Below are 144,179 nucleotides of genomic sequence, written 5' to 3' on the forward strand. Positions count from 1 at the left end.
AGCCCACGGTCTAGGAAACAGTTGGCTGTAGCCGTTCGCACCCCCTCCTCCTCCTCCTCGTCCTTCTGCAGAAGCGAGAGCTCGTCCACAGACCGCAGTCGCACAACCACTCCATCCGCAGCTTCCACTGTTGCACACCAGGTCTCCCATTATGGGGCAGCTACTGGCAAACGTCAGCAGGCTGTATTGGCTATGAAGTGTTTGGGCGACAACAGACACACTGCGGAAGTTCTGTCCGAGTTCTTGCAGAAAGAAACCCAGTCGTGGCTGGGCACTGTAGATCTTGAGGCAGGCAAGGTAGTGAGTGATAACGGAAGGAATTTCATGGCTGCCATCTCCCTTTCCCAACTGAAACACATTCCTTGCCTGGCTCACACCTTAAACCTGGTGGTGCAGTGCTTCCTGAAAAGTTATCCGGGGTTATCTGACCTGCTCCTTAAAGTGCGTAGACTTTGCTCACATATCCGCCGTTCGCCCGTACACTCCAGCCGTATGCAGACCTATCAGCGTTCTTTGAACCTTCCCCAGCATCGCCTAATCATAGACGTTGCAACAAGGTGGAACTCAACACTGCACATGCTTCAGAGACTGTGCGAACAGAGGCGGGCTGTTATGTTTTTGTGGGAGGATACACATACACGGGCAGGCAGTAGGATGGCAGACATGGAGTTGTCAGGTGTGCAGTGGTCGAAGATTCAAGACATGTGTCAAGTCCTTCAGTGTTTTGAGGAATGCACACGGCTGGTTAGTGCAGACAACGCCATAATAAGCATGAGCATCCCCCTAATGCGTCTGCTGATGCAAAGTTTGACGCACATAAAGGATCAGGCGTCTGCAGCTGAGGAAGAGGAAAGCCTTGATGACAGTCAGCCATTGTCTGGCCATGGCAGTGTACAGGACGAGGTAGCGGGCGAAGAGGAGGAGGAGGACGAGGAGGATGATGGGGAAGATTATATTTTTAATGAGGAAGCTTTTCCGGGGCCACTGGAAATTGGTGGCGCGGCAATGCCGGGTTCTGGTTTTTTGAGGGACACAAGTGACATTGATTTGCCTGAAACTGCCCCTCAACCAAGCACAACCGCAGATTTGAGAACTGGAATTTTGGCCCACATGGCGGATTATGCCTTACGTATCCTCAAAAGGGACACACGCATAACTAAAATGATGAACGATGACGATTACTGGTTGGCCTGCCTCCTTGATCCTCGCTATAAAGGCAAATTGCAAAATATAATGCCACATGAGAACTTGGAACTAATATTAGCAACCAAACAATCAATTCTTGTTGACCGTTTGCTTCTGGCATTCCCTGCACACAGCGCCCGTGATCGTTCTCACACGAGCTGCAGGGGCCAGCAGACCAGAGGTGTTAGAGGGGCAGAAATCAGAAGTGGCGTTGGCCAGAGGGGTTTTCTGACCAGGTTGTGGAGTGATTTTGCTATGACCGCAGACAGGACAGGTACTGCAGCATCAATTCAAAGTGACAGGAGACAACATTTGTCCAGTATGGTTACAAACTATTTTTCATCCCTTATCGACGTTCTCCCTCAACCGTCATTCCCATTTGATTACTGGGCATCCAAATTAGACACCTGGCCAGAATTGGCAGAATATGCATTGCAGGAGCTTGCTTGCCCGGCAGCTAGTGTCCTATCAGAAAGAGTATTCAGTGCTGCAGGTTCAATACTAACAGAAAAAAGGACTCGTCTGGCTACCCAAAATGTAGATGATCTAACCTTCATTAAAATGAACCACAACTGGATTTCGAAATCTTTTGCCCCACCTTGCCCGGCTGACACCTAGCTTTCCTATGAAAAGGTCTTGCCTGTGGACTATTCTGAATGACTTTTCCAATCGTAATTTTCTTCACCTGATTGTCCAGCATACGACATGTTTACACCTCACTAAATGGCCAAACTCCCCACACGGGGCCGTGGTATCGCCACTTGGCGCCAGCACCCGTGAGTGCTGTTTGTCTGAAGAGGTGGGTGTGCCCGCTTTTGGTCGACGGCACTGCCACTGGGTCCCTCATAGTACAATAAAGTGTCTCTGGCGGTGGTGGTGCGCACCCAACGTCAGACACACCATTGTAATATGAGGGGCCCTGGGCCTGTACCGCCGGCCACAAGACAGTTCCCCCCCCCAGCTCAAACAGTGCTCTACCACTTGCAAAATTATCTCTCACAGCTCCACCAATGTTTAGTCTATGCGCTGACATCCTTCAATGCCTGGCACTCACAATACCATTGTATTGACATTTTTGTTATGTTAGGCCTTCGAAGCCTGTCTGCGGTCACTCCTTCCACTATGCCTCCACTGACCACACCACTGCTGCCCGTGTACCCCTGGAACCAATTTAAAATTGCCTACAGCCAGCCCAATTTTTTTATTTTAGGCCTTCGATGCCTGTCTGCGGTCCGTTCTTTCTACTACTACTACACTGACCAGGCCACTGCTGCCCGTGTTCCCCTGGAACCAATTTAAAATTGACTACAGCCATGTGTTATTATTTTAGGCCTTCGATGCCTGTCTGCGGTCACTCCTTCCACTAGGCCTCCACTGACCACACCACTGCTGCCCGTGTACCCCTGGAACCAATTTAAAATTGCCTACAGCCAGCCCAATTTTTTTATTTTAGGCATTCGATGCCTGTCTGCGGTCCGTTCTTTCTACTACTACTACACTGACCAGGCCACTGCTGCCCGTGTTCCCCTGGAACCAATTTAAAATTGACTACAGCCATGTGTTATTATTTTAGGCCTTCGATGCCTGTCTGCGGTCCGTTCTTTATACTACTACTACATTGACCAGGCCACTGCTGCCCGTGTTCCCCTGGAACCAATTTAAAATTGACTACAGCCATGTGTTATTATGTTAGGCCTTCGAAGCGTGTCTGCGGTCCTTCCTTCCAATAGTTCTCCACTGACCAGACCAATGCTGGCCGTGTACCCCTGGAACCCAGCTGAAAGTGCATGGAGCCTCCTTTTTTTCTTTGTTTTATATTTAGAAAGCCCAGATGAACTACGCTGTGCAACGGTTCAAGCTACCCAGTCGACATTTCTTTTGCGAGAAAAGCCATCCCAGCCCTCCACCGGCATGAAAAAGTCTGAATTGTCATAGCACTCAGGCAATCAAACAGTAGAAAGGTGCACCTGACAAGAGACGCATGGACCAGTAGGCATGTCCACAAAAAGTTACGTGTCCATTACTGCGCACTGCGTTAATGTGTTGGATGCATGGTCCACAGGGGACAGCCTACAAAGTCTGTCTGCAGTCCCTAATTCCAATTTTCCTCCGCTGACCACACCACTGCTGCCCGTGTACCCCTGGAACCAATTTTACAGTGTCTACAGCCTAATTTTGTTATGTTAGGCCTACTACGCCTGTCTGCGGTCCCGCCTTCCAATACTCGTCCACTGACCACACCACTGCTGCCCGTGGACCCCTGGAACCTATTTTTAATTGCATAGAGCATCCTTTTTGTAATAGTAGGCGTACAAAGTCTGTCTGCGGTCCACTATTGAAATTGTCCTCCACTGCCCAGAGCACTGCTGCTTGTGTACCCCTGTAACTTTTTTAAGCTGCAGTGAGCCACATTTTTGGTTTGAGTCCTACTACCTGTGTCTGTCTGCGCCACTCAATTCAGCTGTGTTCCTTTGAAAAAAGCAGAGCGTCAATAGTCTTGTTTTCAGCCTCTAGGAATTTTAAAACTGCATTGGGGGTACAACTTTGGTAGGGCCTACTAACGGTGTCTGCCTCCCCAAGGTGTGCACCAGGTTTCCTCTCCATTGCTTCGATCTTCATGCTCTCGTTTAGTAGTTGTTGGAAACTACGCTGCATTAGGCCTACAAATTGGGTATGGGGTGTAGAGAGATGGTGTGTTCCACTCCAAGGTGTTCTCCTGGTTGCCTTTCCTGAGCTTCGATCTTCATGCTCTCGTTTAGTAGTTGTTGGACACTACACTGCATTAGGCCTACAAATTGGGTATGGGGTGTAGAGAGATGGTGTGTTCCACTCCAAGGTGTTCTCCTGGTTGCCTTTCCTGAGCTTCTATCTTCAGGCTCTCATTAAATTGTAGTTAAATGGAACAACTGCATTTGGCATACTAGTTGGTTTGGGGCCTACTATCAGTGTCTGCCACTCCTTGCTGTTCTCCTGGTTTCCTGTCCTGAAATTCCATTTTCAGGCTCCCGTTAAGTAGTTGTTAATGTTAGACTGCATTTGGCCTACTAGTTGGGTTGGGGCCTACTATCGGTGTCTGCCACTCCTTGCTGTTCTCCTCCACTGAACAAAGCTGTGCCGCCTGTTTACTATGGTTGCCAATTTTGAACTGCATTTAGACTACTTACTGATTTGGGCCTACTCTCTGTGTCAGCCTCTCATTCCAGTTGTCCTCCACTGCAATGCCCCCTGGTTAGTCCTGTGTTACCAATTTTGAACTGCATTTAGCCCACTTTATTCTTTGGGCCTATATCTGTGTTTCCTCCTCATCCTGCCCATTGCCCAGCCAGTGATAGATGAGTCTGCTGGTACATTGACCCATAACGCAAAATTCCCCGTGCACGCTACACAGCAAGATTGTGACCCTGCTGAAAGTCAGGTTCCTCTTCCTGCATACCATACCACCTTACACGGGGACAAAGAGGAAGGTGCAGATGAAAGTGCAGGTTCCTTCATCAGGTGGGGGGAGGAATACTAGTTGGCGACATCACTGGCACAGGGCCTCTCATAGTACGCAAAAGTGTTGCTGCCGGTGGGAGGCGCCCCCGCCGTGCAAACACACCGCTGTACTTCGAGGGGCCCTGTGCCAGTGCCAATGCCAACGAGTGGGCCCCCCCTGCTTGCTCAGGATCACAGCACTTGCAAAGTTGAAATACTTACCTCTCCCTGCTCCACTGCCGTGACGTGGTCCAGATTTACTGGGCCCACTAATTACTTGAACCAGCCCTACCTCCCACAACTTTAGCCAAATGACCCCCAATTTCAAATGCCTTCCAATTATTATAAGGTAAATTACGATTGACAAGCTTCTGTAACAAGAATGGATGTTTTTGCCATTAAAATGGGCAGTGTAGGTGTTTTCCTGGCCTCCACTCACTGCCGACTATGCTCCCCCATTGACTTGCATTGGGTTTCGTGTTTCGGGCGATACCCGACTTTTCGCGATAATCGGCCGATTCCACTCGACTCGACTTCTAAGATAGTCGGGTTTCGCGAAACACGACTCGACTCTAAAAAGGTCAAGGTCGCTCAACCCTAGTCACCACCTATAGCAGATAAAGACGCCAATGCTCAGAAGGGATCCTACTCTGGAGAGTATTCTTCAGGAGGGGTTTATTAAGGAGAGCTCCCACCTTCCTAATCTGGTGATGGATGGTCCTAGTAGAACGTCCTGGTTGTCTACTAAAGGTTTCTTCACCTGCAGGGGCAGATGTGGAGCATGTAAATATGTAGGAAATACCAAGCAATTTGTTAAGTGAGGCCTGAGACAATGGTTATTGGTGACTTTATGACTTGCAGTAGTACATGAGTCACATACATGGTTACCTGCAGTATCTGTGATCTCTCCGGCAGCCTCAGTGAGCCTCTCAGGGATCCAGTGACAAGAGACCTAATCCCTCTAATGTATCCAGACATTTTATCAGGTACACGGCGGTGATCTGAGCGGTTTCCAGTTTTTCGGAATGGAAAGGGTCAGCAAGCCCAGAAGGGGCGGAGCTTGGCAACAAAAACTCCTTAGCCGAAAAACTCATTGGATCCTGATAATAGAGGCCGCCCGTCCCACCGGTGTAAATAAGCACAGATAGAATATTGTGTTATTAATATTGATCACTGAACTCTGGACTGTGTATAATGACAGCAGCATATTGTTGCGTTTAAGGTTGTATTTTTGTACTGGTGAAAGCGTTTTAATTTTGTGGGTGTGAAATAACTGAACCATGTGATGGGGCGTTTTATATAAACCCTAACTCACTGGTATAAACACTAGGTTATGACTAAGGGGCATGGTGGCACAGTGGTTAGCACTGCAGCCTTGCAGCGCTGGGGTCCTGGGTTCTAATCCCACCCAGGACAACATCTGCAAAGAGTTTGTATGTTCTCTCCGTGTTTGCGTGGGTTTCCTCCGGGCACTCCGGTTTCCTCCCACATTCCAAAGACATACTGATAGGGATTCTAGATTGTGAGCCCCATCGGGGACAGTGATGATAATGTGTGCAAAACTGTAAAGCGCTGCGAAATATGTTAGCGCTATATAAAAATAAAGATTATTATTATTATATCTGGCCCTGAAATGTGTAAACCCGTGTCAGGGACCCCTGCTATTTATGCCATTTTTCTATTGTCGGTTGTCCATGCTTTTAATGAAGATTTTGCAATAAAGCTTATTGGACTGCAACCTCTTGGTACTGGATTTTTTATTACTTGTTGGATTTTCCAGGGATGGCAGCCATGCACTGAGTGGACAGATGAGCTGAAAAAAGACTTTTTTATTTACTTAACCCTCAACTGGTGAGGTGGGGTTTGCCACACCCCAGGGAATTTTCGTTCGGCTGCCATTCATTGAAAAATGCTGGTATGAAGATACGTGTCTCACTAGCTTCCATCCATTTCCTTGTCAACAGGATGTCGTCAAGGCCTCTCTCTTTTGGCCACGCATAACAGAGCTAGCTGTCGCTAAGTGCTGTCTTGGCCTTGCTGAACCCCACATCACCACTCATGTAACGTATATACTCGAGTATAAGCCGAGACCCCTAATTTTACCACAAAAAACTGGGAAAACTTCTCAGTTGGCTACAGGCTCTACGCTAGGGACGGGCTGCACCTCAATGGGGAAGGTGCAGCTGTGTTGGGGGAGAAAATGGCTAGAAGGTTGGAGGAGTGTTTAAACTAGGAATTGGGGGGGAGGGTATTCAATTTATAGGAGGGGAAGATAGTGCAGACAGAGACCTGGGCACTAATAAGGAAGTTGGGGGTGGCGGTGGCATGGGGGGTGGGGTTAGAACAGTTAATAATTTAAGAAAGAATAGAGGTACAGAGAGGAACATCAAGTGCATGTATACTAATGCCAGAAGCCTCGCCAACAAAATGGACGAATTAGAACTAATGTTGTTGGAGCATAATTATGACATGGTGGGGATATCTGAGACGTGGCTGGATGAGAGCCATGACTGGGCTGTTAACTTGCAGGGCTATAGCCTGTTCAGAAATAAGTGAGGGGGAGGGGTGTGTCTGTATGTAAAATCGTCCTTAAAACCCATCCTGCGTGATAATATAGGTGAATTTAATGAAAATGTAGAGTCCCTGTGGGTGGAGATAAGGGGAGGGGGAAAAATAATAAATTACTGATAGGGGTTTGTTATAAATCTCCAAAAATAATGGAAGCAATGGAGAATATCCTCGTAAAGCAAATAGATGAAGCTGCGACTCAGGGAGAAGTAATTATTATGGGGGACTTCAACTCCCCTGAAATATATTGGGGAACAGAAACCTGCAGTTCCAGCAAAGGTGATCGGTGTCTGACAACTATGAGAGACAATTACCTCTGACAACTGGTTCAGGACCCAACAAGAAGGGGGCACTGCTAGACCTAATATTAACCAACAGGCCAGACCGCATATCAAATATAAGGGTTGGGGGTCACTTGGGGAATAGTGATCACAAAATAATAAGTTTTCATGTATCCTTTAATAAGATGTGTAGTAGAGGGGTGACAAGGACACTAAACTTCAGGAGGGCAAATTTCCAACGGATGAGAGAGGATCTTGGTGCAATTAACTGGGACGATATACTGAGACATAAAAATACACAAAGAAAATGGGAGACGTTTATTAACATCCTGGATAGGACCTGTGCACAGTATATACCGTATGGGAATAAACATAATACAAATAGGAGGAAACCAATATGGCTAAATAGAGCTGTAAGGGGCGCAATAAGTGACAAAAAGAAAGCATTTAGAGAATTAAAGGAAGTAGGTAGTGAGGAGGCATTAAATAAATACAGAAAATTAAATAAATTCTGTAAAAAGCAAATCAAGGCAGCAAAGATTGAGACAGAGAGACTCATTGCCAGAGAGAGTAAAAATAATCCTAAAATATTCTTTAACTACATAAATAGTAAGAAACTAAAAAATGATAGTGTTGGTCCCCTTAAAAATAGTCTGGGTGAAATGGTGGATGAGGATGAGGAAAAAGCCAATATGCTAAATGACTTTTTTTCATCATTATTTACAAAAGAAAATCCCATGGCAGACAAAATGACTAGTGATAGAAATTCCCCATTAAATGTCACCTGCTTAACCCAGCAGGAAGTGCGGCGGCGGCGTCTAAAAATCACTAAAATTGACAAATCTCCGGGCCCGGATGGGATACACCCCCGAGTACTGCAGGAATTAAGTACAGTCATTGATAGACCATTATTTTTAATCTTTAGAGACTCCATAATAACAGGGTCTGTACCACAGGACTGGCGTATAGCAAATGTGGTGCCAATATTCAAAAAGGGGACAAAAACTGAACTCGGAAATTATCGGCCAGTAAGCTTAACCTCTACTGTGGGTAAAATCCTGGAGGGAATTCTAAGGGATGCTATACTGGAGTATCTGAAGAGGAATAACCTCATGACCCAGTATCAGCACAGGTTTACTAGGGACCGTTCATGTCAGACTAATCTGATCAGCTTCTATGAAGAGGTAAGTTCCGGACTGGACCAAGGGAACCCAGTGGACGTAGTGTATATGGACTTTTCAAAAGCTTTTGATACGGTGCCACACAAAAGGTTGATACATAAAATGAGAATAATGGGGATAGGGGAAAATATGTGTAAGTGGGTTGAGAGCTGGCTCAGGGATAGGAAACAAAGGGTGGTTATTAATGGAGCACACTCGGACTGGGTAGCGGTTAGCAGTGGGGTACCACAGGAGTCAGTATTGGGCCCTCTTCTTTTTAACATATTTATTAATCACCTTGTAGGGGGCATTCAGAGTAGAATTTCAATATTTGCAGATGACACTAAATTCTGCAGGGTAATCAATACAGAGGAGGACAATTTTATATTGCAGGATGATTTATGTAAACTAGAAGCTTGGGCTGATAAATGGCAAATGAGCTTTAATGGGGATAAATGTAAGGTCATGCACTTGGGTAGAAGTAATAAGATGTATAATTATGTGCTTAATTCTAAATCTCTGGGCAAAACCGTCAATGAAAAAGACCTGGGTGTATGGGTGGATGACAAACTCATATTCAGTGGCCAGTGTCAGGCAGCTGCTACAAAGGCAAATAAAATAATGGGATGCATTAAAAGAGGCATAGATGCTCATGAGGAGAACATAATTTTACCTCTTTACAAGTCACTAGTTCGACCACACTTAGAATACTGTGCACAGTTCTGGTCTCCGGTGTATAAGAAAGACATAGCTGAACTAGAGCAGGTGCAGAGAAGAGCGACCAAGGTTATTAGAGGACTGGGGGGTCTGCAATACCAAGATAGGTTATTACACTTGGGACTATTTAGTTTGGAAAAAACGAAGACTAAGGGGTGATCTTATTTTAATGTATAAATATATGAGGGGACAGTACAAAGACCTTTCTGATGATCTTTTTAATCATAGACCTGAGACAGGGACAAGGGGGCATCCCCTGCGTTTGGAGGAAAAAAGGTTTAAGCATAATAACAGACGCGGATTCTTTACTGTAAGAGCAGTGAGACTATGGAACTCTCTGCCGTATGATGTTGTCATGAGTGATTCATTACTTAAATTTAAGAGGGGACTGGATACATTTCTGGAAAAGCATAATGTTACAGGGTATATACACTAGATTCCTTGATAGGGCGTTGATCCAGGGAACTAGTCTGATTGCCGTATGTGGAGTCGGGAAGGAATTTTTTTCCCCATTGTGGAGCTTACTCTTTGCCACATGGGGTTTTTTGCCTTCCTCTGGATCAACATGTTAGGGCATGTTAGGTTAGGCTATGGGTTGAACTAGATGGACTTATAGTCTTCCTTCAACCTTAATAACTATGATCTAACTATGAACTTAATGACTTGAGTATAAGCCTAGGGTGGAAAATGCAGCAGCTTCCGGTAAATTTCAAAAGTAAAAATAGATACCAAGAAAAGTAAAATTATTTGAGACATCAGTAGGTTAAGTGTTTTTGAATATCCATATTGAATCAGGAGCCCCAAATAATGCTCCATACAGTTCATGATGGGCCCCATAAGATGCTCCATACAAAATATGCCCCATAGAATGCTCCATATTAAAATATGCCCCATATAATGCTGCACAAAGGTTAATAATAGCCCCATAAGATGCTCCATAGATTATGCCCCATAAGTGCTCCATAGATTATGCCCCATAAGATGTTCCATAGATTATGCCCCATAAAATGCTCCATAGATTATGCCCCGTAATATTCTCCATAGATTATGCCCCATAAGATGCTCCATACAGTATGGCCCCATAAAACGCTCCATAGATTATGCCCCATAAGATGATCCAAAGATTATGCCCCATATGCTGCGATTAAAATAAAAAAGTCACATACTCACCTCTTGTCGCTCAAGTCCCCGTCACTTGCGATATTCACCTTCCTCGTTCCACCGCTGCACGCCGCTCTGTCTTCCGGCTCTCTCACTGTTCATATTCATTACTTTAATGAGCGGTACCATGTTACTGCTGAACACAGGAAGCTCTGTCAGGAGACCATCGGAGATGCAGGGACCGCACCAGGACCAGGTGAGTATGTGACAGCCGCCGCTCCCCTCCCCCGCCGGCAATGACTCAAGTATAAGCCGAGGGCGGCACTTTCAGCCTAAAAAAATGGGCTGAAAATCTCTGCTTATACTCGAGTATAGACTGTAATTCTTTTTTACATTTTCAAATTTTGAAAGCTTCTTTATTTCCATCAAAGTATTAAATTTTTCGATACTTGTGGGTGTCAAAAATTTGTTATACTCATGTGTAACCAATCGCCAATAAGAAAACGATTAAAACAAATGTGATCTTTGCACTTTCTGTAAAAATAAGAGATTTCTAAACACTGGGGTATAGCAAACCCCACATCACCAGTTGCGTGACAAAAACCCCACCTCACCAGTTGAGGGTTAAGAATTTCAATGACCTTTTCCTGATAATCAAGGAAAGTATCTGCATTTCCGGCTTCTTTGTATAACACAAAATAATTATATGAGGCCACCTGAAACAAACAAATGACTAACTTTTTATACCAGGTATATGATTTTCTTGGTACCTGATATGGCTGTAGAACCTGGTCTGCAAGGTCCACACCCCCCATATATTTGTTGTAGTCAATGACAGACACAGGTTTAGGAGTAGTGGATCCCTGTTGGTCTGTAGTGGCCCTTGTGGCATCTGTGTGGATCGAGCTCAGGATAAAAATATCTTTTTCACACAGCTTTTCATTGTGTAAAGCCCCTTACTGCCCCTTTCAGATATTTTTTTTGACCAATGATTGTGGAATCCCCTGACGTTTTTTGCAAATGGTCCCACAAGCCCCCATGTTATGTTCAACCAGACTTTTAAATAGGGGTATGCTGGTGTAGTAGTTGTCAAAATACAAACTGTAGCCTTTTTGTAAAAATGGAGTTATCAGCTCCCAAACGATTTATCCAGATGTCCCCAGTTAAGTAGGACATCCTGGTAGGTTTAGTTGGCTATCTTTCTCCTCATAAATGCGAAAAGCTGATGTGTTTCCTGTTGAACTCTCACACATTTTAGAGAGCTTTATTCCGAACCTTGCCATCTTAGAAGGAATAAATTGCTTGAGGTGCAGTCTTCCTTTGAATTTTACAAGGGACTCATCAATGGAAATGTTTTCTGTTGGGGTGTAAAGCTTTAAGAACTTTTCCGTCAAGTCTTCGATGATGGGTCTGATTTTGAATAGTCTGCATGTTCTGGGGCATTTCTGGGCAGGCATCGACTGTTGTCGTTAAAATGCCAAAATCTTATGAGCATTTCATAACAAGTCCTAGGAAGAACAGCACAAAACATTGTGGTGGCTTGAACAGGGCGGTTTGGCCAATAGGACCTAATGGTCATTTTTTTTAACAAGCCCCATAGCGAATGTAAGTCCTAAATATTTTTTCATTTCTAGGACATTAGTTGGTGTCCATAAATTTGATCTAGCATAATAGGATCGTGGATTCTGGCTGATGAATTGGGACACATATAAATTTGTTTGTAGGACAATATGCTCTAGCAAGCTATCTGTCATAAACAGATTAAAAAAAATGAATACTTGAACCTCAAGACTAGTTAACATACCTACTCCACCATTATAAAGAGTGACATAGGTTAATAAAGGTTTCCCACTCACATACGTTAATTTGTTCATTTACAGGATGTACATCAAATGGTTTTCTAAAGGCTTGCATGATTTTTGCTGTCAACAAACTGTTTGATATCTGATGCACATTACACTGATTGTTAATGTTATTTTTCCCCTTACCCTCCCCCATCATATCCCTTCCCCCTTCCCACTCCCCCTTTCCCCCCCCCCCTCCCCTACCCACCCCTCATAACTACCCTGTTCCAGTTGAAAAATCCAATAAAATCATTTGGAATTAAAAAAAAATGAATAGGCCCAAAATTTTCCACCTCCACATTTATACCAGGAATGGCATTAAAATTAGGGCTGTTCCATCCCTGTCTCCCCCATCCCCGTCCCTGTATCCCTCGTCCCATCCCTGTCTCCCCCGTCCCTGTCTCCCCCTGTCCCTGTTCCCCCCTTCCCGTCCCTGTCCCCCCCCTCCCCCGTCTCGTCCATTCCCGCTTTCCCGTTCCCCCCCGGAATTTTGTGTTAAGCATCGCAATACAACTTTTGCAGCTAAAGCACAGGGGACTTTGATAGAAAATGTGTTTTGCTTTTTTGTCATTATTCTCTAATGTCTTCAATGTTTAATTCATTGTTTTGATCTCTAAAACTCTTTATTATTCATTTGTATGTATGTGTATATATATATATATATATATATATAATTGTCTAAGGGGTACTTCCGTCTGTCTGTCTCGGAAATCCCGCAATCGCTGATTGGTCTCGCCCAGCTGCCTGTCCTGGCTGCCGTGACCATTCAGCGACGGGCACAGTCAGGCCGAGAATTAGTCCCTCCCTATTTAAGTCCAATCAGTGCCTGGCGCCCGCTCCATACTCTCCTGCCGTCAGTGCCCACTCCATACTCCCGTCCAGTCACCGCCCACACAGGGTTAATGCCAGTGTTAACGGACCGCGTTATGCCGCGGATAACGCACTCCGTTAACGCCGCTATTAACCCTTTGTGATCAACTTTTTACTATTGATGCTGCCTATGCAACATCAATAGTAAAAAGATGTAATGTTCAAAATAATAATAAAAAAAAAAAAAACCTGCTATTCACATTTTCCGTCGTCTGACGATGCGCTCGCGCCTGCCGCCAGCTTCCGTTCCCAGAGATGCATTGCGACATTACCCAGAAGACTTAGCGGTCTCGCATCGGCACAGCTTCGCTGGATACCGGCGGGTGAGTATATAACTATTTTTTATTTTAAATAGTTTTTTTTAACAGGGATATGGTGCCAACACTGCTATATACTAAGTGGGCTGTTTTATATACCGCGTGGCTGCTATATACTACGTGGCCACTGCTGTATACTACGTGGCCAGTGTTATATACTATGTGGGCTGTGTTATATACTATGTGGGCTGTGTTATATGCTAAGTGGGCTGTGTTATATACTGCGTGGCTGCTATATACTACGTGGCCACTGTTACATACTACGTGGCCAGTGTTACATACTATGTGGGCTGTGCTATATATTACGTAGCCAGTGTTATAGGACAATATGCTCTAGCAAGTTATCTGTCATAAGCAGTTTTAAAAAAATGAATAGGTCCAAAATTTTCCACCTCCACATTTATACCAGAAATGGCATTAAAATTAAGGATGAATGTAGTAGTCGAATCCGAAGCGTCCCATCTGGCAAATGCTACATCAAGAGGCAAAGCCCCTTGGACATTAATCTGCACCAATTCACGAGCACTAGGGACAGCGCTAGTACTGGGCATTGTTCCCTGAGTTGGAGACATTTCTCCAGAAGCGCTATTTGTCCTTCTTGTTGTACTGGTCCTTGTGTGTGAGGATGGACCAGAATCACTGCTCATTTCTGAGCTATCACTGTCCCTGCTACTAAAGCCCTCGAAATCCACATCGCCATCTGGCACTGCACTATCTTCACTGTCAGAACATAAAAGTGCATAAACCTCCTCTGCACTATAATACTGACGGCCCATTTTATTCGTTTTTATTTTTTCTGGAAATAGAAAACTCTGATGTGACGTGACCAAATTATTGGGGAGACAATTGAGAAAAGACTAATTCTTTAGCCTAACCCTAACTTTAGAACAAACCCTAACTTTAGCCTAAAAGTAACCCTAACAGTAACCCTAACTTTAGCCTAACAGTAACCCTATCTTTAGTCCCAACACTAACCTTACCAATAGCATTAACCCTAACCTGACTTCTCCCGAATATCCCCCATCCTCTGGAACTCTCTGCCCCAACACGTCCGACTATCAACCACAGTCGGATCCTTCAGACGGAACCTGAAATCTCATCTCTTCAGGAAAGCCTACAGCCTGCACTGACACCGCTGCTGCCTCATCACTATCGAAGCTACCGCCTCACCAACACCGGAGCTACCGCCTCACCAACACCGGAGCTACCGCCTCACCAACACCGGAGCTCCTGCAACCCTCAACCTACTGTCTCCTTCCCCATAATCCTGTAGAATGTAAGCCCGCAAGGGCAGGGTCCTCGCCCCTCTGCATCAGTCCGTCATTGTTAGTTTGTTTACTGTATGTGATATTTGTAACTTGTATGTAACCCCTTCTCATGTACAGCACCATGGAATCAATGGTGCTATATAAATAAATAATAATAATAATAACCTGCCTTATCTGTTTTTTTTTTTACTTTATAACACGATCGCTGACTGACGCAGCTGTTGGCAGCAGCACTTGTAACACTGTTTCCAGTCCACCACCTGACAGCACCATTGGAGGACGTCCTTCTTACCCTCAGTGGGACGGGAACCACAAGCAGTTAAAAGGACCCTCCCCACTCCACCCACCAGTGTTTTTCCTGTCCCACTGCGGATAGGAACGGCAAGCATGTCCTCCGACGGTGCTGTGCAGATGGTGGGGATCGGGGGGCCCAGCCTTTCCCTTCCCCGCCGCAAGATATCTGCGGCTGATACCTGCTATGGGGGGTCCCTCAGCCTCCCCAGTGTAACGCTGCTCCTGGGGGTCGGGTCCGTTTCCTCCTCGTGGGGGCTCTCGGTCCGGGTGCCTGTCTGCCAGGGGGTGAGTGCGGCGGCCGCCTTCAGCAGAGGCCGGCTCCAGCATGCGACCGCAGCTTCCGGGTCCAACGGCCGCGTCACTTCCGGTCGTGACCAGCGTGGAGGATGGCGCCGGCAGCAGCGCCGGCCTCGGTGAGGGGCAAAGCGCGGTCACCGCAGCGGCGGTAAGGAGGGCAGGATCAACCAGGTAAAACCTATATAAACTCACTAGGAGGGTCTGTATGCCGCCGGCCATCCTGACAAAAGGGGCACTCGGCTATAAGTCCAGATTGTTATCTGCTATGGAGGAGACTGCCAGACCTGAGGGGACTGACCAGCTTCAGGGGCTTGTGAGTGGGCTTTGTTACAGCCATACCACAAAGCTCACCCCTCCCCCTGCTTCCCTACTTACGTACCCCACACATATCTCTATTTATCCTAGGCTGACCCTCCCATCCCCACAGCCGAAAGGAAAAAATCGGCGAAAAATAAATGTCGGATTTGTGCCACTAAGTTTCTGGAAAATTGGCGGAAACCATTGTGCAAATCGTGCACATCCAAGATTGTGGGTGATGAGCAAACGACGCTACTATCCAGTATGAGGACCATGATTCGACAGGAGGTTCAGGCTTCTATCTCAAGCTTGAATCTTTCCCAGGCAACTCAGTCAGAACCGCAGACTTCACAGAAGAGGCCAAGGGAGTCTAGCCCCTCTTCCGAGGGTGAGGTTTCAGAGGATTCTGACCAGGAGGAAAGAGACGGAGCTTTAGGCAAAGGGAAGAGATATCTCTTCTCTGCAGCAGACACAGACGAGCTTCTTTATGCTGTGTGCAACACCATGCAGCTACAGGATACGCCAGAGGAGACCTCGATCCAGGACGAGATGTTTGGCGGATTACATGCCCAGGTGACAAAAGTCTTCCCCGTCAGCAACCACATCCGTTCCATGATCCTGGAAGAGTGGCAGGAAGCGGAGAAAAAACTGGTGATTCCCAGGGATTTTAGACTTCGACTGCCCTACAATCCAGAGGACATTAAAGTGTGGGATGAAGTTCCCAAGATCGATGTGCCACTAGCAAAGGTGGCGAAGAAAACCTCAATCCCATTTGAGGACTCTTCCGCATTAAAAGATCCTATGGATCGTAAAGCGGACGGTTTGCTAAGGAGAACTTGGGAGTCCTCCGCGGCAATAATACGGGCCAATATAGCGGCAACATCCGTAGCCCGGTCAATGCATTTATGGATTGACGATTTAGAGGATCATCTCAAAGCCAAAACTTCCAGAGATGTTATCCTTAAATCCCTGCCATTGCTCAAACTCGCAACAGGCTTTATGGCGGACGCTTCGGCCGAATCTGTATGTTTTGCGGCTAGAAGCGAATCTTTGTCTAACGCGGCCAGAAGAGCCATATGGCTAAAAACATGGTCGGGGGATCTCCAGTCAAAAAATAAATTGTGTGGAATCCCATTCTCAGGGAATAAAGTATTTGGGCCTATTCTAGACGATCTCCTAGAAAAAGCCTCAGGGATTCCCTGAGGAGAATACCAAAAGGTATCAGCCCTTTCGTAGGTCCCGACCTAGTCAGAGGACAGACTACAGGGGGAAAGGGAAGACTGGGAGGTGGTCTTATCCCAAGGGTGGAAAAGGTAGAGACTCCATCTTCCCAAGTGCAGGTACACCAAAGTCAAATAAATGACATAAAGGTGGGAGGTCGATTACAAAAATTTCTAGGGGGTTGGCAGAAGGTGTCCCAGAATCCTTGGATTCTATAGGTGATTGCGCAGGGATACAAATTAGTTTTATAGCAGTCCCCCAGAAAGATTTGTAGTAACCCGACCCTGCCCGCTCTCCGACTCCTCCATGTGGACAAACATCCAGGAGCTGTTGGATTTAGATGCGATTGTGCCAGTTCCCATCTCAGAAAGAGGCAAAGGCCATAATTCCTATTTGTTTTCAATAAAGAAACCATCCGGGGACTCCCGGACGATTATAAATTTAAAACCACTAAACAAATGGGTCCGGTACAAAAGATTCCGGATGGAATTTATGAAGTCCACGACGCCTCTAATAGACAAGGACATGGTAATGTGTACCCTAGACCTAAGCAACGCATACTATCATGTCCCGATACACATCTCCTACCAAAGATTCCTGAGATTTGCCATAATGAACAAGGGGATAGTACATCACTTCCAGTTCAGATGTCTCCCCTTCGGGCTTGCTTCAGCGCCCAGGATTTTTACCAAGCTGACGTCGGAAGTTGTGGCCTATCTAAGGAACCAGAATATGACCATTGTCCCATACCTGGACGACTTCCTGATAATGGCGAAATCACAGAAACTCCTCAAAATAGACTGCACTTTCACTCTTTCCATCCTACAGGAGCTGGGGTGGATTGTGAACTGGAAGAAGTCCTGCCTGGTCCCAAATTCCAGAATAAAATTTTTGGGAGTGATGTTGGATTCCAATCTAAGAACATCTTTTTTACCAGAAGACAGGCAAGAGGCCTTGATCAGGCACATTCATCAGTTCAGAAAAAGTACCCCCTCCATAAGAGAGGCAATGAGGATACTCGGCTTCATGACAGCATGCATACCCTGTGTGAAATGGAGCCAATTCCACTCGCGGGAGTTGCAAGGAGAAGTTCTAGGATCCTGGAACAGGAAACAGAGTTCCCTAGACAGGAAGATGGTTGTGTCTCCGTCGGTAAAGAGATCCCTAACCTGGTGGACCACACTGGGAAACCTGAAAGAGGGAGTTCCATGGATACTCGATCCCTGTGTTACGGTGACCACAGACGCCAGTCAATACGGATGGGGCGGTCATATAGGAAGAACATACTACCAGGGAGAATGGACTCCTCAGATTGCCGCAAAATCGTCAAATTTCAGGGAGCTATATGCGATCTGGAAAGTGTTGCGCCAGGCCCAGTCATTGGTCCGAGGCATACGTAACAAAACCTGGCACTCAACTTTTTATGTCTGAGGAGATATTTATTGATCAGCAACAAACGTTTCGGTCCTTTACAAACTGGACCTTCATCAGTTACGTGCTATTAAGCGTGTGGTTATAGGCAATGTGCTTCTATGAGTAGGCAATAAGTAGAGGTGGCTGGCAGGAAGCAGACCATGTAGATGCAAGGGCAATATCCAAATGCCGTGAGCCGAGATGACGCGGTGTCCACCGCTAGTCCTGGCGCTGAACTGGGAAGACGCCCATTGGTCCGAGGCAGACACGTGAGAATACTGTCCGACAATGTCACAGCAGTGGCATTTCTGAGACACCAGGGAGGTCCGAGGCATCCACCACTACAACACTTAGCAGACCAGATTTTCAGGTTGGCAGAAAGATCTGTCAAATCCATCTCGGCAGTTCACCTGGAGGGTGCCAAGAATCAGGTAGCAGATTTCTGGAGCAGAAAGTCGGCACATCCCGGAGAATGGGAACTGAACCCGGAAGTATTCAGCAGTCTATGTCAGAAATGGGGAACACCTCAGGTGGACCTCTTTGCCACCAGGTCGAACACAAAGATCAGAGCATTTTTCTCTCTGAATCCTCTAGATGGAGCCACAGGAGTAGACGCCTTGTCTCAGTATTGGGGAGAAGGTCTCCTGTACGCATTTCCACCTCTTCCTCTGATATCGAAGACACTCAGGAAGATACAAGACGAGAAAGCAACCGTAATCCTGGTGGTTCCTTTTTGGCCGAAAAGAAGCTGGTTTTCTCTGCTATCCAGGATGTCAACAGAGGAACCAGTCTTACTACCGAACAGGCAGGACCTTCTACTTCAAGGTCCGGTGTTCCACAAGAATCCAGATTCTCTTCACCTATCTGCTTGGATCCTGAACGGCAAACCTTAAGATCCAGAGGCCTGTCAGAAGATGTCATTACCACACTCCAGGCAAGCAGAAAGCCGGTGACTTCGGCGATTTACAACAAGATCTGGAAGCGGTATTGTTCCTTTCTGGGAGAAGGTCCTGTGGATACTTCGAAACCAGATATCCCCAGAATCCTCGATTTCCTGCAACTCGGATTTGACAAGGGCCTTCGGCCTAGTACTCTAATAGTACAGATTGCAGCACTTAGTGTCTTTTTTGATACATCACTAGCCTCCCATCCCTGGATAGCGAGATTTTCCAGGGCCACGCAGAGAACGAGGCCACTTGTGAGGAAATCAACCCCTCCTTGGGACCTAAACCTGGTCCTTAACACTTTATGTAAAAGCCCTTACTTACTGTCGGAAGATATGGACATAGCCAATCTCTCCTTTAAGACGGCTTTCCTAATTGCCATAACATCGGCTAAAAGGCTGGGGGAGATGCAGGCTCTTTCTATCCAGAATCCATATCTTCAAATCTTTGACGACAGAATAGTCTTCAAACCTAACCCAGCTTTCCTCCCCAAAGTAGTATCCTCTACCAATATAAATCAGGAGATAATCCTTCTTTCTTTCTGCCAACACCCTAAAAACACAAAAGAGGGGGTCTACCATAACCTTGACGTTAGGGAGACTGTTCTAAAATACCTGGGGGCGACAGAAAGCTGGAGACGGGACACCAACCTATTTATACAATACGGTGGTCCAAATAGGGGTTGTAAAGCAGCAAAATCAACCATTGCTAGGTGGATTAAAAACATGATTAGCCTAGCATATACAGACCAAGGGAAAGATCCCCCGGATACTCTTAACTCAACACGAGCTATTTCTACATCATGGGCAGAGAAAGGGGGTGCCTCAGCTGAGCAAATCTGTAGGGCGGCGACTTGGACTAGTCTTTCTACCTTTGCTAGACACTATAAATTAGATGTCGTATCAGACCAGTTAGCTTTTGGTAGAAAAGTTTTACATGCAGTAGTCCCACCCTAGTTAAAAATCCTTTGGTATTCTCCAATGGTGCTGTCAGGTGGTGGACTGGAAAACGGTAATTAGTTCTTACCGGTAATTGTATTTCCAGGAATCCACCTGACAGCACTACTAGTTCCCTCCCACTGCAAGCTTATACTACTGACTAATGTGATGTAACATTGGTGTGTAATTGTAAATAAACTCTCTTTTTGCATCCATCCAGATGTGGTACTTAGAAAATCGCTGGTGGGTGGAGTGGGGAGGGTCCTTTTAACTGCTTGTGGTTCCTGTCCCACTGAGGGTAAGAAGGACATCCTCCAATGGTGCTGTCAGGTGGATTCCTGGAAATACAATTACCGGTAAGAACTAATTACCGTTTTCTCCTCTAATCTCTCACTGACAGGAGATCTGAGGAGTAACAGCGTTTTTATGAGGCAGATCGCCCGGGAAAGTTCATTGCTACAACCAACTGCCCTAGTCATTTGTCTCATGGGCTGGTGTGATGCTGATGTCATCAGGACCTGAACCAGTCAGGTCTCGATGAGGTCGGGGGTCACAGTAAGATTTGTGCGCCGACCGTAGGCAAACGTTGGTGCTGCACAAAGCCCTGCTAGCGCTGATGTTTATCTACTGTTGGCGATCACAAAGCGCTTGAGTTAAGGGTACCATCATTTCTGTCCAGGCCTATTTCATGAGTTAGTTGTATTTTTTATTTTTTTTTATTTTGTGTAAGCATGGTTGAAAAGCAATGTCTGACTTACATTTGTTAATTTTCATAGATTAAAATTTTTTATTCATTATTACTTTTGTCAGATTCATGTTATTTCTGTGACCATTGTGGGTTTTTCTGTCACTAAACGACGGGAACCAACAATTTAGACCACGTGTGCAGGAGGAATTAATATTTTGACTCCATAGCCACTTTCTGGAAATTAGCACGAAGTGGATGTTGGAGAGTGAAAATTACACACCTGCCATTTTATTACCCAGCACATAGTGCTCAGATTGTGCTCTAGGAGACACACATCGCAAACTAAGTGGAATCTTCTCACTAGAATATTGGTAAATACAGGGATCCTATATGTTGTTTGAGCACACTGCAAGACTCAGAAGTGAGAGCAGATTTTGCTGGATTGGTTTATAGAAACGCTGTTGCTTTTCAACAGTCTTTGAGCCACTAATAGTGTGGGAACCTCTGTTTTTCCATTGACAGATGATGGACCTGAGTGGGGACTTGTTTTTTTGTGAGATGAAAATTGGTATTATTTTCACCTACATAATATTGATTGGTTTCTTTTTATTTGATATTTGGGAGGCAGAATGAACAAACAGTTGAACGCCACACACTACTGGTTCATCCAACAAGGTTTTCTACTAGACTGTGAACTGTCATTGTCTTGGTAAATAATTAAAGTTTTTTACATAGCTTGCCATTTTTATGGACAGTTTAAGTAGAAATGTTCAAAAATATAAAACTCTAGGATATTTTATAAAAAAAAAATGTTTTTTTTTTATCTTAGCAGATGACTGTACCAGAAGATCAGAGGGACATCTGACATCGTCAATGTTTAAATCTGATGATCTTGAGATCCTACAAGATACAACTGAAGTGATTGCTGTTACTCCAGATATATCATCATTCATTCACAGCAAAGAGCTATCATCTGATCCTATGAAACAGGTCCCATCTTCTGATTCGTTACTGACTACTAAGGAAAATCAAAGTCACAAAAGAGGCATTAAAAAACAAACAGCGTCTAAAGCAAAGAAGTCCTTTTCATGTTCAGAATGTGGGAAATATTTTACCCGCAAAGAAAATCTTTTTAGACACCAAAGAATCCACACAGGGGAGAAGCCTTTTTCCTGTTCAGAATGTGGGAAATCTTTTGCACGTAAATCACTGCTTGTGACTCACCATAGAACTCACACGGGGGAGAAGCCTTTTTCATGTTCAGAATGTGGGAAATGTTTTACCTATAAAGGGAATTTTGATGAACACCAAAGAACCCACACAGGAGAGAAGCCTTTTTCATGTTCAGAATGTGAGAAATGTTTTACCAACAAAGGGAATCTTGTTAGTCACCAGAGAACTCACACAGGGGAGAAGCCTTTTTCATGTTCAGAATGTGGGAAATGTTTTAAATGGAAAATAGATCTTGATAGCCATCAAAGAACTCACACTGGGGAGAAGCCTTTTTCCTGTTCAGAATGTGGGAAATGTTTTACCCAGAAAACAGATTTGGTTAATCACCAGAGAACTCACACAGAGGAGAAGCCTTTTTCCTGTTCTGAATGTGGGAAATGTTTTAACCAGAAAGGGAATCTTGTTAGTCATCAGAGATCTCACACAGGGGAGAAGCCTTTTTCCTGTTCTGAATGTGGGAAATGTTTTAACCAGAACGAGAATCTTGTTAGTCATCAGAGAACTCACACAGGGGAGAAGCCTTTTTCCTGTTCAGAATGTGGGAAATGTTTTATCCTGAAAGCGAATCTTGTTATACATCAGAGCAATCACACAGGGGAGAATCCTTTTTCCTGTTCTGAATGTGGGAAATGTTTTAACCAGAAAGGGAATCTTGTTAGACATCAGAGAACTCATACAGAGGAGAAGCCTTTTTCCTGTTCAGAATGTGGGAAATATTTTAAATGGAAAATAGATCTTGATAGCCATCAAAGAACCCACACAGGGGAGAAGCCTTTTTCCTGTTCAGAATGTGGGAAATGTTTTAACCATAAAGGGAATCTTGCTAGTCACCAGAGAACTCACACAGGGGAGAAGCCTTTTTCCTGTTCAGAATGTGGGAAATGTTTTAACCAGAAAGGGAATCTTATTAGTCACTGGAGAACTCACACAGGGAAGAAGCCTTTTTCCTGTTCAGAATGTTGAAAATGTTTTACCTACAAAGGGCATCTTGTTAGTCACCAGAGAGCTCACACAGGGGAGAAGCTTTTTTCCTGCTCAGAATGTGGGAAATGTTTTAAATGGAAAGCACTTCTTGTTAGACATCAGAGCAGTCACACAGAGGGGAAGCCTTTTTCATTTTGTTAATGTGGAAAATATTTTACTTGGAAATCAACTGTTAATAAACATCAGAGATGTCACATAGGGAAGAAGCCTTTTTATGTTCATAATGTTGGAATAGTTTTAACCAAAATTGAATCTTCTGAAATTGGTTGTCTCTTGTCATTCCTCATGTTTGCTGAAAAAAAGGATAAAACTAAACTTTATTAATTCCAAATGTGAAACTATACTCAAAATTCACCCCCTGAAGGTTAGTCAGTAGGTGACTAATAGAAAAAGCATGTATATAGGGTGAGGTGATGTATACACACTCACTCTCCAAGCCTCTTATTTCATTTTTCCTCACCAAAGGCAACTAATCAGTAGACTATTTAATATTGACCTATATTCAAGCGAGTACCTGTCTCCCTCGTCCCTGTCTCCCCCCGTCCCTGTCGTCCCGTCTCTGTCTCCCCCCTGTCCCGTCCCTGTCTCCTCTGTCTCGTCCCTGTCTCCTCTGTCCCGTCCCTGTCTCCCCCCGTCCCGTCCATCTCTCCCCGTCCCTGTCTTCCCCCGTCCCTGTCTCCCACTGTCCCATCCCTGTCTCGTCCTATCCCTGCCTCCCCCCATCCCTGTCTCCCCCGGCCCTGTCTCCCCCTCGTCCTGTCCCTGTCTCCCCTGTCCTGTCCCTGTCTCCCCCCGTTCGTCTCTCCCCGTCCCTGTCTCCCACCGTCCTGTCCCTGTCTCGTCCCATCCCTGCCTCCCCCCGTCCCTGTCTCCCCCGTCCATCCCTGTCTCCCCCTCGTCCTGTCCCTGTCTCCCCCGTCCCGTCCCTGTCTCCCCAGTCACTGTTTCCCCATCCCTGTCTCCCCCTCCCCCATCCCTGTCGTCCCGTCCCTGCCTCCCCCCATCCGTGTCCCGTCCCTGTCTCCCCCCATCCCTGTCTCTCCCCCGTCCCGGTATCCCCCGCCCCGTCTCCTGTCCCATCCCTGTCTCCCCCGTCCCTGTATCCCTCGTCCTATCCCTGTCTCCCCCGTCCCTGTCTCCCCTGTCCCTGTGCCCCCCTTCCTGTCCCTGTTCACCCCCTCCCCCGTCTCGTCCATTCCCGCTTTCCCGTTCCCCCCCGGAATTTTGTGTTAAGCATCGCAAAACAACTTTTGCAGCTAAAGCACAGGGGACTTTGATAGAAAATGTGTTTTGCTTTTTTGTCATTATTCTCTAATGTCATTAATGTTTAATTCATTGTTTTGATCTCTAAAACTCTTTATTATTCATTTGTATGTATGTATATATATATATATATATATAATTGTCTAAGGGGTACTTCCGTCTGTCTGTCTCGGAAATCCCGCATCGCTGATTGGTCTCGCCCAGTTGCCTGTCCTGGCTGCCCCGACCACTCAGCGACGGGCACAGTCAGGCCGAGAATTAGTCCCTCCCTACTTCAGTCCAATCAGTGCCTGGCGCCCGCTCCATACTCTCCTGCCGTCAGTGCCCACTCCATACTCCCGTCCAGTCACCGCTCACACAGGGTTAATGCCAGCGTTAAGGGACCGCGTTATGCCGCGGGTAACGCACTCCGTTAACGCCGCTATTAACCCTGTGTGATCAACTTTTTACTATTGATGCTGCCTATGCAATATCAATAGTAAAAAGATGTAATGTTAAAAATAATAAAAAAAAAACAAAAAACCTGCTATTCACATTTTCCGTCGTGCGACGATGCGCTCGCGCCTGCCGCCAGCTTCCGTTCCCAGAGATGCATTGCGACATTACCCAGAAGACTTAGCAGTCTCGCAAGACCGCTATGTCATCTGGGTAATTTTGCAATGCATCCTGGGAATGGAAGATGGCGGCAGCCGCGCGCGCATCGGCACAGCTTTGCTGGATACCGGCGGGTGAGTATATAACTATTTTTTATTTTAAATAGTTTTTGTTAACAGAGATATGGTGCCCAAACTGCTATATACTAAGTGGGCTGTATTATATACCGCGTGGCTGCTATATACTACGTGGCCACTGCTGTATACTACGTGGCCAGTGTTATATACTATGTGGGCTGTGTTATATACTAAGTGGGCTGTGTTATATACTGCGTGACTGCTATATACTACGTGGCCACTGTTACATACTACGTGGCCAATGTTACATACTATGTGGGCTGTGCTATGTATTACGTAGCCAGTGTTATATACTACGTGGCCAGTGTTAGATACTATGTGGGCTGTGTGTTATATATTGCGTGGGCTGTGTTATATACTGCGTGGCCTGTGTTAACGCATCAGGTATTCTACAATATGTATGTATGTATATAGCAGCCGCATAGTATATAGCACAGGCCACGTAGTATTTGTCTGCTATTTACTACATGGCTCCTATATACTACGTGGCTTGTGCTATATACTATGTAGCTGCTATATATATATATATATATATATATACATACATACATATTCTAGAATACCCGATGCGTTAGAATCGGGCCACCATCTAGTAGTTATATATTTCTCTTTTTTTATTTCTAACTATTTGACTTGTAATAAGATAGTGTGACAGCTATGAGTTGAATTTTCATTTCTATAATTCTAAAGCTCGGGGTGACATTAGTGGAGAGTAACGCAGTTGGATCTGTATCAGGCTCAGTTTACACAATGCGGTTTATTGGGGAAACTATCTGCAGAGACATCCTCACCAGTAGACCAGATCCGCACTAACATGTAGCCCATACAGACGGACTACTTGTATGTTTGGGTTTTTTTTAATCCATAATTTTTTTTTTCTTAAAAAGTTATAAGCGGAGGGTCTGACTGCTGCTGCCACCACTGATGGGACAGGCTATGGCAGATTTTCCAGAGGAAAAATGTATCTTTGTAATGTTAGGCAATATTCACATTTTTATTTTTTTGTACTAATGGTTTACAAAATTCTGACGACCTGTGACAGAGCTGGCATGAATGTGTCGCATGTAGTGATGAGCGAGTATACTCGTTGCTCGGGTTTTCCCAAGCACGCTCAAGTGATCTCCGAATATTTGTTATTGCTCAGAGATATAGTTTTCATCTCCCCTGATAGCTGCATTGCTGTTTGCACGCCGCTGTGCAAATCAACTGCTTTTTTAAAAGCAAAAAACCTGTTGCTCCTTTCTGCACAGATATCTTGTTTATTTGTCCACACTTTTGTGTGCAGCAGTCCTTTTTATTGCTGCCATACTTGTCCTGAGATCATTGTAGGGAGATTGAAATTGTACTACAGCCCTTCTATTTTTTCATATATCTTCCAGCCACTTTCTGCCACGTACATAGTGTTGTTTTAGACACAGTGCCTGAGTTTTGGTTCAGTCTCCCTCGCTCAGTCTGACTCTGTACAAAGAGTTACTGCTGCTTTTCCTGCTTCTGCCATTGAAGCCAGTGCTGGGCAGCGGCGACGCTTCTAGGACTAAGTCCTGCTTTTCTCGTTCTGAGCATGCCCAGAGTAAGATCTCTCAGTGGAGATCGAGGGTCACATGTTCAGATACTGCAACTAAATCCATTGGTCCTTCAGGAAGGTCCTGTAGGTGCTCAGGCTCTGTTGCAGCCTCTCATTGGTCCTTCTAGGAAGGTCCTGTACTTGCTGCAACTATTTAAGGCTCGCATGGCCGCACGACCATGCGCTAGTATTTTTCTAAGTTATGTGCTTTGTGCCAGTGTGGTCATGTAAGATTGTGTTCAGAGACCCAGCTGAAATAAGCCCCTAGAATGCTGGCACCTCTGGCGAGGAGATTGTGTGATTGTATGTATTCAGGGACCTGGCTGAAATAAGCCCCTAGAATGCTGGCACCTCCGGCGAGGAGTTTTGTGTGCATGCATGACCACTGACTGCTCTCAGTTGGGCTGTTAGCCTGTGCCTCTGTGAAGTCTAACAGGGCGCAGTGCTTTGCTTTCACAGCTACTCTGTGAAATAACAGAGCTAGTTCTTACCACCATTGCTAGCAGCAGGTTCTCCTTCATGGTGGACCCTGTGCTGCGAACGCATCAATAACAATAAAACATCTATATTTACTTGGTGCGTTCCGCTAGCCCTAACAGTTAGTTTGTCGTATATCAGCCAGCCACTTTCTGCCACTTAGATTGCGTTGTTATATACATTGGGCCTGAGTTGTGGTTCAGTCTCCCCAAAAAAAGAGGGAGATTCAAATTCTCACAAAGTGGATATACTTCTGTACTGTTAGTTTGTCGTATATCAGCCAGCCATTTTCAGCCACTTACATTGTGTTGTTTTTTTGCACAGGTCCTGATTTTTTGTTCAGTCCCCCCCAAAAAAGGTAGATTTAAAATCTCAACACGTTTATATACACCTTCTACCTGGTTTTACAGTATCATATAATGGTTGTGATTTTTGGTTAGATTTTCCAAAAAATTACGAAGTCAGGTGGAAGAGGCCGTGGGCGGTGGTTGCGAGCTGGTACTGATGGTGGTGGTGGTGCATCTGGTGGTAGTGGAAAAAGCACAATAGCACCTAAGACTGGAGGTGTTGAGCCAGCGTCATCGTCTGGCTACACAAGGCCTCGAAGGCTCCCTTATCTGGGAGTAGGAAAATGGCTTTTAAAACCGGAGCAGCAGGAAAAAGTTTTGGCTTTCCGTGCTGACTCAGCCTCTAGCTCTTTCGCCTCCTCTTCAGAAAGTTCCAAATATAAAAGCAGCGAGCCATCAGTGGATGCTCCCAGTCAGGAACAAGACATATCCTTGTGTCCTTCACCCAAACCAAAAGTGAAGGATGCGTCAGGCGACACTACAGGTTACTCCATGGAGCTCTTTACACATACCGTGTCTGGGTTAGAACGGGAAATTGTTAACTGCCCATTACAAGATGAATCAGACATGGAGTGCACTGATGCACAGCCACAGCTAGATTATAATGCTGTTCCATTGACTCGGATCACTACATTGCCCTCGCAGTGTACTGAGCCAGAATCTAACCCTGATGAGACTATGGTGCCCCGTCCCGAACGCTATAGCACCTTACACGGTGACACAGAGGAAGGTGCACATGACCTTGAAGAGGAGGTGATAGATGACCCAGTTGTTGACCCAGATTGGCAGCCATTGGGGGAAGAGGGTGCCGCTGCCAGTACCTCAGAAGCGGAGGAGGATGATCCGCAGCAGCCATCTACATCGCAACAGCTGTCATCTGGCTGGCCCGTATCAGGCCAAAAAAGGTTTGTCAAAAACAGTTTTAGGACAGCGTGTCCATCCGGTGAAAGTAGCACAGCGTGCAATGCCTGAAAAGGTATTCCATAGTAGGAAGAGTGCAGTGTGGCAATTTTTTAACCAAGATCCGAATGATCAGTCAAATGTTATCTGTAAGAAATGCTCAGAGACCTTTAGCAGAGAAAAGAATCTTCAAAATTTAAATACAACGTGCATGCTTAGACATTTAACCAGCATGCACTTGCAAGCCTGGACTAATTACCAAATGTTCCGTACCGTTGGTGCACCTGCTCAGAATGAAGGTAGTCAGCAACGCTACATTGCTTCCCTCACTGTAAGCCCACCGGTTAGGACACCACCAGCAGCAAAAGTGGAGGTATCGTCGCAAGGCCAAAACAGTCAGGGAATCACAAGGTTATTGGTAGGAAACACTGTATGTAGGCCAACATCGAGAATACCATCACCAACCCTCTCTCAATCCACGATGTCCACCACCCCCACCGCTAGTTCCACCATACACACCTCTCCAGTCCAGCTCACCCTACAAGAGACTCGTTAGGAAAAGAAAGTACTCATCCTCTCATCCGTGTACACAGGGTTTAAACGCCCACATTGCTAGAATAATCTCACTAGAGATGATTCCCTACCAGTTGGTTGAAAGCGAAGCTTTCAAAGCCCTGATGGCCTATGCAGTACCATGCTATGACCTACCCAGTCGACACTTCTTTGCGAGAAAAGCCATCCCAGCCCTACACCAGCATGTCAAAGACCGCATTGTCCATGCACTGAGCCAATCAGTCCGTAGAAAGGTGCACCTCACAACAGATGCATGGCCTGGGACGTTACGTGTCCATCACAGCACACTGGGTTAAAGTAGTGGATGCAGCGTCCACAGGGGATAGCCATAGTGGGACAGTTCTGCCTAGCCCAGGGTCTAGGAAACAGTTGGCTGTAGGCGTTCGCCACCCCTCCACCAGAAGCGAAAGCTCGTCCACAGAGCGCAGTCGCACGACCACTCCATCCGCAGCTGCCAGTGTTGCACACGAGGTGTCCCATTATCGAAGAGCTAATGGTAAGCGTCAGCAGGCTGTGTTAGAAATGAAGTGTTTGGGCGACAACAGACACACCGCGGAAGTACTGGCCGAGTACTTGCAGCAACAAACTCAGTCATGGCTGGGCAGTGTACATCTTAAGGCAGGCAAGGTAGTCAGTGATAATGGACGGAATTTTATGGCTGCCATAGCCCTTTCACAACTGAAACACATACCTTGCCTGGCTCACACCTTGAACCTGGTGGTGCAGTGCTTCCTCAAAAATTATCCAGAGTTACCAGCCCTGCTCCTGAAGGTGCAAAGACTTTACTCGCACATCCGCCGGTCGCCCGTACACTCCAGCCGTATGCTGAACCATCAGCGATCCCTGAATCTTCCCCAGCACCGCCTAATAATCGACGTTGAAACAAGGTGGAACTCCACACTGCACATGGTTCAGAGGCTGTGCGAACAGAGGCGTGCTGTAATTAATTTGTGGGAGGATACACATACACGGGCAGGCAGTTGGATGGGAGACATGGAGTTGTCTGGTGTGCAGTGGTCGAACCTCCAAGACCTCTGTCAAGTCCTTCAGTGTTTTGAGTAATGTACACGGCTGGTAAGTTTAACGCACATTAAGGAGCTGGCGTCTGGCGCCGAGGAGGAGGGAAGCCTTGATGACAGTCAGCCATTGTCTGCTCAGGGAACTCTCCTGGACGAGGTGGCAGACGAAGAGGAGGAGGATAATGGGAAGGAATATTTATGGGAGGAGGATGCTACACAGGAGGCAATAGAAACTGGTGGCGTTGCAAGGTCAGGTACAGGGTTTTTGTGGGACATAAGTGATGTTGATTTGCAAGAAAGTGCTCCTCAACCCAGCACAAGCAGTGAATTGACACCTGGAACATTGGCCCACATGGCTGAGTATGCCTTGTGTATCCTAAAAAAGGACCCCCGCATTATCAAAATGATGACCGATGACGATTACTGGTTGGCCTGGATCCATGATATAGAGGGAAATTACAAAATATCATGCCACATGAGAACCTTGAGCAAATATTGGCTACCAAACAAGCAACTCTTGTAGACCGTTTGGTTCAGGCATTCCCAGCACACAGCGGCGGTGATGGTTCTCACACGAGCCGTAGGGGGCAACATGGCAGAGGTGTTAGAGGTGCACAAATCCGAAGTGGCGTTGGAGAGAGGGGATTGATGACCAGGTTGTGGAGTGATTTCGCAATGACCGCTGACAGGACAGGTACTGCAGCATCAATTCAAAGTGACAGGAGACAACATTTGTCCAGTATGGTTACTAACTATTTTTCATCCCTTATCGATGTTCTCCCTCAACCGTCATTCCCATTTGATTACTGGGCATCCAAAATAGACACCTGGCCTGAATTGGCAGAATATGCATTACAGGAGCTCGCTTGCCCTGCTTCTAGTGTGCTATCAGAAAGAGTATTCAGTGCTGCTGGTTCAGTACTGACCAAAAAAAGGACATGTCTGGCTACCCGAAATGTTAATGATCTAACCTTCATTAAAATGAACCAATCATGGATTTAAAATTATTTTGCCCCACCTTCTCCTGCTGACACGTAGCTTGCCAGAAAAATGTCTTGCTTTTGGCCTCCTCTTACTGACTTCTCCAATTCTGCCATTTGCAGCTGCTGAATGTCCACCATAGGCCATTTTTATACCTCACTAAATGGGCTGACTCCCCCCACAGGGCCGTGGTCACCACTTGGCGCAAGCACCCGTGCACGTGCCGTTTGCCTGGACTGGTGGGTGCGCCCACTCTTGGGCGACGGCACTGGCACAGGGTCCCTCATAGTACAATGAAGTGTCTCTGACGGTGGTGGTGCACCACCAACGTCAGACACACTGTCGTAATATGAGGGGCCCTGTGCTAGTACCGCCGCCCATGAGAGAGTGTTCCCCCCAGCTCGAACAGTGCTCTACCACTTGCAATACTTACCTCTCCCTGCTCCACCACTGTGTAGTCTGTGCTGTTAAATCCTTCAATGGCACTGCCAATACATAGTAACATAGTAACATAGTTAGTAAGGCCGAAAAAAGACATTTGTCCATCCAGTTCAGCCTATATTCCATCATAATAAATCCCCAGATCTACGTCCTTCTACAGAATCTAATTGTATGATACAATATTGTTCTGCTCCAGGAAGACATCCAGGCCTCTCTTGAACCCCTCGACTGAGTTCGCCATCACCACCTCATCAGGCAAGCAATTCCAGATTCTCACTGCCCTAACAGTAAAGAATCCTCTTCTATGTTGGTGGAAAAACCTTCTCTCCTCCAGACGCAAAGAATGCCCCCTTGTGCCCGTCACCTTCCTTGGTATAAACAGATCCTCAGCGAGATATTTGTATTGTCCCCTTATATACTTATACATGGTTATTAGATCGCCCCTCAGTCGTCTTTTTTCTAGACTAAATAATCCTAATTTCGCTAATCTATCTGGGTATTGTAGTTCTCCCATCCCCTTTATTAATTTTGTTGCCCTCCTTTGTACTCTCTCTTGTTCCATTATATCCTTCCTGAGCACCGGTGCCCAAAACTGGACACAGTACTCCATGTGCGGTCTAACTAGGGATTTGTACAGAGGCAGTATAATGCTCTCATCATGTGTATCCAGACCTCTTTTAATGCACCCCATGATCCTGTTTGCCTTGGCAGCTGCTGCCTGGCACTGGCTGCTCCAGGTTAGTTTATCATTAACTAGGATCCCCAAGTCCTTCTCCCTGTCAGATTTACCCAGTGGTTTCCCATTCAGTGTGTAATGGTGACATTGATTCCTTCTTCCCATGTGTATAACCTTACATTTATCATTGTTAAACCTCATCTGCCACCTTTCAGCCCAAGTTTCCAACTTATCCAGATCCATCTGTAGCAGAATACTATCTTCACTTGTATTAACTGCTTTACATAGTTTTGTATCATCTGCAAATATCGATATTTTACTGTGTAAAATACAAATTTGTTGAAATGATAGATGATAGTTAAAATATGCAGGGGCCCTGGCCTCCATTTTGACCAGTTAATACTTTGCGCCTACTTCCGCTGTCTGCTACTCAGCAGAGGAGCCCACCCCAGTACCTAGCTATGCCGCTTGTTTAGTCCTGTTACCAATTTTCAACTGCTTTTAGCCTACTTTTTTATTTTGGGCCTACTAACGGTGTCTGCGCCAATCATTACAGTTGTCCTCCACTGAACAAAGCAATGCCGTCCTGTTACCAATTTTGAACTGCATTTAGCCTACTTTTTTATTTTGGGCCTACAAACTGCGTCTGCGCCACTCATTACAGTTGTCCTCCACTGAACAAAGCTATGCCGCCTGTTTAGTCCTGTTACCAATTTTGAACTGCTTTTAGCCTTCTTTTGTATTTGGGCCTACTAACCGTGTCTGCGCCACTCATTACAGTTGTCCTCCACTGAACAAAGCAATGCCACCTGTTTAGTCCTGTTACCAATTTTGAACTGCATTTAGCCTACTTTTTTATTTTGGGCCTATTAACCGTGTTTGCATCACTCATTACAGTTGTCCCCCACTGAACAAAGCTATGCCGCCTGTTTAGTCCTGTTACCAATTTTGAACTGCTTTTAGCCTTCTTTTGTATTTGGGCCTACTAACTGTGTCTGCGCCACTCATTACAGTTGGCCTCCACTGAACAAAGCAATGCCGTCCTGTTACCAATTTTGAACTGCATTTAGCCTACTTTATTACTTGGGCCTATATCTGTGTTTCCTCCTCATCCTGCCCATTGCCCAGCCACTGCTAGATGAGTCTGCTGGTACATGGACCCAGACCACTACATTCCCCTTGCACTCTACACAGCCAGAATCTGACTCTGATGAAAGTCAGGTTCCCCTTCCCGCATACTATACCACCTTACACGGGGACAAAGAGGAAGGTGCAGATGAAAGTGCAGGTTCCTTCATCAGGTGGGGGACATACTCGTTGGCGACGTCACTGGCACAGGGCCCCTCATAGTACGCAAAAGTGTCTCTGGCAGTGGGAGGCGCCACCCGCCATCAAATACACCGCCGTACTATGAGGGGCCCTGTGCCAAGTGCCAACGAGTGGGCCCCTGCCCCCGCTTGCTCAGGATCACAGCACTTGCAAAGTTGAAATACTTACCTTTCCCTGCTCCACCGCCATGACGTATTCCGTGTTTCCTGGGCACACGAAAATCTTGAGCCAGCCCTACCCCCCACAACTTTAGCCAAATGACTCCCTGTTTTCAATGCCTAACTATTATTATAAAGTAAATTAAGATTGACAAGCTTCAGTAATAAGAATTGATGTTTTTGGCATTAAAATGGGCACTGTAGGTGTTTTCCTGTCCTCCACTCACTGCCGACTTTGATTCCCCATTGACTTGCATTGGGATTCCTGTTTCGGTCGGCCCCCGACCTTTCGCAATAATCGGCCGATTTCACCCGACCCAACTTTTCGCGAAACCCGACTCGATCCTAAAAAAGTAAAAGTCGCTCAACTCTATTCTGCGTCACTTGTCTTATTTACAGCCTGTTCTGTATAATATGTGACTCTTCACATTTGGTGTCTCGCTTATGTTAGAATAAAAATCAGATGAGGGCAATCCTGTAAATGTCGGCTGCACTCGGAGCAATGTTCTTCTATCAGGCCGGGCAGATCTGTATACAGCTGCGATGTGACTGAAATCAGATGGGTGTGAGCACAAAACATTGGACGCCATACGGCCCATCAGTGCGACATTTATAAAGATACAATTCTGTAATATGGAAAACTGAAATTGGTCCTGTAAGATTAATAAAAACTGGGCGAGCACAGCAATGAGAAGTGAGAACAAATCATCCTGTTGTCCTGGATGAGAATGGGAACACATTCTTTTATACACTACTGTAAGCGTCCTCCTATTCTGAGCCTGATAGAGACTGGAGGAGACGCCCAAGATGCTGCGTGCAATTATTTTTACACTTCTCCTTTAAAAGGGTATCAACCATTGATGATTCTCAAATTTTAATATTTTACTAACTTTTTTTTTTTTAAGAAAAAATTAGACAATTACCGTATACTGTTTATTTACCACCCCGATGCAGCATGCCATAACAACCTGATGCACGCTGCCAGTAATGAAGCATTGTTCAGTGTGCCCTAATTCCGCCTCTTCTCTACTGGGAATTATTGTTGGGGGGGACATGAGGAGAGCATCAAATGACGGACATGGTGGAGGTGTACCTGCTTCAAGGAGATGACATGGTTGATCTGTGCCCGTTACGTGTCTACATGAAACACGTTCCTCTGGTGCATGCAGTCCACGGGATGTTGTGCATCATATCCTAGGTACAAGCACCGCTGGATGGATAGTGAGGCAAGAACATGTGCAGACGGTGTTAGATTGGATGGCTGAGAGCGCCTCCAGTTCCGTCCACTGCTGAAAGCGCAGAGTTTTCACCTGAGGACCGTGGGCATCTTTCTTCCACCTCACCCCCTTGCAAATTGGCCAAGCAGTATCAGCCCAAAGTCATGAAGCAGTCTCTTCTGATTTTTTTAACATTTTCTTAACCTGAGCACCACCTGCATCTGAGTTCTAAGTACGAGCTGCAGTAGAGTAGACACCTTAAAAAACATGACAGATGTGAGCTTTCCTCCTGCTCCCTCTTCTCCTGCGGTTGTGATAGAAATATGTATATCATGTAGATCTCACTTGCATGTATACTCCTCTATAATCATATATACTCATATAAACGCAAATATATCTATATACATTATAATCAATGGCTTAAAATGGCTGACATAAACTGATATAAGCCAGACAGACTGTATGGGGGTTTTCCAGGCAAAAAGTGGAACAACTCCAGATGTATTAAGTGCTGATCAGATGTCTCAACTTTGTCCTAGATGCAGAAAGATGCAGACAGCTAAAATGTAGTTGCTTAATCAGCATTCATATGTGCATTAATCACAATATTCCATATATATTTAGATAACCAATAACAGAGGAGCTAGACAATATGGTAATTAACTAACCACCCCTAACCACTCCTTTCTATATGCAATTCTAAAACTATGTATGTACAATAAATTATCAGTATTGATGGAATGCTTTTCTGTCATAATGGTGTACAGTCTCATTCTTGAGCACTCAAAATACTCAGTCTTACTGGGAACGGCCGCAGCAAACACGGGATAGATTTATCCAACCCAAATTTCCATAACAAATGGCGCCTACCGCGAGGCGTGGACGAAACAAACGGGGGACCCTGCTGACTGGAGAGACGGAGGTGTTGGCCACGGCCTTGGTTCACTGGACGGAGACTGCGCAGCTCCATAAGTAAGGTAAGAAAATGTTATCATCTTACCTGAAAGTCCCTGTGCCCAGTCCGGGTCTATACCTCTTGCCGGTCAGGAGTGGTCACCACCGCATTCCCAGGTAGTGTAAAAAGTCCAAGCCCGTATCCAAAACCCTGGGATCAAGGTGTCTGCTGTGTGCCGTGTATGTGTTCCATGCTTGTGTAAGATCCGGGAGACAGTTGGGACAGTGACTGTTTTGCTTGTGGTTGCTGGGTAACAGACCGCAGGAGGTCAAATCGCTCGATAAGTTATTGCAGGATTCCTGTGCATAGGAGGAACAGTGTTATGAAAGGTAATTAAGTACCACAATGGACATAGAGGTCAGCGCACATACAGTGACCTGGCAATAACCCAAACAAGAACGAGCTCTGAGACGTGGGAACTCTGTTGACCGCAATCCCTAATCCTCTCCAACCACACTAAAGGCAGCCGTGGATTGCGCCTAACGCTGCCTATGCAACTCGGCACGGCCTGAGAAACTAGCTAGCCTGAAGATAGAAAATAAGCCTACCTTGCCTCAGAGAAATACCCCAAAGGAAAAGGCAGCCCCCACATATAATGACTGTGAGTTAAGATGAAAAGACAAACGTAGAGATGAAATAGATTTAGCAAAGTGAGGCCCAACTTTCTGAACAGAGCGAGGATAGGAAAGGTAACTTTGCGGTCAACACAAAACCCTACAAAAACCACGCAAAGGGGGCAAAAAGACCCTCTGTACCGAACTAACGGCACGGAGGTACACCCTCTGCGTCCCAGAGCTTCCAGCAAGCAGAAAAAAACAAATTGACAAGCTGGACAGAAAAAAACAGCAAACAATAGCAAAGAGGAACTTAGCTATGCAGAGCAGCAGGCCACAGGAACGATCCAGGAGGAAACAGGTCCAATACTAGAACATTGACTGGAAGCCAGGATCAAAGCACTAGGTGGAGTTAAATAGAGAAGCACCTAATGACTTCACCACATCACCTGAGGAAGGAAACTCAAAAGCCGCAGTACCACTTTCCTCCACCAACGGAAGCTCACAGAGAGAACCAGCCGAAGTACCACTTGTGACCACAGGAGGGAGCTCTGCCACAGAATTCACAACAGTACCCCCCCTTGAGGAGGGGTCACCGAACCCTCACCAGAGCTCCCAGGACGACCAGGATGAGCCATATGAAAGGCACGAACAAGATCGGGAGCATGGACATCAGAGGCAAAGACCCAGGAATTATCTTCCTGAGCATAACCCTTCCACTTAACCAGATACTGGAGTTTCCGTCTTGAAACACGAGAATCCAAAATCTTCTCCACAATATACTCCAACTCCCCCTCCACCAAAACCGGGGCAGGAGGATCAACAGATGGAAACATAGGTGCCACGTATCTCCGCAACAATGACCTATGGAATACGTTATGTATGGAAAATGAATCTGGAAGGGTCAGACGAAAAGACACAGGATTAAGAACCTCAGAAATCCTATACGGACCAATAAAACAAGGTTTAAACTTAGGAGAGGAAACCTTCATAGGAATATGACGAGAAGATAACCAAACCAAGTCCCCAACCCGAAGTCGGGGACCCACACAGCGTCTGCGATTAGCGAAACGTTGAGCCTTCTCCTGGGACAAAGTCAAATTGTCCACCACATGAGTCCAAATCTGCTGCAACCTGTCCACCACAGTATCCACACCAGGACAGTCCAAAGACTCAACCGGCCCTGAAGAGAAACGAGGATGGAACCCAGAGTTGCAGAAAAACGGTGAAACCAAGGTAGCCGAGCTGGCCCGATTATTAAGGGCGAACTCAGCCAAAGGCAAAAAGGACACCCAGTCATCCTGATCAGCAGAAACAAAGCATCTCAGATATGTTTCCAAGGTCTGATTGGTTCATTCGGTCTGGCCATTAGTCTGAGGATGTTAAGCCGAGGAAAAAGACAAGTCAATGCCCATCCTACCACAAAAGGCTCGCCAAAACCTCGAAACAAACTGGGAACCTCTGTCAGAAACGATATTCTCCGGAATGCCATGCAAACGAACCACATGCTTGGAAAAACAATGGCACCAAATCAGAGGAGGAAGGCAATTTAGACAAGGGTACCAAATGGACCATCTTAGAGAAGCGATCACAGACCACCCAAATGACTGACATCTTTTGAGAGACGGGAAGATCTGAAATAAAATCCATAGAGATATGTGTCCAAGGCCTCTTCGGGACCGGCAAGGGCAAAAGCAACCCACTGGCACGAGAACAGCAGGGCTTAGCCCGAGCACAAATCCCACAGGACTGCACAAAAGTACGCACATCCCGCGACAGAGATGGCCACCAAAAGGATCTAGCCACCAACTCTCTGGTACCAAAGATTCCAGGATGACCAGCCAACACCGAACAATGAACCTCAGAGATAACTTTATTCGTCCACCTATCAGGGACAAACAGTTTCTCCGCTGGGCAACGATCAGGTTTATTAGCCTGAAATTTTTGCAGCACCCGCCGCAAATCAGGGGAGATGGCAGACACAATTACTCCCTCTTTGAGGATACCCGCCGGCTCAGATACACCCGGAGAGTCGGGCACAAAACTCCTAGACAGAGCATCCGCCTTCACATTTTTAGAGCCCGGAAGGTATGAAATCACAAAGTCAAAACGGGCAAAAAACAACGACCAACGAGCTTGTCTAGGATTCAACCGCTTGGCGGACTCGAGATAAGTCAAGTTCTTATGATCAGTCAAGACCACCACGCGATGCTTAGCTCCTTCAAGCCAATGACGCCACTCCTCGAATGCCCACTTCATGGCCAGCAACTCTCGATTGCCCACATCATAATTACGCTCAGCAGGCGAAAACTTCCTGGAAAAGAAGGCGCATGGTTTCATCACCGAGCAATCAGAACTTCTCTGCGACAAAACAGCCCCTGCTCCAATCTCAGAAGCATCAACCTCGACCTGGAACGGAAGCGAAACATCTGGTTGACACAACACAGGGGCAGAAGAAAAACGACGCTTCAACTCTTGAAAAGCTTCCACCGCAGCAGAAGACCAATTGACCAAATCAGCACCTTTCTTGGTCAAATCGGTCAATGGTTTAGCAATACTAGAAAAATTGCAGATGAAGCGACGATAAAAATTAGCAAAGCCCAGGAACTTTCGCAGACTTTTCAGAGATGTCGGCTGAGTCCAATTATGGATGGCTTCGACCTTAACAGGATCCATCTCGATAGTAGAAGGGGAAAAGATGAACCCCAAAAATGAAACCTTCTGAACACCAAAGAGACACTTTGATCCCTTCACAAACAAAGAATTAGCACGCAGGACCTGAAACACCGTTCTGACCTGCTTCACATGAGACTCCCAATCATCCGAGAAGATCAAAATGTCATCTAAGTACACAATCAGGAATTTATCCAGGTACTCTCGGAAGATGTCATGCATAAAGGACTGAAACACTGATGGAGCATTGGCAAGTCCGAATGGCATTACTAGATACTCAAAATGGCCCTCGGGCGTATTAAATGCAGTTTTCCACTCATCGCCTCGCTTAATACGCACAAGATTATACGCACCACGAAGATCTATCTTGGTGAACCAACTAGCCCCCTTAATCCGAGCAAACAAATCAGATAACAATGGCAAGGGGTACTGAAATTTAACCGTGATCTTATTTAGAAGGCGGTAATCTATACAAGGTCTCAGTGAACCATCCTTCTTGGCTACAAAAAAGAACACTGCTCCCAATGGCGACGATGACAGGCGAATATGCCCCTTCTCCAAAGACTCCTTCACATAACTCCGCATAGCGGCGTGCTCAGGCACAGATAAATTAAACAGTCGACCTTTTGGGAATTTACTACCAGGAATCAAATCGATAGCACAATCACAATCCCTATGCGGAGGTAGGGTATCGGACTTGGGCTCATCAAATAAATCCCGGTAATCAGACAAGAACTCAGGAACCTCAGAAGGGATGGATGACGAAATAGTCAGAAATGGGACATCACCATGTACCCCCTGACAACCCCAGCTGGACACAGACATGGATTTCCAATCTAAAACTGGATTATGGACTTGTAGCCATGGCAACCCCAACACGACCACATCATGCAGATTATGCAACACCAGAAAGCGAATAACCTCCTGATGTGCAGGAGCCATGCACATGGTCAGCTGGGTCCAGTACTGAGGCTTATTCTTGGCCAAAGGCGTAGCATCAATTCCTCTCAATGGAATAGGACACTGCAAGGACTCCAAGAAAAACCCACAACGCCTAGCATACTCCAAGTCCATCAAATTCAGAGCAGCGCCTGAGTCCACAAATGCCATGACAGAATACGATGACAAAGAGCAGATCAAGGTAACGGACAGAAGAAATTTTGACTGTACCGTACCAATGGTGGCAGACCTAGCGAACCGCTTAGTGCGCTTAGGACAATCAGAGATAGCATGAGTGGAATCACCACAGTAGAAACACAGCCCATTCAGACGTCTGTGTTCTTGCCGTTTAACTCTGGTCAAAGTCCTATCGCACTGCATAGGCTCAGGTTTAAGCTCAGGTAATACCGCCAAATGGTGCACAGATTTACGCTCGCGCAAGCGTCGACCAATCTGAATGGCCAAAGACATAGACTCATTCAGACCAGCAGGCATAGGAAATCCCACCATGACATCTTTAAGGGCTTCAGAGAGACCTTTTCTGAAAATAGCTGCGAGCGCACCTTCATTCCACTGAGTGAGTACTGACCACTTTCTAAATTTCTGACAATATACCTCTATTTCATCCTGACCCTGACACAGAGGCAGCAAATTCTTCTCTGCCTGATCCACAGAATTAGGCTCATCGTAAAGCAATCCAAGCGCCAGGAAAAATGCATCGATATTACTTAATGCAAAATCCCCTGGCGCAAGGGAAAATGCCCAGTCCTGAGGATCGCCACGCAAAAAAGAAATAACGATCCTAACTTGTTGAACTGGGTCACCAGAGGAGCGAGGTTTCAAAGCCAGAAATAGTTTACAATTATTTTTGAAACTCAGAAATTTAGTTCTATCTCCAAAAAACAAATCAGGAATAGGGATTCTCGGTTCTAACATAGAATTCTGAACCACAAAGTCTTGAATAATAATAATAATAATAATCTTTATTTTTATATAGCGCTAACATATTCCGCAGCGCTTTACAGTTTTGCACACATTATCATCACTGTCCCCGATGGGGCTCACAATCTAGAATCCCTATCAGTATGTCTTTGGAATGTGGGAGGAAACCGGAGTGCCCGGAGGAAACCCACGCAAACACGGAGAGAACATACAAACTCTTTGCAGATGTTGTCCTTGGAGGGATTTGAATACTTTGCACTCTTGCCGTGAGCTGATCCACACATGAAGACAGACCTTTAATGTCCATCACTACACCTGTGTCCTGAACCACCCAAATGTCTAGGGGAAAAAAAAGGCAAAACACAGTGCAAAGAAAAAAAAATGGTCTCAGAACTTCTTTTTTCCCTCTATTGAGAATCATTAGTACTTTGGCTTCCAGTACTGTTATGAAAGGTAATTCATAGTAACATAGTAACATAGTTAGTAAGGCCGAAAAAAGACATTTGTCCATCCAGTTCAGCCTATATTCCATCATAATAAATACCCAGATCTACGTCCTTCTACAGAACCTAATAATTGTATGATACAATATTGTTCTGCTCCAGGAAGACATCCAGGCCTCTCTTGAACCCCTCGACTGAGTTCGCCATCACCACCTCCTCAGGCAAGCAATTCCAGATTCTCACTGCCCTAACAGTAAAGAATCCTCTTCTATGTTGGTGGAAAAACCTTCTCTCCTCCAGACGCAAAGAATGCCCCCTTGTGCCCGTCACCTTCCTTGGTATAAACAGATCCCCAGCGAGATATTTATATTGTCCCCTTATATACTTATACATGGTTATTAGATCGCCCCTCAGTCGTCTTTTTTCTAGACTAAATAATCCTAATTTCGCTAATCTATCTGGGTATTGTAGTTCTCCCATCCCCTTTATTAATTTTGTTGCCCTCCTTTGTACTCTCTCTAGTTCCATTATATCCTTCCTGAGCACCGGTGCCCAAAACTGGACACAGTACTCCATGTGCGGTCTAACTAGGGATTTGTACAGAGGCAGTATAATGCTCTCATCATGTGTATCCAGACCTCTTTTAATGCACCCCATGATCCTGTTTGCCTTGGCAGCTGCTGCCTGGCACTGGCTGCTCCAGGTAAGTTTATCATTAACTAGGATCCCCAAGTCCTTCTCCCTGTCAGATTTACCCAGTGGTTTCCCGTTCAGTGTGTAATGGTGATATTGATTCCCTCTTCCCATGTGTATAACCTTACATTTATCATTGTTAAACCTCATCTGCCACCTTTCAGCCCAAGTTTCCAACTTATCCAGATCCATCTGTAGCAGAATACTATCTTCTCTTGTATTAACTGCTTTACATAGTTTTGTATCATCTGCAAATATCGATATTTTACTGTGTAAACCTTCTACCAGATCATTAATGAATATGTTGAAGAGAACAGGTCCCAATACTGACCCCTGCGGTACCCCACTGGTCACAGCGACCCAGTTAGAGACTATACCATTTATAACCACCCTCTGCTTTCTATCACTAAGCCAGTTACTAACCCATTTACACACATTTTCCCCCAGACCAAGCATTCTCATTTTGTGTACCAAGCTCTTGTGCGGCACGGTATCAAACGCTTTGGAAAAATCGAGATATACCACGTCCAATGACTCACCGTGGTCCAGCCTATAGCTTACCTCTTCATAAAAACTGATTAGATTGGTTTGACAGGAGCGATTTCTCATAAACCCATGCTGATATGGAGTTAAACAGTTATTCTCATTGAGATAATCCAGAATAACATCCCTCAGAAACCCTTCAAATATTTTACCAACAATAGAGGTTAGACTTACTGGCCTATAATTTCCAGGTTCACTTTTAGAGCCCTTTTTGAATATTGGCACCACATTTGCTATGCGCCAGTCCTGCGGAACAGACCCTGTCGCTATAGAGTCACTAATTCAGTACCACAATGGACATAGAGGTCAGCGCACATACAGTGACCTGGCAATAACCCAAAAAACAAGAACGAGCTCTGAGACGTGGGAACTCTGTTGACCGCAATCCCTAATCCTCTCCAACCACACTAAAGGCAGCCGTGGATTGCGCCTAACGCTGCCTATGCAACTCGGCACGGCCTGAGAAACTAGCTAGCCTGAAGATAGAAAATAAGCCTACCTTGCCTCAGAGAAATACCCCAAAGGAAAAGGCAGCCCCCACATATAATGACTGTGAGTTAAGATGAAAAGACAAACGTAGAGATGAAATAGATTTAGCAAAGTGAGGCCCAACTTTCTGAACAGAGCGATGATAGGAAAGGTAACTTTGCGGTCAACACAAAACCCTACAAAAACCACGCAAAGGGGGCAAAAAGACCCTCCGTACCGAACTAACGGCACGGAGGTACACCCTCTGCGTCCCAGAGCTTCCAGCAAGCAGAAAAAAACAAATTGACAAGCTGGACAGAAAAAAACAGCAAACAATAGCAAAGAGGAACTTAGCTATGCAAAGCAGTAGGCCACAGGAACGATCCAGGAGGAAACAGGTCCAATACTAAAACATTGACTGGAAGCCAGGATCAAAGCACTAGGTGAAGTTAAATAGAGAAGCACCTAACGACTTCACCACATCACCTGAGGAAGGAAACTCAGAAGCCGCAGTACCACTTTCCTCCACCAACGGAAGCTCACAGAGAGAACCAGCCGAAGTACCACTTGTGACCACAGGAGGGAGCTCTGCCACAGAATTCACAACAGAACAGGTAGTTCCGGGGCAGGTGGTCCCAGGCTCCAGGCACGGGTAGTGATAACTTAGAGGGCTACTGCAGATTCCCGTAGTGTCGGCAATCCAGTCAGGATGACAGGACCGGGGTGGTAGGTTTCCCGCTTGTTGTGTTTCTCACTCAGGCGGCCCAGGCACAGGTGTGCCCAGTGCGATTGGCAGTAGTCTGTTCCCAGAGCAACTTGCACGTGTCACAAAATAATAAAAGGGCATCGGTTTCTCCCGGATGTCTGTATCTGTTTCTGTTTGTGTCACGTATTGCTGCTTTAAGTGCATACAATTAGAAAGGAAAATTTTTTTTTCTCTTTTTCTGAACTTCCCTTTCTGCCGCTGGCAAAGATATATCCATTGTAAATCACACTGTCACATTCGTTTTAATCCTTTTTTTGCTAAGTTTCCTGTTCCTGCAGTGCTGGCTATGGTGTAGCTATTTGTAAAGAAGTGGAACTAAATAGTATCTATCATTTTTGCTGTGACATACATGTTTTTCAGATATGTGATATTAGTCACATTGGATACAGCAGCATATGAAGAGGGGAAGTGTGTCTCTGACTGCATTTGACCGCAGAGAGTTTAGGGGGAAAAAAAAAGAGAGAGAGAAGCCGTTTTAACTTTTTATTCTTTTGAAGGTTTTTTCCTCTTTCCTTCAGTTTTTTTTACATTTTAAAGTTTTTTAAAGTTTTTTAATATCTATATACACTATAATCATTTGGTTAAAATGGCTGACATAAACTGATATAAGCCAGAGACACTGTTCAGTGATTTCCACCCAAAAAAGCAGAACAATGCCAGATGTATTAAGTGATGATCAGATGTCTCAACTTTGTCCTAGATGCAGAAAGATGCAGACAACTACACTTTAGTTGCTTAATCAGCATTGTAAGACTCATGCTGGTGTGGTAGTTGGAGGCAGGTATATCTCGCCCAGGTGTTTGTCCTATGTGAATTAGGCCACTCAGTATCTTCAGGATGCTAATGGGTTAATAAGTGCAGGAATAAAAGATGACCAGCTGGGGGTTTCCAGTGTCAGCCTGGGGCACACAGATTGCCTGTCTGTGTGAGACAAACGTGAGTGAGAGCTGTGCTCAAGAAGTGTCTGATGTTAGCTGGGTGGGAGAAGCCCCCCAGTTGTTGAGTTAGTAACATGTTGGTTTAGTTAGCGCCGGACAGGCTAGGATTTATTTTTATGTTTTGTTTTTCCTATGTTGCTTTCACGTTAATAAATCTGACCTGAGGTCAGTCTGCTCAGAAAACCTGCTGTACGCCTCAGTTCAATGCACAAACCACGTGACCTTTGACCCCAGCAAAGGCGATCCCGGAGTGTTTTGTCACAGCATTCATATGTGCATTAATCACAATATTCCATATATATTTAGATAACCAATAACAGAGGAGCTAGACAATATGGTAATTAACTAACCACCCCTAACCACTCCTTTCTATATGCAATTTTAAAACTATGTATGTACAATAAAGGGTCAGTATTGATGGAATGTTATTGTCACAATTTTGTGCAGTCTCATTCTTGAGCGCTCAAAATACTCAGTCTTATTGGGAACGGGCGCAGCACACAAGGGATAGATTTATCCAACCCAAATTTCCATAACGAATGATGCTTTACGGCCGGCCGGCGCTGACACAGTGCAGGGAAGCTGACGCGGTGGGACATGACAGACACCGGAATGTAAGTATGTACTGTTTGTTTTTTTCTACTTTTACAATGGTAACCAGGGTAAACATCGGGTTACTAAGCGCGGCCCTGCGCTTAGTAACCCGATATTTACCCTGGTTACCCGGGGACCTCGGCATCGTTGGTCGCTGGAGAGCTGTCTGTGTGACAGCTCTCCAGCGAGCACACAGCGACGCTGCAGCGATCGGCATCGTTGTCTATATCACTGCAGCTTCGCTAAATGTGACGGTACCTTTACATTCTATGGGATAATGGGGAAGAGACAGAAGGTCGGGGGTGCAGCAGCTCTGGTGGTGGTGAGGCGGCAGAATGGTTATTGCAGGCTGTAGGCTTTCCTGAAGAGATGGGTTTTCAGGTTCCGTCTGAAGGATCCGAGGGTGGTGGATAATTGGACGTGTTGAGGCGTGGAATTCCAGAGGATTGGGGAGAAATCTTGAAGTCGGTTGTGTGAGGAATGAATAAGTGTGGAGGAGAGTAGAAGGTCTTGGGAGGATCGGAGATTACGTGAGGGAAGATATTGGGAGATTAGTTCAGAGATATAGGGAGGGGAGAAGTTGTGGATGGCTTTGTAGATCAGTGTTAGTATTTTAAACTGGATTCGTTGGGGAATTGGGAGCCAGTGGAGGGATTTGCAGAGGGGAGAAACGGGAGTAGTGAAGAGAGGTGGATTAGCCGGGCAGCAGAGTTGAGGACAGACTGGAGTGGTGCAAGAGAGTTAGAGGGGAGGCCACGGAGGAGGATGTTGCAGTAGTCGAGGCGGGAGATGATGAGGGCATGCACAAGCGTTTTAGTAGATTGAGGGCAGAGGAAGGGACAGATTCTGGCAATATGTTTGAGTTGGAGGCGACAGGAGGTGGCAAGAGTTTAGACGTGCGGTTTGAAGAACAGGGCAGTGTCGAGAGTTACCGCGAGGCAGCGGATTTCAGGTGCGGGAGAGAGCGTGATGCCGTTTACCATAGTAGATAAATCAGGTAGGAGGAATATGCGAGATGGAGGAAAGATGAGTTAGGTATTGTCTACATTGAGTTTTAGGAAACGAGAGGTGAAGAAGGAGGATATAGCTGATAGACACTTCGGGATTCTGGACAGCAGAGAGGCGACATCTGGGTGAGAGAGGTAGATCTGAGAGTCATCAGCAAAAAGGTGGTACTGGAAGCCATGGGACTTTATGAGTTGTCCTAGGCCAAGGGTATAGATGGAAAAAAGTAGGGGCCCCAGGACAGAGCCTTGATGGACTTCAACAGAGAGAGGGCAGGATGAGCCAATACAGTCTGCTGTGCCTGCGCATCGACCGCAGAGTTGCCCAGATCATACCCCTACTGATTACTGGGTGGCCACCCTGCTAGATCCCTGCTGCAAAGACAAAGTACCATTATTAATTCCGTCACTGGAGCGGGATGGCAAAATGTGTGAATACAAGCACATGCTGGTAGGGGCACTACTGATGGAATTCCCACCTGACAGAAGAAACACAAGGCAGAGGAGGAGGAAGTCACCAAAGCAGCTGGGGACCACCTCAGAAAGGAAGGGTTAGCATGGCTAAAATGTGAAAAAAAAATTCATCAGCACGCCACAACATCCAGCACCACCATCTGATACGGTCTATAGAACCAGGTGCCAGCATTATAACAACATGGTGGAAGAGTACATGTCCGTGTCCACACGTCTGCATGTAGGGTTGAGCGAAACGGGTCGGCCATTTTCGGAAGTCGCCGACTTTTGGCAAAGTCGGGTTTCATGAAACCCGACCCGACCCCTGTGTGGGGTCGGCCATGAGGTCGGCGATCTTCTGAATCTGGTATCGGAATTCCGATACCAAGTTCCGATATGTTTGCAATATCGGAAATCGGTATCGGAATCCATATTTAAAAGTAAAATAAAGAATTAAAATAAAAAATATTGCTATACTCACCCTCTGACGCACTCTGGTATTAACCGGCAGTTTTCCTTCCTTAGAATCAGCGCGTGAATGACCTTAGATGACGTCGCGGCTTGTGATTGGTCGCGCGACCGCCCATGTGACCGCTCACGTGACCAATCACAAGCCGCGACGTCACCGAAGGTCCTTCAAGAACTGATTCTTAGGAAGGAAGGCTGCCGGAAAGAAGCAGGGCGCGTCCGAGGGTGAGTATATACCTAATAGAAGGACCTTCGGTGACATCGCGGCTTGTGATTGGTCACGTGAGCGGTCACATGGGCGGTCGCGCGACCAATCACAAGCCGCGACGTCACCAAAGGTCTTTCACGCGCTGATTCTAAGGAAGGAAGGCTGCCGGTTAGTACCAGGGCGCGTCAGAGGGTGAATATAGCAATATTTTTTATTTTAATTCTTTATTTTACACTTAAATATGGATCCCAGGGCCCGCTCCTTCAGACCCTGGGAACCATTGGAAACCCAATGCACTGCACTGGGTTTCGTGTTTCGGCCGACCCCGACCCCGACCCCGACTTTTTTATTGGATCGGCCGATTTCACTCGACCCGACTTTTGAAAAAGTTGGGTTTCATGAAACCCGACCCGATCCTATAAAAGTAAAAGTCGCTCAACCCTATCTGCATGTACTAAGTGATGGCTCTGCCCATTTAACTTCTTGGTTTCAAAACTGGACACATGGCCTAGGCTTGTACTTTTTGACTCGGAAATGCTGGCATGCCCCATGGCAAGTGTAATGTTGGAACATGTGTTTATCACCGCAGGAGATATAATCACACATAGGCGCATCCACCTGGCCAAAGCCAACGTGGGCACTCTCACATTCATTAAAAGAAACCAGGAGTGGAGTCCACAGGACTTGTCTGTACCTTTGGCTGCCCAGACAAATGTACCATCTGCACCCAGACATTGTTATATTTTATTTGCCATTTGTTTTATTTTGGGGCCTCACCAAAAAGGAAGATAAATAAAATCCACAAAAATAAAGTTGGATACCATCAGCCTTGCCTTTTCCACCTACAGCGCAATGTCCACCTACACCACTTCCTCCTCCACTAGGACATCCGACTACTGCATCTACATTGTTCTTTTTTATTTTATACTATGTTCTTTTAAGTGCTGTCCATAAGTTAATTAAAATAACCCACAAAACCTGTTGGATACCTCATTCCCTGCCTCTTCCACCTTCATCACCGCATCCGCCTCAAGCTCATCCACCTACTACACCTCCTCCTACATTTGGACCTATGCCTCTTTTTTTCAGGATTATTATTATTACATTTTATTCTTTGTTATTTTAGGTGATCTTGCTATCCACATTTGTTTTCAGGGCTATTGTCCTGCTTACCCCCTTTTTGTTTCATTTTTCACCTTTACCCCTAACTATCCCCATTTTACAGCATGAAAGTTCGAGACCACATTGGCTGTGAGCTGGTCTCATTATGCTGGGAAGGGCCCAATAAATATTTACCTTTTCAGCCTATTAATCACTGAACAGCTGTCTGCTTTTTCTTTGCTGGTTATTAAAAAATGGGTGGACTCACCCAAAAAATTAATTGGGGCCCCCTCCATTTTTAATAACCAGCTAAGGCAAAACAGACAGCTAAGGGCTGATATTAAAAAGCTGTGAAGGTCCATGGATATTGGCCCCTATCAACACTAATCCTCAGCCACACGAGAAATGGAGCATCTATTACAAGCGCTAATTCTTGAGCATCGACTCAGCTCTTCCTGATTGCTTTTGTACAGTGGCAATGGGGGTAATATATACAGCTCTGGCAAAAATTAAGAAACCACCACATCAGAACCCTGTCATGGGCAGCCCATTCTCCAGACCTGAACACCATTGGAAACCTCTGGAATGTAATCAAGAGGATGATGGATAGTCACAAGCCATCAAACAAAGAAGAACTGCTTTCATTTTTGCACCAGAAGCAGTGTGAAACACTGCTGGAAAGCTGCCAAGATGCATGAAAGCTGTGATTAATAGTGTTGAGCGATACCTTCCGATATTTGAAAGTATCGGTATCGGATAGTAGCGGTCGATATCCAAAAAATATTGGATATCGCCGATACCGATATCCGATACCAATACAAGTCAATGGGACACAAATATCGGAAGGTATCCTGTAATGGATCCCAGGGTCTGAAGGAGAGGAAACTCTCCTTCAGGCCCTGGGATCCATATTCATGTGTAAAATAAAGAATAAAAATAAAAAATATTGATATACTCACCCTTGGACGCGCCCTGGTTGTAACCGCTGCAACTGCCATGATTCCCTTCCTAAGAATGAGCGCGTGAAAGACCTTCGATGACGTTGCGGCTTGTGATTGGTCGCGTGACCGCTCATGTGACTGCTCACGCGACCAATCACAAGCCGCGACGTCATCGCAGGTCCTTCACGCGCTCATTCTTAGGAAGGAAAGCATGGCGTTTGCAGTGGTTACAACCAGGGCGCGTCCGAGGGTGAGTATATCAATATTTTTTATTTTTATTCTTTATTTTACACATTAATATGAATCCCGATACCGATTCCCGATATCACAAAAATATCGGAACTCGGTATCGGAATTCCGATACCGCAAATATCGGCTGATACCCGATACTTGCGGTATCGAAATGCTCAACACTAGTGATTAAACATCATGGTTATTCAACAAAATATTAATTTCTGAACTCTTCCTGAGTTAAAACATTAGTATTGTTGTTTCTAAATGATTATGAACTTGCTTTCTTTGCATTATTTGAGGTCTGAAATCACTGGGGTTTTTTTTTTATTTTATATTTAATCTGTCAGAAAAAAATAATAAATTTATTGCTTGAAAATTCTGAGACATGTTGTCAGAAGTTTATAGAATAAAAGAACAATTTACATTTTACTCAAAAATCAGACAACCTGGACATTTTGCAGTGGTCTCTTAATTTTTGCCAGGGCTGTAAGTATAATTACAACTGTGATTTGACAAAAATCAGAGCTGACATCAAGCCCAGGGTTAGTAATAGAGAAGTGTCTATGAAACACCCTGATTACTAACACTGTAAGTAAAAATAAAGAAACACAGATTAAAAACATGTAATTAAATTATAAAAACAGACACCCTCTTTCACCCATTTACCAAAAAAAAACACCTGCAGGTTCAATGAGATCCACAAGGTCCAGCGTAATCCACATCGCGGTCCCAAGACGATCCCCGGCTCCAATACATACAGAAGCCACAGCCATCATAAAATGTGACCCCTCCCCGTGTCCGCCGTACACACACTAAGGGTGGCATGGAAGCCGCCACCTGTGAGGTCACTGGAGATGCAGTTATCGCAGTAGCCTTTGTGTGAGCCGCCAACTATCACTTGAGGTGAACTCAAGGAGCACAGTGACCGGCAATACGCATAACCTGGCGGAAACATTGATGTAGGTTGGATTGCCGGACTGCCCCCTGCGTGACACAGGGGCACTACAGTACGGAAGTCCGACAGTGAACAGTGGAATCATTACAGCGCATCAGATGGTGAATCACTGGTGGACTGCGTTGCCCACTAGAATTTGTTACATAAAGCAAGCTAAATCTAAGTGGGCAGAAGGACCTGGTGTTTTAGCTTACTAAGTCTGGTATTAACCCCTTTCTGCCATCAGACATACTATTCCGTCCATGTGGGGTGGGCTTTACTTCCCAAGGACAGAATAGTACGTCATAGGCGATCGGCCGCGCTCACGGGGGGAGCGCGGCCGATCGCAGCCGGGTGTCAGCTGCTTATCGCAGCTGACATCCGGCACTATGTGCCAGGAGCGGTCACGGACCGCCCCCGGCACATTAACCCCCGGCACACCGCGATCAAACATGATCGCGATGTGCCGGCGGTGCAGGGAAGCATCGCGCAGGGAGGGGGCTCCCTGCGGGCTTCCCTGAGACCCCCGCAGCAACGCGATGTGATCGCGTTGCTCCGGGGGTCTCCCACCTCCTTCCTGCAGCAAGTCCCAGATCCAAAATGGCCGCGGATCCGGGTCCTGCAGGGAGGGAGGTGGCTTACCAAGTGCCTGCTCAGAGCAGGCACTTGGTAACGCTGCACTGCTCTCAGACAGATCGGTGATCTGTCAGAGTGCTGTGCAAACCGGCAGATCACCGATCTGTGTTGTCCCCCCCTGGGACAAAGTAAAAAAGTTAAAAAAAAAATTTACAAATGTGTAAAAAAAAAAAAAACCTAAATAATGAAAAAAAAAAAAAAAAAAATATTATTCCCATAAATACATTTCTTTATCTAAATAAAAAAAACAATAAAAGTACACATATTTAATATCGCCGCGTCCGTAACGACCCAACCTATAAAACTGTCCCATTAGTTAACCCCTTCAGTAAACACCGTAAGAAAAAAAAAAAAAACGAGACAAAAAACAATGCTTTATTATCATACCGCCGAACAAAAAGTGGAATAACACGCGATCAAAAAGACGGATATAAATATCCATGGTACCGCTGAAAGCGTCATCTTGTCCCGCAAAAAACGAGCTGCCATACAGCATCATCAGCAAAAAAATAAAAAAGTTAAAGTCATGAGAATAAAGCGATGCGAAAATAATTATTTTTTCTATAAAATAGTTTTTAGCGTATAAAAGCGCCAAAACATTAAAAAAATGATATAAATGAGGTATCGCTGTAATCGTACTGACCCGAAGAATAAAACTGCTTTATCAATTTTACCAAACACGGAACGGTATAAACGCCTTCCCCAAAAGAAATTCATGAATACCTGGTTTTTGGTAATTCTGCCTCACAAAAATCGGAATAAAAAGCGATCAAAAAATGTCACGTGCCCGAAAATGTTACCAATAAAAATGTGGTAACGCAAAAAATATTTTTTGCAATAAAAAGCGTCTTTCAGTGTGTGACGGCTGCCAATCATAAAAATCCGCTAAAAAACCCGCTATAAAAGTAAATCAAACCCCCCTTCATCACCCCTTTAGTTAGAGAAAAATAAAAAATTAAAAAAATGTATTTATTTCCATTTTCCCATTAGGGTTAGGGCTAGGGTTAGGGTTAGGGCTAGGGTTAGGGCTAGGGTTAGGGCTAGGGTTAGGGCTAGGGTTAAGGTTAGGGTTAGGGCTAGGGTTAGGGCTAGGGTTAGGGCTAGGGTTAGGGTTAGGGCTAGGGTTAGGGTTATGGTTAGGGCTAGGGTTAGGGCTACAGTTAGGGTTAAGGCTACAGTTAGGGTTGGGGCTAAGGTTAGGGGTAGGGTTTAGATTACATTTACGGTTGGGAATAGGGTTGGGATTAGGGTTAGGGGTGTGTCTGGGTTAGAGGTGTAGTTAGGGTTACCGTTGGGATTAGGGTTAGGGGTGTGTTTGGATTAGGGTTTCAGTTATAATTGGGAGGTTTCCACTGTTTAGACACATCAGGGGCTCTCCAAACGCGACATGGCGTCCGATCTCAATTCCAGCCAATTCTGCGTTGAAAAAGTAAAACAGTGCTCCTTCCCTTCCGAGCTCTCCCGTGTGTCCAAACAGGAGTTTACCCCAACATATGGGGTATCAGCGTACTCAGGACAAATTGGACAACAACTTTTGGGGTCCAATTTCTCCTGTTACCCTTGGGAAAATACAAAACTGGGGGCTAAAAAATAATTTTTGAGGGAAAAAAAAAGATTTTTTACTTTCACGGCTCTGCGTTATAAACTGTAGTGAAACACTTGGGGGCTCAAAGTTCTCACAACACATCCAGATAAGTTCGTGGGGGGGTCTAGTTTCCAATATGGGGTCACTTGTGGGGGGTTTCTACTGTTTAGGTACATTAGGGGCTCTGCAAACGCAATGTGACGCCTGCAGACCATTCCATCTAAGTCTGTATTCCAAATGGCGCTCCTTCCCTTCCGAGCCCTCCCATGCGCCCAAACGGTGGTTCCCCCCCACATATGGGGTATCAGCGCACTCAGGACAAATTGCACAACAACTTTTGGGGTCCAATTTCTCCTGTTACCCTCGGGAAAATACAAAACTGGGGACTAAAAAATAATTTTTGTGGGAAAAATTTTTTGTTTTATTTTTACGGCTCTGCATTATAAACTTCTGTGAAGCTCTTGGTGGGTCAAAGTGCTCACCACACATCTAGATAAGTTCCTTAGGGGGTCTACTTTCCAAAATGGTGTCACTTGTGGGGGGTTTCAATGTTTAGGCACATCAGTGGCTCTCCAAATGCAACATGGCGTCTCATCTCAATTCCTGTGGATTTTGCATTGAAAAGTCAAACGGCGCTCCTTCCCTTCCGAGCTCTCCCATGCGCCCAAACAGTGGTTTACCCCCACAAATGGGGTATCAGCGTACTCAGGACAAATTGTACAACAACTTTTTGTTTCCAATTTCTTCTCTTACCATTGGGAAAATAAAAAATTGGGGGCGAAAAGATAATTTTTGTGAAAAAAAAATGATTTTTTATTTTTACGGTTCTGCATTATAAACTTCTGTGAAGCACTTGGTGGTTCAAAGTGCTCACCACACCTCTAGATAAGTTCCTTAGGGGGTCTACTTTCCAAAATGGTGTCACTTGTGGGGGGTTTCAATGTTTAGGCACATCAGTGGCTCTTCAAACGCAACATGGCGTCCCATCTCAATTCCTGTCAATTTTGCATTGAAAGGTCAAACGGCGCTCCTTCCCTTCCGAGCTCTCCCAACGCATAGCGGATGAGGCTTGTGTAGTGACCAGACCCGGGCATGCGCACTAGGTACCGCAAATCTGCGCAAGCGCACCTCGGCTACTCTTCAGCAGACCAGTGGTGGACTGAAGTGCGCCTGCGTACTAGGACTATGCTGTACAAGAAAGCGCAACGCCATCCAGAGGGCGGTCTCAGGATGTACCGCTGCACAGGACCCAATAGCACACAAATGGAATCAGGTAGACGCTACACTTAGATCACACCCCCATTGATAGACGCTGTATTACATCTGTCTTACATCTCTGATTGGGTTTTGGTGCTTTATGTGAATAGGAGATCTATCATGGTACCTTATAGTACTAAGTGCATCACCCCTTCGCATATGTTTATTTTATTTTATTTATTTTTTCATATGTTTTCATATATTTTTACATTGCCTACAGCTGTGGTCGTTTGGTGTTCTGTTTATATTCTTCTAGCTAAGATCGACGGGCATATATGTGGACGAATTTGCACTTTGGTCTTGTGTATAGTTATGTTCACACTATACCTACAATAAATATATATATATGCGTTATTTAGGTTATTCTCGATCATTGCATATATCGTTTCATTTTATTATTCTTTAGGTCATTTTGCTTACTTTGTTTATTTTGCTAATCTCTTTATAGTTTATATTTATAAAGTGTCTCATAGTGTGTTGGTAAATGCAGTGGTCTTGCTGTCACATTTTGGACTACGCCGCTCAAAATTATGTTTGTACTGTATCATTCTCTCCTTCTGGCTTATGCCTTAGTGTACCAGTGCCACTTTTTTCTCCATATACATGCGGGGCTGTGTCTATCAATGGGGTTGTAATCTAAATACAGCGTCTATCAATGGGGGTGTGATCTAAGTGTAGCGTCTACCTGATTCCATTTGTGTGCTATTGGGTCCTGTGCAGCGGTACATTCTGGGACCGCCCTCTGGATGGCGTTGCGCTTTCTTGTACAGCATAGTCCTAGTACGCAGGCGCACTTCAGTCCACCACTGGTCTGCTGAAGAGTAGCCGAGGTGCGCTTGCGCAGATTTGCGGTACCTAGTGCGCATGCCCGGGTCTGGTCACTACACAAGCCTCATCCGCTATGCGTTGTTACTCAGAGTGACCGGGGCGTGCCTACATGGTGCTCAGCACGCATGCCCGGATTATCACGCAACTTTATTTGTTATGCGCCGGTATCTAGGACCAACAATAACAATATGGCCGCTACCATCTGGCTCCATGTGCCCCCCCTGCTGCTGCTCTCTCACAGGTGAACTCCATCTAATTGTTTCATGATTGTATATATAGCTTTACTGAGTACTTCACACAATATGCTGCTATTCTTTCCCTGAGGAAGCCGCCATAGTCGCGGCGATACGCGTGGGTTCGCACCCCACATCCCCTCCTCCCTCTCTCGTCTCTCTCCCCTTTACTCAGCTTGTCTTGGGGTCCTGATTCATTGGATGTCAGCGGCTCCTTTTAGGCACAGGTATATGATGCTCTATTCAGGCATGTATAAGACCACTATGTTGATTGCCTTGTGCATTTGCATCTGCACTAGTGTGGCATTAGCTTTTTCTCAGTAGCCATTGAGGCATTGATTGTTGTATGTCTGTTATTATCATTTGTTCCTTGGCTTTGATTTTCCTTAGGACCATATGGTACTGTGATATCAGCGGGTTTATATATAGGCATGCACTGTATTTTTGATAGTGGGGATATGAGAGCACTTTACAGAGACTATTAGTATTTTATAGAGACTATTTGTATTACATGTATTGCTATACGGCTAAATTATAGGCCATCACGTTGTATATATCTATCTCTATTTTTGGGAGGGGAAGGGGATGTGGTTAGTCATTTTCCCTATATTAGGAAATGTCTGTTGTGCACGTTTGTTTTGTGCATTTGCATTTTTAAATGTTTTTAGTCTTGTTTTTTTTGTGTGATGTATTATGATTATTATTGTTATATTTCTTCAATAAAAACGTTGTACTTTTTGGGAATTGTTTGAGGTGCTCCCGTTTTTGTGGACATGATCTTTTCTTTCCTTGGTTACCTTTGTAGTTTTTCAGTCCATGGTGAGCCCCAACATCATTATTACATTCAGTGGTGCCCTCCGCTTTCTCTATTCTATTTCAAACAGTGGTTTACCCCCACATATGGGGTATCAGAGTACTCAGGACAAATTGTGAAACAACTTTTTGGTTCCAATTTCTTATCTTACCATTGGGAAAATAAAAAATTGGGGGCGAAAAGATAATTTTTGTGAAAAAAAAATGATTTTTTATTTTTACGGTTCTGCATTATAAACTTCTGTGAAGCACTTGGTGGGTCAAAGTGCTCACCACACCTCTAGATAAGTTCCTTAGGGGGTCTACTTTCCAAAATGGTATCACTTGTGGGGGGATTCAATGTTTAGGCACATCAGTGGCTCTCCAAACGCAACATGGCGTCCCATCTCAATTCCAGTCAATTTTGCATTGAGAAGTCAAATGGCGCTCCTTCGCTTCCAAGCTCTGTCATGCGCCCAAACAGTGGTTTACCTCCACTTATGGGGTATCGGCGTACTCAGGACAAATTGTACAACAAGGTTTGGGGTCCATTTTCTCCTGTAACCCTTGGTAAAATAAAACAAATTGGAGCTGAAGTAAATTTTTTGTGAAAAAAAGTTACCGTAAATGTTAATTTTTATTTAAACATTCCAAAAATTCCTGTGAAACACCTGAAGGGTTAATAAACTTCTTGAATGTGGTTTTGAGAACCTTGAGGGGTGCAGTTTTTAGAATGGTGTCACACTTGGGTATTTTCTATCATATAGACCCCTCAAAATGACTTCAAATGAGATGTGGTCCCTAAAATAAAATGGTGTTGTAAAAACGAGAAATTGCTGGTCAACTTTTAACCCTTATAACTCCCTAACAAATAAAAATTTTGGTTCCAAAATTGTGCTGATGTAAAGTAGACATGTGGGAAATGTTACTTATTAAGTATTTTGTTTGACATATCTCTGTGATTTAATTGCATAAAAATTAAAAGTTGGAAAATTGCGAAATTTTCAAAATTTTCGCCATATTTCCGTTTTTTTCACAAATAAACGCAGGTAATATCAAAGAAATGTTACCACTATCATGAAGTACAATATGTCACGAGAAAACAATGTCAGAATCACTGGGATCCGTTGAAGCGTTCCAGAGTTATAACCTCATAAAGGGACAGTGGTCAGAATTGTAAAAATTGGCCCGGTCCATAACGTGCAAACCACCCTTGGGGGTAAAGGGGTTAAACCATAATAACACCCCGGCAGCAGGCGCGCTGTCTGGGTGTTATGTTTGACTCCGATCTCTCCTTCACCTCCCATGTACAATCTCTTGCCCGCTCGTGCTGCTTACACCTAAAGAACATCTCTAGAATCCGCCCTTTTCTCACCATGGAGACAACTAAAACCCTCACTGTCGCCCTGATCCACTCCCGCCTGGACTACTGCAATGCTCTATTAATTGGCCTCCCCCTCACTCGACTTTCCCCTCTCCAGTCTATCCTTAATGGAGCAGCCAGGGTCGTCCATCTGGCTAATCGTTACTCGGACGCGTCCGCTCTTCGCCAGTCGTTACACTGGTTGCCCATTCATTACAGGATACAATTCAAAGTACTTGTTCTCACCCACAAAGCTCTCCACAGTGCGGCCCCCCTTACATCTCCTCCCTCATTTCTGTGTATCTGCCTAACAGACAACTGCACTCTGCAAATGACTTTCAACTAACCTCTGCACTAATCCGTACCTCCCACTCCCGACTCCAAGACTTCTCCCGTGCTGCGCCAATCCTCTGGAATGCTCTACCCCAAGATATTAGGACCATCCATAATTTGCATAGTTTTAGGCGCTTGCTCAAAACACATTTGTTCAGAGCAGCCGATCATGTTCACTAATCAAACTCATTTTATGTTTGTGTGTGTGTAGCCCATTCAGTATCTCCATCTACCCCCCACTCCATGAAGATGGCTGGACCATCATTGTAAATACATCACTGTAAATACACACCTGTACTTTGTATCCCCCCACCTCTTTGTAGATTGTAAGCTCTCACGAGCAAGGGCGGCTTATTGTGCTTTAATTATTGTATTGTTAACGTTGTTACTTATGACTTTTGTGTTTGAAACTGTTAAACTGTAAAGCGCTGCGGAATATGTTGGCGCTATATAAAGATTATTATTATTATTAAACCACTCACAGAGAGCAGGAAGGCTAAATCCAAGTTGGCAGAAGGACCTGGTCCATTTGGCCAATAGTTACAGTATTTAACCCTTCACAACGCATGATGCAGTTACGTCATATATCATAAAAATATAAGAAAAAAAATACCGCTTTTCCTCCATTAAAAAAAATACACAAATTTGGAATTGACGTGTTCCGAAAGGTCTGACCAATCAAAATCCAAAATAATCTGATCAGTAAACGGCATAACGAGAAAAAAACTCGAAACAATATAATTACGTTTTTTTAGTCGCCGCAACATTGCAATAAAATGAAATAAGAGGTGATCAAAACACGGTATCCGCGCCAAAATGGCATCAATAAGAACGTCCCGCCAAAATAAAAAAAAAAAACCCCAACGGCGATGTGGATGGAAAAACAAAAAAAAAAAAAAAAATCGCCCGAGGGTTAAAACACTCCGAGGTGCATGCATGGAAAAAATCTGTGGTCGTGTGATCTACAAAAATGATCACCAGTAAATAAAACGGGACGCGGGTGAGATTGGCGCAGAATATTGTACACACTGGGATTAAGGGGAAAATTCTTGCGTGTAATTGTCACATATAAATAAATGTGTAATCACGATCAGATGTCATATCTAGTCTGCAGCTCAAAAAAAATCACATGACAGGATTCATCTATATCTATATACAGTAAGGGTCCTTCTATCTACTGGGATTCAGCATTCTTATATAGAGCAGGCGGAATCCAAGTCACTAAAGGACCTGGTCCCTCTGCAACCGAGAAATATCCGACTGTGTGAGAAAGCGGAATCCCAGTGCACAGAGGGACCAGGACTACAGCCACAACCATCTCATTCCCTGAGGGACCTGATCACGTGACCCCTGACTCCTCCCCCTGTGACCTCATCACAGGTCCTGTGCGCACAGAGCAGCCATATATGTGGAGTGCAGCTCTGCAGGTGGAGGTATGTGGAGATTCCCCATTACTGAGCGCGGGGACATTAACCCCTTCTGCACGGAGACTCTTTATAAGAATCATAACGTTGTTGTTCTGTTTCCTGTAATAGATACATACGAGCCAACTATGGAGGACATGAAGTGAGGGAGCGGATTGTTCTCCTAGTACAGGGCCCCTTTCTTGGCCCCACACAGTGTAATGATCCTTATGTAGTATGTATGATGCCCCCACACACAGTATAATCTTCTCATAGTACCGCCATACCCCCACACACAGTATAATGTTCCTACAGTACCGCCATACCCCCCACACAGTATAATGTTCTCATAGTACCACCATACCCCCACACACAGTATAATGTTCCTACAGTACCTCCATCCCACACACAGTATAATGTTCTCATAGTACCACCATACCCCCACACACAGTATAATGTGCCTACAGTACTGCCATACCCCCACACACAGTATAATGTTCTCATAGTACCGCCATACCCCCACACAGTATAATGTTCTCATAGTACCGCCATACCCCCACACACAGCATAATGTTCATACAATACCGCCATACCCCCACACACAGTATAATGTTCCTACAGTACCGCCATACCCCCACACACAGTATAATGTTCCTACAGTACCGCCATACCCCCACACACAGTATAATGTTCTTATAGTACTGCTATACCCCCACACAGTGTAATGTTTCTACAGTACCGCCATCCCACCACACACAGTATAATTTTCTCATAGTACCGCCATCCCACCACACACAGTATAATGTTCTCATAGTACGGCCATATCCCCACAAACAGTATAATGTTCCTACAGTATCTCCATCCACCACACACAGTATAATCTTCTCATAGTACCGCCATACCACCACACACAGTATAATGTTCCTACAGTCCTACAGTACCGCCATACCCCCACACACAGTATAATGTTCTCATAGTACCGCCATACCCCCACACACAGTATAATGTTCTCATAGTACCGCCATACCCCCACACAGTATAATGTTCTCATAGCACCGCCATACCCCCACACACAGTATTTTGTTCTCACATTAGTGGCTTCCCAAAGAGACAGGACAATGTTTCCACAGGACCGGAATCCCCCTCACACACAGTATAATGTCCCCACAGTACTGCCATCCCCCCACTTTCTAATGTTCCCACAGTACTGCCCCCTACATGCACAATATGGTACCATCCACCTCACTGACTACCTCCGACCACCGACAATTAATACATTCTCACTTAGCCTCATCCTTGGTGCAGATACTAATGAACCCAGGATCTATGAGATATTTACCATACGATAGTTGGATAGGCAGGAGTGTATCATCCATAAAGGTCGCCCACTCGGTTGCTATGATGCCTATGAATTGACAGGGCTCGGTGGGGTTGGTACTGGTCACCCTCTCCTTCCCATCATCACAATGTCAGCGATATCCACATTCCCATGACGGTGATACCGCTGAATAGATTAGTGAATCAGGGAGTGGAAAGCTCCTGATCCACCATACAGCCTTCACTTCTGAGTCTGAGACTCCGTGCACTGCAGGCACAATGACGTCACTACATCACACCTGTAGTACGGAGCCTCAGTACTCACACCCAGGGCCGCCATCAGGGCATTACAGCCATGACTGGCGTATGGGGTCCGGTGGGCAGAGGGGGCCCCCCCTACAGGCACTGCAGCACGCTATTGACGTGCGGGCCCGCACGTCAATAGTTAACAGCCTCCAGCCAGTCGGAGGCTGGCAGCTGACTTGAGCAGCAGTGCGCCTGTCGCCGGCGTCTGACGTCATTGTCAGCCGCCGGCGAGTGCGTGCTTCACCTGCGTGGAGGGAGTGCGAGGAGCGCGGCCAGGTAAGAAATCGTGTTTTTTTTTTGTTTTTTAGAGCGGCGATACAGGGGGCCCCGGGGCAGAATTCTGGACACGCTGGGGCAGAGATGCTGGACACAGGGGCAGAGATGCTGGACACAGGGGCAGAATGGTGGACACGCTGGGGCAGAATGCTGAACACGCTGGGGCAGAGATGCTGGACACGAGGGGCATAGATGCTGGACACAGGGGCAGAGATGCTGGACACGAGGGGCAGAATGCTGGACTCGCTGGGGCAGAGATGCTGGACACGAGGGGCAGAATGGTGGACACGAGGGGCAGAATGCTGGACACGAGGGGCAGAATGCTGGACACGCTGGGGCAGAATGCTGGACACGCTGGGGCAGAATGCTGGACACGCTGGGGCAGAGATGCTGGACATGCTGGGGCAGAGATGCTGGACACAGGGGCAGAATGCTGGACACGGGCATAATGCTGGACACGCTGGGGCAGAATGCTGGACACGCTGGGGCAGAATGCTGGACACGCTGGGACATAGATGCTTGACACGCTGGGGCATAGATGCTTGACACGAGCAGAATGCTGGACACAAGGGGCAGACTGTGAGACACGGGGGCAGAATGCTGGACACAAGGGGCAGACTGTGAGACACGGGGGCAGAATGCTGGACACGAGGGGCAGAATGCTGGACACGAGGGGCAGAATGCTGGACACGAGGGGCAGAGTGCTGGACACGAGGGGCAGAATGCTGGACACGCTGGGGCAGAGATGCTGGACACGGACAAAATGCTGGACACAGGGGCAGAATGCTGGACACAGGGGCAGAATGCTGGACACAGGGGCAGAATGCTGGACACGCTGGGGCATAGATGCATGACACGCTGGGGCATAGATGCTTGACACGAGCAGAATGCTGGACACGAGGGGCAGAATGCTGGACATGCTGGAGCAGAATGCTGGACATGCTGGGGCAGAGATGCTGGACACAGGGGCAGACTGTGAGACACGGGGCAGAATGCTGGACACGGGGGCAGAATGCTGGACACGAGAGGCAGAATGGTGGACACGTTGGGGCAGAATGCTGGACACGCTGGGGCAGAGATGCTGGACACGAGAGGCAGAATGGTGGACACGTTGGGGCAGAATGCTGGACACGCTGGGGCAGAGATGCTGGACACAGGCAGAATGCTGGACATAAGGGGCAGACTGTGAGACATGGGGGCAGAATGCTGGATATGTGGGCAGAATGATGGACACGAGGGGCAGAATGCTGGACACGAGGGGCAGACTGTGAGACACGGGGGCAGAATGCTGGACACTCTGGGGCAGAATGCTGGACACTGGGGCAGAATGCTGGACACGGGGCAGATTGTGAGACACGGGGCAGAATGCTGGGCACGGGGGACAGATTGTGAGACACGGGGGCAGAATGCTGAACACGGGCAGAATGCTGGACACAAGGGGCAGACTATGAGACACGGGCAGAATGCTGGATACATGGGCAGAATGCTGGACACAGGGACAGAATGCTGGACACCAGGGCAGAATGGAGATACAGGGCATGACTGGAGACACTGGGGGCATGACTGGAGACAGATGGGGCAGAATGGAGACACGGGGCATGATTGGAGACATGGGGGCATTATTGGAGCCATAGGGGGCAGAATGGAGATACGGGCATGATTGAAGACACGGGGCAGAATGGAGATACACGGTATGATTGGAGACACGGTGCAGGATGAAAGACATGGGGGCATGATTGGAGACAGATATAGCAGGGTTAGAGACAGATCGTACAGGATCATGGGACAGGATGGAGACAGATGGGGCAGGATGGATACTCTGTCATGAGGGCAGGATGGGTGAACATATGGCTGAAGCCAGGAATGAGACACACGGGGCCAGGGTGGGGGATATTATTATTACCATAGGGGCTAATTAAGGGATATTATTACTGCAGTGATGTATTTATTTTATTTTTTGAGGACACTGTTTTAAATGGGGGGGCGGTCCTGTTACTGTGTAGAGTTTTTTTTTTCATGTGGTGTAATGTAGAAGTTGGGAAAAATTAAGTAATGTGTTCTGCAAGCGGAGCTCGAGATAACTGTGTTATTTCCTGTAGAGACGAGTCCTGGCTGGATGAAGTGATGGCGGTCTGTGCTGGATGAAAGATGAAGGACTTCACCTTTAGACGTCACTGGTGAGTCAGTGTTACCTATACACTGACAGTATACACTGTATACTATATACAGAGCTCCTGTGTATAATGTCACCAGTGATCACTGTATAACCTGTACACTGACACTGCATACTAAGTACACATCTCCTGTGAATAATGGCACTGGTGGTGATATTAGTATTGTGATTTTTTTATTATTACTGATCAGTATTGTATTCAGTCACTATGTGGTGGTAATATGTGGTCTGGACATGGTGTGGTGGTATTTGTTCCTTGTATGTGCTATTATTTGGTCACTATGTGGTGGTAATATGTTGTCTGGTCATGGTGTTGTATTTGTTCCTTGTATGTGATATTATTGGTCATTTTAAAAATTGAAAAATAATTAAAAATATACCTAACTTGTATTGCATATTTTAACAAATATTTATTAGGTTACAGCAGAGTAGGGCCCGGCCAAAAGTGTCTACCGTGTTATGGTGGTGGCTCACAAAATCTTTTGGCCAAAACAAAAGCTGCTGGCTATACGTGTGATCTGGTGATGGGAACTGTTAATGTGTGATAGGTGAGAAGTGGAGTTTTTTCAAGAGAGAGCAGTGGGACTGTGGACAGTTCGAGGGGTGGAGCGTGGAGGCGGGGCTGGGGTGGAGCCTGGGCGGAGTCTCAAGTGGTCCCGAAAATTTTGCCAGTATGGGGCCCTGAAATTTCAAGTGGCAGCCCTGCCACCATTATGCCCCTGTAAGCAGGGTTCCGCCCCACAACCAGCTGCCTCGGGCACTTTGCCATGAGCTGGTACCTCAGATTCTTCCCCGCACCCCTTTCCTTTGCTTGGTGCCAAATCTGTTCTGCCTTTGGGGCTCTGGCTTTTATAATATCAGTAACTGCGTCATCAAGGTCTCCTGACCAGGTGCACCCTCTAGACTCTTCCCTCCGGAAACCCTCCCTCTTCCCATTGATGTCACATGGTCCCGTCTGGACGGCAGATAGCAGTCTGTACAAATGCAGCACAGCCCTGAGGAGTCTTTTTTTATGACTCCTTTTTACACCCCTTATGTAATATATATGATGGCGCTCACACAGTATAATGTTTCCACAGTACTGGCATCTCTCGTAAAAAAGGTATTTTCACACTACTGCAATAACCCCCCACAGTTTAATGTTCTCATAGTACCGCCATACCCCCACACACTGTATAATGTTCTCATAGTACCGCCATACCCCCACACACAGTATAATGTTCTCATAGCACCGCCATACCCCCACACACAGTACAATGTTCCTACAGTACTGCAACACCCCCACACACAGTATAATCTTCTCACAGTACCGCCATACCCCCACACACACAGTATAATGTTCTCATAGTACCGCCATACCCCCACACACAGTATTTTGTTCTCACATTAGTTGCTTCCCACAGACATAGGACAATGTTACCACAGGACTGGCATCTCCCTCACACACAGGATAATGTCCCCACAGTACTGCCATCCCCCACTTTCTAATGTTCCCACAGTACTGCCCCCTACATGCACAATATGGTACCATCCACCTCACTGACTGCCTCTGGCCACCGACAATTAATAAAATACTCACTTAGCCTCATTCTTGGTGCAAATACTAATGAACCCAGGATCTATGAGATATTTACCATACGATAGTTGGATAGGCAGGAGTGTATCATCCATAAAGGTCGCCCACTCGGTTGCTATGATGCCTATGAATTGAAAGGGCTCGGTGGGGTGTGGTATTGGTCACCCTCTCCTTCCCATCATCATAATTTCAGCGATATCCACATTCCCATGACGGTGATACCGCTAAATAGATTAGTGAATCAGGGAGTGGAAAGCTCCTGATCCACCATTCAGCCTTCACTTCTGAGTCTGAGACTCCGTGCACTGCAGGCACAATGACGTCACTACATCACACCTGTAGTGCGGAGCCTCAGTACTCACACCGCACAGACCAGAGCAGCGCTCCTCAGGAACCGGGTTGGCTGAGTAGTGTGTGGTTTTATATCAGGAATTGTGGGGGCATCATATTAAGAGAAGAGCTGTTGGGACTCTCATACTGAATGTGTGGCTGGTAGGGGCCATTATACTGGGGTTGTGGTGGACTGTAAATGCCTCCATACTGAGTGGGGTTTTATTTTGTATAGCAGGTTGTGGTGGCCATAATTAGAGATGAGCAAATATGTTCAGAAAACGATCGCCAAACATAAATTTGGCATGAATATGGTACATTCAGATTCATGATCGGTAACACGAGCATTTTTCTTAAGATCGGAAAAAGTCGTTAACATTCGGTAAAAGATATAATAGAAGCCGGCAATACTTGTGCCTCGTTTAGTAAAATCATAGCCATCAATGTGGGAGACTGGGGTTCAAATCCTGGCTCTGCCCTGTTGGACATAATATACCAGTAGTTGTCCATAACACTATGGTGCCTACCTCAATAACCATGAGAGTGTCAGGAGCAAAGAGAATCATGCCAGCTCAGACGTCACCTGGATTAACAAGGTCCGAATCGGATGTCGAGGAACCAGGACAATCTGATGATAAATGGGCTACTGGACCAAACCATACATGGACAAGGCAAGAGGGAATGGGAGCCAGTGAAGAGATTTGCAGAGGGGAGAAGTGGAGGAGTAGTGAGGAGAGAGATGAATTAGGTAGCAGAGTTAAGGATGGACTGGAGAGGTGCAAGGGTTTTAGCAGGGAGGCCACAGAAAAGGATGTTGGAGTAGTCGAAGCGGGAGATCATCACAAATCCTGAATCCCATAGTCCAGTGCCCATATACCCATCACACATCATCCCATAGTACAGTGCCCATACACCCATCATACATATCCTCCATCCCATAGCCCAGTGCCCATCACACATCCTCCATCCCATAGTCCAGTGCCCATATACCATCACACATCCTCCATCCCATAGTCCCGTGCCCATACACCCATCACACATCCTCCATCCCATAGTCCCGTGCCCATATACCCATAACACATCCTCCATCCCATAGTCCAGTGCCCATATACCCATCACACATATCCTCCATCCCATAGTCCTGTATCCATATACCCATCACACACCCTCCATCCCATAGTCCCGTGCCCATATACCCATCACACATCCTCCATCCCGTAGTCCCGTGCCCATATACCCATCACACATCCTCCATCCCATAGTCCCGTGCCCATGTACCCATCACACATCCTCCATCCCATAGTCCCGTGCCCATATACCCATCACACATCCTCCATCCCATAGTCCCGTGCCCATATACCCATCATACATATCCTCCATCCCATAGTCCCGTGCCCATATACCCATCATACATATCCTCCATCCCATAGTCCCGTGCCCATATACCCATCACACATCCTCCATCCCATAGTCCAGTGCCCATATACCCATCACACATCCTCCATCCCATAGTCCCGAGCTGGGTGGCGCTGAGCAGGGAGTTCCTGGAGATGTGCTGTTATGTAACCTGGCAGTGCGGCTCTGTGTGCGGCCGCTGATGATGTGATTTTCTATGCCGGTAACAATAGAGCGCGGCAGTAATAGAGGAGGGGGATTCATTTCTGTCATGTGCTCTCTGCTCCTTTCTGGGGGGCAGACAATGGCTGGAGCTTATGTTCCCAGGGATGCCAGATTTCTCCCACCCGGTCAGTGTCTGCTGAGGTGTTGTGGAGTGGGAAAACTGCTGCTCATAGCAACCAATCACAGCTCAGCTTCTTCTAAACAGCTCTGGTGAAAAGAAAGATGCTTAGTGATTGGTTGCTATGTGGAATGGGTGTGGCTTGACACACACACATACATACATACATACATACACTCAGCTTTATATATATATAGATTTTTTTTCTTTCCGTTGGACGGCCCAATTCCAGCTGTTGCTGTCGGACCTGTGATTTCTATCTCCTCCACTGTGTACAGGATAATAGGGTATAATAAAGTAGTTATGGACGAAACTTAACTAACATTGTGCAGTGACTCTGCTTTCCATATAGTGATGGATATTTCTTGTTAGTGAAACTATGATGTTTTTCACTTTAACCCTTTGTTAACCCCCTCTGATCAGTGCGATCATACAACATACAAGCCTCTGATGGCCCCGGTGATGCCCTGCTCTACTGTAGTGCCGTGTATCATCACTGCTGTCAGTGTAATACTAACGGCCCCATACACATGAGATAAGAGTTGGCTGAACGGTCATTTGGCAGACGGCCATCTCTCCCGACTCCCCCATACACACAAATATTCCAGCTTTCCTGGGGTCTGTATGAGAGAGTCGCCTCCAGACTCCTCTAGTGGAGGATTATCTACAGGAAGAAGAAACGGATTATCCTCTGAAAGTCAGGATGTCAGATCCTTCTCTGCCCTGAGATCATCTGTCGGGAGACCCCCAAATACATTATATAGTCGCCCAAACCCCCGAAATTAGTGATTTCATGGAACTTTAGTCTAATGTGTATGGGGGCGGTAAAAGGTAACTTATTGGATGCTGCCGCTGGCCTAATAGACCTTCATACATTGCAGCCCAGACCCCATTATTAGGCATGTAAGTACCGTAATAACTCGGCCGCCCCATACTATCCAGTACTTGGGGGCGGGGGGCATTCAGCCAAACTCTGTCTGACCTGAGATCTAATGTGATAGAAGATTACAGTGCGGGGAAGACGGGAAACCTTCATATAGAGGCCGGTGGTGATGGAGTCAGTGACCGACTCTGGCAAAATCTGTCTCTAGAGCCGTAGTAGAAGATGAAGATGTCGTCCTCATCATGAAGTAGTTATTTCTCATGTCGCGTGTAATGAATATCTCCTGCAGTATTGCTAATGCCGATTCCAGGGTCGGTAAATGAGACGAGAATTAGCGTTATGGAAGATGAGTCTATGAGAAACGTGTTCAGCTGCCAACTCCGAGGAAGAAACTGCTTGTTGTCTGTGGCCTAAATATATAGGATTTATTAGTAGATGTAAAGAAGGAAACTAAATACTGTAAAATAATAAATCTCCTCATATGTTTCCCTTATTATCCCCAGTAATTGTATTATTACACAGGATTCTTATGATGCTACATCGGCTCATCTTCTCATTCAGGTCTCTACAATATCGGATCCTCTCAGTGAAGATCTTCTACAAAAGAACATTTTCCTGATTTACCCATCAAAGATGGATATGGGCAGAGACAAGATGGCGGAGAGGATATTACACCTCACCCTAGAGATCCTCTTCCGGCTTACTGGAGAGGTGAGAGATTCTGATGACGTCACATTACATCATTCTTATCTATGGGAATAACAGATGGACAGAACTGGAGAGGTGAGGACTCTGGAAATATCTGTAGTGAGATTTATTAATGTGTCTCTCCATTACCAGGATTACACAGTGGTGAAGAAGACCTCTAGTGATCGCTGTCAGGACCCTGTGTCTGAGGGATGGGGAAGACCCCTGAGCCCAATCACGGGGCCTCCACCTCACCCCTTGATCCATGAGGATATCAATGACCAGAAGATCTTAGAACTCATCTACAAGATGATTGAGCTGCTGACTGGAGAGGTGACACTGCTGGGAATGCTGGGACATTATACAGTAACGCTATGAAGGGATCGGGGGATGACGGTATCATTGTATGTGTCAGGTTCTTATAAGGTGTCAGGAAATCGCTGTCTATTTCTCCATGGAGGAGTGGGAGTATTTAGAAGGACACAGAGATCTGTACAAGAACGTCATAATGGAGGTTCCCCAGCCCCTCACATCTCCAGGTAATAGACAGGACTAAATACACACGGCCTATAATTATCTGTATGTAAAGAATGAATTCACTCCCTGTATGTGTTTCCTCCAGATCTATCCAGTAAGAGGACAACACCAGAGAGATGTCCCCGTCCTCTTCTTCCACAGGACTGTAACCAAGAAGATCCCAATGCTCCTCAGGACCATCAGGTAGATGGAGAGAAGGTGTCAGGAGATCTCCCCTATGATGTGTAGATGCCGGTGAAGGTCTTGTGCTCAGTCTTGTTTTATCCACCAGTATTATATGTTTTATACTTGTGTAATGAGAGCGGTGGAGATGGCAGGATTAGAGCTGATCATAGATGGGACTTCTCCATCTGTCGGTGACTTTTATAATATTTGTTTCAGGGTGAAGATCTGACCTATATTAATACTACAGAGACATATGTGAGGGGGGATGAGCGGTGTAAAGAGGAGATTCCCACATATGGCTACCCAGGTGAGTAGTAACCACTAAATGCAGAGAAGTCACAGATTCTTCTCATCACCGGATGTGGCGGCTTTATCGGTGGTGTAGTCCGGCCATATTACCATGATCACCATTTTGCCTCTCGACCACAACATTCTCCTCCACCCAAAACTGTTCTAATGACTATGGCCATTGAAAGCCCTTTTCTATAGAACGTACAACCTGGTAGATCCACCTACCCCCTGGGTTTAGGAGACGCTGTTACCTGCCCAGATCTGTAAAGTATAAAGCCAAATGACAGCATACGTAGAATGTGCTGACAAGGTAGAAAATTACTTGAAGAAAAATATTATGATGGGCTGTAACAGAAAGCGGAGGGTAATAATAATTATATAAAGTCCTTTAGATGGTGGCGCAAGATGCCAAAGCTATTATAAATTCCTGCAGTGATACCAACAGACCTCCACAAAAAGTCTGTAAACAAATGAACATGCAGTAATGTACACCTAGGGGTATACAGGTACGCGCTGGAAAAATAGCAAAAAAAAGGTGGGTGAGGAGTAAGAGTGCCCTTAAAATAAATGGCCACTTATATAATGTCCCAATATGTTGTAATTTGATGTCCGGATCAACATAGGTATACCCACGGTATGCCCACTTCACATAGCCAAGGAATTAATGAAAGGTGCACAAAAGGTACATAAAAGTTCTGCCTACCTCCGTCGGTGATTAAAAGACTTTAACGTTCCTCCTGGTGTTCCGGATGTATTCAGGCAAAACGAAGTATTGGAACCAGGTGGCTGCCCCGGCCGGCTGCAAGCCACCAACAACTAACCTCCGAGTGGAGACGGGATCCTGCCGAGCCGACGCCGCATGTGCTGTCAGCGGTGAGTACGGACGGTGCGCAGGACCTGCGTGACGTAAATGGTCACGTGACCGTAACCCCCGGGGGAGTGAATACGAAGTGCAGCTAGGACCAAACAACCAACGCATGTGGAGACGCATGTCTCCTTCCTCAGGGTTGATCCCTGCCTCGTACTCATCGTCCTTATATAGCTTCTCATAGGATAAGCCGGCTATTCAAAGCCAAAAAGTTCCGTACCCATGTTCAATCCTCTTGGTGCAACAGTATCCAGGAGGAAGATCCATTTTGTCTCGGCTCGTGACATTGCCTTAATATAATCGCCACCTCTCCAATGGTGGTGTACCGCCGATATACCGGATATTTTCATCTCACGTACTGTCCCACCATGATGTTCTATAAAATGCTGCGAAAGTGGGTGACCCATAAATTTATTTTTAATATTGCGGATATGTTCGCTGATCCTTATTTTTAAGGGTCGTTTTGTCCTTCCCACATATAGTTTGCCGCATGGACATTCTATGGTATAAATCACCCCTGTTGTGGAGCATGTGATACAGTTCCTAATTTGAATTCTCCTATCTCCTTTTTTAATATACGTGTATTTCTGTACTGTAGTCTGCTTGCATACATTGCATTTGTGGCATGGAAAAAAACCTCTTGGCTTGGTATGTAAAAGGGAAGACTGTATCAGAGAGGATTTTTTCTGGACCGTAGGGGCAATCATATTTCCCAGATTTTGGCATTTTTTATACACGAAACGTGGCTGGTGGCTAATGTTATCTCCCAATACTTTGTCATTTTTTAATATATGCCAATGTCTACTCACTATCTTCCGAAGGATATTTGAATTTGTGTTATACTTTGTGATAATAGGAATAGACTCAGCTTGGGCTGAAAGGTGGCAGATGAGGTTTAACAATGATAAATGTAAGGTTATACACATGGGAAGAAGGAATCAATATCACCATTACACACTGAACGGGAAACCACTGGGTAAATCTGACAGGGAGAAGGACTTGGGGATCCTAGTTAATGATAAACTCACCTGGAGCAGCCAGTGCCAGGCAGCAGCTGCCAAGGCAAACAGGATCATGGGGTGCATTAAAAGAGGTCTGGATGCACATAATGAGAGCATTATACTGCCTCTGTACAAATCCCTAGTTAGACCGCACATGGAGTACTGTGTCCAGTTTTGGGCACCGGTGCTCAGGAAGGATATAATGGAACTAGAGAGAGTACAAAGGAGGGCAACAAAATTAATAAAGGGGATGGGAGAACTACAATACCCAGATAGATTAGCGAAATTAGGATTATTTAGTCTAGAAAAAAGACGTCTGAGGGGCGATCTAATAACCATGTATAAGTATATAAGGGGACAATACAAATATCTCGCTGAGTATCTGTTTATACCAAGGAAGGTGACGGGCACAAGGGGGCATTCTTTGCGTCTGGAAGAGAGAAGGTTTTTCCACCAACATAGAAGATGATTCTTTACTGTTAGGGCAGTGAGAATCTGGAATTGCTTGCCTGAGGAGGTGGTGATGGCGAACTCAGTCGAGGGGTTCAAGAGAGGCCTGGATGTCTTCCTGGAGCAGAACAATATTGTATCATACAATTATTAGGTTCTGTAGAAGGATGTAGATCTGGGGATTTATTATGATGGAATATAGGCTGAACTGGATGGACAAATGTCTTTTTTCGGCCTTACTAACTATGTTACTATGTTACTCAAGGGTTGGTTTAGATCTAGGAGCTGGATTAATAAGTTCCTGTCCGGGCTTGCTTATAGCCGTTTCTTTTGATTTTTCTAGCAATGTTGCATTATACCCTTTTTCCAGGAATTTTTTGGTTACTATTTGTGATTCCATCTCAAAATCCTGAGGCCTCGAGCCGTTTCTATGAATCCTAGTAAATTGGCTTTTAGGTATGTTTAGCAACCAGCCGGGAAGGTGACAGCTATCTAAAGGGATATAACTGTTGTGAATTCCACTCTTGGGCTCCCTCCGGTGGTTGTAAGTAGTATTTTTGTGATTTCTGCTCTTGGGCTCCCTCCTGTGGTTTTGAGTGGTATGGCTGCTTCTTGGATTTAGCTTCTGCAGCTGTTTTCACTGATCGTCTTTCGGGCTCGGCTATATTAGTCTGGCCTTAGCCCTCATTCAATGCCAGTTGTCAATTGTTCCAGCCTGGAGTATTGCTCTTTGGATTTTCCTGACACTCTGACCAGTTCAGCTAAGCTAAGTCCTTGCTTGTCCTTTGCAGTTCACTTTTGTGGACTTTGTTGTTTAGTACTGTCTTTGTTTTTGCTCTTTTGTCCAGCTTATCAGTATGGATCTATTCAGCTAGCTGGAAGCTCTGGGCAGCAGAGTTTGCCCTCCACACCTTTAGTTAGGTGTGGAGATTTTTGCATTTCTCTGCAGTGGACTTTTTCTAGTTTTTATTACTGACCGCACAGTGCTCTTCCATGTACTATTCCTATCTAGCTAGAAGTGGCCTCCTGTGCTAAATCTTGTTTCATACTACTTATGTCATTTCCTTCTCCTCTCACAGTCATTACATGTGGGGGGCTATCTATCCTTTGGGGATTTTCTCTGAGGCAAGATAGTATTCCTGCTTCTATCTTTAGGGGTAGTTAGCTCTTAGGCTGTGACGAGGTGCCTAGTCAGTGTTAGGAGCATCCCACGGCTATTTCTAGTGTTGTGTTGAGCTTAAGGACTGCGGTCAGTATAGATACCACCTGATCAGAGCTAGTTACATGTCGATCCTAAATCACCAGACCATAACATATAACTATTAGTATCAGTTGGTTTAGAAAAAGTGCGTGTGTGAATTTGCAGGTCTTCAATAAAAATCTTCAAATCTAAAAAGTTAATTTCAGTGGCACTGGTGGTGGAAGTGAATTTTAAAAAATATTGATTTTTATTTATATCCATTAACCCCTTCATGACCCAGCCTATTTTGACCTTAAAGACCTTGACGTTTTTTGCAATTCTGACCAGTGTCCCTTTATGAGGTAATAACTCAGGAACGCTTCAACGGATCCTAGCGGTTCTGAGATTGTTTTTTCGTGACATATTGGGCTTCATGTTAGTGGTAAATTTAGGTCAATAAATTCTGCGCTTATTTGTGATAAAAATGGAAATTTGGCGAAAATTTTGAAAATTTCGCAATTTTCACATTTTGAATTTTTATTCTGTTAAACCAGAGAGTTATGTGACACAAAATAGTTAATAAATAACATTTCCCACATGTATACTTTACATCAGAACAATTTTGGAAACAACATTTTTTTTTGCTAGGAAGTTATAAGGGTTAAAATTTGACCAGCGATTTCTCATTTTTACAACAAAATTTACAAAACCATTTTTTTAGGGACCACCTCACATTTGAAGTCAGTTTAAGGGGTGTATATGGCTGAAAATACCCAAAAGTGACACCATTCTAAAAAATGCACCCCTCAAGGTACTCAAAACCACATTCAAGAAGTTTATTAACCCTTCAGGTACTTCACAGCAGCAGAAGCAACATGGAAGGAAAAAATGAACATTTAACTTTTTAGTCACAAAAATGATCTTTTAGCAACAATTTTTTTATTTTCCCAATGGTAAAAGGAGAAACTGAACCATGTAAGTTGTTGTCCAATTTGTCCTGAGTACGCTGATACCTCATGTGTGGGTAAACCACTGTTTGGGCGCACGGCAGGGCTTGGAAGGGAAGGAGCGCCATTTGACTTTTTGAATGAAAAATTGGCTCCACTCTTTAGCGGACACCATGTCACGTTTGGAGAGCCCCCGTGTGCCTAAAAATTGGAGCTCCCCCACAAGTGACCCCATTTTGGAAACTAGACGCCACAAGGAACTTATCTAGATGCATAGTGAGCACTTTGAACCCCCAGGTGCTTCACAAATTGATCCGTAAAAATGAAAAAGTACTTTTTTTTTTCACAAAAAAATTCTTTTCGCCTCAATTTTTTCATTTTCACATGGGCAGTAGGATAAATTGGATCATAAAATTTGTTGGGCAATTTCTCCCGAGTACGCCGATACCTCATATGTGGGGGTAAACCACTGTTTGGGCACACGGCAGGGCTCGGAAGGGAAGGCGCGCCATTTGACTTTTTGAATGGAAAATTAGCTCCAATTGTTAGCGGACACCATGTCGCGTTTGGAGAGCCCCTGTGTGCCTAAACATTGGAGCTCCCCCACAAGTGACCCCATTTTGGAAACTAGACCCCCCAAGGAACTTATCTAGATGTGTGGTGAGAACTTTGAACCCCCAAGTGCTTCACAGACGTTTACAACGCAGAGCCGTGAAAATAAAAAAATCATTTTTCCTCAAAAATGATGTTTTAGCAAGCATTTTTTTTATTTTCACAAGGGTAACTGTTATGAAAGGTAATTCAGTACCACAATGGACATAGAGGTCAGCGCACATACAGTGACCTGGCAATAACCCAAAAAACAAGAACGAGCTCTGAGACGTGTGAACTCTGTTGACTGCAATCCCTAATCCTCTCCAACCACACTAAAGGCAGCCGTGGATTGCGCCTAACGCTGCCTATGCAACTCGGCACGGCCTGAGAAACTAGCTAGCCTGAAGATAGAAAATAAGCCTACCTTGCCTCAGAGAAATACCCCAAAGGAGAAGGCAGCCCCCACATATAATGACTGTGAGTTAAGATGAAAAGACAAACGTAGAGATGAAATAGATTTAGCAAAGTGAGGCCCAACTTTCTGAACAGAGCGAGGATAGGAAAGGTAACTTTGCGGTCAACACAAAACCCTACAAAAACCACGCAAAGGGGGCAAAAAGACCCTCCGTACCGAACTAACGGCACGGAGGTACACCCTCTGCGTCCCAGAGCTTCCAGCAAGCAGTAAAAAACAAATTGACAAGCTGGACAGAAAAAAACAGCAAACAAATAGCAAAGAGGAACTTAGCTATGCAGAGCAGCAGGCCACAGGAACGATCCAGGAGGAAACAGGTCCTATACTAGAACATTGACTGGAGGCCAGGATCAAAGCACTAGGTGGAGTTAAATAGAGAAGCACCTAACGACTTCACCACATCACCTGAAGAAGGAAACTCAGAAGCCGCAGTACCACTTTCCTCCACCAATGGAAGCTCACAGAGAGAACCAGCCGAAGTACCACTTGTGACCACAGGAGGGAGCTCTGCCACAGAATTCACAACAGTACCCCCCCCCCTTGAGGAGGGGTCACCGAACCCTCACCAGAGCTCCCAGGACGACCAGGATGAGCCATATGAAAGGCACGAACAAGATCGGGAGCATGGACATCAGAGGCAAAGACCCAGGAATTATCTTCCTGAGCATAACCCTTCCACTTAACCAGATACTGGAGTTTCCGCCTTGAGACACGAGAATCCAAAATCTTCTCCACAATATACTCCAACTCGCCCTCCACCAAAACCGGGGCAGGAGGATCAACAGATGGAACCATAGGTGCCACTTATCTCCGCAACAATGACTTATGGAATACGTTATGTATGGAAAATGAATCTGGAAGGGTCAGACGAAAAGACACAGGATTAAGAACCTCAGAAATCCTATATGGACCAATAAAACGAGGTTTAAACTTAGGAGAGGAAACCTTCATAGGAATATGACGAGAAGATAACCAAACCAAGTCCCCAACCCAAAGTCGGGGACCCACACAGCGTCTGCGATTAGCGAAACGTTGAGCCTTCTCCTGGGACAAAGTCAAATTGTCCACTACATGAGTCCAAATCTGCTGCAACCTGTCCACCACAGTATCCACACCAGGACAGTCCGAAGACTCAACCTGCCCTGAAGAGAAACGAGGATGGAACCCAGAGTTGCAGAAAAACGGTGAAACCAAGGTAGCCGAGCTGGCCCGATTATTATGGGCGAACTCAGCCAAAGGCAAAAAGGACACCCAGTCATCCTGATCAGCAGAAACAAAGCATCTCAGATATGTTTCCAAGGTCTGATTGGTTCGTTCGGTCTGGCCATTAGTCTGAGGAAGGAAAGCCGAGGAAAAAGACAAGTCAATGCCCATCCTACCACAAAAGGCTCGCCAAAACCTCAAAACAAACTGGGAACCTCTGTCAGAAACGATGTTCTCTGGAATGCCATGTAAACGAACCACATGCTGGAAAAACAATGGCACCAAATCAGAGGAGGAAGGCAATTTAGACAAGGGTACCAAATGTACCATCTTAGAGAAGCGATCACAGACCACCCTAATGACTGACATCTTTTGAGAGACGGGAAGATCTGAAATAAAATCCATAGAGATATGTGTCCAAGGCCTCTTCGGGACCGGCAAGGGCAAAAGCAACCCACTGGCACGAGAACAGCAGGGCTTAGCCCGAGCACAAATCCCACAGGACTGCACAAAAGTACGCACATCCCGCGACAGAGATGGCCACCAAAACGATCTAGCCACTAACTCTCTGGTACCAAAGATTCCAGGATGACCAGCCAACACCGAACAATGAACCTCAGAGATAACTCTACTCGTCCATTTATCAGGGACAAACAGTTTCTCCGCTGGGCAACGATCAGGTTTATTAGCCTGAAATTTTTGCAGCACCCGCCGCAAATCAGGGGAGATGGCAGACACAATTACTCCCTCTTTGAGGATACCCGCCGGCTCAGATACACCCGGAGAGTCGGGCACAAAACTCCTAGACAGAGCATCCGCCTTCACATTTTTAGAGCCCGGAAGGTATGAAATCACAAAGTCAAAACGGGCAAAAAACAACGACCAACGAGCTTGTCTAGGGTTCAACCGCTTGGCGGACTCGAGATAAGTCAAGTTCTTATGATCAGTCAAGACCACCACGCGATGCTTAGCTCCTTCAAGCCAATGACGCCACTCCTCGAATGCCCACTTCATGGCCAGCAACTCTCGATTGCCCACATCATAATTACGCTCAGCAGGCGAAAACTTCCTGGAAAAGAAGGCGCATGGTTTCATCACCGAGCAATCAGAACTTCTCTGCGACAAAACAGCCCCTGCTCCAATCTCAGAAGCATCAACCTCGACCTGGAACGGAAGCGAAACATCTGGTTGACACAACACAGGGGCAGAAGAAAAACGATGCTTCAACTCTTGAAAAGCTTCCACCGCAGCAAAATACCAATTGACCAAATCAGCACCTTTCTTGGTCAAATCGGTCAATGGTTTAGCAATACTAGAAAAATTGCAGATGAAGCGACGATAAAAATTAGCAAAGCCCAGGAACTTTTGCAGACTTTTCAGAGATGTCGGCTGAGTCCAATTATGGATGGCTTGGACCTTAACAGGATCCATCTCGATAGTAGAAGGGGAAAAGATGAACCCCAAAAATGAAACCTTCTGAACACCAAAGAGACACTTTGATCCCTTCACAAACAAAGAATTAGCACGCAGGACCTGAAACACCGTTCTGACCTGCTTCACATGAGACTCCCAATCATCCGAGAAGATCAAAATGTCATCTAAGTACACAATCAGGAATTTATCCAGGTACTCTCGGAAGATGTCATGCATAAAGGACTGAAACACTGATGGAGCATTGGCAAGTCCGAATGGCATTACTAGATACTCAAAATGGCCCTCGGGCGTATTAAATGCAGTTTTCCACTCATCGCCTCGCTTAATACGCACAAGATTATACGCACCACGAAGATCTATCTTGGTGAACCAACTAGCCCCCTTAATCCGAGCAAACAAATCAGATAACAGCGGCAAGGGGTACTGAAATTTAACCGTGATCTTATTTAGAAGGCGGTAATCTATACAAGGTCTCAGCGAACCATCCTTCTTGGCTACAAAAAAGAACCCCGCTCCCAATGGCGACGATGACGGGCGAATATGCCCCTTCTCCAAAGACTTCTTCACATAACTCCGCATAGCGGCGTGCTCAGGCACAGATAAATTAAACAGTCGACCTTTTGGGAATTTACTACCAGGAATCAAATCGATAGCACAATCACAATCCCTATGCGGAGGTAGGGTATCGGACTTGGGCTCATCAAATAAATTCCGGTAATCAGACAAGAACTCAGGAACCTCAGAAGGGGTGGATGACGAAATAGTCAGAAATGGGACATCACCATGTACCCCCTGACAACCCCAGCTGGACACAGACATGGATTTCCAATCTAAAACTGGATTATGGACTTGTAGCCATGGCAACCCCAACACGACCACATCATGCAGATTATGCAACACCAGAAAACGAATAACCTCCTGATGTGCAGGAGCCATGCACATGGTCAGCTGGGTCCAGTACTGAGGCTTATTCTTGGCCAAAGGCGTAGCATCAATTCCTCTCAATGGAATAGGACACTGCAAGGGCTGCAAGAAAAACCCACAATGCCTAGCATACTCCAAGTCCATCAAATTCAGAGCAGCGCCTGAGTCCACAAATGCCATGACAGAATACGATGACAAAGAGCAGATCAAGGTAACAGACAGAAGAAATTTTGACTGTACCGTACCAATGGTGGCAGACCTAGCAAACCGCTTAGTGCGCTTAGGACAATCAGAGATAGCATGAGTGGAATCACCACAGTAGAAACACAGCCCATTCAGACGTCTGTGTTCTTGCCGTTCAACTCTGGTCAAAGTCCTATCGCACTGCATAGGCTCAGGTTTAAGCTCAGGTAATACCGCCAAATGGTGCACAGATTTACGCTCGCGCAAGCGTCGACCGATCTGAATGGCCAAAGACAGACTCATTCAGACCAGCAGGCATGGGAAATCCCACCATGACATCCTTAAAGGGAACCTGTCACCCCGTTTTTTGAGATTGAGCTATAAATACTGTTAAATAGGGCCTGCGCTGTGTGTTCCTATAGTGTATGTAGTGTACCCCGATTCCCCATGTATGCTGAGAAATAACTTACCAAAGTCGCCGTTTTCGCCTGTCAATCAGGCTGGTCAGGTCGGGAGGGCGTGGTGACATCGGTGGTTCTTCCTCAGCTTTACGTTGGTGGCGTAGTGGCGTAGTGGTGAAGACACAGCGCGCGATCTGCGCTGTAATCCCTTGCATCGGTGGGGGCGGCCATCTTCCTGGGGCCGCGCGTGCGCAGATCGAGTGCTCTGCTGCACGGGGCTTCAGGAAAATGGCCGCGGGATGCCGCGCGTGCGCATTAGAGATCGCGGCGGCCATTTTCCCAAAGCCGAGTTTGCATCTCGGCTTTGGGAAAATGGCCGCCGCGATCTCTAATGCGCACGCGCGGCATCCCGCTGCCATTTTCCTGAAGCCCCGTGCAGCAGAGCACTCGATCTGCGCACGCGCGGCCCCAGGAAGATGGCCGCCCCCACCGATGCAAGGGATTACAGCGCAGATCGCGCGCTGTGTCTTCACCACTACGCCACTACGCCACCAACGTAAAGCTGAGGAAGAACCACCGATGTCACCACGCCCTCCCGACCTGACCAGCCTGATTGACAGGCGAAAACGGCGACTTTGGTAAGTTATTTCTCAGCATACATGGGGAATCGGGGTACACTACATACACTATAGGAACACACAGCGCAGGCCCTATTTAACAGTATTTATAGCTCAATCTCAAAAAACGGGGTGACAGGTTCCCTTTAAGGGCTTCAGAGAGACCTTTTCTGAAAATAGCTGCGAGCGCACCTTCATTCCACTGAGTGAGTACGGACCACTTTCTAAATTTCTGACAATATACCTCTATTTCATCCTGACCCTGACACAGAGCCAGCAAATTCCTCTCTGCCTGATCCACAGAATTAGGCTCATCGTACAGCAATCCGAGCGCCAGGAAAAATGCATCGATATTACTTAATGCAGGATCCCCTGGCGCAAGGGAAAATGCCCAATCCTGAGGATCGCCACGCAAAAAAGAAATAATGATCCTAACTTGTTGAACTGGGTCACCAGAGGAGCGAGGTTTCAAAGCCAGAAATAGTTTACAATTATTTTTGAAACTCAGAAATTTAGTTCTATCTCCAAAAAACAAATCAGGAATAGGGATTCTCGGTTCTAACATAGAATTCTGAACCACAAAGTCTTGAATACTTTGTACTCTTGCCGTGAGCTGATCCACACATGAAGACAGACCTTTAATGTCCATTGCTACACCTGTGTCCTGAACCACCCAAATGTCTAGGGGAAAAAAAAGGCAAAACACAGTGCAAAGAAAAAAAAAATGGTCTCAGAACTTCTTTTTTCCCTCTATTGAGAATCATTAGTACTTTTGGCCTCCAGTACTGTTATGAAAGGTAATTCAGTACCACAATGGACATAGAGGTCAGCGCACATACAGTGACCTGGCAATAACCCAAAAAACAAGAACGAGCTCTGAGACGTGGGAACTCTGTTGACCGCAATCCCTAATCCTCTCCAACCACACTAAAGGCAGCCGTGGATTGCGCCTAACGCTGCCTATGCAACTCGGCACGGCCTGAGAAACTAGCTAGCCTGAAGATAGAAAATAAGCCTACCTTGCCTCAGAGAAATACCCCAAAGGAAAAGGCAGCCCCCACATATAATGACTGTGAGTTAAGATGAAAAGACAGACGTAGAGATGAAATAGATTTAGCAAAGTGAGGCCCAACTTTCTGAACAGAGCGAGGATAGGGAAGGTAACTTTGCGGTCAACACAAAACCCTACAAAAACCACGCAAAGGGGGCAAAAAGACCCTCCGTACCGAACTAACGGCACGGAGGTACACCCTCTGCGTCCCAGAGCTTCCAGCAAGCAGTAAAAAACAAATTGACAAGCTGGACAGAAAAAAACAGCAAACAAATAGCAAAGAGGAACTTAGCTATGCAGAGCAGCAGGCCACAGGAACGATCCAGGAGGAAACAGGTCCTATACTAGAACATTGACTGGAGGCCAGGATCAAAGCACTAGGTGGAGTTAAATAGAGAAGCACCTAACGACTTCACCACATCACCTGAAGAAGGAAACTCAGAAGCCGCAGTACCACTTTCCTCCACCAATGGAAGCTCACAGAGAGAACCAGCCGAAGTACCACTTGTGACCACAGGAGGGAGCTCTGCCACAGAATTCACAACAGGTAACAGGAGAAATTGGACCCCAGTAATTGTTGCGCAGTTTATCCTGAGTATGCTGGTACCCCATATGTAGGGGTAAACCACTGTTTGGGCACACGTCGGGGCTCGGAATTGAGGGAGCACCATTTGACTTTTTGAATACAAGGTTGGCTGGAATCAATGGTGGCGCCATGTTGCGTTTGGAGACCCCTGATGTGCCTAAACAGTGGAAACCCCTCAATTCTACCTCCAACACTAACCCCCCCCACACCCCTAACCCTAATCCCAACTGTAGCCATAACCCTTATGACAACCCTAACCCCAACACACCCCTAACCACAACCCTAACCCCAACACACCCCTAACCCTAACCACAACCCTAATTCTAACCCTAAGGCTATGTGCCCACGTTGCAGATTCGTGTGAGATTTTTCAGCATCATTTTTGAAAAATCCGCGGGTAAAAGGCACTGCGTTTTACCTGCGGATTTACCGCGGATTTCCAGTGTTTATTGTGCGGATTTCACCTGCGGATTCCTATTGAGGAACAGGTGTAAAACGCTGCGGAATCCGCACAAAGAATTGACATGCTGCGGAAAATACAATGCAGCGTTTCCGCGTGGTATTTTCCACACCATGGGCACAGCGGATTTGGTTTTCCATAGGTTTACATGGTACTGTAAACCTGATGGAACACTGCAGCGAATCCGCAGCGGCCAATCCGCTGCGGATCCGCAGCCAAATCCGCACCGTGTGCACATGGCCTAATTCTAAAGGTATGTGCACACGCTGCGGAAAACGCTGCGGATCTGCAGCAGCTTCCCATGAGTTTACAGTTCAATGTAAACCTATGGGAAACAAAAATCGCTGTACACATGCTGCAGAAAAACTGCACGGAAACGCAGCGGTTTACATTCCGCAGCATGTCACTTCTTTGTGCGGATTCCGCAGCGGTTTTACAACTGCTCCAATAGAAAATCGCAGTTGTAAAACCGCAGTGAAATGCGCAGAAAACGCGGTAAATCCGCCATAAATCCGCAGCGGTTTAGCACTGCGGATTTATCAAATCCGCAGCGGAAAAATCCGCAGAGGACCAGAATACGTGTGCACATACCGAAACCCTAGCCCTAACCCTAACCCTAACCCTGGCCCTAACCCTAACCCTAGTCCTAACCCTAGCCCTAACCCTAGCCCTAACCCTAACCCTATTCTAACATCAGTGGGAAAAAAAAAATTCTTTATTTTTTTATTGTCCCTACCTATGGGGGTGACAAAGGGGGGGGGGTCATTTATTATTTTTTTTATTTTGATCACTGTGATAGATTATATCTCAGTGATCAAAATGTACTGTGGAACGAATCTGCCGGCCGGCAGATTCGGCGGGCGCACTGCGCATGCGCCCGCCATTTTGGAAGATGGCGGCGCCCATGGAGAAGACGGACGGACCCTGGCAGGATCGGTAAGTATGATGGGGTGGGGGGGAGCACAGGGGGGGGAATCGGAGCATGGGGGAAGGGATCGGAGCGCGGGGGGGTGGAACGGAGCGTGGGGGGGTGGAACGGAGCACGGGGGGTGTGATTGGAGCACGGGGGGAGCGGAGCACAGGACGGAGGGGAGCCGGAGCTGTGTACCGGATAGATCGGAGGGCTGGCGGGGCGATCGGTGGGGTGGGGGCACATTAGTGTTTCCAGCCATGGCCGATGATATTGCAGCATCGGCCATGGCTGGATTGTAATATTTCACCAGTTTTAATAGGTGGAATATTACAAATCGCTCTGATTGGCAGTTTCACTTTCAACAGCCAATCGGAGCGATCGTAACCACGGGGGGGGGGGGGTGAAGCCACCCCCCCCCCCCCCCCCCCCCCCCCGGGCTAAACTACCACTCCCCCTGTCCCTGCAGATTGGGTGAAATGGGAGTTAACCCTTTCACCCGATCTGCAGGGACGCGATCTTTCCATGACGCCACATAGGCGTCACAGGTCGGATTGGCACCGACTTTCATGACGCCTACGTGGCGTCAAAGGTCGGGAAGGGGTTAAAAATTGATTAAGAGTGTCCCACCCACCAGACCAAATAAAAACAATATCATCAATAAAACGCCGCCATAGGACCAGGTTCGCGAGCAGTCCGCCATCTGGGTAAATAAATTGTTCTTCCCAGCTTCCCACATAGAGGTTGGCATAACTGGGGGCGAACCTGGTCCCCATGGCGGTACCCCACTGCTGGGAGTAGTAGTCCTCCTTATATAAAAAATAATAGTGAGTTAAAATGAACTGCATTAGTTCACCTAAAAATTCCGTTTGTTCTGGAGGAGCTTTAGACAATTTATGTAAAGAGTATTTGGCAGCCTGACATCCTTTATTGTGGTCAATAACCGTATACAGTGAGGTTATATCGAGGGTGCCCATTATATACCCTCTTCGCAATTCCACTTTTTTGAAGGAGTGCTAGGATGTGTGTGCTGCCCTTCAAACGTGATGGAAGGAGTTGGACAATAGGCTGTAAGTGAGAAGCTACCAGCTTAGACATGTTAGCCATTAAGCATTGAATGCCGGATACGATTGGTCTACCAGGTGGGTTAACAGTGTCCTTGTGAATCTTTGGTAGATAATAGAACACTGCCACTCTAGGGGGACCAAAATTAATGAATTCAAACTCTTGTTTGTTAATAAATCCCAAATCTAAGCCCTTTTTTGTTAGGATTTTCATTTCCTTGATATAATCCTTAGTGGGATTTCCATTTAGTTTTTTATAAGTACAGGAATCACTTAGGCTACGTTCACATTGGCGTTCCGCCAATGTGCGTCGCTGTTGCGCCGGCGACGCAGCGGCGACGCAGCGGCGACGCGCCCCTATGTTTAACATAGGGGACGCGTGCGTCGTTTTGGTGGCGTTTTTCGCCACGTGCGTCGTTTCCGACGCTAGCGTCGGACGCAAGAAAACGCTACATGTAGCATTTTCTGTGCGTCCGATTTTCGTCGGAAAACGACGCACGCGTCGCAAAACGCGCGCGTTTTTGCGCGCGTTTGCGCGCGTTTTAGCGTGCGTCGCGCGTTGCGTCGCCGACGCACGGCGGCGCAACGCTAATGTGAACGTAGCCTTAGTAAACAAAGTGCTTCCTTATGGTAAGATTCTTGATCAAGTAAAACCACCTGGTTACAATACTTCTTTTTGCCTGAATACATCCGGAACATCAGGAGGAACGTTAAAGTCTTTTAATCACCGACGGAGGTATTCCGAACTTTTATGTACCTTTTGTGCACCTTTCATTAATTCCTTGGCTATGTGAAGCGGGCATACCGTGGGTATACCTATGTTGATCCGGACATCAAATTACAACATATTGGGACATTATATAAGCGGCCATTTATTTTAAGGACACTCTTACTCCTCACCCACTTTTATTTGCTATTTTTCCAGCGCGTACCTGTATACACCTAGGTGTACATTACTGCATAATAATAATTATAGTCTTTATTTTTATATAGCGCTAACATATTCCGTAGCGCTTTACAGACATTATCATCGCTGTCCCCAATGGGTCTCACAATCTATATTCCCTACCAGTATGTCTTTGGAATGTGGGAGGAAACCCACGCAAACACGGAGATAACATACAAACTCCTTGCAGATGTTGTCCAAGGTGGAATTTGAACCCAGAACTCCAGCGCTGTTAGGCTGCTGTGCTAACCACTGAGCCACCGTAATGATGCTATTGGCTTCCTAGAACCCTGAGATCTTATCGGATGAATCTCCCTTCTGTGCTGCTGAATGTGATCATATGGTCCCTACAAGACCAGGTCCCGTCTTTCTGGCCAAACTTCACTTTTATGATCGACAACATTAAATTGAAGAGTTGGGGAAGAAAGTAAAGGAACTGGATGCACAGGTAGTTTTTTCTTCTATCCTTCCAGTAGATGGGCATGGCACCAGGAGATGGAACAGGATCCTTGATGCAAACAACTGGCTAAGACGATGGTGCAGACAACAAGGATTCGGATTCCTGGACCACGGTGTGAATTACTTGTACGATGGACTCCTCGCCAGAGACGGACTACACCTCAACAAACCTGGGAAACACACATTCGCCAGAAGACTCGCTACACTCATCAGGAGGGCGTTAAACTAGAAGAAGAGGGGACGGGAAGAAAAACATTAGACTCGAACAAAGACGACCCAGGAAAACATACTCAGAAGGGAGGTAAGAACATTTCTAAAACAATCCACAGTGAGGAGATTGGAACAAAACAAAATCCTCTAAACTGCATGCTCGCAAACGCCAGAAGCCTGACAAACAAGATGGAAGAACTAGAAGCAGAAATATCTACAGGTAACTTTGACATAGTGGGAATAACCGAGACATGGTTAGATGAAAGCTATGACTGGGCAGTTAACTTACAGGGTTACAGTCTGTTTAGAAAGGATCGTAAAAATCGGAGAGGAGGAGGGGTTTGTCTCTATGTAAAGTCTTGTCTAAAGTCCACTTTAAGGGAGGATATTAGCGAAGGGAATGAGGATGTCGAGTCCATATGGGTTGAAATTCATGGAGGGAAAAATGGTAATAAAATTCTCATTGGGGTCTGTTACAAACCCCCAAATATAACAGAAACCATGGAAAGTCTACTTCTGAAGCAGATAGATGAAGCTGCAACCCATAATGAGGTCCTGGTTATGGGGGACTTTAACTACCCGGATATTAACTGGGAAACAGAAACCTGTGAAACCCATAAAGGCAACAGGTTTCTGCTAATAACCAAGAAAAATTATCTTTCACAATTGGTGCAGAATCCAACCAGAGGAGCAGCACTTTTAGACCTAATACTATCTAATAGACCTGACAGAATAACAAATCTGCAGGTGGTTGGGCATTTAGGAAATAGCGACCACAATATTGTGCAGTTTCACCTGTCTTTCACTAGGGGGACTTGTCAGGGAGTCACAAAAACATTGAACTTTAGGAAGGCAAAGTTTGAACAGCTTAGAGATGCCCTTAATCTGGTAGACTGGGACAATATCCTCAGAAATGAGAATACAGATAATAAATGGGAAATGTTTAAGAACATCCTAAATAGGCAGTGTAAGCGGTTTATACCTTGTGGGAATGAAAGGACTAGAAATAGGAAAAACCCAATGTGGCTAAACAAAGAAGTAAGGCAGGCAATTAACAGTAAAAAGAAAGCATTTGCACTACTAAAGCAGGATGGCACCACTGAAGCTCTAAAAAACTATAGGGAGAAAAATACTTTATCTAAAAAACTAATTAAAGCTGCCAAAAAGGAAACAGAGAAGCACATTGCTAAGGAGAGTAAAACTAATCCCAAACTGTTCTTCAACTATATCAATAGTAAAAGAATAAAAACTGAAAATGTAGGCCCCTTAAAAAATAGTGAGGAAAGAATGGTTGTAGATGACGAGGAAAAAGCTAACATATTAAACACCTTCTTCTCCACGGTATTCACGGTGGAAAATGAAATGCTAGGTGAAATCCCAAGAAACAATGAAAACCCTATATTAAGAGTCACCAATCTAACCCAAGAAGAGGTGCGAAACCGGCTAAATAAGATTAAAATAGATAAATCTCCAGGTCCGGATGGCATACACCCACGAGTACTAAGAGAACTAAGTAATGTAATAGATAAACCATTATTTCTTATTTTTAGTGACTCTATAGCGACAGGGTCTGTTCCGCAGGACTGGCGCATAGCAAATGTGGTGCCAATATTCAAAAAGGGCTCTAAAAGTGAACCTGGAAATTATAGGCCAGTAAGTCTAACCTCTATTGTTGGTAAAATATTTGAAGGGTTTCTGAGGGATGTTATTCTGGATTATCTCAATGACAATAACTGTTTAACTCCATATCAGCATGGGTTTATGAGAAATCGCTCCTGTCAAACCAATCTAATCAGTTTTTATGAAGAGGTAAGCTATAGACTGGACCACGGTGAGTCATTGGACGTGGTATATCTCGATTTTTCCAAAGCGTTTGATACCGTGCCGCACAAGAGGTTGGTACACAAAATGAGAATGCTTGGTCTGGGGGAAAATGTGTGTAAATGGGTTAGTAACTGGCTTAGTGATAGAAAGCAGAGGGTGGTTATAAATGGTATAGTCTCTAACTGGGTCGCTGTGACCAGTGGGGTACCGCAGGGGTCAGTATTGGGACCTGTTCTCTTCAACATATTCATTAATGATCTGGTAGAAGGTTTACACAGTAAAATATCGATATTTGCAGATGATACAAAACTATGTAAAGCAGTTAATACAAGAGAAGATAGTATTCTGCTACAGATGGATCTGGATAAGTTGGAAACTTGGGCTGAAAGGTGGCAGATGAGGTTTAACAATGATAAATGTAAGGTTATACACATGGGAAGAGGGAATCAATATCACCATTACACACTGAACGGGAAACCACTGGGTAAATCTGACAGGGAGAAGGACTTGGGGATCCTAGTTAATGATAAACTTACCTGGAGCAGCCAGTGCCAGGCAGCAGCTGCCAAGGCAAACAGGATCATGGGGTGCATTAAAAGAGGTCTGGATACACATGATGGGAGCATTATACTGCCTCTGTACAAATCCCTAGTTAGACCGCACATGGAGTACTGTGTCCAGTTTTGGGCACCGGTGCTCAGGAAGGATATAATGGAACTAGAGAGAGTACAAAGGAGGGCAACAAAATTAATAAAGGGGATGGGAGAACTACAATACCCAGATAGATTAGCGAAATTAGGATTATTTAGTCTAGAAAGAAGACGACTGAGGGGCGATCTAATAACCATGTATAAGTATATAAGGGGACAATACAAATATCTCGCTGAGGATCTGTTTATACCAAGGAAGGTGACGGCCACAAGGGGGCATTCTTTGCGTCTGGAGGAGAGAAGGTTTTTCCACCAACATAGAAGAGGATTCTTTACTGTTAGGGCAGTGAGAATCTGGAATTGCTTGCCTGAGGAGGTGGTGATGGCGAACTCAGTCGAGGGGTTCAAGAGAGGCCTGGATGTCTTCCTGGAGCAGAACAATATTGTATCATACAATTATTAGGTTCTGTAGAAGGACGTAGATCTGGGGATTTATTATGATGGAATATAGGCTGAACTGGATGGACAAATGTCTTTTTTCGGCCTTACTAACTATGTTACTATGTTACTATGTTACTATGTAAATGTGCAGTGAGGCCAAGTGTGAATTTCTGGACAATAACAGAGTTTCCCTTTATCCGGACTTTTCAATTTTTATTAAAACCGACTAACTTCCAGGAGGATTGTGATAATCTACATAAACCCATCACACCGGTGCCATGATATATCTCTGAGCTGTGCGTGGCTAATGGCTGTAATATACATTTATTCCCGCCTGCAGGAGATGTGTTGGCTCCAGCCCTGGTTTCATGGATTCACTCTACCTCATAAATTACATTGTTTTATCCTACGAAATTCAGAATACTGCACAATCTCCCCTGAAATGTGGAGCGATATTATTTCCTCTAATCTTCTGGTCAGGATTCATAGTAGCTCCAATGGTCCACCATAAATGAGTGCAACTCTGGTTTACTGTTCTTTAATCTTTGTTTGTAATTTTCAGTTAATTATAGTGCTCTGGGGCGGGGCTGTGAGTGGCCTGTGGGCGGCGCTTTATGTGGTGCTCTGGGGCGGGGCTGTGGGCGGGGTTTTTTGTGGTCTCTGGGGTGGGGCTGTGGGCGGCGCTTTATGTGGTGCTCTGGTGCGGGGCTGTGGGCGGGGCTTTATGTGGTGCTCTGATTACATATTCATCTGTATTGGCTTATGCCAGGTCGCTGATCCCTCACTGACCTGCCCCCATTTTTACATAATACATATAATAGTGTTGATATTATTGTTGATAATGCCTATAATATTGTGGCTATTGGGAGGCTTAGAAAAAAATTTACATCCAGCAAAATTACACCATCGGCTCCTGTCCAGTAGCATCTAACTCTTACTTATAGATTCTGCTGTGCAGGCGCCGCCATCGACCTTATGACCTGTCATAAGCCAATACAGATGCATATGTAATCAGAGCACCACATAAAGCCCCACCCACAGCCCCGCCCCAGAGCACCACATAAAGCCCCGCCCACAGCACAAGAATCTCATTAATTGAAAACTACAAGTACAGATTAAACAACCCCTGCAAACTCTGAAATAATCGCTTTTATAATGTGCCCCTCATACCTGAAGTTTGTCAGGGGGGCATGTTTTTTCCCCCCTGACACAAATGTCTCACAGCCGTCACTCAGGGCCTCCCTGCAGTGGGCGCCACCTCCATTTCCTTCCTGAAGGTCCCCGGCGCCTTGGGGGTGACAGGATCCCTTTAACCCCTTCACCCCGAAGCCTGTTTTCACCTAAGTGACAGGGCCAATTTTTACAATTCTGACCACTGTCACTTTATGAGGTAATAACTCTGAAACGCTTCAACGGATCCTGGCGATTCTGACATTGTTTTCTCGTGACATATTGTACTTCATGATAGTGGTAAAATTTATTTGATATTACCTTCGTTTCTTTGTGAAAAAAACGGAAATTTGGCGAAAATTTTGAAAATTTTGCAATTTTCAATCTTTGAATTTTTATACCCTTGCATTAGAGACTCATATCGCACAAATTAGTTAATAAATAACATTTCCCACATGTCTACTTTACATCAGCAACATTTTGGAACCAATTTTTTTTTCCTTAGGGAGTTATAAGGGTTAAAAGTTAAACAGCGATTTCTCATTTTTTCAACAACTTTTATAAAACCATTTTTTGTAGGGACCACATCATATTTGAAGTCACTTTGAGAGGCTTATAGGATTTAAAATACCCAAAAGTGACACCATTCTAAAAACTATACCCCCCGAGGTACTCAAAACCACATTCAAGAAGTTTATTAACCCTTCAGGTGCTTCACAGGAATTAACGGACTGTGGAAGGAAAAAAATAACATTTAACTTTTTTTTTTAAACATAATGATCTTTTAGCAACATTTTTTTTATTTTCACAAGGGTAAAAGAAGAAAATGGACCACGAAAGTTGTTGTGCAATTCCTTCTGAATACACTGATACCCCATATGTGGGAGAAAACCACTGTCTGGGCGCACGGCAGGGCTCGGAAGGGAAGGAGCGCCGTTTGACTATTTCAAACCAAAATTGGCTGGAATTGAGATCTGACACCATGTCCCGTTTGGAGAGCCCCTGATGTGCCTAAACAGTGGAAAACCGCCACAAGTGACCCCATTTTGGAAACTAGACCCTTCAAGGAACTTATCTAGCTATGTGGTGAGCACATTGAACCCCCAGGTGCTTCACAGAAGTTTAGAACGTAGAGGCGTGAAAATAAAAATTCACATTTTTTCCCCAAAAATGATATTTTAACAACAATTTTTTTATCTTCACAAGTGTAAAAGGAGAAAATGGACCACTAAAGTTGTTGACCAATTCATCCTGAATACACTGATACCCCATATGTGGGGGAAAACCACTGTTTGGGCACACGGCAGGGCTCGGAAGGGAAGGAGCGCCTTTTGACTTTTACAAACCAAAATTGGCTGGAATTGAGATCGGACACCATGTCCCGTTTGGAGAGCCCCTGATGTGCCTAAACAGTGGAAAACCGCCACAAGTGACCCCATTTTGGAAACTAGACCCTTCAAGGAACTTATCTAGCTATGTGGTGAGCACTTTGAACCCCCAGGTGCTTCACAGAAGTTTAGAACGTAGAGGCATGAAAATAAAAATTCACATTTTTTCCCCAAAAATGATCTTTTAACAACAATTTTTTTATCTTCACAAGTGTAAAAGGAGAAAATGGACCACTAAAGTTGTTGACCAATTTATCCTGAATACACTGATACCCCATATGTGGGGGAAAACCACTGTTTGGGCACACGGCAGGGCTCGGAAGGGAAGGAGCACCTTTTGACTTTTACAAACCAAAATTGGCTGGAATTGAGATCGGACACCATGTCCCGTTTGGAGAGCCCCTGATGTGCCTAAACAGTGGAAAACCGCCACAAGTGACCCCATTTTGGAAACTAGACCCTTCAAGGAACTTATCTAGCTATGTGGTGAGCACTTTGAACCCCCAGGTGCTTCACAGAAGTTTAGAACGTAGAGGCGTGAAAATAAAAATTCACATTTTTTCCCCAAAAATGATCTTTTAACAACAATTTTTTTATCTTCACAAGTGTAAAAGGAGAAAATGGACAACTAAAGTTGTTGACCAATTTATCCTGAATACACTGATACCCCATATGTGGGGGAAAACCACTGTTTGGGCACACGGCAGGGCTCGGAAGGGAAGGAGCACCTTTTGACTTTTACAAACCAAAATTGGCTGGAATTGAGATCGGACACCATGTCCCGTTTGGAGAGCCCCTGATGTGCCTAAACAGTGGAAAACCGCCACAAGTGACCCCATTTTGGAAACTAGACCCTTCAAGGAACTTATCTAGCTATGTGGTGAGCACTTTGAACCCCCAGGTGCTTCACAGAAGTTTAGAACGTAGAGGCGTGAAAATAAAAATTCACATTTTTTCCCCAAAAATGATCTTTTAACAACAATTTTTTTATCTTCACAAGTGTAAAAGGAGAAAATGGACCACTAAAGTTGTTGACCAATTTATCCTGAATACACTGATACCCCATATGTGGGGGAAAACCACTGTTTGGGCACACGGCAGGGCTCGGAAGGGAAGGAGCACCTTTTGACTTTTACAAACCAAAATTGGCTGGAATTGAGATCGGACACCATGTCCCGTTTGGAGAGCCCCTGATGTGCCTAAACAGTGGAAAACCGCCACAAGTGACCCCATTTTGGAAACTAGACCCTTCAAGGAACTTATCTAGCTATGTGGTGAGCACTTTGAACCCCCAGGTGCTTCACAGAAGTTTAGAACGTAGAGGCGTGAAAATAAAAATTCACATTTTTTCCCCAAAAATGATCTTTTAACAACAATTTTTTTATCTTCACAAGTGTAAAAGGAGAAAATGGACCACTAAAGTTGTTGACCAATTTATCCTGAATATACTGATACCCCATATGTGGGGGAAAACCACTGTTTGGGCACACGGCAGGGCTCGGAAGGGAAGGAGCACCTTTTGACTTTTACAAACCAAAATTGGCTGGAATTGAGATCGGACACCATGTCCCGTTTGGAGAGCCCCTGATGTGCCTAAACAGTGGAAAACCGCCACAAGTGACCCCATTTTGGAAACTAGACCCTTCAAGGAACTTATCTAGCTATGTGATGAGCACCGTGAACCTCCAAGTGCCTCACCAAAAATTATAATGATGAGTCGTAAAAAAAAAATAGAACACATTTTTTCCACAAAAATGATCTTTAGCAAGGTTTTTTTTGTTTTCCCAAGGGTTATAGGACAAAATAGAAAGAAAAAAATGTTGTGCAATTTTTCACGAGTACGCCGATACCCCATATGTGGGGAAAAACCACTGTTTGTGCGCATGGCAGAGCTCGGAAGGGAAGGAGCACCAGTTGGAATGCAGACTTAGATGGATTGGTCTGCAGGCGTCACGTTGCATTTGCAGAGCCCCTGATGTACCTAAACAGTGGAAATCCTCCACAAGTGACCCCATTTTGAAAACTGGACCTCCCAAGGAATTTATTTAAATATGTGGTGAGCACCGTAAACCTCCAAGTGCCTCACTCCACAAGTGACCCCATTTTGAAAACTGGACCTCCCAAGGAATTTATTTAGATATGTGGTGAGCACCGTAAACCTCCAAGTGCCTCACTCCACAAGTGACCCCATTTTGAAAACTGGACCTCCCAAGGAATTTATTTAGATATGTGGTGAGCACCGTAAACCTCCAAGTGCCTCACTCCACAAGTGACCCCATTTTGAAAACTGGACCTACCAAGGAATTTATTTAGATATGTGGTGAGCACCGTAAACCTCCAAGTGCCTCACTCCACAAGTGACACCATTTTGAAAACTGGACCTCCCAAGGAATTTATTTAGATATGTGGTGAGCACCGTAAACCTCCAAGTGCCTCACTCCACAAGTGACACCATTTTGAAAACTGGACCTCCCAAGGAATTTATTTAGATATGTGGTGAGCACCGTAAACCTCCAAGTGCCTCACTCCACAAGTGACACCATTTTGAAAACTGGACCTCCCAAGGAATTTATTTAGATATGTGGTGAGCACCGTAAACCTCCAAGTGCCTCACTCCACAAGTGACACCATTTTGAAAACTGGACCTACCAAGGAATTTATTTAGATATGTGGTGAGCACCGTAAACCTCCAAGTGCCTCACTCCACAAGTGACCCCATGTTGGAAACTACACAGTGTGTTGTGTCAACAGGGTATAAACTAATTTTTATTAATTTGTGGACGTGTGGTATGCTTTGAAGCAATCCTTAATGCAAAGGCCAGGTTTCTCAGGGCAGGTTTCACAATGGTAAATTGTGTCCTTTCGGATTCCCCTCTTGGAACATACTCTACACCGTTTTTGTGATCGTCCTGTCCTCGCTGTTTGGGGAACCTGTCCTGGGAAATGTTGACCTTGGACAATACGGGCACTATCAGATTCAGAAGTACTGGGACCCTCACCTCCCTGAGTGCCAAACATTAGGGCCTTGATGACTACCTCCTGAAACTGAAGGAAGGTCCCCGTATTGCCTGCAGATCGGGACAGCACAAAAGCATTGTACAGTGCCATCTGTACAATGTGCACGGCCAATTTTTTGTACCATACGTAAGCTTTTCGCATGGCACTGTATGGTTGGAGGACCTGATCTGAGAGATCCACACCCCCCATGTACCGATTGTAATCCAGGATACAATCTGGCTTTGGGACTTGTGTTGTGGTCCCACGAACAGTGACAAGGGTGCTGTTGTCACGGTGTATGGTGGTCAGGATAAGGACATCCCTTTTGTCCTTATACTTGACCACCAGCATGTTGTCGCTGCATTTGGCTCTGCTTTCCCCTTTTCTCAGCGTTTGCCCAATTAGCGGCTTAGGGAGGCCTCGCTGATTTTTTCGCACGGTGCCACATGCAGCTGTACCTCTGGCAGAGAGGGCCTTGAAGAGTGGGATGCTGGTGTAAAAGTTGTCAATATAAAGGTGATAACCCTTATCCAGCAGTGGGTGCAGCAATTCCCACACAATTTTCCCACTCACCCCCAGGATGGGGGGGCATTCAGGGGGGTTAATCTGGGTGTCCTTACCCTCGTAGACCCTAAATCTGTGGGTGTACCCTGAGGTACTCGCGCACAGTTTGTACAGCTTTATTCCGTACCTGGACCTCTTACTGGGCAGGTACTGTCGGAATTTTAGCCTCCCTTTGAAATGAACGAGAGATTCATCAATAGCGATGTCCCTCTGGGGTGTGTACGCCTCAGCAAATTTTCTGCTGAAGAGTTCAACCACTGGACGAATTTTATATAGACGATCAAAGTTTGGATCGTCTCGGGGAGGACACTGCGCATTATCACTAAAATGCAAAAATTTTTGGATCGCTTCAAATCGTGTCCTTTTCATGGCCATGCGGAATACCGGTGTACTGTAGAGAATGTCAGTACTCCAGTATTGCCGAAGCTTTGGCTTTTTGATTAGGCCCAAATGCAGCACAATTCCCCAAAATGTCATCATCTCTGCTGCATTTACGGGGGTCCATCTGGCATAAGATGACGTGGGATTTTGGGTAAAAAATTGTTGGGCATACAGGTTCGTCTGGGCCACCATAATATTTATTATTTCATCACTGAAAAAGAATTTGAAGAAGTCAATTTCAGTGAGGCCAGTCGTGTCAAACTGGATTCCTGAGCTGCTGCTGAAATCCGGAATGACGGGCTGAAAATTTTCCGGGGGTGCAATCCATACGGGATCGATTGCTGCAGGAGTTGCCTGGGTCCTACGGCGCCGTGTTAGGGGTCTTTCCTCACCAGATGAGGAGGAGGAGGAGGAGGAATAGAGGAATGTGGGATCTTCCTCACTGGCTGAATCCGTGTCGGACGCAAGGATGGCGTAAGCCTCCTCTGGTGAATAGCGCCTTGTTGACGAATGGGCCATTTTTTTTTTCCCAAACCCTGGGTGTGTGTGTAAGTGGTGCTTTTACACGTGTAATGTGTGGGGCTTGTGTATAGGGTACTCTTTATTAAAACCAATCAGAGAGAAAAAACAAGTAGTGAGAAAAAATGTAGAAGAAACAAGAAAAAAAGATGAAAAGAAAAATCAATGTAAAAAAATAAGTTTGTATAAAAAAAAAGTATAAATTTACCCTACGCAACTAAATATTTTTTTTACAAAAGAAAAGCGAACGCCACTAACACTGTGACGTACGCTCCCCTAATGCACTAGAGATAATCCGGCGATAGCAGATTTTTTTTATGCACAAGACGCTACCTCCCTACCTATAAAACTCAGTACGATTTTTTTTTCTTCTAAAAGATGATCGGTCGTCACTAACGCTGTGACGCTGGCTACACTAACAGGCTACCACTAAACTACTCTGTACAATTTTTTTTTTCTCCAAAAAAAAAAAAAGACCGGTCGTCACGAACGCTGTGACACCAGCTAATCTACGTCTAAGACTACACTGTACTAACTACTATTATATTTTTGTAAAAGAAAAAAAAAAATCGGACGTTGCTTAGACTGCAATGTCCGCTACACTAACTAAAAAAAAAAAGTCCTGTAGCGCAGTCTCTGATCAGCAGCGATACTGATCAAAGAGCTGCGGACACAGGAAGAGCACGAATGCTCTGCGCGGGACGCCGCGCACAGGAAAAAAAGCGCAAAAAAGTGCGCAAAAAATTGAATTGGAGGGGGGTACTTGAACAGGGATGGAGGGACGTCACCAAACACTGACGCCGGCTACGCTACCTTGTTACGTCTAAAACTACACTGTACTAACTACAATTTTTTTTCTAAAAAAAAAAAAAAAACAGACGTCGCTTAGACTGCAATGTCCGCTACACTAACTAAAAAAAAAAAGTCCTGTGGCGCAGTCTCTGATCAGCAGCGATACTGATCAGAGCGCTGCGGACACAGGAAGAGCACGAATGCTCTGCGCGGGACGCCGCGCACAGGAAAAAAAGCGCAAAAAAAGTGCGCAAAAAATTTCAATTGGAGGGTGGGGGAGGGAGGGGGTACTGGAACAGGGATGGGGGATGGGAAAGGGGTGGGGGAGGTGCTGCTGCTGCTGTGATCACAGGAGTCACACAGCAGGCAGATGGCAGCAGAGAGCACACAGCACGGAGCACAAGCTGAAGCAGGAGCACAAGCTGGAGGCAGGAGATCCCAGGGAGGATCGCACTGGCCACCAATGGATTCCTTCACTAAGGTGACACAGAGGGGCTTAGACCACCGCTCTGCACGCCAAATCTGAGAGAAAGATGGCGTGCAGGGCGGTGATCGGTATTTTAAATTAACCCCTTTGGCGCTGATTGGCTAGAAGCTATTGTTCAGCCAATCAGCGCCATAGGGGTTAATCAGGTGAGGTGACGTGGCGATCACCCCACCTACAGTGACGGCTGTGATTGGTGCGACGTCACACAGCATCAATCACAGCCTGTCACATGCTTTTTTTTTTTTTTTGAAACTTTATTGTCACATCGCTGTGATTGGCTGGTCAGAATTGACCAGCCAATCACAGCGATCGCTGATGCGGGGGGGCGGTGCAGGCACCCGGGGCGTGCAGGGATTGTCTGCTGTCAGGAACAGCAGACACCGGAACCCGATCACCGCGCGGTGACCGGAAAATGGCGGCACCGTACTAGTACTTCGGCTGGCACTTATGCAGTGCCGGCAGCGCAGTACTAGTACGGCGCATGGCGCAAAGGGGTTAAGACATCTCCGCTCTGCACTATTATATACAGTTCTCTATAAATGTGTAATATTTCTTCTTGAAACTCATCTGACAGAAAATATTGGAGCTTCCGATAGTTTAGATTGTGAAGTCACCGAGCCCCGTGCTCTAATTACCCCAGAGAGGTTTCACCACTAGCTGCTCATTTATTACTGATGGAGACTGTTCAGTTTGAGCATTTCAGTAGATGTTATTGTCTATAGTCAGTTTTTGATTACAGTAGTGTCCAGAATCCTCTGATTTATCCTCTTCCCGCAGCCAGTTTTGTGTTCTTAATCAGGCTTCATTTTTACAATCTGACGTGTGTCACTTTATGTGGTGATAACTTTGGAATTATTCACAAAGGATAATAGAAAACAAATGGATCTTACACATTATTTTCCAGCTTCTCACAATACCCTACATACGATTGTACACTACTCTCTGGGCACATGGCCGTGTTCAGAAGGGAAGGAGCGCCATTTAGCTGTTTGAATGCAGATCTAGCTGGAATAGTTTGCAGACACAATGTATTGGGGGCAATGTTCATGGTCAACTGGCAGCTCAAAAGATCTCCACCATGAACATGCTTGGCACTATCTTCTCTGCTTTCCATATCCCAAGGATTGCCTTGCTCATCGCCCTTTATCACCATTACATGGATCTGGACTTACACTGGGACCCCTAGGCTTGGACCATGGTGTTACCACAGAATAGCAGGTATTTGATGGCAAGAAGAATAGTCAGGTAGCTGGGTCAGAACCGGAAGGACAGAATACAGAATCAGAAGACACAAGAGTAGTCAGTAAACGGGCCACGGTCACAACAGGAAACAAATACACAAGCCGCAAGCTGAGCACAGAGGACGGAACCAGAGGAGAACAACGCTGTTTCTGGCAGATTCCGGCCATGTGCTTTGAGCTTTAGTAGGGTGTGGTACTTTCCTATTGGCTGAAGTAGGGAGCAGATTACTCCAGCTGGACAGCAGGAACAGATCCCAGATGAGATTGGACACACCATATGCAGAAGCCCTAAGATGACTAAATGACAGAAAACCAGAAGAGTCGAAATCCCCATAAAGTGATTCCATTTTATAAATTATTAACTGAGGGTTATAATCTATACATATGTGGTCAAAATTGTTGGTACCCCTCGTTTAATGACAGAAAACTCACAATGGTCACAGATATAACTTGAATGACAAAAGTAATAACAAATAAAAGATCTCTGAAAATGAACAAATGAAAGTCAGACATTGCTTTTCCACCATGCTTCCACAGAATAAAAAAAATAAATAAAACTCATGAAATAGGCCTGGACAGAAATGATGGTACCCCCGAAAATAATGTGACAATGGGACATGTTAAATATCGGTGTGTCCACTAACTAGCATCACAGGGGTCTACAATCTTGGAATCAGTGAGTGGCCTGTATATAGGGCTACTGATACTCACTGTGCTGTTTGGTGACATGGTGTGTATCACACTCAACATGGACCAGAGGAAGCGAAGGAAAGAGTTGTCTCAGGAGATTAGAAAGAAAATTATAGACAAACATGTTAAAGGTAATAGTTATAAGACCATCTCCAAGCAGCTCGATGTTCCTGTGACTACAGTTGAAGATATTATTCAGAAATGTAAGATCCATGGGACTGTAGCCAATCTCCCTGGACGTGGCCGCAGGAGGAAAATTGATGACAAATCAAATAGACAGATAATACGAATGGTAACAAAAGAGCCAGAAAAACTTCTAAATAGATTTAATGTGAGCTTCAAGCTAAAGGATCATCAGTGTCAGATCGCACAATCCGTCATTTTGTGAGCCAAAGTGGACTTCATGGGAGATGACCAAGGAGGACAACATTGTTGAAAAAAGAATCATAAAAAAGCCAAACTGGAATTTGCTAAACTATATGTTGACAAGCCACAAAGCTTCTGGGAGAATGGACTGATGGGACACAAATTAAACTTTTTGGCAAGGCACATCAGCTCTATGTTCACAGACGGAAAAATGAAGCATAACAAGAAAAGAACACTGTACCTACTGTGAAACATGGAGGAGGCTCTGTTATGTTCTGGGGCTGCTTTGCTGCATCTGGCACAGGGTGTCTAGAATCTGTGCAGGGTACAATGAAATCTCAAGGCTATCAAGGGATTCTAGAGAGAAATGTGCTGTCCAAGTGTCAGAAAGCTTGGTCTCAGTCGCAGGTCATGGTTCTTGCAACAAGATAATGACTAAAGACACCCAAGAATGGCTAAGAGGAAAACATTGGACTATTCTGAAGTGGCCTTCTGTGAGCCCTGACCTAAATCCTATTGAGCATCTTTGGAAAGAGCTGAAGCATGCCGTCTGGAAAAGGCAACCTTCAACCACGAGACTACTGGAGCAGTTTGCTCTTGAGGAGCGGCCAAAATACCAGTCGAGAGGCGAAGAAGTCTCATTGACAGTTACAGGAATCGTTTGATTGCAGTAATTGCCTCAAAAGGTTGTGCAGCAAAATATTAACCTTTTGGCGCCAGAGTCCTGTTTTTGCCTTCGTGACCTGGCCAATTTTTTCAATTGTGACCAGTGTTTATTTATGAAGTCATAACTCTAAAACGCTTCAATGAATCCTTGTGATTCTGAGACTGCTTTCTTGTGACATATTGTACATTATTATAGTGGTAAAATTTCTTTGATATAACTTACGTTTATTTGTTTAAAAAAAAAAATGGAAACTTGGCAAAAATGTTTGCAATTTTCAAAATTTTAATTTTTATGCTCTTAAATCAGTCATATCACACAAAATAGTTAATAAATAAAATTTCCCACATGTCTACTTTACATCAGCACAATATTGGAAACACATTTTTTTTTGTTAGGAAGCTATAAGGGTTAAAATTTGACCAGCAATTTCTCATTTTTACAACAAAATTTGCAAAACCATTTTTTAGGGACCACCTTATCACATTTGAGGTGAGTTTGGGGGGGTCGATATGATAGAAAACACCCAAAAGTGACACCATTCTAAAAACTGTACCTCTTGAATGTGGTTTTGAGCACCTTGAGAAGTTTATTAACCCTTCAGTGCTTCACAGGAATGAATGGAATGTGGAAGGAAAAAATGAACATTTACTTTTCTTTTACAAATTTCCTTTAGACCTAATTTTTTTTACTTTCGTACAGGAGAAAATGGACGATACATTTTGTTTTGCAATTTCTCCTGAGCATGCTGATACCCCATATGTGGGGGAAATCTACTGTTTGGGTGAACGGCAGGGCTCGGAAGGGAAGGAGCGCCATTTGACTTTTGAATGTAAAATATGTTGGAATAATTAGCGTTTGCCATGTCGCGTTTGGAGAGCCCCTGATGTGCCTAAACAGTGGTAGCTCCCCACAATTGACACTATTTTGGAAACTGTACCCCTTAGTGAACTTATCTGGATGTGTATTGAGCATCTTGAACCCACAGAAGTTTATAATGTAGAGCCGTGGAAATAATAAAAAAAAAAAATTCACAAATCACTTTAAGTCCATATTTTGCATTTTCATAATGGTAACAGGAGAAATTGCTGCATACAATTTGTTGTGCAATTTCTCCTGAGCACGCTGATACCCCATATGTGGGGGAATACTACTGTTTGTGCGCATTGCAGGGCTTGGAAGGGAAGGAGCGCCATATTGGAGAGCAGATTTTGCTGGAATTGTTTGTGGGTGACATGTCACATTGCCAGAGCCCCTGAGGTGCCAGAACAGCATAAGCCCCCAAAAGTGACTGCATTTTAAAGAATACTTCCCTGAATGAATTCTTCTAGTGGAGCAGTGAGCATACTGACACCACAGCTGTTCCATAGAAAATTAATAACATTTTTACCATTAAAATGTTTTAACCCCAGATTTTTCATTGGAAAATAGGTAGATAGGTAAATGGTCACTACACCCATAGATAAATTCCCAGAGGGGTGTCATTTCCAAAATATCGTCACTTCAGGGGGCATTCTGCTGTTATCTGTTATGGCACTTTGGAGAGCCGCTAAGTGCCAGAACAACAGAATGCCCCCTGAAGTGACCCCATTTTGGAAATGACACCCCTCTGTGAATTCATCGATGGATATAGTGACCATTTTCACTACATTGATGATTTCCAGAAACACACAGTGGAAGTTTTAGACCAAAACTGTCATTGTAGTGCCCAATATATTGTGCCCAGCTTGTGCCTCTGGAGACATCGCCCCACCTACCCCCGGAAATTATTAGCTCTACTCAGATGTGTCTGTCACTAAATAAACCAATTGCTTGAATGTCAAAACAGTTTAAAAACGTGGTTCTGTGTGGAAGATTATAAATCAGTCATGGAGGCATAAGGCCGGCAATGATTGGCATTGTGGGCAATAATAGCGGGTATCATGCCTCATTTCTCTCTTGGAACATACATGACATCTTCTCTGGGGTCCTTTCTTGTTTCAGTTGTTGGAATGAGTGCAATAAAATGTCCCTCAGTGAGTCTTCTGACATCTTCACATTCTAAAGGATTGGTGGGGACAACATTTTAAAAAACAAGAATTTCAATGAGATACCAAGAGGTTGCAGTCCAATAGGATTTATAGCAAAATCTTCATTAAAAGCATGGACAACCGAGAATAGAAAAATGGCATACATAGCAGGGGTCCCAGACACCGGTTTACGTGTTTCAGGGCCAAATATGCCCCTTAGTCATAACCTAGTGTTATACCAGTGAGTCAGGGTTTATATAAAATGCCCCATCACAGGGTTCAGTTATTTCACACCCACAACATTAATCTCTTTTACCAGTACAAAAATACAAACTTAAACCTAACAATCTGCTGCTGTCATTATACACAGTCAAGAAGTCGGTGAACAATATTAATAACACAATATTCTATCTGCGCTTATTTACACCGGTGGGACGGGCGGTCTCCATCATCAGGATCCAATGGGTTTCTCGGCTAAGGAGTTTGTGTCGCCAAGCTCCGCACCTTCTGGGCTTGCTGACCCTTTCCATTCCGAAAAACTGGAAACCGATCAGATCACCACCGTGTACTTGAAAAAAAATGTCTACACGTTGGAGGGATTAGGTCTCTGATCCCTGAGGGGCTCACTGAGGCTGCCGGAGGTCTCGTGTTGTGCCCCCGATATAGGAGATCACAGATACTGCAGGTAACCATGTATGTGACACATGTTCTACTGCAAGTCATAAAGTCACCAATAACCATTGTTTCAGGCCTCACTTAATATATTGCTTGGTATTTCCTGCACATTTACATGCTTCACATTTGCCCCGCTAGAGAAAACTTTAGTAGACAACCAGGACGTTCTAACAGGACCATCCATTACCGGACTAAGGGGTTAGCAGATTAGGAAGGGTGGGAGCTCTCCTTGTGGAGAATAAACCCCCTCCTGAAGAATACTCTCCAGTACTCTACATGATTACCTGCAGTATCTGTGATCTCTCCGGCAGCCTCAGTGAGCCCCTCAGGGATTCAGTGACCAGAGACCTAATCCCTCCAATGTATCCAGACATTTTATCAGGTGCACGGCGGTGATCTGAGCGGTTTCCAGTTTTTCGGAATGGAAAGGGTCAGCAAGTCCAGAAGGGGCGGAGCTTGGCAACAAAAACTCCTTAGCCGAGAAACCCATTGGATCTTGATGATGGAGACCGCCCGTCCCACCGGTGTAAATAAGCTCAGATAGAATATTGTGTTATTAATATTGTTCACTGACCTCTTGACTGTGTATAATGACAGCAGCGTATTGTTGGTTTAAAGGGAACCTGTCACCCCCCTCAGGCGTTTGTAACTAAAAGAGCCACCTTGTGCAGCACTAATGCTGCATTCTGACAAGGTAGCTTTTTAGTTACAAATGTCTGCACACGCTGAAATAAACACATATATAAAATGTGCCCCCACATACCCTGAATCCGTCCCGGGAGCGGGACTTTCCTTCCTAATGAGACACAGCACAGCCGTCGCTCTGGGTCTGTGCGCGCCGCCTCCTCTTGCTGCATTATCATTCCCGGCGCCAGCGCTGTAAGTTTTTTTGTTTTGTTTTGTTTTTTCGGGCATGCGCAGTTGCGCTGCCCTTCGTATTTACAGCGCAAGCGCCAGGGACGATAATGCAGACAGAGGAGGCGGCGCGCACAGGCCCGGAGTGACGGCTGTGCTGATGATGGGTCTGATTTTGAATATTCTGTCATGTTCTGGGGCATTTCTGGGCAGGCATTGACTATTGTCATTAAAATGCCAAAATCTCATGAGCATTTCATAACGGGTCCTAGGAAGAATGGCAGGAAACATAGGGGTGGCTTGAACAGGGTGGTTGGACCAATAGGACCGAATGCTCGTTTTTTTAACATGCCCCATAGCAAATGCAAGTCCTAAACATTTGTTCATTTCTAGGACATTAGTTGCTGCCCGTAAATTTGACCTAGAATGATAGGATCATGGATTCTGGCTGATGAATTGGGACACACATAAATTTGTTTGTAGGACACTATGCTCTAGCAAGCTATTTGTCATAAACAAATTAAAAAAATTAATTGGTCCAAAATGTTCCACCTCCACATTTATACTAGGAATGACATTAAAATTAGGGATGAATGGAGTAGCTGAATCCGAAGCCTCCCATCTGGGAAATGCTACATCAAGAGGCAAAGCCCCTTGGACATTGGTGTGCACCAACTCATGAGCATTAGGGACAGCGCTAGTACTGGGCATTGTTCCCTGAGTTGGAGACATTTCTCCAGAAGCGCTATTTGTCCTTCTTGTTGTACTGGTCCTTGTGTGTGAGGATGGAGCAGAATCACTGCTCATTTCTGAGCTATCACTGTCGCTGCTATTAAAGCCCTCGAAATCCACATCGCCATCTGACACTGCACTTTCTTCGCTGTCAGAACATAAAAGTGCATAAGCCTCCTCTGCACTATAATACTGATGGGCCATTTTATTAATTTTTTATTATTTCCAGAAATAGAAAACTCTGATGTGACATGACCAAATTATTGGAGAGACAATTGAGAAAAGCCTAATTCTTTAGCCTAACCCTAACTTTAGAATAAACCCTAACCCTAAATTTAGCCGAACAGTAACCCTAACTTTAGACTAACACTAACCTTAACTATAGCACTAACCCTAACCTGCCTTATCTGTTTTTTTTTTACTTTTATAACAAGATCACTGACTGACACAGCTGTTGCCAGCAGCTCTTGTAACACTGTTTCTCCTCTAATCTCTCACTGACAGGAGATCTGAGGAGAAACAGCTTTTTGTTTGAGGCAGATCGCCCGAGAGAGTTCGTTGCTACAACCAACTTTCCTAGTGATTGGTCTCATTGGCTGGTGTGACGCTGATGTCATCAGGACCTGAACCAATCAGGTCTCGATGAGGTCAGGGGTCACAGGAAGCATTGTGCTCCGGAATCCCATCGTTATAAGGTACATGGGGGTCCCGATGAGCACAAAACCGCTGACCGTTGACAAACGTCGGCGCTGCACAAAGCGCCGATGTTTATCTACAGTTGGCGGTCACTAAGCGCTTGAGTTAAGGGTACCATCATTTCTATCCAGGCCTATTTCATGAGGTTTTTTAAAAAATTCTGTGGAAGCATGGTTGAAAAGCAATGTCTGACTTTCATTTGTTCATTTTCATAGATTTTTGATTTATTATTATTTTTATCAGATTCAAGTTATTTCTGTGACCATTGTGGGTTTTTCTGTCATTAAACGAGGGGTACCAACAATGTTGACCACATGTGTAGGAGGAATGAATATTTTGACTCCACAGCCACTTTCTGGAAATTAGCACGAAGTGGAAGTTGGAGAGTGAAAATTACACATCTGCCATTTTATTACCCAGCACATAGTGCCCAGATTGTGCTCCAGGAGACACACACCGCAAATTACCGTAAGTGGATTCTTCTCACTATAATATTGCTAAATACAGGGGTCCTAAATGTTGTTTGAGCACACTGCAAGACTCAGAAGTGAAAGCAGATTTTGCTGGATTGGTTTATTGAAATGCTGTTGCTTTTCAACAGCCTTTGAGCCACTAATAGTGTTGAAACCTCTGTTTTTCCATTGACAGATGATGGACCTGAGTGGGGACTTGTTTTTGTGAGATGAGAATTGGTATTATTTTCGCCTACATAACATTGGTTTCTTTTTATTCGATATTTGGGAGGCAGAATGAACAAACAGTTTAACACCACGCACTACTGGTTCATCCAACACTGTTTTCTGTTAGACTGTGAACTGTCATGGTCTTGGTGAATAATTAAAGTTTTTACATAGCTTGCTATTTTTATGGACAGTTTGAGTAGAAATGTTCAAAAATATAAAACTCGAGGATATTTTATTAAAAAATAATAATTGTTTTTTTTTATCTTAGCAGATGACTGTGCCAGGAGATCAGAGGGACAGCTGACTTCTTCAATTTTTAATTCTGAAGATCTTGAGATGCTACAAGATACAACTGAAGTGATTGCTATTACTCCAGATATATCATCTTCCATTCACAGCAAAGATCTGTCATCTGATCCTATGAAACAGGTCCCATCTTCTGATTCAGTACTGACTACTAAGGAAAATCAAAGTCACAAAAGAGGCATTAAACAAACTGCTCCTAAAGTAAAGAAGTCATTTTCCTGTTCAGAATGTGGGAAATGTTTTGCATGTAAATCACTGCTTGTTACTCACCATAGAACTCACACAGGGGAGAAGCCTTTTTGCTGTTCAGAATGTGGGAAATGTTTTAACCAGAAATCATATTTGGTTAATCACCATAGAACTCACACAGGGGAAAAGCCTTTTTCATGTTCAGAATGTGGGAAATGTTTTAACCTTAAATCAGATTTAGCTAATCACCATAGAGCTCACACGGGGGACAAGCCTTTTTCCTGTTCAGAATGTGGGAAATGTTTTAACTGGAAATCAGGTTTGGTTAAGCACCAGAGAACTCACACGGGGGAGAAGCCTTTTTCCTGTTCAGAATGTGGGAAATGTTTTACCCTCAAAGAGAATCTGTTTAGACACCAAATAACTCACACAGGGGAGAAGCCTTTTTCCTGTTCAGAATGTGGAAAATGTTTTAACCGGAAAGGGCATCTTGTTACACACCATAGAACTCACACAGGCAAGAAGCCTTTTTCCTGTTCAGAATGTGGGAAATATTTTAACCGGAAAGCGCTTCTTGTTAGCCATCAGAGTAGTCACACAGGGGAGAAGCCTTTTTCATGTCCAGAATGTGGGAAATGTTTTACCGAAAAAAGGAGTCTTGTTAATCACTATAGAACTCACACAGGGGAGAAGCCTTTTTCCTGTTCAGAATGTGGGAAATGTTTTACCTACAAAGAGAGTCTTGTTAGACACCAAATAACTCACACAGGGGAGAAGCCTTTTTCCTGTTCAGAATGTGGGAAATGTTTTACCGAAAAAAGGAGTCTTGTTAGTCACCATAGAACTCACACAGGGGAGAAGCCTTTTTCCTGTTCAGAATGTGGGAAATGTTTTAAATGGAAAGTGCTTCTTGTTAGACATCAGAGCAGTCACACAGGAGAGAAGCCTTTTTCATTTTCTTAATATGGGAAATATTTTACATGGAAATCAACTGTTAATAAACATCAGAGCGGTCACATAGGGGAGAAGCCTTTTTTATGTTCATAATGTTGGAATAGTTGTAACCACAATTGAATCTTCTGAAATGGGTTGTTTCTTGTCATTCCTCATGTTTGCTGACAAAAGGATAAAACTGAACTTTATTAATTCCAAATGTAAAACTATACCTATAAATCACCCCCTGAAGGTTAGTCAGTAGGTGACTAATAGAAAAACATGTACCCCACAGTTCAGTATATAGGATGAGGTGATGTATACACACTCGCTCTCCAAGCCTCTCATTTCTATGGGTTTCATCGTCCTCCCCAAAGGTGACTCATCAGGAGACTATTTATAGTGCTTTGGAACAAAGCACATATATTGTAATCCGCACGTGGTTAACTTCTTCCTCTTATTATTATTATTATAGTGCTTTGGAACAAAGCACATACAGTCATGGCCAAAAGTATTCACACCCCTGCAATTATGTCAGGCACTTCGGAGCGGAGCGTGCGGCGCCATGTGTTGCTATGCGGCCGCACGCTCCGCTCCACAGTGCCGGCGCCAGAGCTTGGATTTCACATGCGAGACACGGACGTGTTTCTCGCATGTGTGACCCCGGCCTTACTCCTGATTTTTTAGGAGAGGATATCCCGCCGTTTGTAGTGACAATTATATGGGGTTGTATCCCCTTTATTGTTGGATTATGTATTAGGACCTTTCCCTAACCTTCCTCCTGCCATTGTTTTATGACACTCAGCTCGTTTTGTTCTTTTTATTGCTTTCAAGCATGTATGGTCTATAATGTTTTAATAATAAAGTTTTGTACTCTTACTTTCACCTTATGTCATCTTTTCTTGGGTATGGGTTAGAACAGAGAATAGTATAGAGCTATAGGCTAAATGCTCTGCAGGACAGGGGGGTAGTATGCAGGTATAGGTGAGATGCTCTGCAGATCAGGAGAACAATATAGAATTATAGGTGAGATGCTCTGCAGGGCAGGAGAATAATATAGAATTATAGGTGAGATGCTCTGCAGGGCAGGAATGATATGTGAAAAGTGCCCACAGACATGAATACTCACAGGAAAACAGTGGAGAGTTATAGGTGAGATGCTCTGCAGAACAGAGAATAGCATAGAGCTATAGGCTAAATGCTCTGCAGGACAGGGGGATAGTATGCAGGTATAGGTGAGATGCTCTGCAGATCAGGAGAATAATATAGAATTATAGGTGAGATGCTCTGCAGATCAGGAGAACAATATAGAATTATAGGTGAGATGCTCTGCAGGGCAGGCATGATATGTGAAAAGTGCCCACAGACATGAATACTCACAGGAAAACAGTGGAGAGCATAGAGCTATAGGCTAAATGCTCTGCAGGGCAGGAGAATAATATAGAATTATAGGTGAGATGCTCTGCAGGGCAGGCATGATATGTGAAAAGTGCCCACAGACATGAATACTCACAGGAAAACAGAGAGTTATAGGTGAGATGCTCTGCAGAACAGAGAATAGCATAGAGCTATAGGCTAAATGCTCTGCAGGACTGGGGGATAGTATGCAGGTATAGGTGAGATGCTCTGCAGATCAGGAGAACAATATAGAATTATAGGTGAGATGCTCTGCAGATCAGGAGAACAATATAGAATTATAGGTGAGATGCTCTGCAGGGCAGGAGAATAATATAGAATTATAGGTGAGATGCTCTGCAGGGCAGGAGAATAATATAGAATTATAGGTGAGATGCTCTGCAGGGCAGGAGAATAATATAGAATTATAGGTGAGATGCTCTGCAGGGCAGGCATAATATGTGAAAAGTGCCCACAGACATGAATACTCACAGGAAAACAGTAGAGAGTTATAGGTGAGATGCTCTGCAGAACAGAATAGCATAGAGCTATAGGCTAAATGCTCTGCAGGACAGGGGGACAGTATGCAGGTATAGGTGAGATGCTCTGCAGATCAGGAGAATAATATAGAATTATAGGTGAGATGCTCTGCAGAACACGAGAACAATATCGAATTATAGGTGATATGCTCTGCAGGGCAGGAGAATAATATAGAATTATAGGTGAGATGCTCTGCAGGGCAGGCATGATATGTGAAAAGTGCCCACAGACATGAATACTCAAAGGAAAACAGTGGAGAGCATAGAGCTATAGGCTAAATGCTCTGCAGGGCAGGAGAATAATATAGAATTATAGGTGAGATGCTCTGCAGGGCAGGCATGATATGTGAAAAGTGCCCACAGACATGAATACTCAAAGGAAAACAGTAGAGAGTTATAGGTGAGATGCTCTGCAGAACAGAGAATAGCATAGAGCTATAGGCTAAATGCTCTGCAGGACAGGGGGATAGTATGCAGGTATAGGTGAGATGCTCTGCAGATCAGGAGAATAATATAGAATTATAGGTGAGATGCTCTGCAGATCAGGAGAACAATATAGAATTATAGGTGAGATGCTCTGCAGATCAGGAGAACAATATAGAATTATAGGTGAGATGCTCTGCAGGGCAGGAGAATAATATAGAATTATAGGTGAGATGCTCTGCAGGGCAGGAGAATAATATAGAATTATAGGTGAGATGCTCTGCAGATCAGGAGAACAATATAGAATTATAGGTGAGATGCTCTGCAGGGCAGGAGAATAATATAGAATTATAGGTGAGATGCTCTGCAGGGCAGGCATGATATGTGAAAAGTGCCCACAGACATGAATACTCACAGGAAAACAGTAGAGAGTTATAGGTGAGATGCTCTGCAGAACAGAGAATAGCATAGAGCTATAGGCTAAATGCTCTCCAGGACAGGGGGACAGTATGCAGGTATAGGTGAGATGCTCTGCAGATCAGGAGAATAATATAGAATTATAGGTGAGATGCTCTGCAGATCAGGAGAACAATATAGAATTATAGGTGAGATGCTCTGCAGGGCAGGAGAATAATATAGAATTATAGGTGAGATGCTCTGCAGGGCAGGAGAATAATATAGAATTATAGGTGAGATGCTCTGCAGATCAGGAGAACAATATAGAATTATAGGTGAGATGCTCTGCAGGGCAGGAGAATAATATAGAATTATAGGTGAGATGCTCTGCAGGGCAGGCATGATATGTGAAAAGTGCCCACAGACATGAATACTCACAGGAAAACAGTAGAGAGTTATAGGTGAGATGCTCTGCAGAACAGAGAATAGCATAGAGCTATAGGCTAAATGCTCTGCAGGACAGGGGGATAGTATGCAGGTATAGGTGAGATGCTCTGCAGATCAGGAGAATAATATAGAATTATAGGTGAGATGCTCTGCAGATCAGGAGAACAATATCGAATTATAGGTGAGATGCTCTGCAGGGCAGGAGAATAATATAGAATTATAGGTGAGATGCTCTGCAGGGCAGGAGAATAATATAGAATTATAGGTGAGATGCTCTGCAGGGCAGGCATGATATGTGAAAAGTGCCCACAGACATGAATACTCACAGGAAAACAGTAGAGAGTTATAGGTGAGATGCTCTGCAAAACAGAATAGCATAGAGCTATAGGCTAAATGCTCTGCAGGACAGGGGGATAGTATGCAGGTATAGGTGAGATGCTCTGCAGGGCAGGAGAACAATATAGAATTATAGGTGAGATGCTCTGCAGATCAGGAGAACAATATAGAATTATAGGTGAGATGCTCTGCAGGGCAGGAGAATAATATAGAATTATAGGTGAGATGCTCTGCAGATCAGGAGAACAATATAGAATTATAGGTGAGATGCTCTGCAGATCAGGAGAACAATATATAGTTATAGGTGAGATGCTCTGCAGGGCAGGAGAATAATATAGAATTATAGGTGAGATGCTCTGCAGGGCAGGAGAATAATATAGAATTATAGGTGAGATGCTCTGCAGGGCAGGAGAATAATATAGAATTATCCCATAAATAAAAATAGTGGGAGATTAAGATTGGCATTTCTGCTTCAGTGCCACTCCTGTGTGTGCCACCTGTCTCAAATTGTGTGCCACATTAAACCTAGTGTGTAATACTGGCTCAGATTTCTTTTAAATTCTCCCTGAAAAAAAAAAAATAGTGGGAGATTAAGATTGGCATTTCCGCTTCAGTGCCACTCCTGTGTGTGCCACCTGTCTCAAATTGTGTGCCACATTAAACCTAGTGTGTAATACTGGGCCAGATTTCTTTTAAATTCTCCCTGAAAAAAAATTGTGGGAGATTAAGATTGGCATTTCTGCTTCAGTGCCAGTCCTGTGTGTGCCACCTGTCTCAAATTGTGTGCCACATTAAACCTAGTGTGTAATACTGGGCCAGATTTCTTTTAAATTCTCCCTGAAAAAAAATAGTGGGAGATTAAGATTGGCATTTCTGCTTCAGTGCCACTCCAGTGTGTGCCACCTGTCTCAAATTGTGTGCCACATTAAACCTAGTGTGTAATACTGGGTCAGATTTCTTTTAAATTCTCCCTTAAAAACAAAATTGTGGGAGATTAAGATTGGCATTTCCGCTTCAGTGCCACTCCTGTGTGTGCGCCACCTGTCTCAAATTTTGTGCCACAGAACATATACTGTATGAGAGATGGCCACATTTCTTCAATATTCTCCCAGAAAAAATAAAAAGGGGGAGATTTGAATTGTTAGTGTCTGCATCTGTGTCAGTCCTGTCAGTGGCATATCTGTCTGCCACTGAAGCTGTGTACTGTTATACATTGGGCCTGATTTCCCCTGCAGTCTGACCCACCTATAAAGGGATATATAAATCCAACAGAAGTTTGAGTTCACCTTGTAACTGGTTTTACAGTAGCAAATACAGTTAGTTTGCTCACGTTTTTCAAACAATGAGGAAGTCTGGTGGAAGAGGTCGTGGCCGTGGGCGGTCATTGCCAGCTGGTAATGATGGTAGTGGTGGTGGTGGAGCATCAGGTGGTCGTGGGAAAAGCAATATAGCACCTAAGTCTCAAGTTGTTGAGCCAGGTTCGTCGTCTGGCTACACAAGGCCTCGAACGCTCCCTTTTCTGGGAGTAGGAAAACCGCTTTTAACCCCTTTCTGCCATTAGACGTACTATTCCGTCCATGTGGGGTGGGCTTTACTTCCCAAGGACGGAATAGTACGTCATAGCCGATCGGCCGCGCTCACGGGGGGAGCGCGGCCGGGTATCAGCTGCTTATCGCAGCTGACATCCGGCACTATGTGCCAGGAGCGGTCACGGACCGCCCCCGACACATTAACCCCCGGCACACCGCGATCAAACATGATCGCGATGTGCCGGCGGTGCAGGGAAGCATCGCGCAGGGAGGGGGCTCCCTGCGGGCTTCCCTGAGACCCCCGCAGCAACGCGATGTGATCGCGTTGCTCCGGGGGTCTCCCACCTCCCTCCCTGCATCAAGTCCCGGATCCAATATGGCCGCGGATCCGGGTCCTGCAGGGAGGGAGGTGGCTTACCAAGTGCCTGCTCAGAGCAGGCACTTGGTAACGCTGCACTGCTGTCAGACAGATCGGTGATCTGTCAGAGTGCTGTGCAAACTGGTAGATCACCGATCTGTATTGTCCCCCCCTGGGACAAAGTAAAAAAAAAAATTTTTTACAAGTGTGTAAAAAAAAAAAAAAAAAAATCCTAAATAATGAAAAAAAAAAAAAAATATTATTCCCATAAATACATTTCTTTATCTAAATAAAAAAAAAAAAACAATAAAAGTACACATATTTAGTATCGCCGCGTCCGTAACGACCCGACCTATAAAACTGGCCCACTAGTTTACCCCTTCAGTAAACACCGGAAGAAAAAAAAAAAAAAAACGAGGCAAAAAACAACGCTGTATTATCATACCGCCGAACAAAAAGTGGAATAACACGCGATCAAAAAGACAGATATAAATAACCAGGGTACCGCTGAAAGCGTCATCTTGTCGCGCAAAAAATGAGCCGCCATACAGCAACATCAGCAAAAAAATAAAAAAGTTATAGTCCTCAGAATATAGCGATGCAAAAATAATTATTTTTTCTATAAAATAGTTTTTATCGTATAAAAGCGCCAAAACATAAACAAATGATATAAATGAGGTGTCGCTGTAATCGTACTGACCCGAAGAATAAAACGGCTTTATCAATTTTACCAAACGCGGAACGGTATAAACGCCTCCCCCAAAAGAAATTCATGAATAGCTGGTTTTTGGTAATTCTGCCTCACAAAAATCGGAATAAAAGGCGATCAAAAAATGTCACGTGCCCGAAAGTGTTACCAATAAAAACGTCAACTCGTCCCGCAAAAAACAAGACCTCACATGACTCTGTGGACTCAAATATGGAAAAATTATAGCTCTCAAAATGTGGTAACGCAAAAAATATTTTTTGCAATAGAAAGCGTCTTTCATTGAGTGACGGCTGCCAATCATAAAAATCCGCTAAAAAAACCTGCTATAAAAGTAAATCAAACCCCCCTTCATTACCCCCTTAGTTGGGGAAAAGTAAAAAAAATTTAAAAAATGTATTTATTTCCATTTTCCCATTAGGGCTAGGGCTAGGGTTAGGGCTAGGGTTAGGGCTGAGGTTAGGGCTAGGGTTAGGGTTAGGGCTGGGGTTAGGGTTAGGGCTAGGGTTAGGGCTAGGGTTAGGGCTAGGGTTATGGTTAGGGCTAGGGTTAAGGCTACAGTTAGGGTTAAGGCTACAGTTAGGGTTAAGGCTACAGTTAGGGTTAAGGCTACAGTTAGGGTTGGGGCTAAAGTTAGGGTTAGGGTTTGGATTACACTTGCGGTTGGGAATAGGGTTGGGATTAGGGTTAGGGGTGTGTCAGGGTTAGAGGTGTGGTTAGGGTTACCGTTGGAATTAGTTAGGGGTGTGTTTGGATTAGGGTTTCAGTTATAATTGGGGGGTTTCCACTGTTTAGACACATCAGGGGCTCTCCAAACGCAACATGGCGTCCGATCTCAATTCCAGCCAATTCTGCGTTGAAAAAGTAAAACAGTGCTCCTTCCCTTCCGAGCTCTCCCGTGTGCCCAAACAGGAGTTTACCCCAATATATGGGGTATCAGCGTACTCAGGACAAATAGGACAACAACTTTTAGGGTCCAAGTTCTCCTGTTACCCTTGGGAAAATACAAAACTGGGGGCTAAAAGATAAGTTTTGTGGAAAAAATAGATTTTTTTAATTTTCACGGCTCTGCGTTAGAAACTGTAGTGAAACACTTGGGGGCTCAAAGTTCTCACAACACATCTAGATAAGTTCCTTGGGGGGTCTAGTTTTCCAATATGGGGTCACTTGTGGGGGGTTTCTATTGTTTAGGTACATTAGGGGCTCTGCAAACGCAATGTGACGCCTGCAGACCATTCCATCTAAGTCTGTATTTCAAATGGCGCTCCTTCCCTTCCGAGCCTTCCCATGCGCCCAAAACGGTGGTTCCCCCCCCACATATGGGGTATCAGCGCACTCAGGACAAATTGCACAACAAATTTTGGGGTCCAATTTCTCCTGTTCCCCTCGGGAAAATACAAAACTGGGGGCTAAAAAATAATATTTGTGGGAAAAAAAATTTGTTTTATTTTTACGTCTCTACAACACATCTAGATAAGTTCCTTAGGGGGTCTACTTTCCAAAATGGTGTCACTTGTGGGGGGTTTCAATGTTTAGGCACATCAGTGGCTCTCCAAACGCAACATGGCGTCTCATCTCAATTCCTGTGAATTTTGCATTGAAAAGTCAAACGGCGCTCCTTCCCTTCCCAGCTCTCCCATGCGCCCAAACAGTGGTTTACCCCCACATATGGGGTATCAGAGTACTCAGGACAGATTGTGCAACAACTTTTTGGTTCCAAATTCTTCTCTTACCATTGGGAAAATAAAAAATTGGGGGCGAAAAGATCATTTTTTTTACAAAAAATATTTTTTATTTTTACGGTTCTGCATTATAAACTTCTGTGAAGCACTTGGTGGGTCAAAGTGCTCACCACACCTCTAGATAAGTTCCTTAGGGGGTCTACCTTCCAAAATGGTGTCACTTGTGGGGGGTTTCAATGTTTAGGCACATCAGTGGCTCTCCAAACGCAACATGGCGTCCCATCTCAATTCCAGTCAATTTTGCATTAAAAAGTCAAATGGCGCTCCTTCGCTTCCAAGCTCTGTCATGCGCCCAAACAGTGGTTTACCTCCACTTATGTGGTATCAGCGTACTCAGGACAAATTGTACAACAAGGTTTGGGGTCCATTTTCTCCTGTAACTCTTGGCAAAATAAAACAAATTGGAGCTGAATTAAATTTTTTGTGAAAAAAAGTAAAATGTTAATTTTTATTTAAACATTCCAAAAATTCCTGTGAAACACCTGAAGGGTTAATAAACTTTTTGAATGTGGTTTTGAGAACCTTGAGGGGTGCAGTTTTTAGAATGGTGTCACACTTGGGTATTTTCTATCATATAGACCCCTCAAAATGACTTCAAATGAGATGTGGCCCCTAAAATAAAATGGTGTTGTAAAAATGAGAAATTGCTGGTCAACTTTTAACCCTTATAACTCCCTAACAAAAAAAAATTTTGGTTCCAAAATTGTGCTGATGTAAAGTAGACATGTGGGAAATGTTACTTATTAAGTATTTTGTGTGACATATCTCTGTGATTTAACTGCATAAAAATTCAAAGTTGGAAAATTGCAAAATTTTCAAAATTTTCGCCATATTTCCGTTTTTTTCACAAATAATCGCAAGTAATATCAAAGAAATTTTACCACTATCATGAAGTACAATATGTCACGAGAAAACAATGTCAGAATCACCGGGATCCGTTGAAGCGTTCCAGAGTTATAACCTCATAAAGGGACAGTGGTCAGAATTGTAAAAATTGGCCCGGTCCATAACGTGCAAACCACCCTTGGGGGTAAAGGGGTTAAAGCCGGAGCAGCAAGAACAAGTTTTGGCTTTCCTTGCTGACTCAGCCTCTAGCTCTTTCGCCTCCTCTTCTGAAACTGCTAAATGTAAAAGCAGCACATCGGTAGTGGATGTTCACGGTCAGGGACAAGTCGCATCCTTGTCTTCTTCACCAAGAACAACAGAGAAGGATGCGTCAGGCGACACAATGGGTTACTCCATGGAGCTCTTTACACATACCGTTCCTGGGTTAGAAAGTGAAACAGTTAACAGGCCATGCCCATTACAAGTTGAATCGGACATGGAGTGCACAGATGCACAGCCACAGCCAGATTACTATGCTGTTCCTTTGACTCAGACCACAACATTGCCCTCGCGGTGTAATGATCCAGAAGCAGACCCTGATGAGACTATGGTGCCCCGTCACGAACGCTATTGCAGCGCCCCAGAGATCTGGTCGTTGCAGTAACGTCGCTCTGCCACTAAGGGGAGTGATGGTACGTCTGATGGCACTAAAGGAGTTCTACTGACCAGGTATCACCAAGCACACACCACACTTCACACTCCGGCCACTAGGGGGAGCAAAAGGCTTATTTATTGGGCCACTTCTCACATTGGTAAAACTAGGGGTCGGACAGGAAGTTAGGCAGAACGAAGCCTGGGAGAGCTCCAGGGAGGATCTGTCAGACCTGGAAAATCTGGCAGGTACCTAGCGAAAGGACAGATTGTTACGGGACCGCGCCTGCACTACCTTGCGGCGGTACCCTAAGAAAGAGACAAGAAAGGAAGAATATTGTGGAATAGTGAGAAAAGAGATCAGGACAAAGGAGATCCAGTAGGAGTCGTGCCCCGAGAACGGCAACATCTTACTGAGGTGCATAGTCGGTGGCCGGAGCACCGAAGAAGTAACAGTCTCCACGCATTACTTCAAACAGCGGCAGGACAGTTAATTACAGGTTGGCTGTCTACCATACAACACCTAAGAAGGACATAGGAGGCAACGTGGGAGAGGGGCGACACTAGGGTTCCAGAATACCTCCAGGCCTACCTGTCCTAGCCATAACATGCCTGGGGGACGGAGAAGAGAAAGATCTAAAACGGACGAGAACAGCAGTTGTGAGGACTATCCTGAATGCTCAGTAGGGAAGCACTACAACATACAGGCGCTAGTGGGTAGACACTGATTTCCACCTGCAAAGGGAACTCTGGATGTGCCTTCGGACCGGCCGGTCTCAGACAGCCCAGGTGAAAGTGCCCTGGATTGAGGATCCTGAAACCTTCAGTAAAAGGTAAAGAAACTGAACCCTGTGTCCTCGTTATTCTTCGCACTACGCACCATCACCCTTTATTGGACGCCCCTTAGCAGGGTCACTGACCAGGTCCAGCCACCGTGACAACCGTGGAACCGAGAAGAAAGGACCGGTACCGAGTGACTTGTGGCCCTGTGTCTGGGGGCGCTTCAACTTGGCGTCACGAACAGGATTGTACTTAAGCCTGAAGAGTCAGGTCATGTGTGCCTTGGAACTGTGACTTATTGCAAAGACTGTGTACCGCTATTTGCCGCCAAAAATCCGCCATTGCCGCACCGCGTAGAGCATGAAGGGAGGAGTCATAGCTTCGTGGGTGGAGCCGGCTGGAAAAGCGCGCGGAGCGGAAGACGCGGTGAGGCGCTGACCCCGGAAAGAGAACCCCGACCGATTAGCAAGGGGGAGGAACGGCCATGTCGGACCCCGGAGGAGCGGAGGCGGCCACAGCTGCAGACTCGGGAGCACTTCCGGATTCCGCGGTAAGCGCAGCCACAGACCCGGTATCACCACTAGAGGCCGCGGGGCTTACCGCTTCCACCAACCAGCCGGATAGTGCTGCCGCTACAGCAGCCATAATGCCCTTCTCTATGCCGTACATACCAGGGGCCGCCTGGCTCCCGCGATACTTTGGAGAAGCTCATACGTTAACTGACTTTAAAGAAGGGATTTGTAGCCTGCTCAAGTTTTATCCCTTGACGGAGCCTCAAAAGGTTCATATGATAACCGGCCAACTCTTTGGAGCGGCATTGAGGGAAGTAAAGTCCTGGCCCGCTGCGGACAAGAAAACTGCGCAACAATTATTTGCCAAGCTCAAAGCCACCTTTGACACCCACACCGCTACGGAAATTAAATTGACGTTCTATGTGTGCAAGCAGCGGCCGCAGGATAGCTTACGGGACTATGCCCTTAATCTTCAGGAGGCGCTGCGGGCCATCAAGCAAAGTGACCCAAGCAGCATGCAAGATGAAGATAAACTCCTGAAAGAGCGGTTCATCGAAGGGCTCCTGTGCAGTAATCAAAGGGCCCAGCTACACTTCCTGGCCATGCAGAATCCAGACCTGACCTTCGCGCAATTCAAAGATAAAGCTATCCAGGCGCTACCGGAGCGGCAGCCCAGCCGTGCCACACTTCCCAGGCGGCAAGCCCTCACATACCACCAGGAGGTGGTGCCGGACGCACCTGTCTCCGCCGAGGCCGATGCCCAGATCCTGGACGACGACTCCCCTGCAGGACTGCGTCTCCAGGTACAGGAACTGACCAGGAGCGTTGCTGCCCTAGCCCGGACCGTCCAGTCCCTACAGGAGGCCCCCAAGGCGAAGATCCAGCTTGCTTCCAGACCGGAGGATGTCCCCTGACAACGACCAAGGAGGGTTCCATCGACCAGAGACAGAGACGACGATCGTTTTCATCAGGATGGATGACCTATCTGCCGCCGTTGCCACCAGGTGGGCCACCTTGCAAGGTACTGTCAGTTATACGAGCAACCCCTGGGGCCAAGGGCCAACCCCCAGGAGTAGAACGCCCAGGCCCGCAAAATTGGAGAGCCAAATACATTGGGGGGCGTCCTGTTCTCCCTATCGTGATCGACGGTATCCCCATGAACGCTTTGCTGGACACCGGCTCCCAGGTGACAACTATGCCCTACATCCTTTATACACGTTATTGGGAGGACACTGACATCACCCGTGCCCCTGATGATGATTTCACCATAATAGCTAGCAATGGTCAGCCACTGCCGCAAGTGGGATACAAAGAGGTCACTATTAAGGTGGGGCGGGTAGAATTGGAGGCCCAAGGAATTGTCATTGTTGATATCGACCGGCGTGAACGTAACCCCATGATGACCATCGGTACTAATGTCATAGAGAATTGTCTTGCAGAAGTTATTGTTTTGTTGCAGCAAGTAGCAGAGACAGCTGGTCACAGTGAACAACGTGCCTTACAGAAAGAAATCAGAGCCCTAATGCGGAGACAGCAAGTGGAGTTGACTGGTGGTGAAATTGGCCGGGTCATAGTGAGTGATTCGAACCCCATTGCAATACCCCCCAGGAGTGAAATGTTAATATGGTGTCGGGCAGCCATAGGTCTCGGGGGTAAAGACTATCAGGCCCTGGTAGAACCTGTGTATTCAGAGAATAGGCCTACCCTCCTGACAGCCAGAGGGGTGGTTGATGTCCGCAAGGGGAGGGTGCCGGTACGTGTTCTTAACTGCGGGGAGGAGGAAGTCCACCTCACTAAATATGTCACACTTGCCAAGCTGTTTAATGTTAATAATAGTGTGATACAGGCACCCGGGCCCTTGGCTCCGTCCAGGTCGGCGGAGGACAACGGCTCTACAGAACAATCAAAAGATTGGTGCCAAGAATTACATGTGGGCACTGATGCTACTCCATCTCACCAGATACAGGGGGCCTACAGGGTGGTTCACGAGTATGAGCAGGTATTCAGCAAACAACCCCTTGATTTCGGGCGGGTAAAAGGGATTCAACATCACATCCCCACAGGAGACCACCCGCCCGTAAAAGAAAGATACCGTCCTGTACCCCCAGCTCATTATCAGTGTGCCAAGAACATGTTGCGAGAGATGAAGGAGGCTGGGGTAGTGAGAGACAGCTGTAGCCCCTGGGCAGCTCCATTAGTCCTCGTTAGAAAGAAAGACGGCACCATGAGGATGTGTGTGGATTATAGGCAATTAAACCGCATTACACATAAGGACGCATACCCCCTGCCTAGGATAGAGGAGCCCTTGGCTGCGTTAAAGTCTGCTAACTACTTCTCTACTTTAGATCTCACCAGTGGGTATTGGCAGGTTCCCGTGGCAGAGGCGGACAAAGAAAAGACAGCCTTCACGACGCCGATGGGTCTCTGCGAGTTCAACTACATGCCCTTCGGATTGTGCAACGCCCCGGGGACGTTCCAGAGGATGATGGAGTGCTGTTTGGGACACAAGAACTTTGAGACCGTGCTGCTGTATCTGGACGATGTCATTGTCTTCTCTAAGACCTATGAAGACCATCTGAAGCACCTGGCCGAGGTCTTTGAAGCGCTGTCCAACTTTGGCTTAAAGGTGAAACCGTCCAAGTGCCATCTGCTCAAACCCAAAGTACAGTACCTGGGCCATGTGGTGAGTGCCGAAGGAGTGGCCCCAGACCCCGACAAGGTCACGGTGATCAGGGACTGGCCGCAGCCCAGTAACATTCATGAGGTCCGGCAGTTCCTCGGGTTGGTGGGTTACTACCAGAGGTTTATCAAGGACTTCACCAAGAAGGCCGCGCCGTTGAAAGACCTGTTGATGGGCCAGCCCAAGAAACCCAAGGGTAAGAATACCCCGCTGGATTGGAACGACGGACTGGAAGGATCGTTCACTTGCTTAAAATCGGCATTAACGGGAGAGGAAGTACTAGCCTACCCGGAATACGACCAACCATTCGTATTGTACACGTACGCCAGCAACGTGGGGCTGGGAGCGGTGCTGTCCCAGGTCCAGAAGGGCAAGGAACGAGTAATCGGCTATGCCAGCAGGAAGCTTCGCCCCACTGAAAGGAACCCAGACAACTACAGTTCCTTTAAGCTGGAGTTCCTCGCAGTCATTTGGGCCGTGACGGAGAGGTTCAAGCACTATCTGGCCTCAGCGAAATTCACCATCTTTACGGATAATAATCCACTTACGCACTTGGACACAGCAAAACTCGGTGCCTTGGAGCAGCGGTGGATGGCCCAGTTGTCTAATTACGATTTTACCATCAAATACCGGGCGGGGCACAAGAATGCGAATGCCGATGCATTGTCCTGAATGCCTCACCTACCCGAAACGGAGGAAGACCCAGAAGCATTTGAAGAAGTGGAACTGCCCGCTTTCCATCGTCCCAAGGCAACTCAGTGTTCCCATCAGGTGGAGAACAGGCGCAGAAACAAACAGGGCGCCCCGTTGAATCCCCTGCCCCACCACGGGTGGACAGAGAACCAGGATGGTGACCCTGCGGTCCGTCGAGTGAAGGAGCTCCTGACGCAGGCAGGTTTGTATCCTGGCCCGGATGATCCACCAGAGGCATTACAGTTGTGGAAGGAGAGGGGCAGGCTGTTTCTTCACAATGGCTAGCTGTGCCGAAGGAACATCGACCCTCGCACTCACAAATTAGTGTGGCAGATTGTGGTCCCCAGACAAGATGTGCCCATGGTCCTGGAAGCATACCACGATGGGGCAGGACACTTCGGAAGAAAGCTGGAGAGGCTACTCCGTGGGAGGTTCTACTGGGTCGGCATGAAGAAGGCTATCGAGAAGTGGTGTCGAGAGTGTGGCCCCTGTGGCCTACGCCAGAAGGATCATGACAGCCAACGGGCTCCCCTGCAGCCCATCATCACCAAACGACCGCTCGAGTTGGTCGCGCTGGATCACGTAAAGCTAACACCTAGCCGGTCAGGGTATCTCTATGCTCTCACCATGGTGGACCACTATTCCAGGTTCCTGGTAGTCGTACCAGTCAAAGATCTGACGGCTAGGACGGCTGCTAAAACCTTCCAGCAGTACTTCTGTCGACCCCATGGGTACCCAGAGAAGGTGTTGACCGATCAGGGGCCGGCATTAGAAGCGGAGGTGTTCCAGGAGTTCTGCAATTTGTATGGGTGTAAGAAGATCAGAACCACACCGTACCATCCACAGACCAACGCGATGTGTGAAAAGATGAATCAAGTGGTGATCGACTTACTGAAAACCTTACCTGTAGAGGAGCGGAACTTGTGGCCTACAAAGTTACCAGACCTGGTGGACATGTACAACCACATCCCGGTGAATTCCACCAACTGCACCCCAGCGTACCTGATGCGAGGAAGGTCTAGCAAGTTACCCGTCGATCTGGACATGGGGGTTCTGACCCCAGAAGAGATATCACCAGATGCGGATTGGGATACTGAGAGACAGCAGAGGTACCGCAAAGTACAGGAATCTGTGGAAAAGAGTCTCGCTCAGGCCAGACAGAAGCAAGAGAGGGACTACAACCGTCATGCTCCCGTGGCTCCATTGGCACCTGGTGAGCAAGTACTCGAAAGAGGAGACTACACAAGCTTGATGATCAATGGGAAGCGGAACTGTATACCGTTCTCCCCTCCGACTTCGACAATACAAAGGTCTGTCTCATCAGTAAGGACGGAGGAGAGACCTCAGCGGCCATATCCAGAGACCACCTGAAAATATGCCCGGATAAGCTGAAAGATGGGGAAACAGATCCCAGGATTTCTCCGCCTGTGGAAGAAGAGAAGATGATACACACTGTTCTTGGCGATTTTCCCCAGTCCTGGACTCAAATAAATCAGGCCATTGTGGTACCTGTCCTAACGTTCCGTCAACCGGGACCGCCAGAACTAAATGTGGTGCCAGGGCAGCTGGACCCGCCAGCGCAGCCGACCCCACTGGGAGATGCGATGCCAACGGTCGAATCAGCGGGTCCTCCCTCTGTCATCAGTGAATCTGCCATGCCCATTGCTAATAGTGGTAGCACTGAGGACGCCAGTATGCCAGTGCTGCCCAGACTCACTAGAAGTGTAGCTAGAAGACAGTGCACTACACTAGCGATAGCAAGCGTAGCGGGTCCTGTCAGGCCAGTAGCAACCCCTGCGCTGCGGAGGTCCACGTGTAGCACCAAGAATCAGACTCCACTTCATTATAGACCTTGGCGATATTAATGATAGTTGTTATTTGGTTGAAAATGCTTGTGTAAATATTTATGTTATAGGTTAAAAATGGACAATGGTGTGATGGACAGTGAATCACTCCAAAACTTTCACAGGGGCCCCTTTGTTTACCCAGGGTCCCTGCTATTCTATGGTTACACCTACAGAACTGGGAGTCATGGACTGTGCATGGCCAATCTTTTGCAACGTTTAAGCGTCCTTACCTTCCATAACGGAAAGCACTGTTATGTTTATTTGTTCATAGTATATATATAAGAATTTTTGTGTGTTTCCTATTAACATGTACTGCTGTTCTTCTTTTCCCAGTCCGGGAGTACTGGATTTAACCGGGGGGGGGGGGGGAGTGCAGCGCCCCAGAGATCTGGTCGTTGCAGTAACGTCGCTCTGCCACTAAGGGGAGTGATGGTACGTCTGATGGCACAAAAGGAGTTCTACTGACCAGGTATCACCAAGCACACACCACACTTCACACTCCGGCCTCTAGGGGGAGCAAAAGGCTTATTTATTGGGCCACTTCTCACATTGGTAAAACTAGGGGTCGGACAGGAAGTTAGGCAGAACGAAGCCTGGGAGAGCTCCAGGGAGGATCTGTCAGACCTGGGAAATCTGGCAGGTACCTAGCGAAAGGACAGATTGTTACGGGACCGCGCCTGCACTACCTTGCGGCGGTACCCTTAGAAAGAGACAAGAAAGGAAGAATATTGTGGAACAGTGAGAAAAGAGATCAGCACAAAGGAGATCCAGTAGGAGTCGTGCCCCGAGAACGGCAACATCTTACTGAGGCGCATAGTTGGTGGCCGGAGCACCGGAGAAGTAACAGTCTCCACGCATTACTTCAAACAGCGGCAGGACAGTTAATTACAGGTTGGCTGTCTACCATACAACACCTAAGAAGGACATAGGAGGCAACGTGGGAGAGGGGCGACACTAGGGTTCCAGAATACCTCCAGGCCTACCTGTCCTAAAGGTGTGTCCTAGCCATAACATACCTGTGGGACGGAGAAGAGAAAGATCTAAAACAGACGAGAACAGCAGTTGTGAGGACTATCCTGAATGCTCAGCAGGGAAGCACTACAACACACAGGAGCTAGTGGGTAGACACTGATTTCCACCTGCAAAGGGAACTCTGGATGTGCCTTCAGACCGGCCGGTCTCAGACAGCCCTGGTGAAAGTGCCCTGGATTGAGGATCCTGAAACCTTCAGTAAAAGGTAAAGAAACTGAACCCTTTGTCCTCGTTATTCCTCGCACTACGCACCATCATCCTTTATTGGACGCCCCTTAGCAGGGTCACTGACCGGGTCCAGCCACCGTGACAACCACAGAACCGAGAAGAAAGGACCGGTACCGAGTGACTTGTGGCCCTGTGTCTGGGGGCGCTTCACTATACCATCGGCTTACACGGTGACACAGACGAAGTTGCACACGAGATAGAAGAGGAGGTCATAGATGACCCAGTTGTTGACCCCGATTGGCAGCCATTGGGGGAACAGGGTGCAGGCGGCAGTAGCTCTGAAGCGGAGGAGGAGGAACCGCAGACGGCATCAACATCGCAACAGGTTCCATCTGCCACGCCCGTATCTGGCCAAAAAAGCATTGCAAAACCAGTTGTAGGACAGTGTGGACATACGTTTAAAGAAGCTCAGTCTGCAATGCCTGAAAAGGTATCCGATAGTAGAAAGAGTGCAGTCTGGCATTTTTTAAACAACATCCAAATGATCAGCACAAAGTCATCTGTCAAAAATGTTCAACTACCTTAAGCAGAGGTCAGAATCTTAAAAGTCTAAATACAAGTTGCATGCGTAGACATTTAACCACCATGCATTTGCAAGCCTGGTCTAACTACCAGTTGTAGCACCCTCGGCCAATGAAGCTAGTCAGCAACGCTACATCCCTTCCGTCACTGTAAGGCCGGCGTCACACACAGCGTAAAACAATACGGTCCGTATATTACGGCCGTAATACGCTGAAAAGTCCCGAAAAAAGTGGTCCGTAGCTCCTCCGTAGGCAGGGTGTGTCAGCGTTTTTTGCGCATGGCATCCTCCGTATGTAATCCGTATGGCATCCGTACTGCGTGGTTTTCTCGCAGGCTAGCAAAACCAACATACCGCTATAGAAGTGATCCATGTGTCCCAAAAAGAAAAGAAAATATATATATACTGTCTATATATATATATATATATATATATATATATATATATATATATGTGTGTCAGTAGACACATATATTAGAGAGAAAAGCCGGTAATTCAGTGCGGTGTACAGTAAAATCACACTGACAGCTTACAGTAGAATAGGTAGAATAAATGTGTACACATAGAATAGGTATATATATATATATATGTCAGTGAGACACATATATGTATATATATTAATATTTATTCCAGCGCTAGACAGCTTGAAAGCCGGTAATTCAATTACCGGCTTTTTCCTTCTCCTTCCTAAAACCCGACATGATTTGAGACATGGTTTACATACAGTAAACCATGTCTTCTCTCCATTTTTTTTGCAGATTCCACACTACTAATGTCAGTAGTGTGTATCTGCAAAATTTGGCCGTTCTAGCTCTTAAAATAAAGGGTTAAATGGCGGAAAAAATTGGCGTGGGCTCCCGCGCAATTTTCTCCGCCAGAGTAGTAAAGCCAGTGACTGAGGGCAGATATTAATAGCCTGGAGAGGGTCCACGGTTATTGGCCCCCCCCTGGCTAAAAATATCTGCCCCCAGCCACCCCAGAAAAGGCACATCTGGAAGATGCGCCTATTCTGGCACTTGGCCACTCTCTTCCCATTCCCGTGTAGCGGTGGGATATGGGGTAATGAAGGGTTAATGCCACCTTGCTATTGTAAGGTGACATTAAGCCTAATTAATAATGGAGAGGCGTCAATTATGACACCTATCCATTATTAATCCAATACTAAAAAAAAAAAAAAAAAAAAAAAAGTCACAGCAAAAAGCAGAGATGTTTTACCTGCTGAAGCCTCCAACTGAATGCACCAGCAGGGCCCTGCTGGTGCATTCAGTTGGAGGCTTCAGCAGGTAAAACATCTCTGCTTTTTGCTGTGACTTTTTTGAATTTTTTGGAGGATTTGTAAGTCCTCTTTTTGTGTCGGTGAGCTTTTAATCCAATACTAGTAAAGGGTTAAATAAAACGCAAACACATTTTTTAAAATTATTTTAATGAAATAAAAACAATGGTTGTTGCAGTATTTTATTCAACGCCCAATCCAGTCACTGAAGACCCTCGTTCTGTGAGTAAAAAAACATAATAAACCAACAATATACTTACCCTCCGCAGATCTGTAACGTCCAACGATGTAAATCCTTCTGAAGGGGTTAAAACATTTTGCAGCAAGGAGCTGTGCTAATGCAGGCTGCTCCTCGCTGCAAAACCCCAGGGAATGAGGCTAAAAATAGATCAATGATCTATATTTAGCTTCATTTGCGGTGAGGCGCCCTCTGCTGGCTGTTCATAGATCGTGGGAAATTACCTAGAAAGCTCCCTGGCTTTCATCAAACAGCTGTCTGTGGATGGATACCATGCTTGGCATAGGTGGTTTTCCTTTATTGGATGTTTTCCTTTATTGGATGCTGCCCTTCCCTTGGTTGTTCCTTCCCGGGGAAAGGCCTGGCTATTCACTGCCTGCGTTGAGAAACATGTGATGGTGTCTCCGCAGCTCCTCTACTTGCATTTGCATATTTGGGGGCAGTGTTCTGGATCACTGCGTTGAGAAACACGTGATGGTGTCTCCGCGGTGTTGGATGTTTTGGTCTCCACGAGGTCAATCATCCGTGCCTTTATAATCTTCCTATGCTTGTCGTTACCTCTTGTCTGTGTGCGTGCCACAGGTGGAGTAACCAACCCTGGAATATGAAGCTAAGTTGTGATCCTCGTATCAACTGGCCTTGTATGGACTGGCATCTTCCTACGCTTGTCGTTACCTCCTCTGTGTGCGTACCACAGGTGAGGTAGTGACCCTAGAAGATCTGTAGTCACAGCTGCTATTTTCCCGGTGAGTCAGCGGAAGGGCGAGACTCTGTAATGTACAACATCTTGGGTACTGTGCTGTGACTGTTCTGTGTTATCTGTCTATTTTGTGGTACAATAAAGCATTGCCACACTGTTTTACTCTCACCCTGTTTTGCCTGAGTAGCATTTTGCCCATGTTTAAAGGATTTAAAGCAGGAGTTTGGCGAGATGATCCCTGGGTTCATGCCTTTTCGGCTAGCGGGCGTTGCTCATAGCAATCCAGCAGTGACAACCATAGACTTCTGCTGGAGACCTCTGGTTGTCATGCCAACCCATCGGTAACCTGCGATCATGTGACGGGGTCACTGATGAGCGGGATTTCCGGTGCACTTGCTGACATGTGCCAGAAAAGATGTGATTCAGCGCCTGAGCCAACATCAAAGGGAGGGGGTCATACATCTGCGTACATTTACGTCTGATGTCGGAAAGGGGTTAAAAGGGATTGTTTTAGGCTAGTTTCACACTAGCGTTCGGCAGGGCTGCAAATGAAAGCCTTCTAACTCTGTGAAGCCCCGCCCACTGCCGCTCCTCTTCCTTCAGCTTCGCCTATGTCTGCATGCGTCCTGCATACCCTATCTTTAACATTTGGTACGCAAGCCATGCGGATGTATGCGGATGCTTCTGCATGCGTCGTTTTGAAGCTGCGCCAACCGCAACATGTTGAGTTTGATGCAGGTCAGCGCAGCGTCAAGATGACGCATGCGGAGGCATCCGCATACATCTGCGTGCCCAATGTTAAAATTAGGGAATGTAGGATTGTAGGATGCATGCAGATGTAGGCGGTGTCATGAATCCCACCATGCTGCCACCAATGTCACGAATCCCACCGGATATGTCAGGGATCCCACCACTCTGTCATGGTTTACAGGGAAGATACCTTTATCATCCACACCACACACCAATTTGTCATGAACCGAGGTTGTTTGGTTGCCCCTCGTTCCTTCTGAAGGGGATTTATCTATATCCCACTTCCCAGTTCCGCTTTGAAACTTGCAGCTCTCTTGGCACCCCCTTAACCTCAGGTCAGTCAGGGTACTCACAGGGTAATTAGTCACCAGAAGGGCTGCCTGCTATGTATTGGCTATTGGGCACGCTGCAGCGAGGGTGATATAACTACTCCCACACAGGCAGGAACAATAATTATCAACGATATGCCCTCGTCGTGACATCACTGAGTGGGCTGAGTTATGACATGCACTCTTTCCACTCTTTACGTTTTGGCTTCACCAAACAAAGACATTCCTGGGGGAAGGGAGGGGGAATGAGTGGCTTGAATTCCAATGTGCTGCCAGCAGAGAAGGGGGGTCGAACATGCAGCTGGTGTCTGTTCTCTGTTCTTGGATGTGGCAGAGCTCAGTACGCGATAATAGACAATCAACTACCTCATGTTCCTGACACCTCCCCTTTTGGACTGCGCTACGGAGGCAGGACCTCTCTGTACATCTCCATGCGCACCTCGGCAGGTTCTCCCAGGCGGGACAACACATCTGCATTGCTATGCTCCCTGCCCATTTTGTGTGTGACTGTAAAGTCGTACTGCTGGAGGGCAAGGCTCCAGCGTAGCAAGCTTTCGTTGGTTCCACACATGGCTTGTAGCCAGCGCAGAGGGTGGTGGTCCGTCATCACAGTGAAGGTGCACCTGTACAGGTAGGGCTGTAAAAGTTGTAGGGTTCAGACTATGGCCAGGCACTCCTTCTCGATAGTGGAATAGGCCACCCCTCAGCAGAAGCTTCCGGCTCAGGTACAAGATGGGGTGATCATGGTTCCCTGAGTTGACCTGGCTGAGCACAGCACCAAGAGCAAACTCACTGGCATCAGTCTGCACCTAGAACGGTCGACTGCTGTCAACTGCTTTCAACACAGGAGCATTACACAGGGCTGTTTTCAATGCCTGGAAGGCCCCCTCACAGCCGTTGGTTCAGTCGACTATGTGGGGTAGCTTCTTCCTGGTGAGGTCCGTCAAGGGTTTTGCCAGGCTACTATAGTTCTATACGAAGGACCTATAGTACCTTGCAGTGCCCAGGAAGGACATCACCTGTTTCTTGGTCCTGGGGTGGGCCAGGATCGCGTCCACTTTCCCAGGCTCTGGCTTTATGGACTTCCCACCTACCCGGTGCCCAGGTAATGGACCTCTCTCATGCCCATCTGGCACTTTCCCGGCTTGATGGTTAGAACGGCTCAGTGAATTTGCCTGAGCACCTCCTGAAGATGCTGCAGGTGTTCATCCCAGGGGGAACTGAAGATGTTATTCAGGTACACCACCACGTTCTTCTCCAGTTCCTGAAGCAGGTGGTTGACCATCCGCTGGAAAGTGGCAGGGGAATCCTTCTTGCCGAAGGGCATGACCGTGGACTCGTACAGTCCAAAGGGGGTGACTTCTCCTGTGCCTCGGGACTCAGGGGAATCTGCCAGTATCCTCGACTCAGATCCATTATGGTCAGATATTTTGCGCCAGCTGACAGCTCAATTAGTTCCTCAATGTGCGGTATTGGGTGCGCATCAGAGGCTGTGATGGCGTTGAGCCCCCTGTAGTCCACGCAGAACCGAGTGGTTCGATCCTTCTTTGGCACGAGAACTACAGGTGAGGCCCACGTGCTCTTTGACCATTGAATCACCCCCAGCTGTAACATCTCATTGATCTCCTGGCGCATAAACATCTCCTTGACCTCCTGGCGCATAACCTGCTGCACCTAGTCGGAGAACCGATAGGGTGTTCACCGGAGTAGGGCATGATTCCTGGTGTCCACCTCGTGGACCGCTAACATGGTCATTCCAGCGTGGTCCGAAACTGCAACCGCTGAGGTTCGGTTAACAAGGCGCTTACCTCCACGTCCTCAATGGACCCACCAGCCTTGGCTTGGGCCAGCATGTCTTCGAGCAGGCTGCAGACCGGTAGGACACAAGCTTCACATTCGTGATGAGCTGTCATGTTGACATGAAAGGCCTCTCGTCTACCCCGAGCGTGGTCAAGCGTGACCACGTAGGTGACCGGGTTGAGCTGTTGGTAGACGACGTACGAGCCTTTCCAGGCTGTCTGAAGCTTATCCTTTGGTACGGGACCAGCACTCACACCTTTAGAACCATGTGTTGGTCCGCTCCCAGGGCGTTCTGGTCGTACCAGTGCTTCTGATCAGCCTGAGTCAGTGTCATGTCATGCACCAACTTCGACAAGGTCTGCATTTTGTCACGAAAGCGCATGACATACTCCACTATGGACACTTCAGAAGGGTTTGACTCCTCTTCCCAGGATTCCCTTACCAACCCAAGGGGTCCCCGGAGTCGCCTGCCGTACAGGAGCTTGAACGGGAGAATCCCGTTGAGGCCTTCGGAACCTCTCGGCAAGCGAATAGCAGGTGTGGGAGGTACTGCTCCCAGTCATATCCTTGGGCGTCAACCAGCTTGCGTAGCATCTGTTTGAGGATATCATTGAAGCGCTCACACAAGCCATTTGACGGTGGGTGATACGCACTCGATACCAGACGCTTCACCTGCATTTTCTTACAGAGAGCCTCCATTAGGCAGGACAAGAATTGGGTCCCTTGATCGATAAGCATCTCCCTGGGAAATCCTACATGTGAAAAGATAGCCAACAGTGCATCCGCCACCTTATCTGCCCTAGTTGAGGACAGAGCCACTGCCTTTGGGTACCGGGTAGCGTAGCCTACCACAGTGAGGACGTAATGCTTTCCAGAGCTGCTGGGGACGGCCAGCGGGCCCACAGTGTCCAATACGATCCTCTGGAAAAGCTCCTCGATCACTGGCAAAGGGATTAGGGGAGCCTTAAGAGCAGGCCCCACCTTCCCCACTCTTTGGCAGGTGATACAGGAGCGGCAGTAGTTTGTTACATCTGTCCCCATCTTGGGCCAATAGAAGTGTTGAGACAGCCGGGCCTTAGTTTTGCTGATCCCCATGTGTCCAGCGAGCAGGATCTCGTGGGCAATCCGCAACTCACTCCTGAATTGGTGCGGGACGACCAGCTGTCTTTCCCTCAACCACTCCTTTTGCAATTTTCCGGTTACTATCTCCCGGTACAACCACACTCGTTCCCAGAACACCCTCTCCTTATCAGTCACGGAGGTGGGCGTCTCGGCAAGGTGTCTCAAATTCTCCAGGCTCACATCTGAGTGCAGAGCATCCTGGAGCTCCTGGCTAGTGGCAGCCAGAAGCGACATCAGGGTCCCTGTTGTGAATTCTGTTGTCAAGCTCCCTCCTGTGGTCAGGAATGGTACTTCGGCTGGTTCTGTCCATGGACTTCCTCTGGTGGCTGTGGGTGTTTCTGAGTTTCCTTCCACAGGTGACGAGGTTAATTCGTTAGCAGGCTGCTCTATTTAACTCCACTTAGATCTTTGCTCCACGCCACTTGTCAATGTTGTTCTATTGGTCGAGTTTGCTCCTGGATCGTTCTGGTTACCTGTTCACTCCAGCAGAAGCTAAGTTCCTCATTGCTATTTTCTTGTTTGCTACTTTTCAGCCCAGCTTGCTATTGTTAGTATTGTCTTGCTTGCTGGAAGCTCTGGGATGCAGGGTGGCGCCTCCGCACCACGAGTCGGTGCGGAAGGTTTTTTTTCCTGCACACTCTGCGTGGCTTTTTGTAGGTTTTTTGTGCTGACCGCAAAGTGACCTTTCCTATCCTATCCTCTGTCTGTTTAGTAAGTCGGGCCTCTCTTTGCTAAATCTATTTCATCTCTGTGTTTGTGATTTTCATCTTTGCTCACAGTCAATATATGTGGGGGGCTGCCTTTTCCTTTGGGGAATTTCTCTGAGGCAAGATAGGCTTTATTTTCCTATCTTTAGGGCTAGCTAGTTCTGAGGCTGTGACGAGTTGCATAGGGAGCATTAGGAGCAATCCACGGCTATTTCTAGTGTGTGTGATAGGCTTAGGGATTGCGGTCAGCAGAGTTCCCACTTCCCAGAGCTTGTCCTATGTTATTGTAACTATTAGGTCTTTCCGGGTGCTCTTAACCACCAGGTCCATTATTGTCCTAACCACCAGGTCATAACAGGTCCCTTCCTGTTATGATGCGGTGGTTTAGGAGCAACATGGAACGAGCTCTGAAGGAAGTGGTATCTGTACTGACCGCAGTCCCTAAGCTCAACACCACACTAGAAGTAGCCGTGGGATGTACCTGTCACTCCCTAGACATCTCGACACAGCCTAAGAGCTAACTACCCCTAAAGATAGAAGCAGGAAAACTATCTTGCCTCAGAGAAAATCCCCAAAGGATAGATTAGCCCCCCACAAATAATGACTATGAGTGGAGAGGGAAAAGACATACACAGAATGAAACCAGAATGAGCACAGGAGGCCAGTCTAGCTAAATAGATAGGACAGGATGGAATACTGTGCGGTCAGTATAAAACACTACAAAAATCCACGCAGAGTTTACTAAAAACTCCACACCTGACTAAAGGTGTGGAGGGTAAATCTGCTTCCCAGAGCTTCCAGCAAGACAGAATTAATTCATACTGATAAGCTGGACAAACATAGAAAACACAGAACGGATAAGTCCACAATCTGTGGACAGAAAACCGCAATCAAGAACTTAGCTTAGCTGAACTGGTCAGGATAACAGGGAAATCCAAAGAGATATGAATCCAACCAGAACCATTTATAAGTGGCACAAGCTGAAGGAAAAGCCAGGCTTAAATAGCCGAGCAGAAACGACGATGAGGTGGAAGCAGCTGAAGAAAGCTAACTCCAAGGAACAGCCATACCACTAGAAACCACAAGAGGGAGCCCAAGAGCAGAACTCACAAAAGTGCCACTTACAACCACCGGAGGGAGCCCAAGAGCGGAATTCACAACAGTATCCCCCCCTTGAGGATGGGTCACCGAACCCTCACCAGAGCCCCCAGGCCGATCAGGACGAGCCAAGTGAAAAGCACGAACCAAATCGGTAGCATGGACATCGGAGGCAACAACCCAAGAATTAGCCTCCTGGCCATAACCCTTCCACTTGACAAGATACTGAAGCCTCCACCTTGAAAAACGAGAATCCAAAATCTTCTCAACCTCATATTCCAACTCTCCCTTAACCAACACCGGGGCAGGAGGGTCAACCGAGGGAACAACGGGCACCACATATCTCCGCAACAAAGATCTATGGAAAACATTATGAATGGAAAAAGAGGCAGGAAGAGCCAAACGAAAAGACACCGGATTAATAATTTCAGAAATTTTATAAGGACCAATAAACCGAGGCTTAAATTTAGGAGAAGAAACCTTCATAGGAACATGACGAGAAGACAACCAAACCAAATCCTCCACACAAAGCCGGGGACCAACACACCGACGGCGGTTAGCAAAACGTTGAGCCCTTTCTTGAGACAACGTCAAATTGTCCACCACATGAGTCCAAATCTGCTACAGCCTGTCCACCACAGAATCCACACCAGGACAATCAGAAGGCTCAACCTACCCAGAAGAAAAACGAGGATGAAAACCAAAATTACAAAAGAAAGGTGAAACCAAAGTAGCCGAACTAGCCCTATTATTCAGGGCAAACTCGGCCAACGGCAAGAAAGACACCCAATCATCCTGATCAGCAGACACAAAGCATCTCAAATAGGTCTCCATGGGCTGATTAGTTCGCTCAGTTTGGCCATTAGTCTGAGGATGAAACGCCGAAGAAAAAGACAAATCAATGCCCATCCTAGCACAAAAGGCCCGCCAAAATCTAGAGACAAACTGAGAACCTCTGTCAGACACAATATTCTCCGGAATGCCATGCAAACGAACCACATGCTGAAAAAATAATGGAACCAAATCTGAGGAGGAAGGCAACTTAGGCAGAGGTACCAGATGGACCATTTTAGAGAACCGGTCACAAACAACCCAGATAACAGACATCTTCTGGGAAACAGGAAGATCCGAAATAAAATCCATGGAAATATGCGACCAGGGCCTCTCAGGGACCGGCAAAGGCAAAAGCAACCCACTAGCGGGGGAACAGCAAGGCTTGGCCCAGGCGCAAGTCCCAGAGGACTGCACAAAAGCACGCACATCGTGCGACAAGGAAGGCCACCAAAAGGACCTAGCAACCAAATCTCTGGTACCAAAAATCCCAGGATGACCAGCCAACACTGAACAATGAACCTCAGAAATTACCTTACTTGCCCATCTATCAGGAACAAACAGCTTCCCTACTGGACAGCGGTCAGGCCTATCAGCCTGAAATTCCTGAAGCACCCGCCGCAAATCAGGGGAGATAGCAGAAAGAATCACCCCCTCCTTAAGAATGCCAACCGGCTCAAGGACTCCAGGAGAATCAGGCGAAAAACTCCTAGAGAGGGCATCAGCCTTAACATTCTTAGATCCCGGAAGATACGAGACCACAAAATCAAAACGGGAGAAAAACAGGGACCACCGAGCCTGTCTAGGGTTCAGCCGCTTGGCCGACTCAAGGTAAATCAGATTCTTATGATCGGTCAAGACCACAACACGGTGTTTAGCTCCCTCAAGCCAATGTCGCCACTCCTCAAATGCCCACTTCATAGCCAACAACTCCCGATTACCGACATCATAATTGCGTTCCGCAGGTGAAAACTTTCTGGAAAAAAAAGCACATGGTTTCATCAAAAAACCATCAGACTCCCTCTGAGACAAAACGGCCCCTGCCCCAATCTCAGAAGCGTCGACCTCAACCTGAAAAGGAAGAGAAACATCCGGTTGACGCAACACAGGGGCAGAAGTAAATCGGCGCTTAAGCTCCTGAAAGGCCTCAACAGCCTCAGAGGACCAATTCGTCACATCAGCGCCTTTCTTCGTCAAATCAGTAAGGGGCTTATGTTATGTAGGCAATCCAGTGACACAGTGTGGCAGCAATCAGAGCACATACAGTGATCTGACAATAACCCAAAAACAATAGAACGAGCTCTGAGACGTGGAATCTCTGTAGACCGCAATACCTGAACCTAACCTAAACACAACTAAAGGCAGCTGTGGATTGCGCCTAACACTACCTATGCAACTCGGCACAGCCTGAGGAGCTGACTAGCCTGAAGATAGAAAAACAAGCCTGACTTGCCTCAGAGAAATACCCCAAAGGAAAAGGCAGCCCCCCACATATAATGACTGTTAGCAAGATGAAAAGACAAACGTAGGGATGAAATAGATTCAGCAAAGTGAGGCCCGATATTCTAGATAGAGTGAGGATAGCAAAGAGAACTTTGCAGTCTACAAAAAACCCTAAAGCAAAAAACCACGCAAAGGGGGCAAAAAGACCCACCGTGCCGAACTAACGGCACGGCGGTACACCCTTTGCATCTCAGAGCTTCCAGCAAAACGAAATGACAAGCTGGACAGAAAAAGTAGCAACAAAAGCAAAAAGCACTTATCTAAGCAGAGCAGCAGGCCACAGGAAAGATCCAGAAGCTCAGATCCAACACTGGAACATTGACAAGGAGCAAGGAAGACAGAATCAGGTGGAGTTAAATAACAAAGCAGCCAACGAGTTCACCAGAACACCTGAGTGAGGAAGCTCAGAAGCTGCAGTACCACTTGTGACCACAGGAGTGAATTCAGCCACAGAATTCACAACAGTACCCCCCCCTTGAGGAGGGGTCACCGAACCCTCACCAGAGCCCCCAGGCCGACCAGGATGAGCCACATGAAAGGCACGAACAAGATCTGGAGCATGGACATCAGAGGCAAAAACCCAGGAATTATCTTCCTGAGCATAACCCTTCCATTTAACCAGATACTGGAGTTTCCGTCTAGAAACACGAGAATCCAAAATTTTCTCCACAATATACTCCAATTCCCCCTCCACCAAAACCGGGGCAGGAGGCTCAACAGATGGAATCATAGGTGCCACGTATCTCCGCAACAACGACCTATGGAATACATTATGTATGGAAAAGGAGTCTGGGAGGGTCAGACGAAAAGACACAGGATTGAGAATCTCAGAAATCCTATACGGACCAATAAAACGAGGTTTACCTTCATAGGAATATGACGAGAAGATAACCAAACCAGATCCCCAACACGAAGTCGGGGACCCACACGGCGTCTGCGATTAGCGAAAAGTTGAGCCTTCTCCTGGGACAAGGTCAAATTGTCCACTACCTGAGTCCAGATCTGCTGCAACCTGTCCACCACAGAATCCACACCAGGACAGTCCGAAGACTCAACCTGTCCTGAAGAGAAACGAGGATGGAACCCAGAATTGCAGAAAAATGGAGAGACCAAGGTAGCCGAGCTGGCCCGATTATTAAGGGCGAACTCAGCCAACGGCAAAAAGGACACCCAATCATCCTGGTCTGCAGAAACAAAACATCTCAGATATGTTTCCAAGGTCTGATTGGTTCGTTCGGTCTGGCCATTAGTCTGAGGATGGAAAGCCGAGGAAAAAGATAGGTCAATGCCCATCCTACCACAAAAGGCTCGCCAAAACCTTGAAACAAACTGGGAACCTCTGTCAGAAACAATATTCTCAGGAATGCCATGCAAACGAACCACATGCTGGAAGAACAAAGGCACCAAATCAGAGGAGGAAGGCAATTTAACCAAGGGCACCAGATGGACCATTTTAGATCACAGACCACCCAAATGACTGACATCTTTTGAGAAACGGGAAGGTCAGAAATGAAATCCATCGAAATATGTGTCCAAGGCCTCTTTGGGACCGGCAAGGGCAAAAGCAACCCACTGGCACGTGAACAGCAGGGCTTAGCCCTAGCACAAATCCCACAGGACTGCACAAAAGTACGTACATCCCGTGACAGAGATGGCCACCAGAAGGATCTAGCCACCAACTCTCTGGTACCAAAGATTCCAGGATGACCAGCCAACACCGAACTATGAAGTTCAGAGATAACTTTACTAGTCCACCTATCAGGGACGAACAGTTTCTCCGCCGGACAACGATCAGGTTTATTCGCCTGAAATTTTTGCAACACTCGCCGCAAATCAGGGGAGATGGCAGACACAATGACTCCTTCCTTGAGGATACTCGCCGGCTCAGATGAACCCGGAGAGTCGGGCACAAAACTCCTAGACAGAGCATCCGCCTTCACATTTTTAGAGCCCGGAAGGTACGAAATCACAAAATCGAAGCGGGCAAAAAATAACGACCAACGGGCCTGTCTAGGATTCAAGCGCTTGGCAGACTCGAGATAAGTAAGGTTCTTATGATCAGTCAATACCACCACGCGATACTTAGCTCCTTCAAGCCAATGACGCCATTCCTCGAATGCCCACTTCATGGCCAGCAACTCTCGGTTGCCCACATCATAATTACGCTCAGCAGCCGAAAACTTCCTGGAAAAGAAAGCACATGGTTTCAACACTGAGCAACCAGAACCTCTCTGTGACAAAACCGCCCCTGCTCCAATCTCAGAAGCATCAACCTCGACCTGGAACGGAAGAGAAACATCTGGTTGACACAACACAGGGGCAGAACAAAAACGATGCTTCAACTCCTGAAAAGCTTCCACAGCAGCAGAAGACCAATTAACCAAATCAGCACCCTTCTTGGTCAAATCGGTCAATGGTTTGGCAATGCTAGAAAAATTACAGATGAAGCGACGATAAAAATTAGCAAAGCCCAGGAATTTTTGCAGACTTTTCAGAGATGTCAGCTGAGTCCAATCCTGGATGGCTTGGACCTTAACCGGATCCATCTCGATAGTAGAAGGGGAAAAGATGAACCCCAAAAATGAAACTTTCTGTACACCGAAGAGACACTTTGATCCCTTCACAAACAAAGAATTAGCACGCAGGACCTGGAAAACCATTCTGACCTGCTTCACATGAGAGTCCCAATCATTTGAGAAGATCAAAATGTCATCCAAGTAAACAATCAGGAATTTATCCAGATACTCACGGAAGATGTCATGCATAAAAGACTGAAACACAGATGGAGCATTGGCAAGTCCGAACGGCATCACTAGATACTCAAAATGACCCTCGGGCGTATTAAATGCAGTTTTCCATTCATCTCCTTGCCTGATTCTCACCAGATTATACGCACCACGAAGATCTATCTTAGTGAACCAGCTAGCCCCCTTAATCCGAGCAAACAAGTCAGATAACAATGGCAAGGGATACTGAAATTTCACAGTGATCTTATTAAGAAGGCGGTAATCAATACACGGTCTCAGCGAACCATCCTTCTTGGCTACAAAAAAGAACCCTGCTCCCAGTGGTGATGACGATGGGCGAATATGTCCCTTCTCCAGGGATTCCTTCACATAACTGCGCATAGCGGCGTGTTCAGGCACGGATAAATTAAATAATCGACCTTTAGGGAATTTACTACCAGGAATCAAATTGATAGCACAATCACAATCCCTATGCGGAGGTAGGGCATCGGACTTGGGCTCTTCAAATACATCCTGATAATCAGACAAGAACTCTGGGACCTCAGAAGGAGTGGATGACAAAATAGACAAAAATGGAACGTCACCATGTACCCCCTGACAACCCCAGCTGGATACCGACATAGAGTTCCAATCCAATACTGGATTATGGGTTTGCAGCCATGGCAACCCCAACACGACCACATCATGCAGATTATGTAGCACCAGAAAGCGAATAACTTCCTGATGTGCAGGAGCCATGCACATGGTCAGCTGGGTCCAGTACTGAGGTTTATTCTTGGCCAAAGGTGTGGCATCAATTCCTCTCAACGGAATAGGACACCGCAAAGGCTCCAAGAAAAACCCACAACGTTTAGCATAATCCAAATCCATCAGATTCAGGGCAGCGCCTGAATCCACAAACGCCATGACAGAATACGATGACAAAGAGCATATCAAGGTAATGGACAGAAGGAATTTGGATTGTACAGTACCAATGACGGCAGACCTATCGAACCGCTTAGTGCGCTTAGGACAATCAGAAATAGCATGAGTGGAATCACCACAGTAGAAACACAGACCATTCAGACGTCTGTGTTCTTGCCGTTCAACTCTGGTCATAGTCCTATCGCACTGCAGAGGCTCAGTTTTAATCTTAGACAATACCGCCAAATGGTGCACAGAAAAATTACGCTCGCGCAAGCGTCGACCGATCTGAATGGCCAAAGACATAGACTCATTCAAACCAGCAGGCATAGGAAAACCCACCATGACATCCTTAAGAGCCTCAGAGAGACCCTTTCTGAACAAAGCTGCCAGCGCAGATTCATTCCACAGAGTGAGTACTGACCACTTCCTAAATTTCTGACAATATACTTCTATATCATCCTGACCCTGGCACAAAGCCAGCAAATTCTTCTCAGCCTGATCCACTGAATTAGGCTCATCGTAAAGTAATCCGAGCGCCAGGAAAAACGCATTGACATTACTCAATGCAGGGTCTCCTGGCGCAAGAGAAAATGCCCAGTCCTGAGGGTCGCCGCGCAAAAAAGAAATAATAATCAAAACCTGTTGAATAGGATTACCAGAAGAATGAGGTTTCAAGGCCAGAAATAGCTTACAATTATTTTTTAAATTAAGAAACTTAGTTCTATCACCAAAAAACAAATCAGGAATAGGAATTCTTGGTTCTAACATAGATTTCTGATCAATAGTATCTTGAATCCTTTGTACATGTGTAACGAGATTATCCATTGAAGAGCACAGACCCTGAATATCCATGTCCACACCTGTGTCCTGAAACACCCAAATGTCTAGGGGAAAAAAAAGACTGAACACAGAGCTGAGAAAAAAAAATGATGTCAGAACTTCTTTCCCTCTATTGAGAATCATTAGGTTGGCTCCTTGTACTGTTATGTAGGCAATCCAGTGACACAGTGTGCCAGCAATCAGAGCACATACATTGATCTGACAATAACCCAAAAACAATAGAACGAGCTCTGAGACGTGGAATCTCTGTAGTCCGCAATACCTGAACCTAACCTAAACACAACTAAAGGCAGCTGTGGATTGCGCCTAACACTACCTATGCAACTCGGCACAGCCTGAGGAGCTGACTAGCCTGAAGATAGAAAAACAAGCCTGACTTGCCTCAGAGAAATACCCCAAAGGAAAAGGCAGCCCCCCACATATAATGACTGTTAGCAAGATGAAAAGACAAACGTAGGGATGAAATAGATTCAGCAAAGTGAGGCCCGATATTCTAGATAGAGCGAGGATAGCAAAGAGAACTTTGCAGTCTACAAAAAACCCTAAAGCAAAAAACCACGCAAAGGGGGCAAAAAGACCCACCGTGCCGAACTAACGGCACGGCGGTACACCCTTTGCGTCTCAGAGCTTCCAGCAAAACGAAATGACAAGCTGGACAGAAAAAGTAGCAACAAAAGCAAAAAGCACTTATCTAAGCAGAGCAGCAGGCCACAGGAAAGATCCAGAAGCTCAGATCCAACACTGGAACATTGACAAGGAGCAAGGAAGACAGAATCAGGTGGAGTTAAATAACAAAGCAGCCAACGAGCTCACCAGAACACCTGAGAGAGGAAGCTCAGAAGCTGCAGTACCACTTGTGACCACAGGAGTGAATTCAGCCACAGAATTCACAACAGGCTTAACCACACTGGAAAAGTTGGCAATGAAACGGCGATAGAAATTAGCAAAGCCCAAAAATTTTTGAAGACCCTTCACAGATGTGGGTTGGATCCAGTCATGAATAGCCTGGACCTTAACAGGATCCATTTCTATAGACGAGGGAGAAAAAATAAAACCCAAAAAAGAGACCTTCTGAACTCCGAATAGGCACTTAGACCCCTTCACAAATAAAGCATTATCACGAAGGATCTGGAACACCATCCTGACCTGCTTCACATGAGACTCCCAATCATCGGAAAAAATCAAAATATCATCCAAATATACGACCATGAATTTATCAAGATAATTGCGGAAAATATCATGCATGAAAGACTGGAACACAGATGGAGCATTAGAGAGCCCAAATGGCATCACAAGGTATTCAAAATGGCTTTCTGGCGTATTAATTGCAGTTTTCCATTCGTCACCCTGTTTAATACGAACAAGATTATATGCCCCTCGGAGGTCAATCTTAGTAACCCAACTAGCCCCCTTAATCTGAGCAAACAAATCAGTAAGCAAAGGCAAGGGGTATTGGAATTTGACCGTGATCTTATTAAGCAGATGATAATCAATACAGGGTCTCAAGGAGCCATTCTTCTTAGCAACAATAAAGAAACCCGCTCCCAATGGTGACGAAGAGGGCCGAATATGCCCTTTCTCCAAAGATTCCTTAACATAACTCCGCATGGTGGCATGCTCTGGCACCGACAGATTGAAAAGTCGGCCCTTAGGGAACTTACAACCAGGAATCAAGTTAATAGCACAATCACAGTCCCTATGTGGAGGGAGGGAACTGGACTTGGGCTCATCAAATACATCCTGGAAATCCGACAAAAACTCAGGGACCTCAGAAGAGGGGGAAGAGGAAATTGACATCAAAGGAACGTCACTATGTACTCCTCGACAACCCCAACTAGTCACCGACATAGTTTTCCAATCCAGCACTGGATTATGTTCCTGTAACCATGGAAATCCCAGTACAACAACATCATGCAGGTTATGCAACACCAGAAAACAGCAATCTTCCTGATGTGCAAGAGCCATGTACATAGTCATCTGTGTCCAGTACTGAGGTTTATCCTTGGCCAAGGGTGTAGCATCAATGCCCTTCAAAGGAATAGGGCTCTGCAAAAGCTGCAAGGAAAAACCACAGCGCCTGGCGAATTCTAAGTCCATTAAGTTCAGGGCAGCGCCTGAATCCGCAAATGCCATGACAGAAAAGGACGACAATGAGCAAATCAGGGTCACAGATAAGAGAAATTTAGGCTGTATTGTACTAATGGTAACAGACCTAGCTACTCTCTTAGTACACTTAGGGCAATCAGAGATAACATGAGCCGAATCACCACAGTAAAAACACAGCCTATTCTGACGTCTGAATTCCTGCCGTTCTATTCTAGTCAAAATCCTATCACATTGCATAGGTTCAGGACTTTGCTCAGAGGATACTGCCATATGGTGCACAGCTTTGCGCTCGCGCAGACGCCGATCAATCTGAATGGTTAGAGACATAGATTCGCTCAAACCGGTAGGCGTAGGAAAGCCCACCATAACATCTTTAAGGGTTTCAGAAAGACCTTTTCTGAAAATTGCAGCCAGAGCCTCTTCATTCCATTTAGTGAGCACAGACCATTTTCTAAATTTCTGGCAGTATAACTCTGCCGCTTCTTGACCCTGACACAGGGCCAACAGTGTTTTCTCAGCATGCTCTACAGAGTTAGGTTCGTCATACAATAATCCGAGCGCTTGAAAAAATGCATCTACATTCAATAATGCCGGATCCCCTGTTTCAAGAGCAAAAGCCCAGTCTTGAGGATCACCACGCAGCAAGGATATGATGATTTTTACTTGCTGAATGGGATCACCAGAAGAACGGGGTTTCAAAGCAAAAAACAATTTGCAGCTATTTTTAAAGTTTAAAAACTTGGATCTGTCCCCAAAAAACAAATCAGGAGTAGGAATTCTAGGCTCTAGAGCCGGAGTCTGGACAATATAATCTTGGATACTCTGGACTCTTGCAGCAAGTTGATCCACACGAGAAAACAAACCCTGAACCTCCATGCCAGAGCATATATCCTGCACCACCCAGATATCAAGAGGAAAAAAAAGACAGAACAGAGCACAGAAAAAAATGGTTCAGAACTCTTTTTTTTTCCTTCTTTTGAGATGCATTTAATTAATTTTTGGCCACTTGTACTGTTATGATGCGGTGGTTTAGGAGCAACATGGAACGAGCTCTGAAGGAAGTGGTATCTGTACTGACCGCAGTCCCTAAGCTCAACACCACACTAGAAGTAGCCGTGGGATGTACCTGTCACTCCCTAGACATCTCGACACAGCCTAAGAGCTAATCTGGTAGACTGGGACAATATCCTCAGAAATAAGAATACAGATAATAAATGGGAAATGTTTAAGAACATCCTAAATAGGCAGTGTAAGCGGTTTATACCTTATGGGAATAAAAGGACTAGAAATAGGAAAAACCCAATGTGGCTAAACAAAGAAGTAAGACAGGCAATTAACAGTAAAAAGAAAGCATTTGCACTACTAAAGCAGAATGGCACCATTAAAGCTCTAAAAAACTATAGGGAGAAAAATACTTTATCTAAAAAACTAATTAAAGCTGCCAAAAAGGAAACAGAGAAGCACATTGCTAAGGAGAGTAAAACTAATCCCAAACTGTTCTTCAACTATATCAATAGTAAAAGAATAAAAACTGAAAATGTAGGCCCCTTAAAAAATAGTGAGGAAAGAATGGTTCTAGATGACGAGGAAAAAGCTAACATATTAAACACCTTCTTCTCCACGGTATTCACGGTGGAAAATGAAATGCTAGGTGAAATCCCAAGAAACAATGAAAACCCTATATTAAGGGTCACCAATCTAACCCAAGAAGAGGTGCAAAACCGGCTAAATAAGATTAAAATAGATAAATCTCCGGGTCCGGATGGCATACACCCACGAGTACTAAGAGAACTAAGTAATGTAATAGATAAACCATTATTTCTTATTTTTAGGGACTCTATAGCGACAGGGTCTGTTCCGCAGGACTGGCGCATAGCAAATGTGGTGCCAATATTCAAAAAGAGCTCTAAAAGTGAACCTGGAAATAATAGGCCAGTAAGTCTAACCTCTATTGTTGGTAAAATATTTGAAGGGTTTCTGAGGGATGTTATTCTGGATTATCTCAATGAGAATAACTGTTTAACTCCATATCAGCATGGGTTTATGAGAAATCGCTCCTGTCAAACCAATCTAATCAGTTTTTATGAAGAGGTAAGCTATAGGCTGGACCACGGTGAGTCATTGGACGTGGTATATCTCGATTTTTCCAAAGCGTTTGATACCGTGCCGCACAAGAGGTTGGTACACAAAATGAGAATGCTTGGTCTGGGGGAAAATGTGTGTAAATTGGTTAGTAACTGGCTTAGTGATAGAAAGCAGAGGGTGGTTATAAATGGTATAGTCTCTAACTGGGTCGCTGTGACCAGTGGGGTACCGCAGGGGTCAGTATTGGGACCTGTTCTCTTCAACATATTCATTAATGATCTGGTAGAAGGTTTACACAGTAAAATATCGATATTTGCAGATGATACAAAACTATGTAAAGCAGTTAATACAAGAGAAGATAGTATTCTGCTACAGATGGATCTGGATAAGTTGGAAACTTGGGCTGAAAGGTGGCAGATGAGGTTTAACAATGATAAATGTAAGGTTATACACATGGGAAGAAGGAATCAATATCACCATTACACACTGAATGGGAAACCACTGGGTAAATCTGACAGGGAGAAGGACTTGGGGATCCTAATTAATGATAAACTTACCTGGAGCAGCCAGTGCCAGGCAGCAGCTGCCAAGGCAAACAGGATCATGGGATGCATTAAAAGAGGTCTGGATACACATGATGAGAGCATTATACTGCCTCTGTACAAATCCCTAGTTAGACCGCACATGGAGTACTGTGTCCAGTTTTGGGCACCGGTGCTCAGGAAGGATATAATGGAACTAGAGAGAGTACAAAGGAGGGCAACAAAATTAATAAAGGGGATGGGAGAACTACAATCCCCAGATAGATTAGCGAAATTAGGATTATTTAGTCTAGAAAAAAGACGACTGAGGGGCGATCTAATAACCATGTATAAGTATATAAGGGGACAATACAAATATCTCGCTGAGGATCTGTTTATACCAAGGAAGGTGACGGGCACAAGGTGGCATTCTTTGCGT

At 45.7% G+C, this 144,179-nt stretch overlaps 1 protein-coding gene across 1 annotated transcript; it reads left to right on the forward strand.

The window, feature by feature from the left end:
- Window positions 1-46,132: 46,132 nt before the first annotated feature.
- Window positions 46,133-107,430, forward strand: LOC138666360 (gastrula zinc finger protein XlCGF57.1-like). Its single transcript, XM_069754587.1, has 4 exons — window positions 46,133-46,262; window positions 68,960-69,057; window positions 69,256-69,346; window positions 105,386-107,430. The coding sequence occupies exons 1-4, from the start codon at window positions 46,133-46,135 to the stop codon at window positions 106,573-106,575; spliced, it is 1,509 nt and encodes a 502-aa protein (XP_069610688.1). The 3' UTR covers window positions 106,576-107,430.
- The last annotated feature ends 36,749 nt before the right edge of the window (window positions 107,431-144,179 follow it).

This window comes from Ranitomeya imitator, chromosome 2, assembly GCF_032444005.1.
Source record: "Ranitomeya imitator isolate aRanImi1 chromosome 2, aRanImi1.pri, whole genome shotgun sequence".
NCBI classification, from domain to species: Eukaryota; Metazoa; Chordata; class Amphibia; order Anura; family Dendrobatidae; genus Ranitomeya; species Ranitomeya imitator.

What these genes read in the sequence shown, in the direction of transcription:
- LOC138666360 (XM_069754587.1), top strand. Translation starts at nt 46,133, where the DNA reads ATGTTTGAGTTGGAGGCGACAGGAGGTGGCAAGAGTTTAGACGTGCGG. An exon ending in ATGCTCCTCAGGACCATCAG is followed by an intron (nt 69,058 to 69,255) that starts GTAGATGGAGAG and finishes TATTTGTTTCAG; the next exon opens with GGTGAAGATCTGACCTATAT. An exon ending in TCCCACATATGGCTACCCAG is followed by an intron (nt 69,347 to 105,385) that starts GTGAGTAGTAAC and finishes TTTTTATCTTAG; the next exon opens with CAGATGACTGTGCCAGGAGA.